The sequence below is a fragment of the Molossus molossus genome, unplaced genomic scaffold, assembly GCF_014108415.1.
Source record: "Molossus molossus isolate mMolMol1 unplaced genomic scaffold, mMolMol1.p scaffold_m16_p_1, whole genome shotgun sequence".
Lineage (NCBI taxonomy): Eukaryota > Metazoa > Chordata > Mammalia > Chiroptera > Molossidae > Molossus > Molossus molossus.
Window position 1 is genome coordinate 230,136,846 of NW_023425344.1, and position 143,438 is coordinate 230,280,283.

The window sequence follows — 143,438 nt, forward strand, 5'->3', positions numbered from 1 at the left end:
ACTTCTTGACCTCAATTTCTTTATTTGAAAGATAGGGATAATAATTGTATCTCTTCATAGGTTAAGTGTGAACATAAAATGACTAAATATATGAAGGCTGTTTAGAACAGTACCTAGTACAGTACATACATAGTAAATTCTGTATTAGTCGTTGCAATGATTATATATTAAAACCCTAGAATAGTATTTAGCACATAGTAAGTGTCCTATAAACATTAGATATTACTTACTCGTTTTTATTATAGAGGGTAATGGCTAACTTATCCAAGACTTTTTATGTTTTGCTGTTGATGAACATTTAAACTGTTTCCATTTTGGGATTATTTATAAATAATATGGTTTTGAATATTTCTGCATCACTTTATACATCAGGGGGGAATTGCAGAATCATAGGGTATTTGGATCTTCCCGTTTCCAGATAAATCCAAACTATTTTCCAGAGCATTTGATTCAGTTTATATTCCCACTCCCACACTTGATATGCTCATCTTGTAAAATTTTACTTCTGGTATGTAATGGTGTCATCAGTTTTAATTTGCATTTCCCTGATTACTAATGAGGGGGGTGCCTTTGATTTCATCTTTTGTGAAGTTCCTGTTCAAGTCTCTTGTCCTTTTCTTACTGAGTTAGATGTTTTTATCTTTGATTGGTGAGAATTCTTTTGGTTTGGAAACTAGTCCTTTGTCTACAGCAAGTATCTTTTGATGAACAGAAAATTTTAATTTCTAAGTAAGCAGACTTGTGAATCTTTTCTATTATGGTTAGGGCTCTTTGTTTCTTGATAAAGAAATTCTTCCCTGGTCCAAGGTCTTGACTGTGCTTTCCTGTTATTATCTTTTAAAAGTTTTATAGTTTTCCTTTTTTACTTAGGTCAATTTCACCTGGAATTGACTATTGAGTATGATGTGAGATAGGTATGCAATTTCAATTTTTCCTAAATGGATGCTCAGTTTTATCAGTACCATTCATTAAAAAGTCTGTTGTCTTACTGATCTGCAGGCCACCTCTGTTGTGTATTAAGTGTTCATATGTGTAGATCTGTTTGGGGCCTCTTCATTCTGTTCCTCTTATGGCAACTCCTCTTACCCTGTTCTTATTCAATAATATGTTTTGTCTTGGTCCTTTACTTTGGAAATCAGCTTATCAAGTTCCATACCCACCCCCACCCCCCAAATAAATAAATAAATAAATAAATAAATAAATAAATGTAAATAAAAACAGTTTTTCCAGTCAGTATATATCTCAGAATCTAATTGGAGGGTAGTGGGTAGTGACTCTTTCTTTTCCACCTGGAAGTGAACAAAGAAGAATGTAAATTTAGTTGCTGTTGAAAGTTGCCTTATTCTAGAGACATCACTATGGGTTTGAAAACAACAGTCAGAGAAGGGCAAAGCCCAGGGAATCACTCACTGAGAACAAAGACCATGACTTCTGAGTTCCTTTTACCTCTGAGTGCTGCAGCTCTGTCGATTTGACTTGGAGTTTTTGTTACCTGCCACCAAAAGCATCCTTAAGCTATCTTAAATACAGACTTGAATGCAGAAGCAAGTAAAAAGTCCTCTTCATAAAAAGAAAAGCAGCTGTCTCCAAAACTATGACTTTTATTTTATAGGAAGGCCATATGTAATAATAATGATAGTGATGATAGTTATAGCTAACATTTACCAAGCCAGGCACTGTGCTAAGATATGTATAGGTAATATATATCATTACATTTATTATCTTACTTAGTGACCATGACCTCCCAATATTGTTCTTTTCCTAGACCCAGACATGTTAAGTAACTCTCATAATGTTACATAGTTAACAGGATTCAGAGATAGGTCTGTCTGATTCTAACACACATCAATTTTTTTTTTTGTGTGTGTGTGTGTCTTTTACTTAGAATTCTTTATTAAATAGGGAAGATTAAATGCTTCCAAAAGAGTAAGAGTAAGGTTTTGGGAAAAAGGGAAGTCTACCTCACTAGTAGTAGGAATATAAATGAATATAACCTTTCTAGAGAGCAGTTTAACAGTATGTATTAAAATGTTTATATTCTGAAAATATTTATATTCTTTTAACTACTAATTCTACTTTTTAAAAATGAATAGCAGCCCTGGCCGGTTTGGCTCAGCGGTTAGAGCGTCCGCCTGCGGTCCGGAGAGGCCCGGGTTCGGTTCCCGCTAAGGGCATGTATCTCGGTTGCAGTTTGTCCCCGGCCCTGGTTGGTCGTGCGGGTGGCAGCCACTCGATGTGTTCCTTTCACATCGATGTTTCCCTCTCTCTCTCTCTTTCTCTCCCTCCCTCCCACTCTGTCTGTACAAAAAAAATGGAAAAATGTCCTCAGATGAGGATTAAAAATAATAATAATAAAAAAAATGAATAGCACCCCAAAATAAAGATTTTCAAATGTCATCTTTCATTTGTTTATAGCAGCAAAATTTTTAGTAGAAAAATAGTTTTGATTAAATGTTAGGAACTAAAATATTTATTAAGTCTGATGTTTTAGAATTTTTAATGACAAGAAAAAATACTATATTAAGTGGGGAAAAAAGCAGATGCAAAACAGCATTCACAGCAGGATTTCTATGACATATTACCGAATTTAAAAGGTGAGAAGGATATACTGTAAAATGATAGTGATGATCTCTGCAGGGTTGGATTATGGATATACATTTTGTTCTTTTCTGAAATCCAAGTTTTAACCATGAATTTGCAGAACATTTTATTTATGGAAATTTAAAACATATTCAAGGTAGAACAGAAAAATGAAGCTGGATGAATTCATCACCGGCTTTAACAATTTTCAACACAGAGCCAATCTTGTCCATCTTACCCTTTCCTACTGTCTCCCTCGGATTATTTTAAAACAAATCTCAAATGTCAATATTTCATTTGTAAAAATTGCAGCATGTGTCTCTAAAAGATAAAGACTCCTTTAAAAAAACAAAACACAGTACAGATAATTTAAAAAATTTTAAAAAATAATTAATTCCTTAGTATCATAATATCATTAGATATCCAATCAATGTTGGCATTTCCCTGTCTTAACATTTTTATGTTTTATATATTTTTAATGTGTTCTTGGTTTTGCTTTTTGAATATATATCATTTATCTGAATTGAGATCCAAATAAGTGTTCTCTATTGTGATTGGTTGATATGTCTCATATCTTTTTTACTTATAAGTTCCCATCCATCTCTATTTTTTTCCATGCAATACTTTATTGAAGAAACTAGGTCATTTGCCTTGTAGGGTATTCCATAGCCTTGATTTTATCTTTGTGTTGTGGTCCCCTTCTGTCCTTTCTTGTAAATTCTTCATTAGATCTAGAGGGTTGATCAGATTCAGGGTTTTGTTTTGCTTTGTTTTTGAGGTGGGGTGCAGGAAGGATAAAGAAACTTTGGAGATAGTGGTGTTTACTTCTATGTGGAAGATTCAAAGTCTGGTGGGCTTTCTTGTGATGTTAGAAGCCATTTATGATCATTGCTACGCCCATAAATCATTATGAATTACAAATTGGTGATGTTCTATCATTCCTTTTCCATTTATTAGCTGGAATAGTTCTGTAACACAGAATTTCCCCATGATCAACTATTTGATTACCATTTGGGACAGACAACAAAGAATGAATGCCTATTTTTGTTTGTTTTTCTCTTTAATGACTAGCTTTTAAAATAGGTGATTTCCTAGCATTCTTCAGAAGTGACAATTTTTTTTCAGAGTGTAATTTTAAACTCATGGAGTTAAATATACATGATATGCTTTAATCCATTATCTGATTGATGATCAAACTGTACCAGTTTTAGCAACTGGGAGGTTCTTCATATTGATTTCTGAATCCTTTTGACCCAATGCCAGTAGTCTGATAACATCCATGCTTTCCTTTAGGACAAGATATTCCAGGATCATCATATTCATTTCTGTTTTCAGATTTGAACTGACTCATTTCTCTAAATAGGTCTATTATCTTTTAGTGGGACAATCTGTGTACTAGGGGATAGTAAATAAATTATGTTTTATAAAAGGAATAATAGACACTGGATGATGAATACAGTAAAAAATAGGCAGAACTATAAAACTGTCACAGTCCAGGACCCCTTTAGAGATAGGGACACACTCCCATATACCTCAACAGGAATGTCCACTCTGTATCATGGATATGACCCCCAATTACCAAGAAAATACACTGTTCAGCAAACTTACTTTACAAAGATATGTAAAATTTAAAAAAAGTACATATGTGGATAAGTTCTAGTTATCTAGAAAATTTATGTAGATAGAATGCTTCATTCACCTTAACAGTGGTTCTCAGGCTTACGGTGCAGAAAAAAATCATTTAGGGAACTTGTCAAAATACAGATTTCTGAACCTCTCCTCTAGACCGTCTGAATCTGGGAGCAGAATGTATATTTTAATAAGGCTTAGAATTTGTATTTTAATAAGACTTCCAAGTGATTTTGAAGAAGATGGTCTATCAACTACCCTTTGCGGTACACTGCCAGATAGATTTACAGATAGACAAAGCAGGGGCAGGAGGGGATATGACTCAGAAGAGTGAACCGTGGAGCACAGTTCTGAAAATTAAACCACATTTAAAAAATTTAATGATTCTCTTTTTCTGATTTCAAAAGGAATTTATTTTCTGCGGAAAAAATTTTAAAAATAGAAAAGCAAACAGAAGAAAATAAAAACCACCTGCAATCCTATTACCCAGAGACAACGTCCATTACATTGATGTATATCCTTTCAGTCTTCTAAAGGGCATTTCAATTGCTCTTTTTCTTTTTTTTTTGCCAGCAGACACCATCAGTAACTTGCCTGGGGTCTCTCAGCTAGTGAGTGGGAGAGTCCACTCTGGAGCCTGGAGCCTGAACTTCATTATGCTCAGGAACAGAGATCTCCCCATCCTTACCTCCCCAGTATTACTTTATACGTATGTCTATATAGCACTTTAAAAATTAATTGTAAAATTTAAAAAATTATCTGTGTCTACCACCAGACTATAGGCTTCTCAGTAGGGCAAGAAGATCATCTTGTTTATAGAGTATCCTCAAAACACGGCCTGGTGCTTAATAGTGGTTCAGTACTTGGAACATAGTAGACATCCAATAACTGTTCCCTATAGTCAGGGAGACACCTAGGTCTCTATGGGCTCTCAGGGAATTGAGTTGCTGGTGTCCTCGATTTTCCAAGACTGACCTGTTTTTTTCCCCAAAGAAACGCTTTGTAGAATCCCCATGTTCAAGAAACAAAGTATTTTCATGAAAGCATAATGTGGGAATGTGGGAGAGTGTGACTGTCCAGACATTTTCTGATGAGACAGTCAGTATTCCAGAGAATGGGGCAGCTGTGAGCTCTTAGTAGCCAACACTCACAGCAGCTGAGTGGTGGGGGTACTGACCTGATAAAGGGGACTGGGACAGGCACTAACCGTGTGTACCACATCACCTAAAATCCATTGTACCAGCAGGGGCACTTGTACCATAGTTTAGGAAGTCCCCATGTAGAGAATGGCAGTGTGAATGTAGGATTTTAGGTGGTGCTTTGTGGGCTGTCTTTGAGGAAGGGGGATTGGATGGAAGTCTGTGGAAAAATCTAGACATGAATGTATGGGGAGCCTGACAATTTTGTGGTGTTCAGAATGGGGGGGAAGGGAAAGATGGGTAGGGTATATAGAAGGAAGTGTCAATAGGCTGAGTTAGTTAGTGATGAGGGCTGAGAAGAATGAAAAGGATGACCTGAATTTGGAACCTGGGGCCCTGGAAGAATAGCAGTGCCTGGGCAGGCATAGAGATTCAGGGCCAGGAAGCCAGCTTGGTCCTTCTCTAGCACTGTTTGTGGGGATATCTTTTCTTTGCCTTTGTCTAGAATATCCATTGTTAAAGATAAGGATTTGCTCCTTCTCAGATTTCAGCAAAAGAGGCATGATAGGTGGATGATAAAGCCCATGTGCCTCCTCTTCCTACAGAAATGCCAGCCCACCCACCTGCCCCATAAGCAGAGTGGGACCAGGGTGGCTGTCAGTAGCTCTCACGGGAAGCCATAAGACCCTTTCCTCTTTCAGGTTCAAATGAGCCCTTGATATGAGTCACAGTTCCAATTGCCTTTCCTTTCTGATGAGGGGGTGCTCAATGCCTCCTCTGCCCTTCTTTCCTGGCAACAGAAGGATGGTGTGATATTTAATTTCTCAAGAAAACTAAAAAGGACACAAAGATCCCAGTCTCCATCTCATATGAGCCAAGACCTTCTTTGAGTGTAGAGGGTCAATGCAGACAAAGGCACTCTGATCACTTTTGATGGGTTGTCGCTCTAATTATAGAAAGTATTTAGCCATTGTTCTCTAATTGCTTGCTGCAGTTGGGTTTGAGCATTTTTTTTTTTTTTTGACAAAAGCCTGGTTTCTGATGAGTTGTTCTTTTCTCTTTTTTTTCTGCCTTGATCCATTGCCATTCCCCTGGCTATTCCATTGGAGAACTAAAAGAGGTGGTATGGTATTTCTGGAGAAGCCACTTACCTCACCTAATTGTTTTCATGGCTTCTCCCACTTCCTCCTAGTTGCCTAATAGAGAGGGAGGGAATTAACATTTACTGAGCATCTATTTAGTATGTGCCAGGCATTGTACTAGCCCTCACATAGATTGTCTTATTCAGTCCTTGCAGCAAGCCTGAGGGGAAGATACTATTATCCTCAATTTACAGAGGAGGAATCTAAGGCATAGAAAGTTTTCACAGTCAGTAAGTAGCCGAACTAGGATTCAAACCCAGTGAATTGGAGCCAGGGTCCAAACCCAGGTCTGTCTGACTCCATGTTGCCTCTCTCAAGAGAGCCTGAGAACTTTTATAGACTTTGACTAACAGAACATTGGTGTTGATGTGCCTACCACTATGGGAGATTTGGGAAATACTGCACCCTCATCCTGAAAGTGCATATTTCTAGGATATCTGCTGAAGGTCTGGGATTCCTGTGTTGGTTCATGACAGGTGGAGTTTTCAATACCATGGTAGCGATAACAAGGAGGAAAGCCACCTCACCACCAGGGGCTAGGGCAGTCCAGGTTCTAAAGGAAACAGATGGTGCATTTGAGAGTTTCAATGCAGTGTTGAATAAATGGACTGTGTGGAAACTGGGAGAGGTATGGGCAGTTAAGGGAACCAACAGCTGGCGGGAAAGCAGCTGGGCACTAACATAGCAGGAAGCCATCACCATCCCTACGTCTAAATGGGCACCATGTGGGAATGGTGTTCCCGAGCCCAGCAAGAGCTGGAGCTAGGTAGGGCAGGAGAGGAACCCAGCCACTGCTGCAATGTACACAGGATGGGCAGGTTACACAGGAAGGTGTGTGTGTGTGTGTGTGTGTGTGTGTGTGAGAGAGAGAGAGAGAGAGAGAGAGAGAGAGAACACAAGCATCTTGACTTCTCTCTCCTTTGGCCTTCCTGTCTCCTGATCATGGTCACACCTAACTGGAAGACAGAGGTCAGGGAAGCAAGCAGTACCAGACAGTGCAGGGCACAGAAGGGTGCAAAAAGCACTCAGGGAGGCTAGGATACTCAGCACAGGGGATTACTCATGTGTGCCCTCCATTTCAGCCCATAGGAGGTAAGACATTGCTTACAGACTCAAAGAATCATGGAATGTGAGAGTTGGAAGAGCCCTTGAGTTCTGCCCACAAACTCCCTTTACTTTGCAAAAGAGGATCCTGAGGCCCAGGGAGGGAAAATGACTGGGAGGTCCAAGGTCCAAGGCTGGCAGCCGATTAGTAGCACAGGCAGGACTGGAACCCAGCTCGCCTAACTCCAGTCCATGCTACCTTTTAATTTGAGAGCTGTGGTCAATTAATGGTGGGTAATAAAAGACTGCTGCTGAGGCAGCTTGCCTATTTCCTGTTAAGATTGCTCAAAGACCTCAAGGCATAGTTTACTTTGGTCCTACATACTTGCCTCAAATGATTCCCTCATACATCTATGATCAAAGTGGGCTGCCCAATTCAGAATGAGGGCTCTGGAGTCAGAATTGTGGGATAGCATCCCAGCTCTGCCCTTACAGAGTGACCTTGGACAAGTTATTTAACTCTCTGAGCCTTAGTTTGCTCAATTATAAAATGGGGATAATAAAAATATTTGTCATACTTCATGAGGATTATATGAGAAAATATATTTAAAGCACTTAAACAATTAGTACTTGATAGCATATATGTATTTATTTGCAAATAAATGTATCTATATCTATATATATCTCCAATAAATTGATTTAGAATTCTGGTTATGAATTCATATGGTTTTTATTCCATATTGAGCTATATCTGCTGTTATTTCACAAGGATTTTTTCCCCTCTCCCTTATGGCAGTAAAGCAAACTTAAGGGTATGTCAGTTATAGAGCAATAAAGCTGAAAATAGCCCTCTGGGGTAGCAGGACCCTGACCTTCAGGCCCTAAGTCTGGGGTTGCCCTTATCCTACTGGGACATTCTCTGTTCCAGGCAGGCGCTAACACAAGCTTCCTGGACTCTAGCTCATGCTTCCTTCTGTTGCTGCTTGTATGGATGCAACCCCTGCAGGGTGTTGCTCACCTTTGAGATTCTGCTGAAACCAAATTCGGCTTTCCTGCTTCCCCTACCAGAGGCCTCAGGCTTCTTCCTCCTGCATAGAACACAGTTTCTTTATTACTTCCTCTGCAGTGGCCCTTTCTCCTTGCCTTAAGGAAGAAACTTGCCCTTTGATTTCTCTTGCTTTTTCTCTGGTTGGCTGCTATGGGATGGTTTCTCCCAGATGGTCCAATTCCGGGACGAGATATACAGCACCCTGTGTGAAAACCTCTTTGACAGCATTCCAAATGCTCAATTTACCAACTCCAGGCCTGCTGCCCCCGAAACACAACTGGGACTCTGGCAGGTTCTGAAATAAGTTAGTTGCTTCCTTTTATGGCTTTGGTTGCTCAGTGCATTTTCTATTTAGCGTCTCTGGTCATATCCCGTCTCAATTTAAAATATATTTCTCAGACATGCCAAGCTCTTTCTTACCCCTGGGCCTTTGCACTTGCTGTTCCCTTTGCTTGGAACATACTTCCTCATCTTCCCCATGGCTGACTTCCTCATCCATCAGGTTACCTCAGCCTCAAGAGGGCTTGCCTGCTTACTCTGTCCAGTTACTCCTTACCACACCTCTTGCTTCTTTCCTTTACAGGGTTTATTACATCATGCAACTATGCTGTTATTTCTTTGCTTGTTATTGTCCATCTCCTCCTACCCTACCCCAGCCAAATGACACTCTGCAAGGGCCAGGACCTTGCCTGTTTTGTTCATCATTATATCCTCTGTGGTTTTAAACTGTCCATTTTAAAATTTAAATATCTTATTATTTAAAATATGTTTTTATTGATTTTTGTTTTTTTAGAGAGAGAAAAAGGGAGAGAGAGTTTGAACCATCAATGGGCTGCTTCCTGCACGCCCCCTCCTGGGGATTGAACCTGAAACCTGGGCGTGTGCCCTGATCGGGAATCAAACCAGGACCTTTTAGTCCATGGGATGAAGCTAAATCCAGTGAGCCACACCAGAGGGGCTGTTTTTGCATATAAATTTGAGATTAGCTTGTGAAGGTCCAGAAAATGTCCTGTTGTAAATTTCATTGAAATTCCATTGAATCATAGGTGAGTTCCAACCCTATCTCTGTTCCCCCAGGAAGTAGCCCAAGAGATGCTTGTAGAATAAGCACATCTTACGAACAAACACTGGATAGCTGTCAGTGAATCAATACGTGGGGGCCAAAGATAATTACGATTAATTAGCACATCCTCACTATTTAGCAACTGCCAGTAAATTTCTTCCTCACCTACTTGTTCTAATACCTTATTTAAAATACCCTACCCACTGAACACTTTCCTATGTGGAAAGCTTCTTGAAAAACAAATTTTCAGGAAGATCACGTGTTCGCGGCCCAAGCAAAGAAACAAGGCCATCTGAAAGGTAAAGCGCAACCCCTTAGCTTCCCCCCAGCTCGCGTTCCAGCGGGACCTCGGTGGTTCTTTGTTCGAGGTCCCTGCGGCCTTGGGAACCAAGGAGAACTACAAGTCCCGGCAGGCCGCGCGGCGCCCCGGCCTCACCCAACGCAATCAGGGGGTGGAGGAGAGCGAAGTTCCCTGAGAACTCCGGTTACAGGGCCGCAGCGGGAGGCGGGGCGCCGCGTCTCGGCTTCCCTCAGGGTGAGTAGGGCGGCCTCTCGGAGGGGGGCGCGGAGCCAGGGTCGCCAGGGTCTCACGGCGCGTGGAGCACGAGGCAGCCAGCGTGGACGCGCCCGGCGCCTGCCCCTGCACGGGGTACTGCAGCCACCGCGGAAGCCGGCAGGAAGCCCCGGCCGGTGACCTTGTCACCCCGGGAGCAGGCACGTGACTCGGGCGACTGGCAGTGCCCCGCCCCTCGGCGGCGACTCTCCAGACTGCTACGTCGGTGGCGCGCTCTTGCACGTAGGTAGAGGTGGAGCTGGAGCAGGGCAGCTGGTGGCCCGCCCAGACGTTCGCACCCCAGGTGGCCTGTGAACTCCGAGGCGCAGGCAGCTGGGGCTGGAGCTTGGCCTGACCGAGAGCAGAGGCCGCGCAGAAACCCGGGTCCTACCGCCAGGACCCGCGGCGTGCCCCAGAGCGCGCCTTATTTTCTGCGTCTTGCAGGCCGTGCGCTTTCTGGTCGCACAGGGAATGAGTGCCAATGTCCGCCCGGGTGTGGACAGCAGCATTTAGAAGACCTGGTACAGCTCTCTCCCGGTTTAAGTGGCCTTTGCTTTCTACTGACTAGGAAGGAAGTCATTCAATGAGACAAGTATCGATTGATTACCTCCATGATGTGTGACACATTGGGGGTGCTCAGGAAATATTTGCCCGGTTGAAAGTGAGTTAGAGTTTATCCGTGCCCTTCCACGTTTTCTTGAAGCATTTTCTAATTGCAGTGATTCTCAAACAGTGGCGTGCATGAGAGTCACCAGGAGGACTGTTACGTACAGCACAATGTTGGATCCCATCCCCAAAGCTTCTGATTCAGTAGGTCTGAGTGGGGAGCAAGAATTTGCATCCTGATGATGTCAAGATGTTGCTGGTTTGGGGACTTAATTTTGAGTTGTGTTGTCTAGGAAAAAATTAAATGAACTTAAAGCTCCAACCCTTTACACCTGGTTCTGGGCCTTTCTGTCCTTGTTTGCTGGTTTAATTTTGTAGTTATAGTAAACACGTGCATATTACTTTGTACACTGTTAACTACCCCCCCCCCCCCACATTACCTTATAGACAGATTTTCACGCAGTCTATACTTCCTAGATTACATCATATTGTGTCTTATTGGGTCATCACTGGCTTGATTTTCTCAACAGCCATCATGGATGCAAGGTTTGACCTCTGCTGGGAGAGTTTGCATTTCATTTTTTTTTTCAATTTTTATTAATTTATTTTTGTTACAGATGTTTCTCCTTTTTCTTTTTTTTATATTCACATTTTCTTGTCAAACAGAGGACTTGTAAGATAAGAATAGTGCTTGATTCAGGCATCCATGCCTTCCCTCTCCCCTCCCTACAACTCACTGAGGGACTCCAGTGACCCAGCTCAGGGCACTTGTTTGCCTTTACTCTGTGCTCTCTTGGTTGGAAAAACACTGTATTCAAGTTCAGGCTCCACCATTTACTAGCTTCCCTGCCGAGTTTCTTACCTTTTCTAAAACTCAGTTTCCTTATCTGTAGAATAGTGTGCACCTCAGACTATATGGTACAGTTATGGGAGATGTTTAAGTACTTGACTCTCTACCTCTCCTATTGAAAGTGCACTCACTTAACCTACTACTGGTTCTTGGCACTTGGTTTTCCACTGTTCTCTCTGAGCCCCTCTTTCCCATGAGAATGGAGAATTTCTGTTCCTTGCTTGGGTGAGATTTATTTTCCCTGTCTACTCTGAGACCGTGGCATCAGTCAGGGATTCCTTTATTTAATCAATATTGATTCAGTCACCTGCTGGGCATCCAGCACCAGGAAGGGGAGTGTGGTTACACTGGGACTGCATCACTATCTGCAGGGCTGGCAGGTTATAAACTCCTCAGGCCAACTAGATGGCCCCTGGGCATTGACTCAGCATCTTTCCAGACTCAGACATGAAAACCTGATTACTGGAAAGGTATTACTGGAAAGGTCTTTTCCAGTCTTGGGAGCAGACCAGAAAAAATAACGCTCATTTGTCTAATAAGCTGCCTAGGAAGTGGGAGGAGGCTGTGGTCATTTTATAGGATTAATGGAATTAGAACCCTAAGTGCCTTTCCTCTGTGGCTGTTCTCACCTGTGCATCAAGCAGGGCGAGGTGATTCCAGGCCTATTGCGACCAAATGTAGCATGGTCAAGGGGCTGCGGATGGATGATAACTGGAAAAGGTCTAGCCACTTATTGGCCAGTAAGTGCTTGGTTCCCCATTTAATTCTGTTCAGGGAATGGATATTTAAATTGACCATCAACTCCTCATTTGTAGACCTTTCCTGTTGCCTCATTTCATCACCCACTGGGATATTCCCCAGGGTCCATTGAGATGGATTCCATTCTTATCATAGATTTGACAGTAACCCAGCTCTCATAAATGTTTCATAGTCTGGAATCAGTTGTTCCTAGTGAGTTGCTTTCATCACTCTTGTGACATGTTGATTTCCAGGGCTCCAAGCAGCATTTTCCACGTGTCTGGCGTTGTTTGAGTGCGGTAGAGGGTCAGAAATCATAGTCCCTGCCCACAGTGACTGATGCAGTTAACTTGTGAATGGAGGTCTGGGAATGCCTGTCAAGGAGGTCACGTGCCATAAAGAGTAGGGCCCAAGCTCTTACTCCACCATTTACTAGCTGAGCCACCTGGGCCAAATCACTCACCCTCTGTGGTTTCCTCATTTATATCTGGGGCTGATTATAATATTTGTCTCACCTCACTGGGTTGTGTGGAATATCTAATGAGATAATGAGTCAGAGGCTTTGTAAAGGTTAGTTATTGCTAATATTATTATCTAATGATTAGATTTAGGATCTTGGTGACCTCAGCCCCTTCCCCCCTGCAAGTGTATGCTATTATGAGAGGTAACTCAGGTGAAAGTCAAAAAGGCAAGTAAACAGAAGTGGGCAGGTGATTCATTATCAAAGGGTTTAATAATGAAAGGTGTTTTTTATGGACACATTTCATGGCTGACAGGGTCTTTTAAAATGCCCTGAGGGAAGCACCTCATTTGCATGTTAAAGACTCACTGATACCTTATGGAAAACTCCAGCTCCAGTCTATTTAGACACAGTGTGGCTCCTATATCATCTATTTTATGTTTTTCAATTTCCACCTCTTTTATTACTGAGGACATTTGCATGAAAACCAGTCTTGGGAGTTGTGTCTACTTCGCTGCCGCTTCCCCACCCAGAGGTTGTCTCAAGGCTAGGGTGGCCTCGTCACTGTGGACGAAAAGGGGCCACGTGACATCACCTACAGGGACAGACGTGGAGGATGGTGCACTAGGAGATGGGGTTTAGAGGAGGCAAAGGCTGGGAGCTGGTGCTGGGGGTGATTCGAGGAGTCTGGCTATCCAGCCGTCAGCCCTGGGTGTGTGGTTCCTACCTGAGAACCTTTCTTGTTACTCTGCACAGGCTCATGGGGTATAGGTTTTTCATTCATTGATTCATTTATTCAGTAAATACTTTTGGAGCGCGCTAAGGTTGGCAAACTCTAGCTTGAGCACTGAATCTGGTCACACCCATTACTTTACATATCATCTAAGTTGCTTTTTGCCTTGACCTGCAGTGCTCAGTTGAACAGCTGTGACATTTTAACCTGCAAGGCCAAACATATTTGTTGTATGGCCCTTCACAGAAATAGTTTGTTGATGCCCGTTCTAGGCAGGGAGAATAGCAAGTGCAAAGGCTCTGAGGCCAGAACATGCCTGGCGTGTTTGAGGAATAGCAGGAGGTCAGTGCCATTGGAGTGAAATGAGCAAGGGGAAAGTGGAAAGGGCTGAGACCCTGGAGGGAATTGGGCAGTCAGGTCAGGTAGGGCCTTGTAAGTCACACCAAGGTCTTGGCTTTTCTGAGTGCAGTGAGACCCACTGGGGAGTTGAGAGCAGAGGAATGCACAGTTGGACTTAAGTTTCCATGCTTAGAATAGACTGGGGAAAAATTTACTCACTTATTCATTCAGTCATTTATTTTTATCAGCAGATTTATTTATTAGCAAATTGTATCCTTTGTATCTAGTGGAAGAGGCAGATATAGGACCAGGTTATTAGAGATAAAAAGCAGTGCATGGTAAGACCAGAGAGGAAGGAACAATAGATTCTGAGTGATTGGCTCCCAAAGGCTTCATAGAGAGATAACGGGGGATTGAGTATAGAGGGATATTTGGGAGATGTAGCTGGAAAGGTGGATTGGCCTGAGAAGGTGGTGGGGGCTTTGAATGCCTTGCTAGAGAATTTGGACTCTTTGGTAGGTGGAGGGAGGAGTGATATGAATGTGGGTTAGGACAGTGATAACACCAGTGGCAGAGTGAAGGTGAAGGTTAGATGGGATGTGGGAAGGTGTTTAGAATGGGGAATAGTTGAGTGGTTCAGGCAAGCTGTGATGACCTTTCTTTCCTCCCTTATTAATTGTACAAGGTTGTGCCAAATCCTGGCCCCTGAGGTGCTGCGAGTTCCTCTACACAGGTTCTTCAGCTTTTCAGAGAAGAAATGAATTTTAAAAAGTAACGGTAAGGAAGTTTCATTTACTAGCATGTTAGGCATTATGTTAAAGCAGCATCTCAGATAATTCTCACAATGACCCTTTGAGGTGGGTACTATCAAAGGGCTCCCTTTTGTAGATGATTACATGGAGGCTTCAGGATCTTGTGACCTGCTCAAGGTCACACAACTGGTGAGGACTCTTTCCGGCTCATACTGCATTCTTAACATGGACTTCTCTGCAGGCCCCACAGGGAAGGTTTCTGGGTCACCCCTCAAGGACCTTCTTCTTCTGATGATCTGGAAGGAGGAAGGTGTGAAAGGAGCTGAGGGCACTCAGCCCGCTTTAAGGCCAGCTTCCAGGTCTGATTGGGAATCTGTGTCTTGGAAGAAACAAGGTAGAGGGTGAACTGAGCAAACAATTCCATTTGATAGAAAATACTATAGGCTGCGGGTGTAGAGAGCAAGGTGAAAAGGGAGGATTAGGTGGGGGCCTGCCGGGATGTTAGAAGTGGGGCGCGCAGAAGTCCTCCAGGAGCTGACAGGCAGGGGAGTAATAAGATCCTTTACCAGAGCTTGGCATTGGGTGAGGAAATAGTAATAATAATAATAATAGGGTGAGGAAATAATAATAATAACAACAACAATAATAACAGTGGTGGTAATAGTGGTTGTTACTGTGTTCTTACTGTGTAGGTGGCACCTTGCCAAACATTTTGCATGATTTGCTCATTTCTCACCACCCTATCAAATAGGCACAGCTGTTATCATCCTCATTTTATAGACAGAGTCATGGGATTCAGAGAGAGCAGTTTGCTCCTGCTTACCCACTTTGTAAGTGGCTGTCTGGACTCAAACCCAGGCCCGTAGGACTCTGGAATGCATATTCTCAGCTACCAAGTTCCCTGGTCCGAAAGGAATCCTTGGCTTATTAAAATGTTGGCAAAATGATGTCGAGATATGGAGGTTTTCATAAATAAAGAGAATGTAAAGAAAATAGAGGGCACACTATTATAAAAAGTGCGGAGTCCAGAAAGAGTCAAGAAAGGAGAGAAAAAGAAACAGTACAGGTAGGAAAAATAGAAAGCATAGACTAAGACAGTAAAACTAAATATTCATAAGTTATTATATTAAAAGCAAGTAGAAAAAGACCAACTATATGCTGTTTAGAGAAACAGTATAAAATGTAAGTTGAAAGTAAAAGAATGGAAGAAGATGTACTTGCGAATACTTTTTAAAAAATCTATGGCTACATTATGAAGCATGAGTCAAAATGGAAAATGAAGACAAGGGTGTTTGTAACAATAATGTCCATACAAAGGAGAAACAGGCACAGAGCAAGGAGGGGATGACCACAGGCTGAGTCCATGGCACAAACAAAAGGGGATGACCTGAATTTTCCTGCGTGTCTCTGCGAGGTTTGCAGCTGCAGGTGGCTTGGTGGTACACTTCTTTGGGAGCTGCAGCTGTGGTCAAGTACTTCAGTCTGATATAGAATTCCCAGGAACTGAAGCTGAAGCAGCCTACCGAGTGCAGTGGCCCAGAAAGGGACTGTGTAGCCACGTGGTGGACTGAGCAGGTGTAAATAGGGTGGGAGAAGGTATCAGGGAGTCAGGAATCCCCTGGGACTCCTTGATTGTGAGTGTGGGTTTGGTTAAACAGATCAGGTCAGCAGGTGGATATTGAAACCTTAACCATAAAGCAACCCACAGTGTTTACACTCAAGGAACTCACAGTCTTGACAAGGGCAGTCTATTCTAATTGGAATCAGCCAAACATGGAGGGCTTACCTGGCTGCTTCTGACCACCTGACCACCTCTGACCTGGGCATCGAGTGCTAATGACACCTGTGTGTGCATGGTGGTACAATACTAGTTATAAGGAAGGATTGTTGACATGCTCTGCTGCTTTTCCTATCTAAAATAGCATCCCTCATCACATACTCGTCGTATTTTCTATTATCCTCTTTTTCTTCTTAGCACTTAATCCCAGCTAATTTTTTATGTCTGTTTACCTATGATTTGACATCCCATCTAGGGTGTAAGTGCCATGTGGGTGAGGACTTTGTCTTGTTCACTTTGTCCCCAGCACCCAGAACAGTGCTTGGCACTGCTGAACAATGACATTGAGAGTTGACTTGTGCTGGGTACTATGCTGAACATTTTATATACATGATCTCATTTTATCTCAACAGCTTTTGAGTTGGGTAAGATTCCGTTTTACAAATGAGGTACCTGAGGTGCAATGAGGTTAAGAAAATGACCCAAGGTCATACAATGTATTAAGTGACAGAATCTGGATTTGAATCCTGGTCTATGAAACTCAACTGTTTTTCTTTCTCTACTTTCCTTCTGCAGGGTCTGGGAACATGGCCAGAAGGGCTCTCAAGCTCGCTTCCTGGACCAGCATGGCTCTTGCTGCCTCTGGCGTCTACCTCTACAGTAACAAGTACTTGGACCCTAATGACTTTGGCGCTGTCAGGGTGGGCAGAGCAGTTGCTACGGTAAGTTTTTTTCATTTGGGAGTGGAGAAGAGCTACAGTATTATATGCAGATGTTCATACATGTAGCAGATTGACATGCCAGTCACACATATGTGGAGATACACATGTACCTTTACATGTGCAAAACTCTCTCTACGCAGTTGCACAGGCATGGATCTATATCCTCACCCACCGATATTCCTGTATGCACAACCTCTGCCGTCCTGAAGTTAACGAGAGCGGAACTGCACAGGGTCTCTGTTTTAAAGGCTTTACATTTTAAGTTCCATATCTTATTTTAGTGATAGACCCAGAGGGTGGCGCTCCTCAGCGAATGCCTGGAAAGAAGGCTTCACAGCTTTGATTAAATTCTATCAGAAAACTTCCTCCCTCCCTCCCTTCCTTCTTTCCTTCCTGAGCGATTTGCTTATTGAAGAAACCAGATCATTTATCCTGTAGAAGTTTCCACATTCAGTATTTGGCTCTCTCTCTAGTAAGCTAGTGTGAATGGTTTCTGATGCAGGGCTCATACTCAGAGAATCTAGGCCTTGGGGAACTTTGGGATCCCCTCCAATTCCCGAACTGACAGAGAATCTGAGTTGACTATGTATCCATGGATGGTTTACTCCAGTGGCTCAGGAGCATCATTCTGGTGTGATCATGTCCTCTGTGGAAAATAGTTTTCCCAGACATGCCTGTATAATTGTCCCGTTTGCTTGTGAGTAGATTGCCACATGCTTTATGCTTTCTTTCCTCCTCCATGTGCTGCAGGATGAGCTCATCATTTCTTCCTCCGGTGTAGATAGATTCTGATGCATAGTCTGTTTGGGTTGTTGTCCAACCATTTTCTTAATACATGGTGTTGTCAAGTCTTCTCCCTGGCCTGGGTCAGAGGGGAGGCTACTGTGGTGCCTGCCCTCTGGGGAAAGCTGAGTCAGAGAATTAAGACAGACAATAAATAAGCAGGCCATGGACTATGAAACAATTTCCATGTTTACTGAGTGTCTTTTCTGGGTCTAGCATTATCTTATGTGCTTCGAGGAGTAGAAACAAACTGTCCCACATAGACACAGCTTTGAAGGAGCTTCTGGCTGAGAAGTGCTCTTGTCAGTGGGTTTAAAAACAATCTAAAGCCATGTGCTGGCTCAAGAGGAGTGACCCAGACGACCGCTGCTGTGGAACTTCAGACACAGGAGTGAGCCCCTGGGCTGGGAGTCAGGATGAGTGTTTGAGGGGAAGCAGGGTTTGATGAAACCTTAGGGATTTGAATAGTTGGACAGAAGGGAGGAAGGTTTTTACTAATGCTTTATAAATCAGCCACTAGGCTGTGCATTCTTTAAAGGATAGGGCTCTGGTCTTGACCATCCTTCTGCACTGGTGTATGACCCGGTCTTGCTCATGGTTGGCATTCAACAAGTATATATCAAATGGACTAAAGCTTTGGGATGCAGACCAAGGAGAAAACTCCTTAACTGTCAGCTTTGTAAGCCTCTTAATTTCTAGGATCCTCAGTTGCTCAATTCTAAAAGGGCAGGTTTGGCTAGGTAATCCCCACAGTTCCTCCATGCCTGAGGTATCTGGGAGCCTATAATCTTCTGATCACGAGGGATAAGGAGACTTCTGGAGTTTTGGCCAGGGGACTGAGAATCAAAACTTATGCTATTGGAGCAAACAAATATAAAATGATGTTCATTGGTGACACAGAGAGGTGGGATAAGCTTATCCAACAGCACTCATTCAACTAGTATTTACGGAGCATTTACCTATATGCCTGGCACGGTATGATGATGAACAGGAGGACAAGCCCCTGGGCCAATAGCTGAAATTCTATCAAAGGAGAGACGAGACAGTCTGTATACAAGGAAACAAATGAGCAAGGTAATTTTGAACAGTGGTTTGTTATGATAGACAATTGGGAGTTCCTGGCGGGTAGGGCAGGTTTAGATTGGAACTCTGCAGAGTGGCATTCGTGAAGAGCTCTGACTGACAGCAAGAAGCCAGCCAGGCTGAGATCTAGGGGCAGAGCATCTGAGGGGTGGGACTGTCTATTCTCCTATGTCAGGGGCCTGCAGCTTCAGTTCTTTGGCGGAGGAGTAATATTTGATGTCTGGGCACTAAGCTTTTGCCTTCCTTGGTTCACAGACAGCTGTCATCACTTATGACTATCTCACCACCTTGAGGAGTGTCCCCTATGGCTCAGAGGACTACTTACAGCTTCTGTCCGAGGTAAGGGACCCATCTGAGCCTTCCGATTGAGCGCTTTGAGTGAGTCCTGAAGTGACTGCAAAGCCAGCAAACTTCCTGTGTGCAGCTGGAGGTGGGAGGGGACAGTGGGCATTGAGGGTGGGGGCTGGGGAAGAAGGAGGGAAGGACCATCTCCTCATTGGAGATGCTTTTGTGCCCATGTGCTGGGCTTCTCGGCTGACATCAAGCTGGGTCCTATGGTACCAAGGCTATGGATCTACAAGGCACTGTCAGGAAGGCTGATGTGTGTTTCTGGGAGTGCAAGTGTCTGGGATGGCTCAGGAGGGATGAAGGCTCTGTCCCTGAGATAACTCAGCTGGCTTCCAACTGCTTTGTCAGGCAAAACCCAATTGAAAGAGGTTAATTGCTTTTCTGTCCTCTGAAGGCGACCCTGAGGCCTCTTCTAGGCCTCCGAGCGGAGCTGTCGACCCTGCACACTCTGTCCTCACTTGGAATAGGGAGGTTGATTTTGATGCTGTGACTAGATATCCCAGAGAGTTGGGGCATCAAGCAAGAGGGCATTTTTGTTGAACGTAAGCTGAGTTTAGGGTCAAATGTGGATACTTTTGGTTCCTCCAGAGAGAGGTTTGTGATAAATCTATGTGTCTTTGCTCAGCCTGGAATGCCCTTCGCCCCTTAGAAAATTCCAAGTCATCCTTCCAGATTCAGCTTAAATACCTCCCCTTCTCAACCATCTTTGGTGGATGGAATAATTAATTTTTAAAATATTATTTAAACTTTTCATTATGGACATTTCAGCCATCCATAGCAGTAGAGAGAATAGTATAATGAACCCCTGCAGAACTGTCATCCACTTTCAGAAATTATCAATACTTTTCCAATCTTGACTCATTACTCCCCCCTTTATGTATTCATTCCTTTGTTTATTTTTAAATTCATTTATTTATTATTCTTATTTGCTGAAATATTTAAAATCAAGTCTCAGGCTTCATATTATTTCATGTGTAAGTATTTCAGGATGTATTTCTAATAGATAAGGACCTTTAAAAAAACTTGACTACAATACCATGACCATACCTAACAAAATTAACAATAATTTCTTAATAACTTCTGATAGCTAGTCCACATTTAAATCTTCCTTCTGTCCCCAAAATGTATTTTTAGAGTTGGTTTGTTCAAACATGAATTCAAACAAGGTACATATAATACATTTGGTTGATATTTCCCCTCCCTATTTCCTTCCTTTTTTCCTTCCTCTTCCCTTCTCCTTACTCCCTTCCTCCTTCCCTTCCTTCTTTCCTTTCCGAGCGATTTGCTTATTGAAGAAACCAGATCATTTATCCTGTAGAAGTTTCCACATTCAGTGTTTGGCTGATTGCATCTTCAAAATGTCATTTAATGGGAAATAGTTTCACTTGGTACACAATTCAAAATATATAATATTTGAACATACAAAATGATTCTCCTATCCCTGTTCCTCAGGTACCCAATTTTCCTGCCTGGAGGTGGTCATTATTTCCTGTGTATTATTTTAGAGATAGATTCCTATTTGAATTTAATCACTCTATTTTTATACCTGCCACAAATGATAGTTGGTCACATGTCTTTCTCTCTCCTTAGACTATCGATTCTGTTCGATCAGGGATTGGGTCTTTCTTTTTTATATCTTCTCCCTCTAGACATGATGCTTAGGACTGAGTTGATTGAATGTCTGTTTCAGTGCTAGGCTGCACCCTGCTAGTAGTTCCTTGCCTTGGGAGAGGCCCCAGAAAGAGAGTACGATTTGGAATCAGAAGACCTGAGTTTGCACCTCAGCTTTGGGGAGGCCGTTTAACTTTTTGGAGCTGCCATTTTCCTTGTCTGCAGGCTAGAGATGGTTATACCACTTACTAAGGATTATTTTGTGAAATATAAATGTAAGGCAGGTATAAAACATAAATCAAATGTCTGCTAGAAGGAATGCTGCATAAGCACAGGGACTTGGTCTTTGTTGTGTTTCTCCATGTCTGAAGCACCTACAATAGTACCCAGGACACAGTATGTAGGTCCTGAATAAAGGTTTGCTGAATGAATGAAGTCTTAAAGAAACTTAATATCCCCCTGCTTTTCTCTGTCCTCCTTTGTCCATTTAACTAGGCTGTGGGCCTTGGTACTCACCAGGGCGACACTCTGCCAAGAGGTCCCCGGGCAGAGCAGGCAGGGGCATGGGTGCCACGGGGACAAGCGCCCGTCACGTGTAAGTCATCCGAAAGGCAGTGGGGCCGCAGCTCCTGGAGAAGTTGACAGCTCTGGGGGATGAGTAAGGAAAGTGCAGCCTGGCATTTGACAAGAGGGCAGCATGTGGTAGTTGGCACCAGTTAACGGGTGTAGGCTAGTCCCGGAGTTGTGCCGTGGAAGGTGGAACTAACTAGTTGGCACTAAGGAGAACAAGTAAATACCGCAGGAGTATGTTCTTCCATTGGAACACTTATCTGTTCTCATCCGAGTGACTGATAAAGGAGTGAGTGAAGGGTAAAACCTAATTATCTCACCTGTCAAGCCAGCGTCCCCAGGTCCCAGAGTGTGCCAGAGCCAGAGTATGCCAGAGTGTGACAGGCAGCAACTTCGAGAGGCACTTTCAAGGTTAGTGCTCAGCTGGCTTGGACTTCAGTGACTCAGCCCCACATCAGGAGAGGGTGGGAGCTAATGTGAAGGAGAGTTTCCTAGGAGCTCAGTGGCACTTTGCTAGGCAGCTGAGGGTGTGGGGCGGGCCAAGGTGCTTTGAAGAATGAGATCCCCTGGTGCTCAGGATGCTTATAAACAGAAAACACTTGTGAACTGGCCGGTCCACAGGGCAGAAAGAAGTCATGGCTGATGCAGACAGACATTTGGACAGTGGGCTGGAGGATGTAGGGCAGTTTTTTCTGACCAAGAGGTTGGGGTGTAGTGGACATATAGTAATTCTACAGCTCAGGAGCCATTCGCATTGAGAAGCAGCATCCAGACTTTCCTTTGGGGAACCAGTCATATCTCAGGAACTTACCATGAGGTTTGAGTGGGGCTCACTCCACCCTCAGCTCCAAGGGTGGGCATGTGACTTAGGCCCATTTTTTTGGCCCTAGAGATTGATTCAGGGAAGGCACCTGTGGCAGGCTGGTCAGTGAGCATCAGCTCCAGGACTTCTGGGGGTGTCTCCCATAGGACATTGTCTTTTCTGCTGGATTAGCTGAGAGTATAGGATGTTGGCCTAGGGCTTCTGGCAGCCTTCTTGCCACCATGAGGGGAAAGCCCATCTGTGAATGGAACCAGTATTGTGGAGAGAAGTGTCATTTGAGTTTTTAGATCTAGCCGAACCTAAAGCCAGACTACCACTAGACTTTTCAGTTATGTGTGCCAGGAAATTCTCTTTTTGCTTAAGGTGGTTTGAGTTCAGTTTTCTGTTACTTCTGTTGCAACCAAATGAGTCCTGATACACTGGGGAATCTTGGAGAAGCAAGCTGGGTCTTGAAGCACAATCAGGTTTTTTTTTTATAATCCTCACCCGAGGACATTTTTTCATTTATCTTCAGATAGAGTGGGAGGGAGAGAGGGAGGAAGAGAGAGAGACACACACACACATTGACTGGTTGCCACCCACACAACCCCAACCAGGGCTGGGGACAAACTGCAACTGAGGTACGTGCCCTTAGGGGGACTGAACCCAGGTCTCTCTTGTCTGCGGGCCAATGCTCTAACTGCTGAGCAAAACCGTCCAGGGCATAATCTGAGTTTTGATAGATCATAGAAGGGCTTATCTCTAAGGAAGTAATGAACTTCAGAAATTCCACGGCCTAAACAGGATGAGGAGAGGTTGGGATGGTGCTGGTGGAATTTGAGCTATTTTGGCTCCTGGTCCACCATGAAGCACCTCTGCTTCCTTATCTGTAAAGTGGTGGCAATGGCCTTTGTCCCAGCTGAGTTTGTAAGAACGAGATGGGAGGCTTTACTTCATTAAACACTGTGGATTATTTAATCCAACCAGAGAGGCGACTCAGATGCACAGAGTTTGCCTTGCTGGCTCCTTATTTTAATGAAGAAGTTAATGATCTCTATATTCCTTATTTCTACACTTATTAATTGGAATTCTTCTATAAAGAAGAGGTGTCCCTTCTCCTTCAGTTCTTGATTGTGTTTTTATCACTATGAACTCAGGGATATTTATTTTGTTCTATGAGTTACAATCCAAAACAATTATTATTAACTTTATTGCTCAAATTGTTCAAACTGGCTACTGGGAGCTCCTTCGGGTTGTCTCCTGTGTCTTTTTGATATGCCCCATCATTTTTTGGATGCTATCTTAACTTTTTGGTACCACAGATGCCCCAGACTCTCCTTATATTTTCCTTGCCGCAGCCCTGTAATTAATCACTTCTCCTTTTATTGGAGAGTGATATTTAGAAACCAAGACGTGCATGCATATTGCTTTTGGGGTATTATTGTGTCTAGGCCCTCCTGAGGCAAAGCCAGGAATTATATGTATGTATACTTATTCATGCATACACACATCTATCTATCTATCTATCTATCTATCCATCCATCCATCCATCTGTCCATTCACTTATCCACCCACCCATCCATTAAAAAGCATGAGTTTATACTGATATCTTCAATTTCACTCTAACATTACAGAGTTCATTTAGCCTTCTTCCTTTCCTTTCGTGTAACTTATTTCTCTGACAGTGAGAAACCTTTCTCTAATGATCTGTAATATCTTAATTTATTTGTTCAACCCTAGTATATCCCAGTGTAGTTAAGACCCCCAAGACATACAGAAGTAGGGACAGTGGCTATGATGGGTGAGATTGAATTAGTTAAGGGGTGCTTGAGCTGGGTTTGGAAAGATGGGTAAGACAGAAGCCTGTAGCACTGGGGACAAAATGATCTTGGTTGATGGATAAATTTTTGGAGATGGTCTATAAGAAACAGATTAGTGCAATGTCTGGAGACTAGGGAGAGGGTGAGCAAAGGAACACACTGGCAAATACAATTAGAGCTAGGTCACAGAGGGACCAAATGCCAAGTTTTATACCATAGGGAACGTGGAATGTTCTAGAGCAAAGTTTCATTAAGCCCTGAATGAATGAGAATGCTTAAAGTTATCAGTGACTGAGTAGTTTTTGAGCTTTTTCTGTGTCAGATAGTGAGTAACAGAGTGTGTGTGTGAGAGAGAAAGGGCAGCAGAGAGAGAGATTGCATGCGCCTGTACCTTTCTTGATCAGTGCTAATGCAGGAGGGGACCTTGATTGCTTCTGTGACTGGAAAGCTTTTTAGCAAAATTCAGTTTCTTGTTTACTGACTGGGTCACTGGACTCCTGTGTATCAGATGCTTTAGGTCAGCAGTATGAGGTGTCATATTAGTTACTATAATATTTAATATTTGGGCTTGAGGAGGAATTATTTAATGCTCTTTTCCTTCTTGCCTGAGAAGCAGAACCAAGAAGTTGCAGGACTCCATCAGATAGAGATCAAACTGTCAGCCTTATTACTGATAAGTGCTGGGTTGGAGCTTGTGGCCTGGGTCTGTGAGCAAGTGGGCTTGTTGAACTTCTCCCCTGAATTTGATAGACTTACCTACCAGGCATAGACTTGGCAGGACAAGCCGCTCAAATGGGAATCTTCATCCAAGGTCAGGGAGGAGCTGACTACCAGTGCTCTGCAGGTGTGCAGATCCCAAAAAGGGAGGAGAGCGGATAGGCGAGCCCACCATGCTATGCTGCTTCTCCCAACTCACCAGCTGCAGTTCCTCCTGTCACAAGGAGTGAGGAAGAGGGCAGGGAGAAGTCAGAAGCATCATATCTCTGATGGGGCTCCACGTGCATGCGTGAAACTTAGGGATAGGAAGTTCACTTGCAATATTTACCCTAAGAATGGGAGATAGTTTTAAATTTGCAGTAAGAACCTTTTGTGCCTACTAAATTCAGCTAACCTTTAAACTTGACATTCGTCAAGGGACACAAGTGCTTCGGGTTTGAGTAGGGGATAGCAATTTCCGCATTAGTGAAATCTGCATTTAGAGGGAGGGTCATATGCTGTTAATCTTTAGAACCATGGCAAATGGTAGGGTGTTTTTGGGGGAAAGGGACTCAATTTATGACCAGTGGATACTAGCCAGAGGAGTAGAGCAAGGAGCTAAGGTGAGTGGTGACTGTTTATAATTGTTCCGTTGAACTTGAGAAAGACGTCTTTGGCATCAGCTAGCTCAGTCCTCTAATGCACAGACGTGGAACTGGCGGTGCAGAGGAGGTGTGATGTGATTTCTTTTGGCCCCTGCAGGTTTGTGGCAGATCATGTACTTGGTCTTGGACATCCAGGTCTTGCTCAATCTCATGTTCTTTGCATTTTATACTCAGTTGTCTCCTTTCATCCACTTCTAAACTGAGGGAAAGCGCCAAGTTGGATAGAAAGTGGAACCAAAGAAGCTTGGGCAGCTGTTCTTTAAAAAAAAAATTTTTTTTTCTTTATTGATTTTTAGAGAGAGAGGAAGGGAGAGAGAGAGAGAAACATCGATGAGAGAGAACATCGATTGGCTGCCTCCTGCATGCCCCCAACTGGGGATCGGGCCTACAACCTGGACATGTGCCCTGACCAGGAATCGAACCAGCGACTTCTTGGTGCATGGGTCAACGCTCAGACACTGAGCCACACCAGCTGGGCTGAGGCAGCTGCTCTTGCCAACTAGTTGCAGCAGCTGGAGTTGCTTCTCCCTCTGGTCTGTCCCCTCTGGTATGAGCCCTGAGGCTGTGGTGTTGGCCTGGGGTGGGCTTGGGAAACATTCCCATAGAGCCTCCTCCCTGGGAATCCCTTACTCATTCACTCAGTCAGCCAAACAGTTCAACAGATATTTGGAATTTGCACTCCCCAGTGAGAGGGAGTGTAGAGCCTCTAGGACAGCGGTTCTCAACCTATGGGTCACGACCCCTTTGGGGGTTGAATGACCCTTTCACAGGGGTCGCCTAAGACCATTGGAAAACACATATTTCCGATGGCGATTCATAACAGTAGCAAAATTACAGTTATGAAGTAGCAATGAAAATAATTTTATGGTTGGGGGTCACCACAACAGGAGGAACTGTATTAAAGGGTTGCGGCTTTAGGAAGGTTGAGAACCACTGCTGTAGGAACTGGTAGATGCTAGCTCTGTGCTTGGGGAAAGTGTTTTAACTTTCAAGCTGTTGAACAACTGCCAGTTTGGAGGATAACCATACTCCCAGCTTAGTGAAGGTATGGCAGTCCATGACAGTTTAAAGAGCTGTTGCCCTGCAAGGGGAACCAGAGTAGTGTCTGGCTCCTCAGGAATATTCTCTGAAACCTGGGGGCTGCCCTGGCCAAGCCAGGACATGTCTCCACCATTCTTCCATCCATTTTAACCCACATTAACAGAGTCTGCTCTGTGCCAGGTCCTGTGTGAAGCTCAGGCTCAGAGGATATAAAGGGAAATTAGATGTGCCCTCTGGCCTCCAGTTGCTCACAGACCAGTGGGAGAAGTGGGTGTGAAATCACCAGTTGCAGAAGGATTCCAGCTCTGGCCTCTGACAGCAACTAACTCTCAGCCATTAGGAGTGGGGGCAGGACCCCCGCATGACGGGGGCTCCTGACCCAGCCCGGGTGGGGGTATGGCCAGGGAGGCCTCCTCTGAGTAGCAGTGTCTAATATGCCACAGCTCTTTTGCATGCACGGCATCATCAACCTGAGGCAGAGCTTTTCAGTGCACTCTGCCCCTCCTTTGTTCTTCTTCTGGCCACCACGGAACGTTGCCTGAGAGTGTTCTGCACCGAGGAGGAGGGAAATGGAATCCTTGCTCTCTTGGAGACTGGCTTTTTCAGAGTTTGTGATAATTTCTGCAGGAGCATGAGCTGCATTTAATTTTCTCTGGTTGGGTCATCTAAGGACCAGGCCTCTGGAATAGGGAGGGAGCCTGCAATTGAATCTGGTACTTCCTTTTTAGTTTTCTGTATACACAAACCTCTCTGAGTGTACCACACTGCAGACCTGCACAACTTTCTGCAGTGGCCCTGACCCCAAAGCTTTCTAATTTGGGGAGCGTTCCATAGGAGTGGGCTCTTGGGCCCTGGTGTGGTCTGGGGAGAGATCAGGGGCTCATTCCCATCAGTGGGGACCCACGAGGAAAATTTAGCATGACCCCAGCTTCCCTTGGAGTTGGGGCTCCCTGTGCAGTGGCTTCTCTGTAGTTTCCAGATCACCCAAAGCCTTTCATTGCTGTGGACTTGTCAGTGACCTATGGATCATGGCCAGTAACAATGTCCCATCTTGCCATGTCTGCATACCTCTTGTCTTTTTAAAAACAAGTGAAATATATAAGACCTAAGAAAAAGTATAAGAAATAATTTAGTGATTACTCTTGTACTCACTGGCCTTACAATTGTAACCCCCAGGTACTTCTTCCCTGATTTCAGCTTTCCTCCTACTTAACCTGATGCAAACACAATGTTGCCTTCATTGTTTGTCATTCCCATGCACCTCCTTATAACCAACCATTCATGTGTTTGTATGATAGTTTTCATTCTGGTTTTGTGCTAGGGAAAAATATCTGTGAAATTGCAGATTTGATCAGCTAACTCTCTCTTTTTTGGGGGTCTAATGCATATGCAAATAAGTATTCTGGGTACCACCCAGAATTGCCTCTTGTACCGTATTTTTCGCACACCATTACTGGTGCCGGTCATACTTTGAGAAGCACAGGCTATGCCATCTGTAATAGACACTGGGCCAAACTCTGGCTTGCACCCACCATTGCCTCGGTCTTGCTTCTGCTGGGTTTGGCCACTCTTCCCAGCTCTTCTCTTCCCTGAGCTCACCCTCTTTATCTTCTGGGGCTGCTTCAGGCTTGATGCTGCCTGATGGGATGGTGTTTGCTGCTGTTGTTCAGAGGCAGTGATCTCTTTCCAGAGGCCACACTGAAATGAAATAAAATAAGCCCCTGGGTTTCCAGTGATGGGAGGCGGTTGCTGTGTGCAGGGTGTCTCTCCATCCTGATCAGCATGAGTATCACAGTAGCCAGTTCCATTCTTGTGTGTCTGCAGTTCCCTTGCCTGCATGGGCCACCTGGACACACAGGGTTGGCTTCCACCTGCCACAAAGCTGCTCTCCAGCTGCCCTGCCAAATGGTTCTTGTACGGCAGGTGGGGGAGGGCAGAGTGCCCTGCTCCCCGGAGATAGTACTGTGTTGAGGTACTGCATTGACCTGCATGTAATGGGGCAAGAGCTAGAGAAACCCTAGCTGCTGCCTGTTCTTACCCGTCTCACATGCCGTCCCAGACGAACCACAGCTGGGTTTCTCACTGCTGATTACTTTTCCCACTGAAAAGCTCCCAACTGGATTCTACCTGTGCTGAGGGTTGTAAAGGGAAATGGGATGAAGCTACATGATGGCAGATTTGGGGTGGGCATAAGCTGGGACTTCCTTATGCTAAGGTAAGTTATAGTACTGGGTGGTGTACCGAGGACAGGAGTGAAGTCTGTGCCTGGAAGGGCAGCTTTCCAGAAACGGTAGAGATTGTCTGTCATGGAGGGGAGAGTGACAGCTGACTGGTGGTTTCTGACCTTCAGGCAATTACGGTCACCTGGGGAGCCTGCTACATAAAGTGCGGATTCCTAGACCATACTCTCTAAAGATTTGTTTTCCATGATCCTGGAGTGAGGCCTGGAAAACCATATATTTTTTAAAAGATATTTTTTATTGATTTTGAGAGAGAGAGAGAGAGAGGAAGGGAGAGGAAGAGAGAGAGAGAGAGAGAGAAACACTGACGTGAGACTGAAACATCAATTGGCTGCCTTCTACATGCTCCCTACTAGGGGTTGAGCCTGTAGCCCGGGCATGTGCCCTGACCAGGAATCCAACCGGCAAACTTTCAGTGCAATGGATGTTGCCCAACCAACCGAGCCACAGTGGCCAGGGCGAAAACCATATTTTTAATGGCTTCTGATGCTAAAAGCAAGTGTTTACATTGACTGAACACTAAGGGACAAGTGCTGTGCCAAGAGCTTTCTCTACCATCTTTTATTTTTTATCCTCACCCGAGGACATTTTTCCATTTTTTGTTCAGATAGAGTAGGAGGGAGAGAGAGAGAAACATTGATGCGAAAGGGACACATCGAGTGGCTGCCACCCGCACGACCCAACCAGGGCCGGGGACAAATTGCAACTGAGGTATGTGCCCTTAGCGGGAACCGAACCTGGGTCTCTCCGGACCGCAGGCCGATGCTCTAATCGCTGAGCCAAATCGGCCAGGGCTCTCTACCATCTTCTTTAACTTCATAACAACTCTGTAAGGTAGATACTATTGTTATCATCCCTGTTTTACAGATGAAGAAACTGAGACTGATTTACTGTCTTGTGCAAGGGCCCACAGCTAGTAATTAGGGGTATTAGTTTCCTGTGATTGCCATAACAAATTGCTACAAATCGGGTGGCCACCGACAACAGAAATTTATTCTCTCACAGTTCTGGAGACCCGAAGTCCAAAATCAAGGTACCATCAGGGCCATGCTCCTGCTGGAGGCTCTGGGAAGGATCCCTTGTTGCCGTGTCAGCTCCTGGTGGCACCAGGCACTCCTTGTGGCCATGTTCCTCCAGTCTGTGCCTCTATCTTCTCTTCTCTTTCTCTCTCTCTCTCTTTTTTTTTTTATCCTCACCCGAGGATACTGTTCCATATTTTGTTCAGACAGAGTGGGAGGGAGAGGGAGAGAGAGAGAAACATCAATGTGAAAGGGACACATCCAGTAGTTGCCACCCACACAACCCAACCAGGGCCGGGGACAAACTGCAACCGAGGTACGTGCCCTTAGCGGGAACCGAACCCGGGTCTCTCTGGACCACAGACCGACACTCTAACCTCTGAGCCAAACCAGCCAGGGCTCTCTTTTTTTTTAATCCTCATCCGAGGACATTTAAAAAAAATTTTTTGCATTTATCGTCAGATAGAGTGGGAGGGAGAGAGGGAGGCAGAGAGAGAGAGAAATATTGACGTGAGAGAGACACATCGAGTGGTTGCCATCCACATGACCCCAACTGGGCTGGGACAAACTGCAACCCAGGTATGTGCTCTTAGCGGGAACTGAACCCAGGACTCTGGACCGCAGGCCGATGCTCTAATTGCTGAGCCATACCAGCCAGGGCTCTTCTCTTTCTCTTGCTTTTTTTCTTTTTTTAAAAGAATATTTTTTTTTTTTTTTTGCATTTATCTTCAGATAGAGCGGGAGGGGGAGAGAGAGGAAGAGAGAGAAACATCGATGTGAGAGAGACACATCGAGTGGTTGCCACCCACATGAACCCAACCAGGGCTGGGGACAAACTGCAACCTAGGTACATGCCCTTAGCGGGAACTGAACCCAGGACTCTCTGGTCCGCAGGCTGATGCTCTAACCGCTGAGCCAAACTGGCCAGGGCTGTTTGTTTTTTGTTTTGTTCTAGGGAGATAGAGATAGAAACATTGATGCGAGAGAGAAACATCAATTGGCCTCCTCCTGCACACCCCCACTGGGGATCGAGCCCGCAACCCGGGCATGTGCCCTGACCAGGAATTGAACTGGGACCTTTCAATCCATGGGACGATGCTCAGTCCACTGAGCCACACCAGCTGGGCATCTCTTCTCTTTCTTATAAGGACACTTGTCATTGGATGTAGGGCCCACCTAGCCAGTCCAGGATAATCACTTCTCAATATTTTAAATAAGGTCACAATCACAAGTTCTGGGGTTAGGACATGGACATATCTTTTGGGGTGCCAGCATTCAACTCCCTACCGGGTCTTGGATTTATCCCAAACAGTGTGGCTCCTGAGCTTGGCTTTTGACCACCTGACTTCCTGGCTGTCTCTTCCAGATGGGGCCAGTGGTCGAGGTGTGGATTTGCTTGCTGTATCAGGGAGTTTGAACAATTTGCCAAGCCTTGAGAGACCAGTGTTTTCTGCCATCTCTCTTCCATCCTCTCAGCCCCCTGCCGTTTCTCCTGAAGCCCTCTGGACCCCCAAATTCCCACAGCTTCCTCTGCTCAGGAGGGTGGGCCACAGGGCTTGGCCGCTCTGCATTTCTCTTGCCTCAGTGGCCACGTCTCCAAAATGGGAACCGCTGGAGTAGCAGGTATAGGGGAAGGCCATAATATAACTAATAAAGTTGATGGAAGGCCCTGTGCAGTTGTAAGGGTGAGCGAGTCGCTTGTTAACAGCAGTAATAATCGAATAGCCTGTTCTTGATTTCCTGCTTCTTACTGTCTTGGCCCCAAGCAGCTATTTTCTAACAAATTAAAATCTACTCAGCTTTCTTTCTGTCCCCGAATAAAACTACTCTCAAAGCTCTTGCCTGTTACAGCAAGCCTTTTTAATAGACTATTCCTTGTAGAACTGTGAGACATATGTCCAATTAGCAGAACAACTTCACTTAAATATACAAATAAACTGTTGGCTGATAATGGCGGGACATATGTGAGACTAATTTAAGGCGATGCCATTCAGGAACTGGGGCGCTGCCCCCTCCCACTTCCCCAGTCTGTCTCCAGGTCTCTCTCTCCCCGCAGTTCTTGCTAATGGAACAGATCTTCATACCCCACACTGGAGGATGAAGAGGGTTGTCTTTATGCTATGCCCTGTGATAGCACAGAGTAGCTAAGCCACTCATTCATGTAGTCAGTTGTGCAGCTAATATTTATTGAGTACCTGCTATGTGCCAGGCACTGTGTGAGGTGCTGGATATGCAATGGTCTATTCTTGAGGGGACAAGAGCTAATTATCAACTGATGGAACTTAGAATGTCTACCCTAGGAGGGCAGGGGCTCAGTCTGATTGCCTGCTGCTTTATCCATAACACTTAGAACAGCACTTGGCACACACCAGGTTTACTAAGTACCCTTTAGAGCAGCGGTTCTCAACTTGTGGGTTGAGACCTTTTCACAGGAGTCACCTAAGACCATCAGAAAACACATATTTCCAATGGCCTTAGGAACCGAGACACCGCTCTATCATCTCCAGGCAGGTCCGCCCACATGCAGATATGCCCACATACAGCATGAGGAACTGTATCAAAGGGTCGCAGCATTAGGAAGGTTGAGAACCACTGCTTTAGAGGATCAGTGAGGTAAGTGGAAAAGATGATGTCAGCTCTTGCTGAGTGCCCTCAAAGAGATGCAACATGGTCATGGGGTAAAAAGTGGCTGAAGCTAGGCTGGGAAAGGGCTCTCTGACAGGAATTTTTCTGTTGAAACTGAAAGTGATGAAAAAACCAGCAAGTGAAGGGCTGGGGGAAGCCTGTTAAAGGAAGAGGCAGGGCAGGCTACATAATTTTCAGGGCCCACTGCAAAAGGAAAATGTGGGGGTGGGGAAATCAGTGTACGTTTCTTGTGGCCCTGCACCTCAGCCTGCAGTCTCTCAGGAGATGGCAGCCTCTGTGCTGGGATGTGCTCAGGACCAGGATCACGGTGGGCGAGAGGCCCCTGCCTGATCACCTGTGAACTTACCGTCGTGATGCAAGTCTGGGGTGGGGAGGGATACTGAATGATGTGTATGACCCAGACCCTTCTGCACCCAGGCACGTAGCAGAGAGGGCAATGGCAGAATGCAGGCCCCCCTCACCTGGGCCGCCTAGCAGCCACCCTGGGTGGAGAGCAGCTGTGATTGTGGGGTGGAGATAAGGAGGCTCAGCAGCCAGGGACTAGGTGTGAGGAGTGGGCAGCCCACTGTGGAGCTGGGACTTGGTGTGAGCTGAATCCCTCAGCATGTGCTCCACTGTCCCATCAGGCTTCACTTGCAAAACACACATTCAAAGATAAAAATTAAGAATTTTAAGACAGCTACTGTATTAGTTTCCTATCGCTGCTGTAACAAACTATCACAAACTTGGTGGTCTAAAACAATACAGGTTTATTCTCTTACAGTTCTGGAGGTCAGAAGTCTGAATGGTTCTCACTGAAGTAAAATGAACGTGGCAGCAGGGCTGTGTTCCTCCTGGGACTCCAGGGGAAAACTGATTTCCTGTCTTTTCCAGCTTCTGGAGGCCACCTGCATTCCTTGGCTCATGGCACCCTTTCTCCATCTTTAAAGCCAGCCTTGTCTGGCCAAGTCCTCACTCTACCATCTCTCTGGTTGTCTCTTGTGCCCTACCTCTTCCACTTAACAGAACCATTGTGATAACACTGGGTCCACCTGGATAATCTGAGATAGCCTCTTTATTTCAAGGTCAGTTGACTAGCAACCTTAATATTATCTGTAACCTTGATTGCCCTTTGCCCTGTAAGGAACATATTCACAGATTCTGTGCCATGGACTTCTTTGCTGGAGGGGGGAGGTGACATTATTCTGTCTTCCATATTAAATCACAAGTGTGGGGCCCTTCTGAGTATGGGGCTCAGTGTGACTGCACTGGTCACATGCCCATGAAGCTGGCCCTGGGAAGAGGAAATTGCAAACCTAAAATCCCTGAGATGGGAATGAGCTTGGCTTGTTCAAGAACACAAAAGGAGGCCAGTGTGAGGGAGTGGAGTGAACGACAGGCCACGTGGTACAAAATGAGATGGGAGAGGCTGCCTTGGGCCGAAGACAGGAACAATAAAGGGTTAGGAACAGCAGGCTGGGATCTGCCTTTGAATCTTTAAAAGAATGTCTATACGAAAAATTTCAGATGTAATTAAAAAGTAGAGAGAATAATATGAACCAGATACCTGGCACCTAGATCTAAATTATGTTGTACTTCATTCATTCATTCATTCACTGCTGAAGAATTTTAAATTCTAGAAATCATGGCTTTTTACTTGTAATTTCAGAGTACATCTTTAACAATGGATGTTTTTCCAACTATTCATGTCATATCACCATGGACAAGAAAGTAGAGCTGACCACATGTAACAATGAAATTAACAAGATGTCTTTAACTTCATCTAATTCCTATGTGTGTTTAGTGTTCCTCAAATGCCCTGCCTGTTGATCTTCACATTGCACCTGGGCTTTGTACCTATTCCCTCTTAGCATGAGACCTCTTTCTCTGAATCTTTGAATTTTGTTTTGTGTTCCTTCCCACCAGCCCCCAGGATCTCAAGGCTTAGAAAAAGTGAAAGAGACTCCTGTTCCATACCCAGGCTCATGGCCTGAACAGAGATGATGGGGAAGGGAAGGGAAACAGGCTGGCTGCATATGTTATTCTACTTGTGGGCTAACATTGGTTTTTCTTGTCTGTAATTGCCATTCTAGAAATGCCCTCACTCTTCCAGCCGCAGAGTAACTGTTGAGAACAAATTAATTATGTACCATCTTAGTGTGTGTGATTAAGGGGCACATGGAGGGAAGGGTTCTCTTTAATTTTTCTGGCAACTAGGTTCCCAAATGGATGCTTTCCAGGCTAAAGAGTATGTGTCCTGGGCTCCTGTGGGCATCTGGGTTTGTCTGTCTGGTGGCAAGCTTGCTCACTGGCAGGCAGAGTCACAAGTTGTCAGTAATATTATTCATCTCTTAAACTTGTAGCAAATGTGCACTGTTTGCTGAGGGCTTGCACACTCACATCAGCTCATTTGGGATTTCAGAGATGCTGGGACAACTTTCTTTCCTTAATCCCACCCTAAATCATTGCTGATGCTTATATATCCACCATTAGAGATTAATTCCTTTGGCCTAAAACTTGTTCCCTGTTAAAATACAAGTATTCTTGGCAGCTGTGTAGCATGTTTTATTCATTAAGCTTTTTTAGCCATTAGCAGCTGCCCTCCCCAGATGCCCCCTTCTGCAACTTTCTTTTTGGATGGCCTTTCTGAAACAGAACCTATATTTGGAGCATATCCTGTTCCATAGAATTCTACTCTCAGTTGCTGAGGCTGGAAAAACAGACAGGTTAAAGACACTCCTGCCAAAGTGACAATGACAGAAAATAATTTCCTGTGTTACTGCCTCTTAGGAGTATTTTCATTTTAACTGGAATTTTCTGGAAACACAGTGTTTAAAAGAACCTGTACCTCTCTATTCTATCATGTCAGTGGCTTTATCCTTAGACCTCTCCTTTGTTGGGCTCCCTTTTTGAGGCAGAGGCGAGAGAGAGCTCTGGCAGTACCACCTTGAGAGTAAATCCAGTTTGTGTAACTCAGGTTGGGCATTTGGAGTGGTGTTCATTGTGGGTGGCAAAGAAAGTGGAGCTGACCACCTGTAACATGATGTCCATTCTGCAGAAGGAAGACTGAGGTGTAAGGACAACTCTAGTTGGAGTGGGGCTAGAATGAAAATGTTATCTTTAGAACCCCAGTAGACACAGTTGTAGATTGTTAGAGTCAGAAGACACCTTAGAAACAGTCTAACTCTGGGAAAGTGTTTGCCAGCTCCAGTTGATGGTAGTGGCTGCCTTAGTGCAGAGTGGAGAATAAGTGAGTCTTCACCTGGGCTGTGGTTGCAGGTTGTGATGTGTGATGTGTGGTTATAGAGGGGAGACACGTATGTTACCCACTTGCTATCCTGATTCTGCTCAATCTCTCATTTACAAATGGGCCAGCTGAGGTTGAGAAAGCTGGGATGATTTGTTCAGGATTATGTAAGTAGGGGCAGAATTAGCCCCAAATCCAGATCTCTTCTGTCCAGTTCAAAACCTTTTCTTCTGAAGTATCCAGGTATTCTAAGAACTATTTCATTGTGGTCTTAAAGCCAGTTTCTGGGTTGAAGTCCCAGCTTTGCCACTAGTTAGCTGGGCACCCTTGACCAAGTTATTCAACCTTTCTGAGCCATTGCTTCTTCATCCATAAAATAGGAGATAGTTATTGTGCATACCTTATTAGGTGGTTATGGAATTAAATGAAATAATACACATATAATGTTCAGATTACGGCCTAACACACAGTAAGTACTTAATAAATGTTAGTAATTTAATGAAGATGTTACATTTTTAGAAAATCCTCACCCGAGGACATGCTTTAATTGATTTTAGAGAGAGCGGAAGGGAGAGAGAAAAGGAGAGACATTGATGTGAGAGTGAAACATTGATTGGTTGCCTCTCGCATGTGCCCTGACCAGGCATTGAACCCAAAACCTGGGTATATGCCCTGACTGGCAATTAAACCCATGACCTTTTGGTGTATGGGATGACCCTCCAACCAACTGAGCCACACCAGTCAGGGCTAAAGTGTTACATTTTTATTGCATTGTCCTTCTAGATTCTTAATGGATACGGACACACAACCTTCCCATAGTCACCCCTCTCAGTATCCTTCAGTGTTACCACTCAACACCTGCTTCTCTTTGTTCCCTGTTGAATGCTCTGGGAACATCTGGGTTTGAAGTGCTCCCGGAATTTGTAATTTGGTGATGAAGTCTCGCAGAATAATAGCCAAGTGTGAAATGATGCTGGATCTGTGAATGGCTGCAGTTCTGGGGTGGCTTTTGTTTTCACACTTCACTTCCACAGAAATTTGTTTTGGTTTGGAGCATGCGATACAGCCCTGAGGCCTGGTGTGGTTCCCCAGGGACCAGCTGCCAAAAGGGGCCTTGGTGGCCATTTTGCCTGGACTCCCGATGGGAACATTATTATAGCATCTTCCCTGATACTGTTGCTGATCTCCCTAGCCAGTGTTTCCCCACCCTAACCTAGTTTAGAGACTGGGCATCAATGCCCAGCTGGTGCCAGCCCCATCCCCTTATCCCACCTCTCCTTGTGGACTTATAAAGCAGGGCCCCATCAGAGACCAGACCCAAATCTGTGCTGTGGTCCTCTCTATGTCTTATTCCAGCTGTGCAGGCCTAGGTGGTGGTTCCCTTTGGAAGACCTTGAGGGGGATCCGGGAGGCCACGAGAATCAGGAGGAGTCTGCAATAGTCCCAGAAATCTGGCTGGGGGGAAGGGACTTTGAGCTGACTCCCGCAGGATGAGTGGTCACCCCTTGCATTATTTGACTTGCCCTCACTTTGGGTCACAGTTTGGTTGCACTCTGGCCATGCCTGGGCTTGCTTCCCTGCTTTTTGTTGTCTGGGCCCAGAGCCACAGCATGGGCAGGAGCCCAATTGTTTCCAAGGGAGGCTCAGATAAAGGGAGGATTGAGAGCCATGCTGAGGTGGAAGTCCTGGCTCTGCTGTTAGTTCTGGGATGGTGGGAGGCGGTAGCATCATCTGTGAGAGGGAGAGCAGGGAGGAGAGGAGAATGGGTTAGCTGGGAGTAGACAGAGGACAGGGGAGGGAGGCCTGGGTCCAGGTTGAAGAGGATTTTGAGAGGTGAGGAGATGAGAGGTGTGGTGAGATTGTGGAGCCAACCTGTGCAAAGGCTGGGGGGGTGGGCAGATGATGGCACAGGAGGTGACTGACCACTGTGAGGGGGATAGTGAGTGAGCGGGGAGGTAAGAGTTGAGGCTGGAGGGGGCCTGGGTCATATCATGGGGCCTGGTAGGCATAGTAGGGGTTGAATTGCATAACAAAGGCAGTGGGGACTTTTGGCGGGTGATCACTGAAGGCTGTTTCTCTTTTTTGCCAGTATCCTGTCCCTTCCTGACCCACCTCCTTGGGCTGCACAGCCTGTGGCCTTGTCTAGTGTTTGTGGTGAGAGGCCTTGTGCCTCCTGGCCTCCCTCGCTTCTCTCTCCCAGTGGCTCCCCAATCTCAGTTTGTTTGTACATCTGGTGCTTTCCAGGCTCCTGTATGTTCATCAATTTGTTCCTAATCTCTGTGTTGTTAGCTGGCTTACTGGAACAGCTCCTGGGAGGCCAGACATGGCCAGGTGCCATGGTGGCTGTGTGGCCCTGCCGTGGGATATAGTGAGGCTCAGCTGGGGCGGGAGTGGGGGTTGTGAGCATGTGGGGAGGGCAACACAGTGGGCCCATATGCTCAGTGGGCACTGGCTGCCTGGATTTTTTTTCTTTTAATTCATGAGGGATGCTTTAACAGTGTGTTTAGAGGGGCAGCAGAGTTTAGTAGAAAGGGACAGGTTATGGAATCAGAAGATAATGACTCAAACCCTGTAGCTACTACTTACTGGCTGAGTAATCCTGGCAAGGCCCCTCACTTTTTTGAGCCTCAATTCCTGCATCTGTGCAGTGGGGATAATGATAGTACCTTTCTCAAGGCTCTTACCTGGATCAGGTGAGATAATATGTGTGCAAGGTTTCAAGTACCATAAATGGCTGTGCATTTACTACCAAGGACCATTATCACAGAGCGTGCAATGGACACGATTTGTTTCCTAGCAGCTTATATCGTATGCTGGTACAGTGAACCAGCAATTCAAATAGAAACTAATGATTATGGAGAAGAGTATGTGAACATTACAAATCAGAGACCTATTTATACTTACATTGTGCTGACAAGTCATTTGGCAACTTAAGTTTGATCCTCATTTTAATAGGAAATTATTAACTGAGCTTGTGTGTTAGTAAAACATAAGATGATAGGAGACATACATGTGTGGGCATTCATAACCTTTGTCATCTATTAATGAAGACATGCAAATTGAATGAAGACAGGAATCTTTTGTTTAAAAGACTCAAGGTGGATATTTAAAGGGTGACTAAAATGCTATAAATGATTAAAAAAATAAACAATTTATATATTCTAGAATTAGATAGTGATGTAGTTGCCCAACTCAGTGACTATAATAAAAGTTATTGAATTGTACACTTTAAAATAGTAAATTGTGTGGTTTGTGAATTATTTATCAATTTTTTTTTTTTTTAATCCTCACCAGAGGACATTTTTCAACATTTTGTTGAGATAGAGTGGGAGGAAGAGAGAGAGAGAGAAACATCGATGTGAAAGGGACACATTGAGTGGCTGCCACCCACACCACCCAACCAGGGCCGGGGACAAACTGCAACCGAGGTACATGCCCTTAGCGGGAACCGAACCCAGGTCTCTCTGGACCACAGGCCGATGATCTAACCGCTGAGCCAAACCGGCCAGGGCTATTTATCAATTTTTAAAGTAAAATAACTAAAGCAATAATTTTATTATAAAAACTTTAGAGTCAAGAAAAAATTACCTATTATTTTACCAATTCAAACAGAATGATTTTGATATACTCTCTTCTAACCCTTTCCTGTTATATATATTGTGTTCTATTAATATAATGAACTGTTTTTCTCATTTAACATGTTATCCTTAGCCTTTTCCCACGTGTTACATAGTGTTCATTTAAAATGGTTACTTAACATGCCATTGTGTAACTTACATAATTTACTTAACTATTTCCCTTTTTTAGGAGATATTTCTAGATGATAGGTTTTATTTATATATATGAGAAGAAAGACAAGCCACATACTGGGAGAAAATAGTTTCAAATTATATATCAGATGAAGTACTTATATATGGAATATTTAAAGAATTTTTACAACTGAATAATAATAATAAAAAAAAACCATTAAAAAATGGACAAAAGATTTGGACAGACATTTCACCAAAGAAGATATAAAGATGACAAATAAGCACATGAAAGAAAATATGCTCAACATCATTACTCTTAGGGAAACACAAATTTTAACCATAATGAAATAACATTACACATCCATTAGAATGACTAAAATGAAATGTAGTTTACTGAGTGTCAAAATACCTCAATGAGGCTGTTAAAACAAACAATGATAGTAATGAGTTATGATCCATGGAAAAAGCATTGAGAGGATGTGGAGAACTCTCATACTCTGTTGCTGGGAAATTAAAATGGTACAACAACTTTAGAAAACAGTTTAACTTCTTGAAAAGTTGTGTGTGTGTGTGTGTGTGTGTGTGTGTGTGTGTATGTATATGTATACATATATATAACTATCATATAATTTGACCACTACATTTCTTAATATTTACCCATGAGAAATGAAAGTATATGTTCATGTACATGAATGATTTTAACAACTTTATTTGTACTCCAAAACTGGAAATAACCCAAATATACATCAACAGATAAATGAATACACAAATTGTGATACAGTTATTCAATGGAATACTACTCAGTAAGAAAAAAGAATAAACTATTGATATATGCAACAACATAGATGGACCTCAGAAAAACTATGTTGTGTGAAAAAGGATAGACAAAAAAAGAGTGTGGGCTGTATGATTCCATTTATATAAAACTTGAGAAAATTCTGTTCTATACTGATAGAAAGCAGATCAGTGGTGGTCTGGAGACCGGAGGGATGGGAAGGATGGGGCTGGAATTACAAAGGGACATTGGGAACTTTTGGGGGGGTGACAGATATGTTTGACAGATATGTTTACAAGCTTGATTTTATTGATGGTTCTACAGGTAGATACATATGTCAAAAAGTATCAGATTGTACATTTTAAATATGTGTAGTTTGAGTGTCAAAATACCTTAATACGGATGTTAAAACAAACAATGATAGTAATGAATTATGATTCATGGAAAAAAGTAGAAGTCCACAAGTCCAAACCGATATAATTAAACAAATGAATAAATTGAAAGTTTGATAAAGAACTCGTTATTTATAAAATTTGGCAATACTTCCCCAAAAAATAATTACGAAGAGGAAACAAGTAGCAGGTGGATAACTATCTTAATGAAGTGATCAAAATTAACATTGCCTGGCTGGCCTGGCTGGTGTGGCTCAGTGGCTGAGCATTGACCCATGCACCCAGAGATCGCTAGTTTGATTCCTGGTCAGGGCACATGCCCAGATTGTGGGCCCAATCTCCAGTGGGGGGCATGCAGGAGGCAGCCGGCCAGTATATGTTCTTTCTCATCGATGTTTCTATCTCTCTCTAAAAATCAATACAGGAAAAAAAAAAAAAAGAAAAGGAAGAAAAATTAACATTGACTGTAGGAAGAGAAATCAAAATTGTGCACAACCTAGTAGGATATAATGGGAAGAACAGAACCTTTTAATAAATTGTTTAATTCAATTAGCTAAATAAAAAAAAAAAAGAAATTTGCATCTACTATATTCATCATGAGTATTGGTCTATAACTTTAACTTTTTCCCCTTGTGTTTTCTGTCTGGTTTTGATATTGGGATAATGCTGGTTTCATAGAATGAGTTGGGAAGTATTCTGTCTTCAGTTTCCTGGAAGAGTTTGTATGGAGTCAGTAATATTTCTTTCTTGAATGTCTGGTAGAATTCAAATGTGACACCATCTTGGATTGGAGTTTTTTTTTTTTTTTTTTTTTGTGATATAAAATGTCCTTCCACTTTATTTTAATTAGTGTTGGCATCATATATCTTTTTATCCTTTTACATTTAATCTATTTGTGTTTACATTTGAAGAGCATTTCTTGTCAGCAGCATATACTTGAGTATTTCTTTTTTTATCCAATTTGACAATATGGCTTTTAATTTGGGGTGTTTAGACCATTTGTATTTAATGGGATTATTGTTACAGTTAGATTTATGTCTTCCATCTTGTTATTTGTTTTCTATTTGTCCTATTTGCTCTTAGTTCTTACTTCTTCTCATGCCTTCTTTTGAATTAAAAAATTTTTAATGCGCCCTGGACGGTTTTCTCAGTGGTTAGAGCGTTGGCCTGCATTCTGGAGAGACCCGGATTCGGTTCCCGCTAAGGGCATGTACCTCAGTTGCAGTTTGTCTCCGGCCCTTGTTGGGTTGGGTGGGTGGCAACCACTCAATGTGTCCCTTTCACGTTGATGTTTCTCTCTCTTTCTCTCTCCCTCCCACTCTATCTGAACAAAATATTGAAAAAATGTCCTCAGGTGAGGGTAAAAAAAAATATTTTTTAATGGTTCCATTTATCTTCTTTTTTGGCTTATGAGTTATAATTATTTTTGCCATTTTAGTGATTGTATTAGTTTATAGAATACGGCTTTAACTTGTCACTGTCTACATGCAAATGACCTTATACCACTTCACAGAATGTAAGAATCTTATAATAGTATACTTTCTTCCTAGCCTTTATGATGTGATACATTTTGCTTTTATATCTGTTATTAACTCCACATTACATTGTTTTATTTTTGCTTAAGCACTTACATTTAAGGAGATACTGAATATTTAAAAAATTATTGTTACCGCCCTGGCCGGTTTGGCTCAGCGGTTAGAGCGTCGGCCTTCGGTCCAGAGAGACCCGGGTTCGGTTCCCGCTAAGGGCATGTACCTCGGTTGCAGTTTGTCCCCAGCCCTGGTTGGTCGTGCGGGTGGCAGCCACTCGATGTGTCCCTTTCACTTCGATGTTTCTCTCTCTCTCTCTCTTCCTCTCCCTCCCTCCCACTCTATCTGTACAAAAAATGGAAAAATGTCCTCGGGTGAGGATAAAAAAAAAAAATTATTGTTACCTATGAAGTTACTATTTCTTGTCTGTTTCTTTATGTAGATCAGTACTTCTCTCTGGTATTGTTTTCCTTCTAGAAGGGTGTCTTTTAACATTTCTTGTGGCACAGGGAGATGAGTTCTGTCAACTTTTTTATGTTTGAAAGATCTTTTTTTTTTTTAAAAAACCTTTGTCTTTGAAAGATGTTTCTGCTTTGTATATAATTCTGGGTGTTCTTTCAGTGTTTTCAGAGATGTTGCTCCACTAACTTCTGCTTGTTTTGTTGTCATTGAGAAATTAGTCATTCTTATCTTTGTTTCTCTGTCCATAATTGTGTCCTTTTTCTCTGGACAGTTTTAAGATTTTCTCTTTATCACTGATTTTGAAAAAATTTATTAGGTAGTTTCCTTCTTATTTATTTATCCTCACCTGAGGACATTTTTTGATTTTTTTTTTTCAGATAGAGTGGGAGGGAGGGAGAGAGAGAGAAACATCGACGTGAAAGGGACACATTGAATGGTTGCCACCCACACGACCCAACCAGGACTGGGGGACAAACTGCAGCCGAGGTATGTGCCCTTAGTGGGAACCGAACCCGGTTCTCTCCAGACCGCAGGCTGACGGTCTAACTACTGAGCAAAACCGGCCAGGGTTCCTTCATATTTATTATGCTTAGGCTTGTTGAGAATCTTGGATCTGTTGGTTTATAGTTAAAAAAAAAAATCAAATTTGAAATTTTTTGCCATTTTTTCAAATAATTTTTTTCCACTCTCTCCCATCTCCTCTCCTTTGGGGATTTTAACTACATGTTTATTAGGCTGCTTAAATTTGTCCCACAGATAATGGATGCTTTTTCTCTGTGTGTTACATTTTGAATAGTTTCTATTGCTAGGTCTTCAAGTTCACTAATATTTTCTTCTACAGTGTCTAATCTGCCATTGATGCCATCCAGCATATTTTTCATATCACACATTGCAGTTTTCATCTCTAGAGGTTTTATTTGGATCTTGTTCATATTCTTTTTTATATTGCCTGTGTCTCTGCTTAACTTCCTGAACATATGAAATGTTGGGTGTAGATGTTTTGTATTTTTATAAATATTCTTGAGCTTCATTTATTTATTTTTAATTTTTTTAAAACTCTCATTTATTGTTGAATGTATTACAGATTCCCCCCCCTTTCCCCCATTAACTCGCTCCTCCCCAACCTCCCCCTCCAACCTTCCCCACACTATTGTCGGTGTTCATTGTTTATACATATATGCATAGAAGTTCTTTGGTTTATCTCATCCTGCCCTCCCTCCCGCCTTCCCTTTGAGGTTCATCAGTCTAACAACCAACTTGTACTTCTTAATTCCTTCATCTTTTTCACCCATTCCCCCAGCCCCCACCCATCTGGCAAGCAACAGAAAGTTCTCAGTATCTATGAGTCTGTTTCTGTTCTACTTGGTCATTTTGTTTGTAGATTCAGTTGTTGATAGATATGTATTAATTGCCATTTTATTGTTCATATTTTTGTTCTTCTCTTTAAGAAGACCCTTCAACATTTCATATAATACTGGTTTGGTGGTGATGAACTCCTTTAGCTTTTTCTTGTCTGGGAAACTCCTGATATGTTTATCGATTCTAAATGATAGCTTTGCAGGATAGTTTTGGTTGTAGGTCATTGCTTTTCATCACCTTGAATATCTCTTGCCACTCCTTTCTGGCCTGCAAAGTTTCTTTTGAGAAATCAGCTGACAGTCTTATGGGAGCTCCTTTGTAGGTTACAGACTGCTTTTCTCTTGCTGCTTTTAAGATTCTCTCTTTGTATTTAACCTTTGACATTTTGATGATGATGTGTCTTGGTGTAGTCCTCTTTGGGTTCATCTTGTTTGGGACTGTCTGTGCTTCCTGGACTTGTATGTCTGTTTCCTTCACCAAGTTAGGGAAGTTTTCTGTCATTATTGTTTAAAATAGGTTTTCAATTTCTTGTTCTCTCTCCTCCTTTTGGCACCCACATGATGTGAATGTTGGCATGCTTGAAGTAGTCCCAGAGGCTCCTTACACTTTTCTCATATTTTTGGATTCTTTTTTCTTTTTGCTGTTCTGATTGGGTGTTTTATGCTTCCTTATATTCCAAATCGATGGTTTGCTTCTTGGCTTTATCTACTCTACTATTGATTCCCTGTAAATTATTCTTTATTTCAGTTAGTGCATCCTTCATTTCTGACTGGTCCTTTTTTATGTTGTTGATGTTCTCACTGAGTTCCTTGGAGGTTTTCTTAAGTTTCTTGAAGGTCTCACTAAGGTCTTTGAATGACTCACCAAGTTCCTTGAGCAACCTTATAACCTGTTTTCTGAACTTTGCTTCTGATTGATTGCTTATCTCCATCTTGTTTAATTTTTTCCTGGAGTTCTTTTCTTTTATTTGGGACATGTTTCTTTGTCCCCTCATTTTGGCTGCTTCCCTGTGATTATTTCTTTGTATTAGGTAGAGTTGCTATGTCTTCTAGGCTTTATAGGGTGGCCTATTGTTGTATGTGTCCTGTAGAATCCAGTAGCACAGCCTCCCTGATCGCCCCAGCCGGGTCCTTGAGGTGCACCCCTAGTGTGGACTGTACACCCTTCGGTTGTAATTGAGTCTTGGTTGCTGTTGGCATGTCAATGGGAGGGATTTACTCAGGCTGATCAGCTGCAAGGACTGGCTGTGCCCACTGACTACTGGCCTCTGACTGCCTTGGAGGATCAGCAGTGTACGGACCCAACACCCAGAGCAAGACTTATTTCTGCAGGGTTCTGATACCCACTGAGTCCACTCATTGAGTGTGTCACTTGTGGAGGTGGTTGGGTGGTGGTGTTTCGATGTGGTCTGGAGCTGTCCACTGGGTGTGCTGGCTCTGGGGCAAGGTCACCTACTGCCTGTGTTCTATCTGGGGCGGGGGGCACCAGGCTTAAGCTACAAAGTCATCTGCCAATGGCTGCTTCTTGTGCTGGGCTTGGAGGTGCCCAGGAAAAACCAAGTTGTGAACCAAGGCTGGCTGCTTCTAGTGCCAGGCCTGGGGCCACTTAGTGAGAAGTGTGGAGCTTGCTAAAACCAGATGCTGCTTGTTTGAGAGATTTTAGGAAACTCTGAAGCAGGATCCAAGACAGGCCAATCCTATGGTAAAGCCTTTGGAAACAGCTTGGGTGGGCCCAAAGTTGGGTGGGGCAGGGCCTCAGGGAATCACCAGGGCAGGGCAAACAGTGTGAGCCAGGTTGCTGGAGTCCCAGATGTGGTGGCCATCTGCTGCCCCAGGGAGGGGCTCACCAAAGGAATATCAGCCTCCACCAGGAGAAAGCCACCTCTCCAGCCCTCCTCCTGAGGCCAAACAGCTCAGTTCTTCCCTGTATGTCTCTGGTGCCCCTCAAGCTGCCTTCCTTCCAAGCTTACAGGGAGCACCTCCGAGTAAGTCCATGCGCGGGCCCTTTAAGAGGAACCGTCTGGGGCTCTAGCAGGCACAGCTTCCCTCAGCTTCAGTTCCTGCTGGTTTTTCCAGCCTGAAGTTATGGGGCTGCTCTTCGTGGCACTAGAACCCTGAGCTGGGCGCCTGGTGTGGGTCCTCCCTCACTCCTCAGGGAGGACCTTCCCAGCCGAGGTGTCCTCCTGATTTTTATCCGCCACACGTGGGTGTGGGACCAGCCCGTCCGCCTCTGCCCCTCTGCCCCTCTGCCCCTCTGCCTCCGCCCCTCCTACCAGTCTCCATGTGGCTGCTTCTGAGTCTTTAATTTAGTAGCTGTAGGACCTCCATTCAGTTCCATGTCAGGCAGTTCTGAATGATGGTCGTGTTGTGGTTTAGTTGTAATTTTGATGTGGTTGTGGGAGGAGGCGATGTCGTGTTCACCTACGCCGCCATCTTGACCGGAAGTCCTTGAGCTTTATTTTGGAACACAGTTAAATTATTTAGAAATTGATTTTTCCCCAAGTATTTCTTTTAATATTTGTTAAACGGGCATGGAATAGTATTTAGTTTGGGATATTCCCCATTACTGAGGCAAGCCCCTTCTGGTATTATAACAAATGCCTCATGAATAATGAGAATTTCCAGTCTAGCTGGTAGAAAAAGGCCTTGTGTGAGCACTGGGTACTGTTAATCCTAGTCTTTTAAGGTTGTTCTTTTTCTGGATTCAAGTAGTTTTCCCGTGTGTATGTTCTCTCTAGTTCTCAACTGAATATGTGAAACGGGCCCTCTGCAGATCTTCAGTGTTCTTTCTTTGTATAGCTTTTTCCTCTCCAGGACTCTCTCCTGTGCACTGTAGCTGCTTTGGTCTTCCTGGACTCTTAGCTCTGTCTCCTTAACTCAGGAGTCCTCTGGGTATTGCCTAGGTTTCCCTTCCCTGCACTGTGTCCTGGAAACTCTTTTTTAAAAAAAAAATTTTTCTTTCTTTCTTTCTTTTTTAGAGGGAGAGGAAGGGAGAGGGAGAGAGAGCTAGAAACATCAATGAGAGAGAATATCGATTGGCTGCCTCCTGCATGCCCCCTACTGGGGATCGGGCCCACACCCTGGGCATGTGCCATGACCAGGAATCAAACTGGTGACCTCTTGGTTCATGGGTTAACAGTCATTGAACCACACTGGCTGGGCTTGGAAATCTTAATGCAGTAAACTGGAGGCAAATCACAGGGTTCACCTTGTTTGTTTCCCATCTCTCAGGAATCACTATCCTTCATTGCTTGGTGCCCAGTGCCTTAAAAACCATTGTTTTGTAAATCTTGTCCAGCTTTTTTGTTGTGTCAGATGGGAAGGTCATTTTAGTTTTTGTTTTGAAAGAGATGTCAAGGATGACATCAAGATTTATGGCTTTAGTAACCCAGAGTTTGGAATTCATTCTCCTAAGCGGCGGGTGAAGACGTGGGAGGAGCAGGTTTGGTGGTGGTGGAAGTGGTTGGAAAGTCATGCTAATTTTGAGGAGCTCATTGGAAACTGGAGTGAAGTCGGAGAAGCAGATCGACATGTGAGTCTGGAGTCGGGCAGGTCTAGCCAGGGAATATGCATTTGGGTGTCAGTAGTGGGCAGATGGCATTTACGCCATTATACTGAGTGAGAACTCTGAGGGAGTATATCTTGAATATTGTATTTATCGTTTTTCCATATATATCTATATATATCTCTATATCTACATATTTTTTTTATCCTCACCTGAGGACATTTTTCCATTTTTTTGTTCAGATAGAGTGGGAGGGAGGGAGAGAGAGAGAGAGAGAGAGAGAGAGAGAGAGAGAGAGAGAGAGAAATATCAACGTGAAAGGGACACTTGAGTGGTTGCCACCCACATGACCCAACCAGGGTTGGGGACAAACTGCAACCGAGGTACATACCCTTAGCGGGAACTGAACCTGGGTCTCTCTGGACTGCAGGGCAACGCTCTAACTGCTGAGCAAAACCGGCCAGGGCTCCCCCCTATATTTTTTGATCCTTTGACATCTGGGGCCTTGTTGGTACTTGGAGGAACTATGTTAACGAATTCACAGAGACAGCAAACATCTAACCTGGAAGCATGACTTTCATATGCACACCAACTAATTCAGAGCCCGTGCCCACCAGGCACCACCTCCGTTATTTGTTTTAATTCTCACCTGAGGATAACTTTTCTATTTATCATTAGATAGAGTGGGAGGGAGGGAGAGAGAGAGAGAGAAACATAGACGTGAGAGAGACACATCAACTGGTTGCTTCCCACACGACCAGGTCTGGGGATCAACCACAACCAAGGTACATGCCCCTGACTGGAATCGAACCCGGGATTCATTGGTCTGTGGGCCAACGCTCCAGTCGCTGAGTCAAACCAGCCAGGGCATCACCTCCTTTATTGAACAGTTTATACTCTGGGACACTATCCACCTCCCCAACTACCCCAGGGCCAGGTACCAAACAGATCAGGACATGCCCTTTGCTCCCAAGCCTACTGCAGTTATTCAGTCTAGTCAATCCTAAGCTTGCTTACTCTGCCTCATCCATTCTTTCCCACAGAATCTACAATACAAGCTCTTGCCCACATTTCCCCCTCCCTTCCTGTGCTCCTGGCCAATCCTGCTTCCCTGTGTGGCCCTGCATGGCACGCCGAACCTCCTGCTTCTAGGGAACTGTGACTAAAACTTCTTCCTTTGTGACAGTCATTTCTGTGTCTATCTTACCATATTGAATTCAACAAATCCTAAGTACCCTTTCAGCAAGTACAGATATGTACCTTTGGCTATGGTACATAGTGGGGTACATGCATTACCTGCCTCATTTAACCTTCACAGCAACCCGTTGCAGTAGGAACTAATATTATCTTCCTGTTATAGATGAGAAGACTGAAGTGGATGCAAGTCATGTAACTTGCCTAAGGGCAGCAGCTTCTGGTTGGTGAAATTGGGGTGTAGACTGAAGCAGGCTGATCTGGCCCTGTGTTCTTAACCATATGTGGTCAGAAGACAGACAGAGGATGCCCCCAAGGAGTGGCATTAAATTTGTGGTCAGTCTCCTTCAAAACATTCAGAAAGTGCAACCTGTTCTTCTCTTCCTAGACTTGATGAGTTTCACTGTGTTGCCTAAATGACAACTTAAAGCAAAGGATGACATCACAAAAGAGACCTTCCAGCCTGGCTGGTGTGGCTCAGTGGATTGAGTGTCATCTCATGGACTGAGTGGTCCTGGTTCGATTCCTGGTCAGAGCATATGTCCAGGTTGTGGGCTCAATCCCCAGTAGCGGGGTACAGTAGCGGGGTATGCAGGAGGTGACCAATCGATGTTCTCTCTCTATATCTTTTTTAAAAAATCCTCACCCGAGGATATTTTTCCATGTATCTTCAGAAAGAGTGGGAGGGAGAGAGACTGGGGGAGAAAGACATCTATGTGAGAGAGACACATTGATTGGCTTCCTCCCGTTTGACCAGGGCCAGGGACCAAACTGCAATCAAGGTACGTGCCCTTTACTGGAATTGAACCTGCAACTCTTTGGTCCATAGGCCGATGCTGTAACCACTGAACCAAACCAGCCAGGGCATCGATGTTTCTCTCTCACATAGATGTTTTTATCTCTCTCTAAAAAAAGAAAAAAAAATCAATAAAAATGCAGTAAGAAAAAGGAAGAAAAGAGACCTTACAGCAATCCTGGACTGATTTCTTGGGATGAGGCGGGAATTACAATTCCATTTTCATGATGAAAACACACATGTGGATCATAGCATCCCGCGAAATTAGGGAGGAGATGCTGGACTCCTCTCTCTTGACCCAAGTCTGCGTCGGAGCCTTGTACATTAAAGCTGAAAAAAAAAAGAGCAGCTGGATTTTTCTGTTTCCAGAAGATGCTGAAGAAGGGATGATTTAAATACTGTAAAACCTATCACAAAGAAGAAATACTCATGTAATCTCACAGCTCAGAGATACGTACCACTATTAATATTTCAGTGTATTTCCTGTGGGGACTTGAGTTTTTGACTAGAAGAATTAATCAAAAGTTCTTCTCTGTTTTGGGATCTGTCAGTCACCTTTTCTTTCACTGACTCTTTCTTCCTGTGCATTGGGAGGTTTGTATGCATGTGTGTCTGTCTCTTTCCTCTCTGTTCACACTCACCCCTAAACCCCATTGAGGACATTGCCCAGTTCTGATGGGGAGCCCCGATGGTACAGTCTGACTTCGGTAACTTTCTGCCAAGTTTGGTGGCCAAGACCTTTGCTCTTGGGGATTTAGACATGAGTAAAGAATTGCCCTCCTTAGGCCTTTGCTCCATCCCTCCCAATCAATAACTAATCTGCAGTGAGTTGATCTTATTAGTTATTCACTGTCCCTTCCCAAACCCCAAACCTAGTTGGCTAATGAGAATGCTTCTAATTAATGTAAGGCAAATTAAAACTCATTACAGCAAGGTTATTGGTAATGAGATAATCATAAGGCAAGTTATTGAGCTGGGAGTGAAAATGAAGTTGGAGGAGGGGCAGGGAGATGGTTCCAGCTGTTCCTGCCATCTTTTGGTAAGGCGGAAGGGGGAGCATGGGGTTCTGCAGTGAGGACTCCTGCAGGGACACACCCAAGCAGCCAGTGAAACCAGGTGCTAGGTAAGGACAGGATTCAGGTCTGGTGAGCAAAAGGGTGGTCAGTATTAGGGTAGTAGCAGAAGTAGGGAGATCTTTGGGAAAGAGAACCTGAAATTGGTGTTTTTAGAATTGGGCTCTATAGCTATTCTTATGCATGGATGCTTTGCAATTTAGATGACGCAGCTTGAAATTAGCTATTATTTCTGTCTATTAGATTTTGGTCCATACTTGTTGGACTGAAGAAAGTATAGGGAGTAGATAGGCCTGAACCTCTCTGTCTCTCCTTGTTTATTCATTGAGCACACTGATCATATGCGGGGTCCCATGCTAAGCTGTTTTTCATGCATTGTTTCATTTGATCAACAGTTAGCATTTTCTCTTTCTTTTATTGGGAGGAAATTGAGGCTCCAACGTTTAGTACTTGTCCATGGTTGTATGACAAGTAAGTAGCAAAGCAGGATTTGAATCCAGGTCTTTTAGATTCCATAGCCAGTGCTATTAATCATGATATGTTATGATCCTTTATTATTGTATTCAAGATAACTCCAGCTTGCATTGGATTTTTAAACTGCCTGTACTTGGCCACCCTGGTGCCCATCCTGGTGACCTCTCCAACACATGCCATACCTGGGGATGCTGGGCAGCTACCTCTACTGCCTGCCATTGGTGATTCTAGTGTCATGGGCAAATGTGCACTTTTTGGTCTACATTATAAGCTCCAGGCCCTTGAGGACCATGGTTATACTTTTTTGTGACCTCACAATGCTTGTACATAGAGAAATTCAGTTGATGCCTGCTCCTGGCACATGGTTGAACACACCAGTGGTTCACCATTTACTGGTTCTGGGACCTTGGGAATGTCACTGAACCTCTCTGAGATTATTTCTTCATCCTTAAAAACACATATTACAGAGATATTGTACAGATTTATAAACAATAACAACCACCAACACCTATATTTGAGTGTTTACTGTAGGCCAGAAATAGTACTTAGAACAGGGCACTAAATGAATGAAGATGTGGAGAAAAGGGAACTCTTGTGCACTGTTGGTGGAAATGTAAATTGGTGCAACCACTATGAAAAACAGTATAGAGGTTTCTGAAAAATATTTAAAATAGAACTACCATATGATCCAGCAATTTTACTTCTGAGTGGGACCTGCCTTCTGATTCAAAGGACAGTGAGGCTGTAGGAGCTGGAGCTGGAAAGGGACTCTGGAGATCAGAGGCCTGCTCTATTATTCAGCATTGTGTTTTTTAGCCTTAAGAAATTAAAGCTCTAATTTGAAAAGATGTATACTACCCATGTTCATTACAGGATTATTTATAATAGCCAAGATATAGAAATAGCCTGTGTCTATTGATGGATAAACAGTTAAAGAAATTGTGGTGTATATACACAAAGAAATATTACTCAGCCATCAAAAAGAATGAAAACTTGCCCTGGCTTGTGTGGCTTAGTTGGTTGATTCTGTGCACCGAAGGGTTGCCGGTTTGATTCCTGGTCAGGACACGTACCTAGGTTGTGGGTTCGATTCCCAGTGGGGCAGCCAATCGATGTCTCTCTCTCTCCCTCTCCCTTTAAAAATAAAATCAATAAAAAATGTTAAAAAATATAATAGAAAAAGAATGAAATCTTGCTATTTGCAACAGCATGGATGGTAAGGGCATTATGCTAAGTGAAATAAGTTAGGCACAGAGAGACAAATACTGTATGATCTCTCTTATGTGTAGAATCTAAAAACACTGAAACAAAACCAAGGTTATAGATACAGAGAACAGATTGGTGGTTGCAAGAGCAGGGGTGGGGAGGACGAGATAGGTTGGGAGAAATGGGTGAAGTTTTTTATTTTTTATTTTAAATGAATAATAGTTTTCAAAAACGATTCTTTATTTTAGTTGTTACTAATTCATAAACTGGAGCTGTCCAGTATGGTAGCCACTACCATCATATGTGGTGATTTTAATTTAAATTATTTAAAATTAAATAAAATGAAAAATTCAGTTCCTCAGTCACACTTGCCACATTTCAAGGGCCCAGTAGCCACTGTGGCCATGTAGCCAGTGGCTGCATATTGGGCAGTGCAGGTACAGAACACCTGTGTCATTGCAGGAAGTTTTACTGAACGAAGCTATTGAAAACAGCTGCGTGTCCCTCCTGGTACTGATGCCTATGTAGGTGCTCAAAGAGATGTGCAGTGTGAAGGCCCAGATTCAAGGGGGTGCAGAGGTCGGGAGATCCTGGAAGCGCTGCCTTTCACTGAGCACACTTGCATGGCTGGGGAAGGATGCTGGGCAGGAGAGGATGTCTGTGTATGCTCCCTGCTCTTAGCAGGCTCAGCCCCGTAAGGTATCAAATTAGGTGATGCTGAAAGGGAGAGTTTGCACTCAACCAGTAGTTTCTTAAGATTCTGAGTGGGACCTGCCTTCTGATTCAAAGGACAGTGAGGCTGTAGGAGCTGGAGCTGGAAAGGGACTCTGGAGATCAGAGGCCTGCTCTATTATTCAGCATTGTGTTTTTTAGCCTTAAATAACATTTTAATTTTTTGGTGAGTGGCAGTGTCCCTCACCTCCATGTGATGTGTGTGTTTATTTAGAAGCTGGTAGAAGGTCACTTTGGGGCCTCTTTAGTTGAAATATGAGTACCAAATAGATGCTGACTCATTTTCATGGGTGATGGTTTGTGAGTGTATGACTTACAGTCATCATCAATCTACACTATGACACATGCTGGGCTTGTTCTGAGGTACACAGAACGTACAGGGGACACACATGATTTGCCGTAATGGCTGATGTGCCAAGTGTTTGCTGAGTCAGCAGTAGACTGGTCTTTCTGGGCTTGTGTCACCAGAGAGGGTCCACACAGAGCATTACCCAGACATTGTCCTGAAGGTGACCATTACTTTGTGCCAAGAGACTCCCTACCTGAGACTGTTTTTTGTCACAGGTGAGGGGCAGCAGAGTCCTGGCTCTGTTCTTTGGTGGGAGGGCTTGACAGGGTGACACTGCTGCTTTCTAAGGGCTGCCAACAGCAGACAAATGCAGACATGCATCTAGTCTAAAGAAGATGGTGGAATAGGTCTTCAGTACACACACACACACACACACACGCACAATGCATTCATCACATGCACACACACACACACACATGCACTCATACACCTACACATAAAAACACATGCATGCACATACACAGATGCATGTTGTTATGTTGTTTTCTCATTCTGAAATGCCCTCCTTTTTTACTCTAATCTATTAAAATTCAATTTTAGGGACTAACCTGTGTATAAGCCAGAGTGTAGTCACACCCATAGTTTGAATGGGGAAAATTTAATATAAAGGATCATTAGCTCGTAAAAGGTGATTTACTCCTGAAAGGAGTAAAATAAGATTCTAAGGGTTCGGAAGTAGCAAACTCACAAAGCAGCTGCTCCCCCTGGGGCCGAGGGGTCGTGAACAAGGACAGAAGTGAGTGCTCAGCCGAGGGCTTCCCACCCACAAGGCTGAGCTACAGGGCTGCCCTGGGGGTGAGGAGATGGTGGAAGGCATGGCCAGGGGGAAGCCTGCCTGGTGGCAGAGAAGTTGAGAGGGTGTGGGCTGCTGGGTAGTCACTGGAGGGTGTGGGTCTGAGTTGGTCCATAGGAGGGGCCCACCAGGTAGTGGAGAAATTTAGTGAGGGTGGTCTGGTCAGTGAGGGCCCCTGAGGTGGGCACTCCCAAGCCACTGACCAGCTGGTTGCTGTGCTGAAGACAGGGCCATCAAGGGAGAGTCCTGTCTCTGTTGTGGCCTCCCACGGTCCTTCCAGAGCTTGTTGACAAAGCCTGAAATCCACCATCTGACAGGAGAAATGACACAAGGTCCAGCTGCAGTATCGCAGCACAAGGGGATGGGAGCTGAGAGGTCATATGTTTGTGAGTGGCACATACCTGCTCCCCCTCCCGGGAGCCAAGCCTATCCTCTGATCGCAGCCCCCTTGGGTCTTCCATGCGTGAGCTCCCACAGGACTCTGGATCCCACTGCCCAGTGTCGTTCTCTGTGTGAACGGCTCTGTCCCGTCTCCCCATGTGGTGGAGGGCACAGGACTCTCTGCCTGCTGTAAACCAGTAAAGGCACTGTGGTTGGTGTCTGTACTGGGACGGGAGGAAAAAGGGGCGTGTGTCCTCACCCTGTTTTCTAGTCCTCTGCTTCTGTTTGGCATTGACCCTGGAACAGCTTTGAGTGGGGGCTGAGTGTGCCTCCTTGGTGGGGCGGACTGCTGGGTGCCAGGGCAGCCTCACCAGAGCACCTGGCCGGACCTGGGCTCTGGTTGCACCGTACCTTAGGTCTAACGGACTGTGGATGCCTTTCTGCCACCTCATATTCTGCTGATGATTGTGACCTCTTCTTAGCTCAGTTGGAATTGGGGGATAATTGTTTGAGCTGCAAAAAGTCATTTGTTCATAACAGCCTGGACCCTTGTATTGTGAGGATATGCCTGGTTCCCTGTTTGACTGTATTAACCTACATTCTTACTTCCTTAGAACTAGGGCTTGAGTGTGGCCTTGGCCAGCCATAGCAGTACGGACCTTCTGTCATCTGATACTGGCCAGCACAGTCCCCATTTCCAAATTCCTAAGAAAGGTCATCTGTCCCATCCCCCACAGCCCTTTGTTTAATCTAGGGTGTGCTCTCTTAATTCTTGGAATTAATTTTCTTCTCCGTGTAACCTCCTGTCTGGGATAAAAGACTCTCTCTGGCCCAGCTTGAATCAGGTATCCACATCAAGGCTGAGGGACCTTGCCCAGGAGAATGGAGTCCTGTACACAGGGTTGCCTGTGAGTGCACGGGGGTGGGAGGCTGGGCGTCCCCCACAGCCAGCAGTGGGTGGGCCCAAGGGCCTCAGGGCATCCTGCTCATGCCCGGAGTCTGTGGCCTGTGTTCTGCTATGGTAGGAGGGGCAGGTAGGCTTCCTGGCTGCTGGGACAAGGATGTCCGAGGCTATAGTGTTCTCTTCTTAATTTCTTTTTTTTTTTTTTTTATCCTCACCCGAGGACATTTTTCCATTTTTTGTTCAGGTAAAGTGGGAGGGAGAGAGAGGAACAGAGAGAGAGAGAGAAACATCGATGTGAAAGGAACACATCGAGTGGCTGCCACCCGCACGACCGACCAGGGCCGGGGACAAACTGCAACCGAGGTACGCGCCCCTAGCGGGAACCGAACCCGGGTCTCTCAGGACCGCAGGCCGACGCTCTAACCGCTGAGCCAAACCGGCCAGGGCTCTCTTCTTAATTTCTAAAGTAACAGTATTCTGTATGGTTCACTTAGCAACTAATTATATGGGATTTTTGAATGTTTCTTCCATGTGTGTTGCCAACTGCTGTTTAACTCTTCATGTGGTCTATGCCTCCATTGTGTACTTACTTATGTCAACATCCTTCATAGCACTTAAGAGAAGGTGAGTCCATCAAAGATGTTCACCCTCTCTTGGTTGACTCTGTGGGTGGAAGAGCTGCCAGGTTCCCACAGGGCACTGGACTCCCATGTCTTTTGTGTGTGCTCATGGCCCCATCCTACCTCAGAAGCTGTAGCTCCAGGAAGACAGGACCCTCAGAGCTCCAAGACCCTCAGCTGAGCTGGAGTGATGACTGGGGATGTGGAGCCTGGGAGCAGATGGGGGTCACCGGCCAGCTCTGGAAGGACAGGTGGGCATCAGGCCGCAAGTTCAGGCTGCTCTGTCCTAGACAATCTGCCCAGCTCCATGTGCCAGAAACACTTTGCTCCAGTTAATACGAGACCACTGCAAAAGTTTGCTGGGTTGAAAGAGCCCTAGGTTTGGAATGTTTTCTAGACCCCTCCCCCATTTAAAAGAATATTTATTTTCTATTTCTTTATAAGCAAACCAAGTTTTCTATCTTTAAAGATACCAATACCTGTCTCCCTGAGCTGCTGTAAGAATTAAAAGAAATAACATATATGACTTGTAGGCCTCCAAATAGATAGTATTATTAGTATGTCTGAGCGTTGGGTGGCAAATGCATTAACTTGATGTACTCTTGAATGAATCATTAGTAGATTAGATTTGGTTAAAAGCCTTGAACAAACACTCATTTCTAGGAAGTGGGACCCAGACCAGGTAAATTTGATGGAAAGATCAGAAGCATCCGGCCATGTGAGAAGGTCAGCCTCAGTATGAGGTTGGAATTGACTGCTTTGGGTACTGAGACTTAAGGAGAACATTGAGAGGAATGGTGAATGAAGGTGTGTGTGTGTGTGTGTGTGTGTGTGTGTGTGTACGTATGTACTGAGGATAAATCAGCATTTTCAAGCAGAGGGGGCAGGGGAACAATGTCCACTGAACAGGGTGCACTCACACCTCTCTGGTCCTCGCCTGTCTCCCTGCAGGTGCACCTCCGTTCTGCCAGGCGTCTTTGTGAGCTCTGTTGTGCCAATCGGGGCACCTTCATCAAGGTGGGCCAGCACCTGGCGGCCCTGGACTACCTGCTGCCCCAGGAGTACACCAGCACGCTGAAGGTATTGCATAGCCAGGCCCCACAGAGCAGCATGGAAGAGGTCCGCCAAGTCATCCGCGAGGACCTGGGCAAAGAGGTACCTGCCTTCACCAGGAGGGCTGGGACCTGGGACAGTTCGCTTCTGAAAGGGCCCCGTCGGAGTTCTCACTGCCAAGTGCTAGGGACCCAGCATTCGTGCAGAAGCACACTCCATGCAGCTTTCAATGCCCAAGTCAGGGAGGACAGGACCCTCATTGTCCCTCAGTAAAAATGTTAGTTGAACCATCTGAAAGAGTTGATATTCTACTGTTTTTGACCTGCAACCTAATATGATTCACATGGCTCAACCTAATAATATTTATCAACTTTTGAGGGTTTCTCGTGTGGATGACTGTGCTGAGTTCCATGCATTATGTCACTTAATCCTCATACAAACATATGAGGTAGGTACTACTATTCACCCCATTTCGCAGATGAGGGATAGAGGCTTAGGTGCTAAGGTAAAATGTCCAAGGGCACCTTAGTAAGTGATTGCTGCACAGTGCTCTATGATCCTATCAGTAAGCTGTCTGCATCACTTGGTGCATTGGCTTTTCCGGAACTTCTGTGGCAGGCAGTCATCAACCTCTGCTTGATTACTTCCAGTGATGGGAAAACTCCTCCTCTCATCTGCTGCCCAAGGTGGTCTCTTCTTTTGTTAGTCATCTCTAATTATAAAAGTGCTTCTTCTTCCTAAGGGCTAACACCTGCTTCCTCAAAACTCACTTTTCTGATCTTTATTCTGACACTTAGAGCAACAGAGCAAGGGGCAAAGGGCCCTTCTGTCCACAGCCCAGGTCACACTCCTTTGGACTCATGCTAGGGCCCTGCAGGATGTGTGGAGCCTGAACTGGGCACAGTGGCATGGACCCTGCTGGCCTGTTCTGGTTGTCTTGCTTCTGGGGATATGGAGGGGCTTGAGCATCTGTCTGTGGGTTGTGGAGCTGTGAGTCACGCCCGGCCCTACAAATTGTGTGCCATCATTTAAGGATACTTCAGAGATTGCTACTAAAAATGTCCTCTCCCCCCTCACCTATTACTCTATTTGAAATTCTCCTCTTTGACAGAGAATCCTTTGGGTGTCCTAGAATTTTTTCTGAGCAAAATAATCTTAAAGTCAAGCCTTGATCCGCCAATACCTTTCCTGAGGTTAGTTTATAGCCTTTGATGCCTCCCATTTTCCAGAGACTGAAATTCTTAGCAGGGCTTTCAAGGTCCACCCCATCCACTTGCAGGTTGCCTGTTTCATGACTATGTCCGGGTGGGGTGCAGTGCTTTAGAGTTTGGGCTTGGGAGCCAGGGGCGTGGACTGTGCACAAATTATTTATCCAGCTCCTCACTTTCCTTATCTGCAAAATGGGGCATAATGTCCATCTCATAGGGTTGTCGTGAGGATTAGAAGTGATAATGAATATAAAGTTCTTAAGTGCAGTCTCTGACCTGGAGCAAATGCTCATCAAATACCATGTACCCTTAGCCCTCAGTCCTTATGGCAATGTCTTACCCCATTCTCTCTCTGTCAAGGTAGTCCTTGTGTTTCTAGACCATTCATCCACCTATCCATTCATCTAGCAAATGCCAGGCACAGTGCTGGGGATCCTGGCCAAAACTCAGCTCTCCTGTGAAATCTTCTGTGACTGCTTAACTTTGCTTCTACTTGTGCAGCTTGGGGCTTGGTTAGCTATGTCTGGGTGGTTCCACTGCAAGCACTAAAGTCTTCGGGGATGAAGACCATGATGGTACTTATACCTGGTCTCTGCAGCACCAGGACAGTATCTGGTGTGTAGTAGGTGCCAGTGTTTCTTTAAAGAAACAGTGAGCGAACGAGTGATGGCTTCCTTAGGCTACTCAGGGCGGAGTAGAGAGTAGGGGCAGAGGCTTTGTAAAGACCAGTTGTTCCAGTTCCCTGATCTGCATGGAGCTGGCCCTGGCTGTTTGTCTCTTAATGTAAAGCTGGTATCAGGTGCCTAGCATCAGCCAAAGATGTCCCACTGGCCTGGAGGGGGAGCACAGAAACCTTTGTGGATTTCTTCCCCGCTGAGGAACATCTCCTCCAAAATGGGGGAGATTGAGTGAAGGTGAAACCCAATTTGGGGCTGGAGTCAGGAGCAGGCTTCAGGCTGCGGGAAGCAGGGTCAGGATGCAGGGACAGGGTTGGTACAGTGGAGGCCCATGCATGGCTTTGCTTCTTGCCAAGACTGTTGGCCTCCTGCTTTCAATAGCATGAGATTCACTCCCAAATGAAAACAAAATAAATCTCTGATAACTGTGCAGTGCATCGCTGCTGGCCTGGGGCAGCTCAGTGGGGCGGAGCGAGGAAAGCCAGCAGGTTGACCCTCGGAGGCAGACTCGTCTGTGGAGCTGGGGGGAGGTGAGAGCAGGTCACCGGCTCTCTCTGAGTCAGGGTGGAGTGAGAGGAGACGTTGGGGTGTCAGCAGTCATGGTGGGCCCGCTCAGCTGGCTAAAGACTGTTAGAGGTTGGAAGATTCTACCTGCATCTTCAGGGCCTCTTCTTCAGGCGCCCCTGGCCAGGTAGTCCTGTGTGTGGTGGCTTGTGGCACCTGTCCCACAGGTTATCTTGAGCCCTCTGAGAAAGGGAGGCTGATGTCAAGGTCACAGTTCTGTGGGGGCGTCCCTCACAGCTGGGAAGCTCAGAAACCTCTGGTTTCTTACCCTGGCCCCCACAGGCACACAATCAGAGTCTTTCCTCCCCATTTCTCCTCCTCCTCCCTCCTAGGAAGATGGCATTTGTTCCCGGTGACACACTTTCAGTCTGTGTGGGTGGAGGGAGGGAAAGGGGCTGTGCGGGGAGCAGGGTAGGTGGATGTGGGGGTGGAAGGCGGGGGAAAGTCACTCACTTTGCGCTTCCCTCCTCCTCCAGTCCCTCCCTTGACACCTCTCAGGGAGCAGCTCTTCCCCCCAGGAAGATGTTTGAGCAGCCTCGCTGGTCCTGGGCTCCATGACTGCCCTGGGACCCTCAGGAGAGCTCTTTCCCCCCTGGTTTCCGGAGCATGGTGAAAGGAAGCTGGTCTGTCGCACATCACCATCTTTCTTCTAGGTCCGAATCCTTGGATGAGCTCTGAGGGCACCTGGACCTCAGAGACGGCATAGCTGCCCCCGTATCTCAGATTGGAAAGGGGAGGGGTGACTAGAGAGGAGCTCGAGGCTGGCGTGTCCCAGCCTGTGCTGGTTGGTTGCATCTATGCCTCTTGGGAACCCCTCCCATTGGCAGGGACCTCAGAGGGTCACTAGTGTTCCCAGACCAATCCCAGCCCCGGGCAGATAGAGCTGGCCATGAGGGGTGTCCCCAGCACGGGAGTAGGGGATGAGAGTGAGGTTGCAGCTCTTCTGGACCCCATGGTTTACATTCGGTTCTGGATCAGTCCACATCTCTGGCCTGCAGCCAGTTCCATCAGTGCAGAGGCGAGGGCAAGGGGAGGGGTGCCACCCGAGCACAGGGATTGGCTTAGGCAGGGAGTGTGTGGCAAGGGGGCCAGGAACCACACAGCTAAGGGAGGGGCATGTGAGCCATAGCAAGACCTCAGATCTTCTGATTCACAGGCTAGTGCTTAGTCTACTGTGTAATAAAACTTCTGTTTGGCAGAAATCCTTCTGGAAATCAGTTTTCTATGTGTTTGTCTTAGAAGTTTCTCAGCTAGTGTTACCAGAAAGAATTTTACTTTTTTCTTTTATTTTGAATGTTAGTCTTAAGTTCTGAAGGACAGATTCTGGGAAGCAGTCAGGAGCCCGAACTCTAGGAGGTGGGGACATTTCTACAGCCTCAAAAGTGACCTGGGTCTGGAGTGGGTTGGGGGTGGTCTCAGGCTTGGTCCCCTGACTACCCTTGGGGCTATGGGTACAGGTGTGGTGCTGACCTTGGCCAGCAGATGGCGCATGAGCCTGAGAATCAGGGTGGGGTGTTTAAGATACGGCCCTTCCCTGCTGAGGGGAGCCCTGATGGATGGATGAGACTCAGGTTCACTCTGCTCCTGGGCATGGTCCATGCTGTGGAAGGAGCCAAGGCTGACACCTCTCCACCCTGAATGGAACAGACGCAGGCCTAAGTCATGAGGCTGTTGACCATTTGGGTCTGTGCTGTAGGGTTCTTCACAGTGACCTACCCATCCTTACACCTTTCTCATCTGGTTTAGGAGTCTTCTGAGGTCCCCTGCAGACTAACAGCCTGAAGTTCTGTTCAACATCTTTCCCTTTATCCTTCCATTTCTTGTCTTTTTGTTATCCGAGCAGCTGGTATTTAGTGAAAAGGGTCCAGTGCTAGAAGCTGTGGGTGCAGCCAAGGCCTCATTCTGGCACCTGTAGTCTGGGGTCATCAGGAGGTATATTCATCACTGTAATACCTGGCCCTGAGCACCCATGGAGTTTTCAGGAGGGAGAGGGGGAGTGTGAGGAGGAGTAGGAATGGGAGGAGAGGGAGAGAGGTTACCTTTGGATAGATGGAGGCTTTCTGAAGCAGGTGGCATCTCACCCAGGCTCTGAGAGCTGGGTGAGACTGGAGGTGATGGGGGTTGGAGGAGAGAATTACTGGTTAGTGGGGTGGGCTAAGCAAAGGTGCAGGCGCTGGGAAATATAAGCACAGAGAGTGCATGGTGAATAGTCTTGTTGGCTAGAATTTGGGGTTCAGGTTGGTGAATAGCAGAGCTGAGGTTGCAGAGTTGGGGCTGAAGTCACATCATAAAGGGTTTTTGAATGTTCTTTTCATAACGTGAGCCCGAGGGAGAGGAAGACTTGGAGAAGGATCTGAGCAGAGTAGGATGGAGAGGGGACAGATGTACTAATACAGGAGAAGAGGCATGATTTACAGGTGGGGGGGGAGGTTTGTGGTGTGGCGGAGAGTTTGGGAATAGGAGTTACAGTGAGGTTTAGGAAGAGATGATGGTATTGTCAACTGCACTGGTAGATTTATCTTTGGTTATGGACACACACACACACCCCTTTCCTTCCTCCCTCCCTCTCCAACACATATGGAAAGTCTAGTCTCATTACAATGTATTTTAGTAAGTAATTCAGTTTTGTTTGTTGTTCTGGAATATAGTTGTATCAGATTAGGTTCTTTCTAGCTCTGAAATTCTGTGAAAAACCTAAGGAAATGAGATCAGCTACTGGAGTGGAATGCAGAAATTTCTTTGTTAGGGACACCGCTTATACTGGTGGTGGGATATCAGGATTTGACTTGTGTATTCTGAAACATGTTTAATTAGTCTTTTAATCCCTGGACTTGCATGGGGTGGGGATCTAGACTTGACCTTGTTTTGTAACTTCCCATAGTACCCCAGGACAGTGCTGGGTGTTACAGGTACTCAGTGTTCTTGATGCACCATCTGACCGGAGTAGCTATGAAAATGCAGGAGAGAACCACTGTGCATCAGATTGGAGAATGCGCACCTCATTGTTTCATATGAATCTCCAGGTACAGGTGGAGGCTGACATTTTTGTCTTGTTTCACTCAAGGTGTAAGCAAAATTTTAGAAAAAAACAAAAAGAAGCTCTTCTCCCAAGAACAGCAGTTGTTTATCAAGCTCGGTGGGGTGGCAGAGAAAAGACACTCTTGGTTTCAGGACTAGCAGGAGCAAAGGTGGAAAGTGGGAAGTGTGGCAAGGGACTGCCTGGCCTGTGTAAGGGGTTCCTGGTGGTGGGAGCACTGGGTGGGGGCAGTGCAGAGACTGGAGCAGGGGCTTTTGTGGAGGCCTTGGGGCCGGGGGACAGGGTGGTGGGCATAGAGAGTGAACGGCAAACTCTGGGATGACCCTTAGCAACTCTGCAGACCTACACACAGGACCTCTGCTGGAGAACTGTGAGAACTAGGAAAAGGAGACCCCTCTGGGCATCACTTCCTTTAGGCTGTGGCAGCTCTGCCAGGGCTGGATTGCATTCTTCTGTTAGTCAGAGAAACAGAGCCAACAGGGTGTGTGTGTGTGTGTGTGTGTGTGTGTGTGTGTGTGTGTGTGTATGATACATAAGCAAAGAGAGATTGATTGATTGGTTTTAAGGAACTGGCTTATGAAGGCTGGCAAATCAAAAATCTTCAGAGTGGCCCATTAGACTGGAGACCCAGGAAGAGCTGATGTTGCAGTTCAAGTCCGAAGGCCATCTACTGGCAGACTTCTCTCTTGCTCTGGGAGGTCGATCTTGTTCTATTCAGGTCTTCAACTGATTGGATGAGGCCCACCCATATGATCCAGGGCAATCTGGTTTTCTCAAAGTCCACAGATTTAAATGTAAATCTCATCCAAAAACACTCTTATAGAAACATCAGAATACTGTTTGACCAAATTATCTGGACACTGTGACCCAGCTGAGTTGATAACGTAAAATTAACTCGCGTGGTTCCCCACGCAGCTCTTGGTCAGGACAACACAATTATATCCTTGGTCCTGCTTCCACACGACAGTCAAGCTTCATATTGAGCCTCGGAGGTGGGCAGGAGCCAAACTGCCTGTTGGTTCAATTAGCTTTGTGAACTTGGGAGTGTTTCTTATCTTCTGTCTCTCAGTTTTCTCATCTGCAAAATTGGGATAAGAACAGCACCTACCAGAGGCTTGCTGCAGTGATGAAATGAACTAATGACTATGGAGCACACAGAGCATGCGTGGCGCGGAGCAGGTGGCCAGTAAACACTAGCCATTATGTCTGTGCTGGATGCTTTTTCTGTGTGAGGAACTAAGGTTCTGAGAGACTATAAATGGTAGAGTTGGGTCTTGAACCAGGTTTTCTGATACCTGATATGGTCTCTCTCCCAGATGCTACTGTTTTGCCAGAGGAATCCTCCTTTCTCTTCCCCTCCCTGATTAGGACCCGTGTTCCATCCAGTGGCCAGCCCCTTCCCTTCCACTGTTAGAAATCTCCCACAGGCTGCCTTGGGAGCCTGTCCCCTGGGCCTCTGGACTGCTCCTCCCTCCTCCCCACGATCCTCACCTTGGGAGGCTGCTGGCAGCTCCTCCAAGCAGTTTTGACATCTGTGGTTTCCAGAGGTCCGTCAGCAGCACCTACTTTTTGTTCTTGGTCCCCTGGGCTGATTCCATGGAGGAGGGGGTGGGCGTGGAGCCCTGAGGGCCCAGGGTCACATGTTGGTGGCTGTGCTATGTTCAGGAGCCACGCAGCCTTTTCCTCTTGCAGGATGGCAGCTGCTCTCCTCTTCTCCGCTTGGAGGAGCTGGGTGTGGGGCATAGGCAAGGATGGACATGCCTTGGTTTGGACTAGGTCTAGGACAGTGCTTAGGGCCGCGAGGCCAGAGGAGGCCCTCCCCTGGTGACATATGCCTCCATGCTGTCACAGTCCTTGCTGCCTTCTTTCTGGTGCTGATCCAACTGCTCCCGTCCTCTTACTCACAAATATTTATAGAGCCCTCCTCTGTGCCAGGTACTCTGCCAGCCCCTGGGGTCCCCATCCTCTGGAGCCCCTGTCCCGTTCTTGCACACCGGCAGGGGCCTGGTCGAGGCCGGCTTACCCTTTCTCCCCTCTGGCTGCCCCGCTGGCCCAGGCTGAGGACTACCTCAGGGCTTCAGCCACCTGTGGATTTGCTTCCTTTGGGCCTCAGCACAACCGTTGTTTGTTCTGGTGCCCTGCTTCTCTGTCTCCCCGGACAGTCCCCAAGAAGGCTACCATGTGAGCATCTGGGAATGGAACAGAGGAGCTGGTGGCCACAGAGCAGTGTGTGGGGAGGACTGGGGCGAGGGAGAGAGATGACCCTCCCTTCTGACTTAGCCTCATCTGGCCTTCCCAGCAGCTCTCAAAAAAAATACATTTATATTAAAAACATAATGAAGAATAAAAAAACATTTTTCCCCCCAATAATGCCGAACATCAAAAGGAGATTTTTATCAATTATGAGAGAGTGATTTTGGCCATAAATGGTAATTTAACGAGTGGGAGATGGATGACGGGAAGCATTAATGTCAGCCGGGACGGATGGTGTGTCATTAGTCACTGGGGGAGAGACAGCCGGCATGGTGGCACTGGTTCGTCTTCCCCAGGCCCGCCCGGCCCGGCCCCCACGCTCCGCGCTGCCCTGCTTCTGGCCCCGCACCCTCCCCCTGCCTTGCGGGCTCCTGCTCCAGCCTCTGAGTCACCTTCCGTTCGATATTCTGTAGCTTTTGGATGAATCCCGCACAGCTTGGAGCACGTTCCCATGGTGCCTGTGGAATAGAGACCCAGAGAGCAGCCCTGGAGCTGCTTCCACTTTCTCTGCAGCCTGTGCCTCTCTGCTCGGCTCTGCCCTGGCCGCGGCTTCCCTCCTTCCCCTTGCGTTTGTACCCAGGCCTTCCCTCTCATCTCCCTTCTCTGCTCACCTGGCTGTCTCATGCTTTAAGCTCTAACAACAACAACCACTTGCTCTTGCGCGTGCTCGCTCTCTCTCTCTCTCTCTCTCTCTCTCTCTCTCTCTCTCTCTCTCTCTCGCTTGCTCTCGCTCGCTCTCCTGAATGCTGGCCAGCTGTTGGGCCCTGTTTAAAGTTTCAGATGGATCAACTTCTCACTAAAACCCTTTGCCGTAGGCACTGACACTTATTTTACAAATGGGAAACCGAGGGACGGTTTCTGGTCACTCTGTCTCCCTTGGCCTCCTCACGCACCCCAGGCAGCAATAATGGCTCTTTGTGTCCCCAGGTACTCTACGCCCCGCTACAGCTCTGATGCAGTTATTTGTGGCGCGAAGGTTGGGTGCTTCCCCATCTTGAACTCCCCGCGGGTCCTGGTGTGGGCTCTGCATGTAGTGATAGTAGTAAATGTGTCTGAGTTGAATGGACGAGCTACTATGAATGCCCCTGTCCCCTCGCAGCCTTCCCTGACCTCGCAGCCAAGTGGGACTGTGAATCGAGAGCACCTGGCTTAACCCACGGTGGTCCTCTGGCTTCAGCTTGGTTTTCCGGTCATCTCAAAGCTTGGTTTATGTTCTCAGGCGGGCAGGTCTCCCCCACTCATCCCGGGGTTCCTTCAGAGCACTGCACAGGGCCCGGCACACAGAAATTGCTCAGTAGCGGATTGCTACGTGCACTGACGCAGGACATCACGGTGTGGTTGTACGAGGCCTGGAGTCCTCAGGGAGCCAGCTCTGCCTCGGCCTTGGTTCCCTGGTTCCCTGGGGCATTGTTGTGGCAGCCTGTGGAGGGCCAGGTGAGGGCATGTCTGGGACTATCTAAACTATGGACTAAGGGCAAGGGCAAGGTCTGGCTTTAGAAGGAACCAAAGGATAATTTCTGAGGGAGTATGGCATAAAGGTTAATAAAATAGGCTTGGAGTCAGAGGGCCTTGCACCAACCCCAAGTGCTACTGCATTCTAATTGGATTATTAGTTCTTTCTGAGCCTTACTTCCCTCATCTCTAAAAAGCATGATAACAGAACCTTCACATGGATGGCGCTGTGATGAGGATCGAAAGGAATAGCTCGTCGAAAGTACAGTGCCTGGCAGATGGTAAGTCCCAGGAGCTGTAAGACTGGGACCCTCGGATTACATCCTGGTGCCTGGAGCTTTCCATGGTTCGACAGACACTGGCTCTTTTTGTTCAGCCTTGTTGTTCAGTGGCAAGTACTTTAGACTTGCCAGTGTGAAGTCCAACCAGCTAAGTGTGTGTGTGTGTGTGTGTGTGTGTGTGTGCGCGCGTGCACTTGTGTGTTGTTCGAGAGAACCACTAATTCATGGGCTGTAAAGGTTTAGAAAGCATCTTATCCCACCTCTGTGTTTCATGGATGAGGAAACAGGCTCAGAGCGGGAAGCAACTTGCCAGTGTGGCAGAATCAGGCGATGGTAGAAGCAGGGCTAGAACCCAGGGCTCCTGACCCCCAATCCAGTGTTCGTCCCCTGGACTTCTCTGTCCAGGGCTGGAAGCTTGGGGCCTGGAATGAGGTGGCCGACACTCAGGAATGCGGCTGGTTTGCTGTCAGTCATCCAAAGGGCCTCCAGTAGCCCTCTCCCCACGTGGGACTTTGTCGTGTCCCGTGGATTTCGAGCAAGCCATATTTTCAGGATGAAAGGATTCCAGGGTGTTCTTTGTACCCTTCTGCCAGCCCTCCCACTTGCCTGTGTTGGTGATTATATCTGTGTGCTCACCACTTCACCTTCAGTCCACAGACCGTGCCTGGGGTACTCCTTCTCTTCGGGATCTGACCTGCAGGGTGTTGCCCAAACCCTCTGCTCGGCTGCTGTGTCTGGGCTGTTCCGTGGCGAAAGGGCCTCGACTCATGGTGGCTCCATTTGCTGACCTGGGACGCTTAGCCCACCACTTGCTTTACTCACTCAGGAAACAGATTTGCTGAGCAGCTGATATGTTCTCACCACTGTGCCAGTGCTGTGGGGATACAGAGAATGTCAAAGCCTCGTCCCTCCCGCCCTGCCTCCCAAAGCCAGGCAGTCAGAACAATACACAGGCAGTAATCAGAGAACAATGAGGCACTCAGCTGTGGGCTGACGCAGGGGAGTTCAGGCGGAGTTCAGAAGAGGTTTCTTGGAGCTGGCCCTCGAAGGATGAGTAAGATTTAAGGAGCAGAAGTATGAGGGCGTTTGAGGCTGGGCAGCGTGATGGTGAGTGCCTGAGAGCTAACCAGGGGCTGGAATGGCAGGTCGCTTGGGTTGAGGGTGTAAGAGTTTACTGGGGTTGTTGCAACACAATACCATAAACTGAGCAGCTTAAACAACAGAAATCCATTGTCTCAGTTCTAGTGGCTAGAGGTCCAGGATCCAGTCGGCAGGGTTGGTTCCTGAGGACTGCGAGGGAGAATCTATTGCACGCTTCTCTCCTGGCTTCTGGTGGTTTGCGGGCACCCTTTGGCATTCCCTGGCCTGTGGAAGCATCACCCTGATGGCGGCCTTTATGCTCACCTGGTGTGCTCCCTGTGTGTGTGGCGTTTCCATCTGTGTCCAAATTTCCCCGTTTCATAAGCGCACACTCATAGTGAATGAGGGGCCCACTGTATGCCAGTATAACCTCAACTTAACTAATTATGTCTGCAATGACACACTTCCCAATGAAGTCACATTCTGAAGTACTGGGGGTCTAGGACTTCAGAGCACGAGTACCTGGAGGACACGATCCAAGCAGTAACAGGTGGGCATGCTAGGGCTTTTGTAATTGTGAGGGTCAGAACCGCAGCATGAGTGAACGGAGGCAAAAAGGCAGGTATATTGTGTCATGTAACCAAAGCATGGGAAGAGTGGGGGTGGAGTTGGTTTGGGGGTGCTCTTCCAGGATTCCTCTTTGTCTCTGACTTCTCCCTGCAGCCCAGCGTCGTTCACAGGTGGCTCCTCCGTGCACAGGTGCCACTGACAGCTCTCAGCCTGGCCCAGGGAGGGAGACCCCAGTTCCATCTGATCAAATTCCGGGTGAGGACTCTGGCCCAGTTCACCTAAGTCAGACAGTTTACTGCGTAGAACAGGACCCCCCATGCGTCCCCCATTCATGCCTGTCTAGAACCTGAGGTTTTTGAAGATGTCAGTAGGTTGCTTAAGATGAGTTTATACTGAATTAGGGTGAGCCAGTGACTGGTGTCCTTGTAAGAGGGCTGTATGATGCAGACGCAGCTTTGAGTGATGTAGCAACAAACCAAGGAACTACACAGATGCTACAGCCACCAGGACGCAGGAAGAGGTGAGGAAGGACTCTCCCCTAGGCCTCCAGAGGAAACGCAGGCCCGCCAACACCGTGATTCCAGCCGTCCAGTCCCCAGAACTGCGAGACAGTCATTTCCCTTGTTTTAAGCCATCCAGTGTGTGGCAGTTTGTTATGGTAGCCCTGGGACACAAATGCAGATGTCTGTTATCAGACCAGTGTAAGGAGATGGGCCCCCTCACGTAAACCCGGATGTTAGAGTCGGCATGACGTGGGAAGCAGCAAGGCAGGAAAGGGCATAACGATGGATAAGGCGGGAAAACTGTCCATGTTCATGTCAGTGGATAGCAATGCTGTAGTTTCTGTTTATTGGGTACTTGCTGTGTAGTACCCATTGCTGGATGTTTTACAGATACTGTTTCTAATGCTCACAATAATTCTGCAGGGTTGGTAGATTGTACTATTCCAGTTTTCCACGTGAGGAAGCAAAGGCCCTGAGAGGTTAAGTAACAGCCAAGTCACAGTAGCTAAAAGCAGCAGAACCATTTTTGAGCTCTGTTGCCCAAGTCCCCACCCCTCCTGCTAGGCAGCTGCCAGCCCTGAGTGGGGGTGCTCTCTGGAGGGCAATAGCATGGCTTTAGGCAGTGGGCCTTGATGTGCAGGCTTTAGGGAGTCACCAGGTCCAAGAAGTAGTGTTAAGTCATATCAGCCAATCATGTGTGTGTGTGTGCATGCATGTGTGTGTACATGTACGTACAAGCCCCCATGACTGAGGAAGAGACATTTCAGGCAGAGTCAGCCAACAGTGCAGGATGGATAGAGGTGCCCAAGGCAGGAGCCATGCAAGGAACCTCTTTCCAACATCCACCTCTGGCAAAAGAAGTCGTTTTTAGTTGTCTCCAGGAGCGGGGCAGGGCCAACTTTTTTCTCCTCTCCATCCCCCTGGAGCTCAGAGCAAGTGTCCCAGGCTGGGCAGTGAGTCAGGCGGCCACAGACCAAAGGACAAATGGCACAACCACTGATCTGGAAGGAGCTGCCCCAACAGCTGACCCCATACTTCTGGGACTGCCAGAGGGGCAGCAGATCCTCATCCTCCTCTCTCCTTCCTTCCCCCAGGGAGAGGGGAGTGTGTCTCCTGCAGGTGTGCGCTGGGCAGGGTGGGGGTGGCTGCAGTGGTTTCTGATGCCTTCTTCCTGCCTCCCTGCAGGCCAGAGGATTATCTTTACTGCTGAGGGCTGGAGTGGAAGCCATGAAGGAGTCCCAGGTCCTGCCTCGTCTTACAATGAACAGATTACCAACCTAAACTGAGTGTTCATGGTGGGAGAGGTGCTCATCCTAGCTGGGCTTTCCCAGGAAACAGCTCCAAGAAAAGGATACCAGTGAAAGTGGTTCTGTGGGAAGTTCTGGTGTTGCCAGTGGGGAAGTGGGAAGGTGGTCCAGGGAAGAGAAGGCAGCCGGTGGCTGTGCTCTTAAACCAGCTGCCCCCTGGGAACAATGGGAAATGGTGCCAAACGGTCACCTCAGAATGATCCCGCCCAAGGGGAAAGGCAGTGTTTAGATACCAGCCTCCGAACTTCTTGAGGAGGGTTATTCCTGAGGGCTGTTACTTCTGCAGCGGCGGGGAAGCGCCTCTGAGCACAGGTGTAAGTACCAGGACTTGCAGGTCAGGCTGGTTGGAGCAGGATAAAGATCTGCAGGACCGTGCTTGCTGGTGTTACTTTGTAGGCACCATCTCCCATAAGCCTCACAGCTGCCCTGAGGGGAAGTCCTGCCATTCGCCTTTTACAGAGGAGCGACCCACAAGGCAAAGTCAGGAGCCAAAGCAGGGCTGAGTGCAGAGCCCACGCTCCTGACCCCTGCTCCATTCTCTCTGTAAGGAGCCTGTGCTTCTCACAACGTCTCACAGCCGCGCAGTGTCGGGCCTCGCCCGCATTTCTGATGGGAGGAGGAGCAGACAGGTGGAGAACCCCAACAGGTCAGGGAGCCGAGTATTTATTGTTTTCTGTCTCCAGAATTTGTTACATGTTTTCAAACACAAGGTCTCATTTAGTCCTCGCAGTAGCTGAGGGAGGTAGTATCCCTTTCCCCATTTTTTCCAAATGTAGAAACTGAGATTCAGAGACACTAATGTAACTTATTCAGGATCACACAGCAGGGTGGTGCCTCAGCTGGGAGCAGAACCTGAGCATTTTCCGGCTGCGGAGAAAACCACACTTTAGTTAGAGGCCGCGTGATGGTGGGGAGGCTGGGTTCAAGGCCACGGTGATGGGCTGTGAGACCCCGTCTTCCTCTGGGGGCCATGTTCTTTCCTCTGCCATCTCTCCTTCAGCCCTGGGCGGGCCCTGGACCTGTGTTGCCCAGGAGCCAGTCAGATGATGGCTGAGGAGGTGGCTCTTAGAAATGTGGGTTGCTGGGCTCTCCTCCATCTCACGTCTGGAAAAGGTACTGCCCTCCGTGGGCGCAGGCTGGAGCTGGTGACGAGGGTGAAGGGTGGTCCTCGCCTTCGTAGCTTAGAGCTGCCTTTCTCCAGGAGGGGCCCTCTCCTTCCGCTGCCCCTGTGCTCTGTCCACCTGATGCAGCAGAGGGAGGCCAGCCCTCCACGTCTTCCTGATTTATGTTCATCATTGAAACAATAATGTTTAATCTGGAAAGGGCTAATCAATTTTTTATGCTGATTATGAATAGGCCAGCTGTGCCTGCTTCTTTATTCATGGAGCTTCGGGAACAGGCTGACATCCCAGGCCAGGCTCCCTAGATTTCTGCCACGGGAGGCCCTGCGTCAAGGCGCGCTCCCCGGGGGCCTTGCCTGCGTCACTCTGGAGGCGACTCCTGGTGTGTGTACATGTGTGTGAGCATGTTTGTCACCAGGGAGGTTAAACTGCCGCCAGGTGGAGAACCACATCTGAGTGTGCATGTGTGTGCGTGCACATGTGTGTGTAGAGGATGGTTGGGATGGGCTGGGGCACAGTTAGGGGGTGCAGGACAGAAGGTAAGAGTGACAGGACCGTAGAGTTAGGAAGGCTGTCAAGGATCAAGTGCTCCAACACCCTCCAGTTAAAAGTGAGGAATTAAGACCCCGAAGAGGCTGGTTGGTGGCAGGAGTGGGACTGGCACCCCGTCCCCTTGTTTGGAGGGCAGGACTCCTTGCACAGTGGTCTGAATGGGGAAGGAGAGCCAGAGGAGGGCACTGCGTGGCTGCTGTCCTCAGGACACATGCTGACATCTCTGAGGAGCCTGTATCTTAGGTGTAGAATGAGCTATGACATAACACGAGACCAGATGAGAGGAAGTCATCGGGGTTGGGGCTGCGGCTGTCGGGAATGCACAAGTAGGGTGGTGCAGAGGGTGAATTAGGGCTTCCTGGAGGAGGTGAACCTGGAGCAGGACTCGAGGGGCCGTGGACAGAGAAGCCGCAGAAAGGCACAGAGAGTGCGTTTTGGGCAGTTGGAGAACCTGAGCTGACAAGTGGAGGCAGGGGCAAGGATGTCATCGCTGGGAGGCGTCACCTCAGGGAGGTGTCTGAACCTTGAGGGAGACCAGAGGGGCCAGTGCCTCCTGGGCCTGGAGCTGGAAGTATGGAGCCTGAGGCCCAGGTGGGGCAGGTGCTCGGCTGGGAGCTCGGCTTGGCTGTCCCACAGGCAGAGAGGGGCCCCTTGTGATTGGACCTTCAGCAGCCTTCCTCCCTTCTGCGGCTTCACCAGTCATTTGTTCATTCACCCGTTACTGAGCAGATGTTTATTGAGCTCCTGTCGTGTGGGCCTCAGGGGTTACGGGTGAGCAAGCTGCCATCATGGTGCTTATGATCTAGTTGTAGGGGTGGCAGATGTTGCACGAGTGATCAGAACAATAAAAGTTCAATGACACTTGTGATAAATGACACGAGGGAAAAGTATAGGGTGCTCTGAGTTGGGGGCGGCCCGTGGCCTTTCTGAGGAAGTGGCGGTTCAGCTGAGACCAGGGGCTAGCTGGGGGAAGGGGAAGGGAGGGTGGGACAGAGAGAAGGGAGAATCCAGAGGCCTCCGGCTGGGAACGAGTGTGGATCTGTCGGACAGAAAGGCGGTGGTGGTGGCAGGGCAGAGGCACTGAAGGGCGGGGCTGGACAGAGCACCGGGCATGTTGAGGAGATCCCAGGTTGGCAGCCACTGACGGGCTTCACGCAGAACGGCGTGTCCAGTTTGCAGTGGCGTCTCTGGGGAACGGCTAGAACTGGGAGGCCGATTGTGAGGCTTTGTTGTCATCCAGGCAAGAAGTGATGGTGGCTCAGATGAGGAGTGAACGGATGTATTTTGGAGACAAAGGTCAAGGATGAATTAAATGGGGAAGGGCTGAGGGAAAGGGAGGTGCCGTGATCGACTCCCAGGGTTCTGGCATGAACAGTGGGGGCAACCTCAGAAATGACCACAGCACTGAGGGGCCAGTGGGGGCCAGTGTGTTAGCAGTCTGGGGAAGGATTTTTTGCGGGGCTAGGGTTTGCATAGTGGCTCCCCCTCTCCTTAGAGTAGGAAGGGTGGATTGGTGGTCAGAGAATTTTGGAGAGTCCACGTGGGCCAGCAATTTGGGGGTCAGCACTGAGAGGCTAGGACCCCACTGGTTCCTGGTTTCCAGGTATTAAAAAAAGTCATCAGCGTCCTGATCTAATGCGAGCACCAGGAGTGTGTGTGTGTGCGTGTGGGTGTGCGGCGGTGTGGCTGTGCCCCTGTAACTGGGCTTGGAGAGGGAGAGGCTGCGACTTTAACAGCCGGAGCAGCTCCTGCAAATCACCTGCGGTGAGAGGTCAGTCGAGGGCCCCGCTGCTCTCCCGTCTCTGGTGTGTGGACTGATGACTGAGTTCTGTGAGGGTAGAGAGGAAACTGGGCTCCTGGGGCAGAGGTCATTACAGCCAAGTGGGTTTTAGGATCTGACCTGGGGGCTGGGAAGGAATAATATGTCAGAGGCCGCCAGGGGAGCCAAGGCCCTCTTGCCCTGGGTGGGGGGAGGCGGGACTGGTGCTGGGTTGTCACCTGGCACAGCGGGACCGAAGCTGTGCTGTGCCTTTTTGGTGCCACATCTTGGGGTTCCCACTTGTCTTGTGTTCCCCACACTGCTGTGCATCCCCCTGTCTTGCTCCTCAGCTTTCTAGTCTCACCACTGCCCTGAGAAATACAACAAAGGAATAGAAACGGACATATACTGAGAGCGTTGTTATCTTACTGTTCGGTGGGTCAGGAGTTCAAACATTCAGGTGTTGGCTGGGCTGTGTTCCTTGCAGGGGAGGGAATGTCCGGTCCATGGGCCATGGAAGGCCCGCGAAATCAACACCAGCTAACATCACAGCCTCACCAAATTAGTCTAACCAGATATAGCGGGCCAGTTTTTAAGTTGATGATTTTGTATGGCCCCAGGATGATGTTATAAACATCCAAATGGCCCTTGGCAGTGAAAGGTTCCCCACCCCTGTAGGCGCTAGGGGAGAATCCCTTTCTTTGCCTCCGTTCCTTAGCCGGTGGCCCTTCATCGTCAGAGGCAGCAGTGTCATCTCTAACCCCGCCCCACCATCCTTTGACCTCTGCTTCCTTTGTCATATCTCTGCTCTGACCTTCCTCCTCCCTTTGATAAGAACCCTTGCGATTATGCTGGGCCCCATGTTCGTCCAGGATACTCTGCATCTCAAGAGCCTTACCTTTGGGGTTAAGGACATGGACATCTTTGAGGGGGGCATTTTCCTGCCTCCCAGGGCCGGATAGTCAATATTTTAGGTTTTGCAGACCGTGCGCTCTGTCACGACTGCTCACCTCTGCCGTCGCAGGGCGAGAGCAGGCATCCACGACGTGATGAGTGAGAGTGCCGTGTCCCAGTGACTCTTCCTTCTGGACATGGACCTGACTGTCATTTAATTTTCACGTGTCACAAAACACTGTTTTGATTTCCCCCCCCAAACACTTAAAAATGTGAAAAAGCATTCTTAGCTCATGGGCTGTACAAAAACAGGCGGTGGCCTGCATTTGGCCCCAGGGCTATAGTGTGCTACCCGCTGCTGTAGCTGGATAATGTCCTTTAACACTGGGAATACGCCTGCCCAGTGGGTGTTGTTACATGAGAAATCGTTCGAGGCTGGGGCTGGTACTCCTAACCACTGCTCCTCCTCGCTGGGCCCGGCCAGTAGTGTAGGTGCTGTCCCCCAGAAGTGGGCGTCTGCCCAGGAGACCCAGGAAGTCTGGCTCTACCTCCTTTTAAAACTCCCGGGCCCTGCTGTTACCACATGCAAAGCGAATCTAGCAAACTTCTTCCGAGAGGAAGTGTCCTAGAAAGACTGCAGGGCTTTGGCACCTCAGCTCTCTGAGGCACGGGAACACAGCCTAGGCTCGTGTGCTGGGTGGCATCTTGCCACCTGCCGGGAGCTGAGGAAGTCTGTCCTGATGGCAAACGCAGAGGGCGCTTTGCCTTGTTTTCTCTCTTCCTATGTTTTCGGGTATAGGAACATCTGAAGGTTGTTGGAAAAAGGCCTTTGGGGTTTTGTGAAAATGAGCTTGTCAGGTTTGAGAATTCTTGGGCTTCACCAGAAATGAACGTGAGTCACTGTGGCCAGGCTCTCTCCCCGGGGTCGGGGCTCTGGACGAGGAACCCTCCCCTGGGGGAGGCCTGGGGAGCCCAAGTCGTCCTGGATGCTGGTTTGGGAGTTGCTGGTCATCTTCTTTCTGATTGTGTCCTGTTGCCCTGTTATTCCTTTCATTTATGGTTCACACAGGATGTTCCCTCTGCCTGGATTGCTTGTCTGTTATTTCTTCAGCTGGGTAATTGGCTCCTCGTCCTTCAGCGCTCAGTTCTCTGACGCCTCCTCAGGGAAGCCCTCCCTGCCTAGGTTCGATCCTCTAAACACAGGTTCTTGATGGTACCACTACCTCTCCCTTCATAGTATTTTTTAGAGTTGGCCATTTTATGTTTATTTGTGATTATTTGATGAGTTTCTGTCTCCCTACTGACTTCAAGTCCAGTAGTGGCTCCAGAGGGTGGAGGCTCTACCTGATTTGGACTCGCTCCCGATCGAGTCCCTGGTAGACTAGCACAGTGCCCTACACATATCAGTTACTCAGTAACCAGTTGTCAGATGAATAAACAAATGACCTTTAGCAAATATATTCCTGTCTCTAAAATGGGGGAAATTCTATCTCCTCTACCTAACCTCAAGAGCAAGTGAGAATTACGTAAGAGCACTTTGAGGGCAACAAGCATGCATGTACAAGGACTTATCCATGGTTGAATGCTCAGTCCCTGCAGAGCAAAGATATCTTGACATCCCTCATGCCAATCCAGCTCAAGTTCAAGGGAGGGCAATAGGTCCTCATGTGAGCAGGCTGGCGTGGAGGTACAGAGCTCTGCCCGATTCTGAGGTCTGAGTCCTGGCCCCGCCCGTCTCTCGGCCCTGTGATGGGGTATGAACACGTGGCCCCTAGGCACTTCATGGCTCCAAGGACAGCTCGTTACCTCTGCTCTGATCACCCAGGGATGTGTGCCTGGGCTGCCCTGGCTGGGGGGTCCCCGGCGTCACGCTGCACTGCCTGGGATCTCTGGTTGCTCCTGAGATTGTGGTCACAGCAGAGACATAGACAACATCCCCTTGTGAGGTTGTACAAGTTATTAAGATGAGGAACGTTGAAAGATTAGATTTATGACAGCCAACGGTGGATTATGAGGAATAATTCATCAAATGTCAGTGCCTGCATCCTACAATTTACAGAAGGTTTGCTTAAGCTGAGGACCCCCCTTCCCCCATCTCTAATGAATGACAGCTCTAATGGATGGCTTCCCAGGCTGGCCAGCCACACGGGGTGTTTATCTGCTTTTTATTAATCATTATTATCACAACATTTCCACAGAGTCCCTCTACCCACAGCTCTTGATGTGCCCAGCACCAGGGAGGCTCCTTTGGCCCCCTTGAAGGAACAGTAGCCACTTCTGGGAGGTATTTTAACTACCCTGGATCAGTGGGAAGGCCCATGTTCCCTAACCAAGAATAGGTCACAGAAAATTGAACCTCTCACCTCTGTTCGCTCATTAGGAAACAGCACTAATTATGTGTCAGGATGTAATGCTGAGGGCACATAAACTCTGGGAAGGTACCCAGGGAGGCTTCCTTGAGGAGGTGACAGTTGAGCTGTGATTTGAAGGGTGAGTTATCTGAATGAGGAGAAGGGAGGGGAGCCTTCTGGGCAGAGGGGACAGCACGTGCAAAGGTCCAGCAGTGGGTGAAGGGGGAGTGTGCTGGTGGTAGGAAGAGGTAGAGAGAGAGCTGGGGTCTGCGGGAGGAGAGGGTCAGGAGAGGTAGGCAGGGTCAGACCCTGTGGGTTGTGTAAGGATTTTGGCCCCCAGGAAGCTGGTGAAGTGGTTTAAGCTGAGAGAAGCGACACGATCAGCTCATGTTGGGAAAGCTAGTCTTCGCTGTGTGTGGAGGTTGGCTTAGAGGGGAAAGGAACGCAAGTGGGCGGGTCCGTTAGGAGGCGGGTACAGTCTCTGGGTAACCGAGGGCGGTGGTTTCTGCTCACTGACAGGACAGAACCAGGAGCCTAGAATTGCTGACTGTCCGGTGCTGTTTTCATTGTACCGCTCTGCCCTCGTCATGGGGCGTTAGCGCACATCACTCCTGCTAGTTACTGGGGACTTCTGTAGGCTGTACCGTAGGCACGCTGTGTATGTTGGTACTAAAACTCCCATTTTACAGAAGAGAACACTGAGGCACAGAGGGCTAATGTAACTCCTCAAGCTGGTGCACCGTGGAGCCAGAATTTCAGCCTGGGTGTGGGACCCAGAGCTTGCATTGCCGTCATGAGGGCTTAATGCCTGTCAAGTCCTATGCCCCTGGCCATCTGAGGGTATGGCTGCTCCTGGCTCCTTGTTTCTCCTTTGGTCAGTCACTTGTCACCATCCTGTCGAGGATAGAAGCTTGGTCTGACCTGGGATGCCCTTGGCAGGGCCAGCTGGACAATTGGGTTCGGTGCCTGGAGGCTCTTTAGCAGATTGGTAAGAGCTGAGCATTACGCCATTCAGAGCATTACGCAGGGATTCAGAAAGCAACACTGTTTCATGACTTCTGGGGTTGACCCCTGTCAAATAGGTTCTTTCTTCCCAGCTTGGCAGTCACGATACCTCCGTAGCTCTGTGGAATCAGCAGTTGGATCTTTCCGAACCTCAGAAAGAACACACATTCCGTGGAAGACGGTCTGTGTGTTCTTGACCTGTTGCTGCTGCTGTTATTTTTATTGTGGGAAGCTGGGGCATCATATGGTGGCTTCTCCAGAAGACCCCGTCTTCCTGTCACCTTATTTTGGGCAGAATGTGGACCCTGTCCAGGGTTTGGCTGCTCAGTATGGCATTTTGGAAACATTGCCCAGGAACCTGGCTTCGTGGGAATGTGCACAGCTGGCTTTTCTGGCCTCTCGCTCTGCCCTGTGCGGGGGTATGTTACGTGGTCTCTGGGTTCCTGGGCCCCAGCTGACGTCAGCCTGCTGACCCCCAGGGGATGACACGTTTCCCCCTGCCCTCTGATGTTTTCTGCTCATAAAAAAACCACCCTAAACACACAGACACACATCCCTAAAAAAAAACAAAAGACCGTACAAAGCTGGAGAAATTTTTTTTCCTGATTATTTTTCCTCTTTTAGACAAGGATATCGATATATTTGAATCATGGGCCGACAGTAATTAAAAAGCACATAACTAGTCATTTTAAAATGCAGTTGTTTTACTTAATTGATTTTGCTGCCAGACCCAGAGGGGGGTGGGAAAGGATGGAGGGTGAGGGGGAGAGAAAGCCTTAGAAGGGGAGACAGGTTTCTGCGAGTGACTGGAGGCAGCCCAGGGCCCTGCTTGGATCTAATTGCTGCCCGTGCTGCAGTTTGTTTCTGCTAATGGTTTCCGCTGAAAGGGCTGGGGGCCAGGCCGGATTGGAGGGGCTGCATTTGTTTCAGCTGCGTGGGGGGTGTAATCCTGCTTTCCGGACAGGGTCTGCTTTTCCTTACTGTCTGTCAGCTTAAAGTACTTCCCCTGAACACTTTGAATCAAGGTTCCATTTAGAGATACTTTATTCATATTTAATTACAGGCTGTAGCACCCATCTTTAATTACCTTTTTTATAAGCCAGCTAGGAACATCCACTAGCAATCAATTATTGTGTGAGTGTGTATGTGTGTGTGTAAGTATAAGCACAGGAGAGTGTGGGCTTGTGACTTGCTCCCTGATAGAGAGGGGAGGGATGGCTCCAGGGACACGGAGGTGGTGGGGCTGGGGTGGGGTGGGACATCTGCCCGACAGGTCACTGCACAGAGTGAGTGGTGCATCCTCATTTCCCACACCTCTCTGCTTCCACTGTCAGACTGGGAACTTGGACAAGTCTTTAGAGTGGGGCCTTGCTTAGGGTGCTGAGTTGGCAGCTGGGCTTGGGTGGTATCTCAGGACCCCCTCTATCACCTGTTGGGAGCAGGGAATTATGGGAGGCCCTCTTCCCATTCCCTAAGTATATGGGGAATCAGGCTTCCTCTTACCCTGGAGATGGGGAGCCTGCCTTGGCCTGTTCCTTTCTTCACTCCCCTTGGAGTGCTCTTGGCAGCTTTTTGTGCCACACAGCCCTAGTAATGCCATGTCACTCTTTGGTTGCAGTGACTCTGCAATGTCCCTGCAATGACACTGATTTGAAGTCTGGTTGTCCTTCTCAGAGAATGAGCCATTGCTCCTAGGGAGAGAGATCAGATCATTCCCAAGTCCCTTTGCAGTGGGGAGGTTGGGCCATTGTTACTGCCTGGGAGGTGAGGGTCCGAGTTCACAGCTCTGCTCTGGAAAATGTTCTTCTTGATGCTCTTTTAGGAACTACAGAGGGTTTCCAAAGGAACTTAACCTTGATCTCATTATGTAATCACCGGGAATGTCGATGAAGTTCAACCTCCCTTCTATGCCTGGATTCCTATCCCAGCAAGAGGGTGAAGGGAGGATGGAACTCACACTATGGAGCCTCTTGGGGATGCTGGGCACCATGCCTGTGCTTCTTTACTTTATCCCAGCTGGGGCTGAAGACGTACTGTATTAGTCAGAGCCCCTTTAGTTGTGTGTGACAGACAACAACTCAAACTGACTTAAGCAAAAAAAAAAAAAAAAAGGAATTATAGGGTGGGCATTCAGGCATGGCTAGATCAAGAGGCTCAGCCATTGTGATTAGGATTCACTCTTTCTGTCTCTTGGCTTTGCTTTTCTCTTTGTTGCTACTGTGTAACACCTGGCATTTCTAGGTTTCAAGTTCAATTTTAGCAGAAAAAGAATCCCTTCTCCTACAGTTCAAACAAAAGTAAAACAGTCGAGTCTGATTGGACCAGTTGAGTCATGTGTCTATCTCAGAGCCAGTCATTGTGGCCCAGGGTATTCAGCATTTTGATTGGCCAGGTCTGGGTCTCATACTTACCTGGAGTAACAGGTGGAGTCTGCCTTGTAAAACCCCACACATGACATGTGCTTTCACATTTGAGGCCTTTGGATTAGTAGGAGTGTGGGAACAGGAAGGTCCAGTCATTTCAAAGGGAAGAAAGAGTTCATCCAGTTCTTCTCCAATGGAGAGAATAGTGGATTCAATCCTTCAACAAATCTTGGTTTGCCACTGACTAGTTCCAGCCCTGTTCTAGGTGCAGGGCATTCAACAGTGAACAAGACAGACAGAAATCCATGCCCACTGGGAGCTGATATTCTAATGAGGTGTATATGGATGGTGGCACTTGCATTCTCTTAGTCTGAGGTCCAGAGTATAGGGTCTTGTGCAGAGAGGCAGGTGGTGGATGATGTGGGAAGAATATAGCCCTCAGGGAGCATAGAACTCACTAAGGAGAGAAAAAGACAGGTGCATGGTTGTGGAAGAAGGGGGAAGTAGGCACTAGGAGGGGGACAGATAGAAACTCAATGAGGAAGAAGGGGGACAAGGAAGCCAGTCCATACCTATGTCTCGTGACAGTGAAGTGTAGGCCCCTCCCATGTTGCCTGGACCTTTGGCCTCCACAGGATGTTGATAAATGGGATGGAGTTTAGTGAAAGCTAAAAAAATGATGACAGGGCTGGAGGGAGTGATTTATGAGACAAGATTAGGAAAGTGATGGTGTAGCCTGGAAACGGGGATGGGATGGTGCTGTGGGTCATGTTACTTGCGAAGTCCAAGGAGGGGAGAGGGGCTGAGGGGCTGAGTGTTCTCTCAGAAGGGGCAAAGGAGGTGGGGGGCGCAGACTGAATCGGCCCCAGCCTGCGAGCTGGGGAAGTGTGAGGAGGAGGAAAGGCGTGTGACTGTACACATACACATTTGCACAGGTGTGTATGTGAACATCTGGACTTTTTAGAATGGTGAGGCTATCCAGGGACTTCAAGAAACAGAGGATGAGAACTTCAGCCTTGGCTGATCTTGCAAAAGGCTTTGGGGGCCTCCATCTGGTAGAATATTTATATCTGGACCATGTAGGTGTGCCCATCAAGTCAGAAAGACTTTTTCCTTCAGGAAAATCGGTATGGCATTTCTTTTTTTTATCCTTACCCGAGGACATTTTTGCAGTTATCTTCAGATAGAGCAGGGAGAGAGGTAGGAAGACAGAGAAGGCAGAAGGGAAGAGAAGATGGAAGAAGAAGGGTATACGTACCATTTCATAGAAAAAGTGAGGCATAGAAATGGCAGGGGATCTGCCCAAGGCCACCTTTGGGTGGCCTTGCAGGTGGGGATCAAATGCAAGGCTCAGGCCTGCAGCCCTGGGATCTCTGCCCGGTGGCCAGGCTGAGAATGGGCTTGGACACCCATGTTGAGGCCGCCGCTCAGGCAGGAACAAGAGGTGGTTGTTGAGTTTGCAGCCTCCATCCAGGGTTCCTTGAGCTCTCCAGTTTGATGGGGTTGGAAATCTTCCATCTGACTTGTTTTGGGCTGCTCTGGGCCTGGGCCTGTTGACTTTTGATTATGCCCATATGTGAGATCCTTGGAGGCACAATGGTAGACACTCGACTGGCTGGTTATGCACAGTTCTGAACACTAGATAGCACTTCTTCAGCCTTGAATGGAGGTGCTCAGGGCACCTTTGCACACGTATGAGAACACAGCGTCCACACGTGTTTTCTGTCTCACTCCCTCCATTTGCCTGGTGTGAATCTCTGTGGCAGCAAAGGGCCCAGGCCAGGAGCTGGGCTGGCATACAACTGGAAGAGCAGAAGAACCTGTCGTGGGGGCATCGGTGGTACTGGCTCTGGTCCATCCTCCTGGCCACTCTCACTGAACTGAGTCATCTTAATTGCTCCAACCTCTCTCCACTCTTGACAGATCCATGATTTGTTCATGAGCTTTGACGACACCCCTCTGGGGGCTGCCTCCCTGGCCCAGGTCCATAAGGCGGTGCTGCATGATGGGCGGACGGTGGCTGTGAAGGTCCAACACCCAAAGGTCCAGGTGCAGAGCTCGAAGGACATTCTCCTGATGGAGGTGAGGACCTTCCCTTCTCGCCTGCCCTCTTTCTCATCCTGTGTTTCCGTGCGATCAGGCAGCGCCAGCGAAACTGGTTCACAGCTGGTGGGTAGATGTGGCCCCTTGAGCAGCAGAGTGGCAGAGAGAAGCTTGAGACCACAACGAAGGAGGTACTGTGACAACATTGCGACCATGGGACCCCATGGCTGGGATGGTCAGTTCTTAATTTGTTCCTGGAAACTGCATGTGGTGGTCTCAGAACACAATGAACAGCTGCTGGGGCCGAGGGGACCTCAGGAGGATATAGAAATGAGACGAACCGAAGTTGATTTCCTTGGGGGTAGACAAATTACCTCTTAATTCGTTAAATTACAATAAAAGAGAGCATGTGGTCAACGAAGGGATATAAAAATGATAGGCAGGTCACAAAGAAATATTCATGCAGATTACAGGTGTGCCCATGTTCTGAATGAACAAGCTTGCATGCCCAAAGGTGGCCCTGCAGAGGCTCTAGTGGAGACCATGTCTTTGGACTTCTCCAGCTCTATGCCCAGAGCAAGGGAGGGAGGGTGAGCCGGGCAGTAGCCAGGCCCTCCACGGGGTCAGCAGTCCATTTAACCTGGCAGCATGTCTCTCTCCCTCCTTTGCTCCTTCCCGTTCCTTGGCTCCCCTTCCGCATGGTGAACTCTTAGTTTATTCTTTCAGCTCACTCTGACTAAGCACACGTATTGCAGGTCTCTTTGGCGTCAGGTGGATGAGCAGTATCTTCATCCCCAGGGAGCTCCTTGTGTAGTGGAGGGGCAGGTCTCTACACAGACAGTCACAGTGTGGGGACATGAGCTCTGTCCAAGGGGTGCTTGTGAAGTGCCGGGAGCACTGTGCCTGGACTGATGAGGGCGTTGAGGGGTTTCACTGAGGAGCCCGTGAGACAGCCAGGCAGCGGAAGGACAGCCCAGCCTGTGCGAAGGCCCCAGGTTAGAGGAACAGGGTGGAGAACGTCCCCTGGCTCAGTGGTGTAGCAGGTGAGGGCTGGGAAGGTAGGCAGGAGAGAACACGGAGGCCTTGTATTCCAGGCTCGGCATAGAGTGGTAGACATAGTAGGTATATTTTCTCTGGAGCTGATCTGATCTGAGTGTCTCTTGTAGTCAGTGGGGAAGTCATGATCAGATGTGCATTAGAAATAAAAATCTGTTGGCAGCCTGGAGGATGTCTAAAGGAAGAAAGCCTGTAGCTAGGGAAACTAATTGAGGGGCTGCTGCAGTAGTCTGAGAGAAACAGCGACGTGAACCAAAGCAGTGTAATGGGGGTGGAGGAGAGGGATGGGTTCAGGGGGTGGTATCCAGATGCTGACCAGCTTTCCAGGGGGTGGGGGCAAATACTGGTATGAATGAGGAGGAGGAGACTAATGTAAATTGTGGGTTTCTGACTTAAATGATTGAGTTTGGATGCCTTTGGCCATGTGTGTCAGATTGAGTCCAGCTGGGGAAAAAAGAAATTGTTCTAGGAATTTCAGAAGGAATTTGAAACAGAAAATGGAACTCACAGGGGATGGACTTTCTGGGAAACAGATGGGTTGGTAAGACAGTTACCAACAGAATGACCTTCCTTCAAGGTGGAGGGGCAAAGAGGGTTCTCTGGAGCCCAGGAGCTGGGGCTACCTGGTGGAAGCTGGGACCGTGGTGAGCTGGTCCAATGGGAGATGGGTCTCAGGTGCAGGACCTGTCACCTGGAAGGTGGAGCCACAGATGCTGTTTGAGGTAGCAGGTTTCGATCTCCCCCTGTCCCCCAGTGTTACACATGTGGCCCACTGGCCAAACCTGACTGGAAGCCAGTTGGCAATGGAGCCTGGGAAGTGTAGTTGTTTATGAGAGTAAGAGAGTTGGATTGGATTTTACTCTCAGAGCAAAGTGAAATGATGCTGGAGCAACCATGTCTGGTAAGAGACTGCTGTCAGGAGTTTTGGATCAGGAAAGTCCTGTCCATCTGCAGTTCAGGCTGCAAACACAGGTGCAGGATTTGTCACCAAGGAGACTTGTGGGAGCTGAATCTGGGGGAGGAGTTGAGATCACTTGAAAAGTTATATAGAGTGAAAAAAAGAAGGAAAGAACCCTGGGGAACCTCATCATCGGGGAGTGTGCCGAGGAGGACACGTTCCCCAGAGAAGGCGTGTTCAGAGGGATTGGAGGGAGCTAGGACTGAGCAGTGCTGCTGCGTCTCTGAACATCATTTCAACAAGTGAGCACTGTTGTGGAGAGCTGAGTAATGAACCACCTCAGAATGTGGTGGCTTAAAACAACAGTCGTGTTTTGCTCATGAATCTGCAATCCGGGCAGGACTTGGTAGAGATGCTCCTCTCTGTTTTATGTGGTGCCAGCTGGTGGCTTCACTGGAACCGGGGGTTCCACTTCAAGGTGGCTCACTCACGTGGCTGGCAAGTGGGTGCTGGCTGTTGGCTGGGAGCTCAGCCGGGGCTGTGGGACCCGGCCTCAGGTCCTCTCCACGTCAGCCCTCCCCTGGTGGTGTGGGCTGCCTCACAGCATGGCCGCCCGGTCTCAGGGCAGGCGTCCTAAGAGAACAAGGCTGGAAGTACATCACAGTTTTATGCCCTCTCCTTGGCCGTCATGCAGGTGACTTCCTCCTCACTGTTAAGAACAGGAGTCACAAAGGCCCCCTTCATTAAAGGAGTGGGGAAGTCGACTCCATGTCTCGATGGGGGTCTGGCGAGGTCTAGGGAGCATTAGAATGGGGGATGTTACTGCAGCCATTTTGGAAAATACAGTCTGCCCAAATTACTCAATGTCGTCAAAGGGGAGATAAAATGAGTAAAGCTCAGAAAAGGATATTTTGGATTTGGTGATTTAGAGTTCTTGGGAAGAGTGAGGAAAGTGGGTGAGTGGGGTGAAGGACTGAGGGCCCAGGGAATGGAGACAGTTAACGTAGAACACTCTCTTTAAGTTTAGCCATCAGTGGTGAGGGAGAGTGAGGATTAGAGGTCGTTCAGGTAGCTGATGGGGATGGCACAGCGGAGCGAGGGGATTGGAGGTTCAGGAGATAGAGCTGGTCCAGGAGGAGACTCGGAGATTGGGCTGCAAGGACTCAGGTGGAAGCTGCCTTGGCCAGCCTTTGTTTTGAAGCTGGAGGAAAGTGGTCAGGCTGGGTAAGGATGAGTGTGTGGGGCAGAGGGGGGGGTTGGGGGAAGGTGGGCAGCTGAGTTGTACCAGCCTGATAGCCTCTATTTTTTCTCTGAAGTAGGAGGCAAGACCATCTGCTGAGAAAGAGGGGGTAGGAGGTGGCTTTGGAGGCTCGAGTGGGGGTGAAGGTTTGGAATAGCTGCTGTGTGCATTGGCAGAGAGCAGGGTTGCTGAGTGGCCCTGGGAACCCACCTGGAGACCCGAGTCTTCTGCAGCACCTGTCAGTGGCTGTGGAGTGACCATTGCTGGGAGTGAACCGGGAGTCTTGGAGGACCCCCGGATGTCCTCAGACCCAGCAGCCACTCCTGTGCCAGGTGGAAACCTGCCCCTGGCTGGCAGTGTTGTCAAGACCCACGTGGACTGGAGGACAGCTGACACTGTTTTTTCTGCTCTGAGCCTCGCTGGCTCCCTGAGTAATGGTGGCTGTGAGGTCAATAGCAATAATAGCAGTAATAAAGATTTGGCATCTTCTGGAGATAAGCATCAGATGCTTTCCTTGGGACGTGCAGCCTAGTGCCATGTGCAGAATACAGAGTGGCTCCTTCGCAGTGGCTGAGGCAGTGCTGGGGCTGGGATCACCAGCGGATCAGAGACCTGTGCTCACAGCCTTCAGTAGAGAAGCTGGAAACGAGGCCCGAGGTCACCACCTCTGTGGACCATCAGCATTAACAGCACCAGATGGTGCTACCTTCTCACTGGGCTCATCTCTGGTAGAAAATTCTACCTGGGTCACCCTTCTCTGCTCTAAAGCTGAAAAGAGCCTGACTGGAAAGCTCATTTTATTTTATATTTGAAATTAGTTTTTTTTTTTTTTTCTTGAGTCTAGACCTAAAACGCTGCCTTGGTTTTAGGAATGACAACCCCAGAATGGTGCTCAGGGATGCTTGCCAGAAGAATGATTTCTAGGGGGCGTTAGGGTTACCGCAGCCACCAGAAACTTGGAGACGGGGCAGGCAGAGCCACTGTTCTGCATGGCTTCTGGCACTTCCTCTCAGGACAGTTCAGGTGGTGCGTGCGCTCATCCTTCTCTCCCACTGTCCACTAGTGTTCGTCTCTCCCCTGCAACCCTGTGATTGGTCACAGCATGGTGTGAGAGGGAGGCTATCTGATCGAAGTAGTTCATACTAAGGAGAGAGTGACTAATAGGCTTAACCTCTGGATATTTGCTGTTTAAGAAGTTGTCTCACATTTCAGGACTTCTGGTAGTAGTGTCAACTTTTCCAACGTTGACTACTCCAGCACTTCTCTGTGGTTTTTAAGGACCTAGGTTCCTTTTGTCTTCCACTCTGCCATTCTGGCTTGTCCTTCCAAGGTAATGCCCCTCATGGTCCAAAAACAGCTGCAGCAGCTTCTGCTATTACAAGATGGTGACATCTAGATGCTCCTTACCGAAAAGGAGCCCTTCTGTAGAATAGCCTTCATTTCTCACTGGCCGGAAGCAGGCCACGTGCCCCAGCCTAAATCAGTCTTGGCAAGAGAAATGAGAACACTCTGATTGGCTCACTGACCAATCATGACTCAGCTTCTCAGACTAAGGCCTGCCTTCCTTGAAGGACATGAAAGATGCACATATCTGAGGTTCCATTAGCCAGGAGGGTAGGGGACATGGCTTTTGTGCTGGCACTCAATAGCATGTGTCACCTTGTGTTTTGTGTCCTTTGTGAACCTGGCACTCCTCTTGGGAAGGGGACAATCTCTGGGATAGACTACTGAATGGTGGTGGAGGAATGAAGGCCGACTCTCAGTAAATGGTGTGTGATGAACCCAATGGTGTTGGTGACTTTGCACAAAAGAGAAAGGCACAGCCAAGGGTGTTTTCAGCTTTGTCATTATCACCTGATATTGTCCCTTTAATAGCTGGGGCAGCTCTACTTCTAGATGCACGGCCAGTGACTCTTATTGATTTGAGTGGCTGTCCAGAGCCAGACTAATTGGGCCCAGAGATTGGAACAATGATTCAGCAGGAAGGGGTGAACTGACAAGGCAGAGTCCATCCGTCTGCGGGCGGGCTGGCTTGCGGCGGCTCCTGCCTGCCCCCAGTAGCAGGGAGCTCAGCTGACCGGATTGCACTGCCATCACACGGTTTGAGAGCAGGGTAGGACTTAGGTAAGATCATAATCCCCAGGTCCCAATAGTGATGCCACCCTGTTATCTCTCAAGATTCTGAGTTTGATGCTGAACACCCACTTGCCCATCACCCCCTAAAGACTGTAACTCTTGACCAAGTGCCCTGCTCTCTGTGGACCACCTGTCCCCAAGGTGCTCTGCAGTGTTGGGATGGGACTCTGGTCTGAGCATCAGAATCTGACCCATCATTCGATGCCACCCAGCCCATTCTAAGGGCCTCTAAAAATAAAGACCTGTGACAGTCATGTTTTTGAACAACATTTTCAGCGCATGCTGCCTGTCATCTTGTTTCTTTTCTGAATATGTTGATTGAACAGTGGGTGGCTAGGTAATGTTTGTGTTTGGCACAGAATCCAATGGTTGATTTTATTTTTAAAGATATATATTTTTAAAACCCAGAGATGTAGACAACCTCATGGAAACTTCTCTTCACTCTGTAATTCTGTTTTCTAAAAAGTGTGCACATTAACAACTTATCAGAACAAAGATAAACCCATGCACGGCAAGTTATTTACATCGCTCTGAATTGATTTTCGATCCTTGTCAAACTTCCATTTCTACCAGTTCAGATCTGTGCAGATGTTCTATTTAGTGTGCTAGTTCCCCTAGAACATTATTTCTTTTATAATATGTAATGCTGTGATAATAGGAACTTGTATTCCACTTGCATGTTACAGTTTACAAAGCTCTTTTTATGCCTTATCTCAGGCTTCACATTGTATGGTCCTGTATTGTGTTGCATGAGACAGGGCTGCACAAAGAAAGAAGCAAAAAACCCACCTGGGTCCAATTCCCATTTAAAATGACAAGCTACGTGACCTTGAGAAGTGCTTTAACTTCCTGGAACCGGTTTCCTTCCCTGCGAAATGGGCAAGAGGATGGAATGAGAACATACATGTATAGCACCTTGTAGCACAGTGCCTGGCCTGTAGTAGGCACTAAATAATGATGACCCCCCCCCCTCCCTTTTTTTTTTGGCTATTATAAATAGCAATCAGATTTTCAAGCTTTTATGAGACTCTTCATTTTTTCATTATATTTCTGTGTGGCCCACAGTTGAGTTTTCCTTCTGTGAGCCAGTGACCCTATGGGAAAATAATCTCATTATTCTACCTTGAAGGAAGTATTAATTGTTGAGTATACCTTGATTGATTTGATTCGTAAGTAGAAACCAAGTAGAAAATTCTCAGGTAAAATTTTTACCCACCAAAACCTCAGAAATAGAAAAATTTAATCTTAATCCATTTGAATAACACACATGTGAACATATAATTATCTCTGGGGAGAGGACAACCCTTTAAGATGCTCATTTATTCATTCGCTCACTTACTCATGTGAACATTCAATAAACATCTGCCGGTTATTGAGTACATGCTCGAGACTGGTGAAAATGTTGGCTCTTGGAAGACTTTTATGGAGAAGATACCTTTGGAAGAAAAATCAAAAAGTCAAATTGATAACAACACCTGTTTTATTTTAGTTGATTGCATCTGTTGTCAAAAAAACAAACAAACAAAAAACTTAAGTGAATCTACTTAGGGCAGGCTCTTAAGAAGGGAATTGAATGAAAACAGAAGGTGAAACTGAGTTTTATTTTCTTTTCCTCAGCCAAGAAAAGTCTCAGATGGCAGTAGCCCAAACCATTTTAGACTTGGACCAGACAATGCTTAATCTGACCCCTCTCCCCAACCCACTGAATTATGTGCAAAATTATATGAGCATATACATTTTCTGGGCTTCATAGCCGGTACCAAATTATCAAATTGGTGGCTTCCTACAAGGGTGTCCTCCTGGAAAGCTAAGAACCACTGATTTTCATTCAAACAGACCTTCATTTTAAAGTGACCAAGGGAGTACCTCAGCCACCACCCACAGAATGCTTTAGAAACCAGTTCAATGAGTAATGTACAGTTTTTAGGGCAATGAATTATTTTACTAATTAGTTATTAGTAATTAATACCAGTCAAAAACTTTGACTGCCTTCATGATTAATGACATTAGATATTAATAATAACCAGTAGTACTAGTAATAACTAATTATGTTATCTACTTTGTAGTAATTGATGAGGCCAGAAGCCTCATTCCCAGGTATACACCCCACTAGGTTGTGTCTCACCCAGGGTCATTAACTAGGAGGTAATCAGTACACGTTGAATGAACAAATGACAAAGCCTCATTGTATCTCCTTCCCTTTTCCCTCCTGGGTGAGAAACTCTGGAATTTAGGTTGGAGCCAAAGTCCAAAGAGGTCTCTTGCCTGAACTCAGAGCCCAGAGTGGAATGCAGCTGCCTCAGGTGGCCCAGGCCTGGGCAGGTGCTCCTGTTCCCTGTGCGCCAGCTCTGCCTCCCCTTTGGCGGCAGCTAAGGGCCATCTGAGGGCATGGTGATGAGATGCGATGCCCGGAGGCTGCTGTGCCCAGGTGTCTGGGTCTGACACATGCGGTCTGGGCCTAGCTGTTGCTACCTCTGCCTTCTAGTTTCATGTAACACAAACAAAACAAAACATAAACTAAATCGATTATCATAAGGTCACAGATCTGGCCCGTGAAAGACTAGACAAGACTTAAAAGAAATTAGACTGTAGCCGAATGTAATTAAAAAGAGTTTTGAGAGAAATTGAATACAATAATTCTGTGTGATGATTTTTTTAGGCTGGTGTCTGGTACATAGCCGAAGACTATGTTTAAAAACAAAACCATAAATGCTTTGCAGTCAGTGGCTCTGCTTTAGCCTTATTTCTTTTGTGCCGCTTCGGACTAACGCTGTGTTGGATGTAGTGTTATAGATCAGGACAAAGGAAGCATGAGCCAAGGTTCATAGGTGGGGCCCAATAAGTCCTCTGGAAAGACTGGGCTGCCCCAACAAGGTGCCACTGCTAGGTGGCCTAAACTGTGACATTTATTTTTATTTATTTATTTAGTCCTCACCTGAGGATATTTTTACATTAATCTTCAGATAGAGCTGGAGGGAGAGAGGGAGGAAGAGAAAGAGAGAGAGAAACATTGATGTTAGAGAGACACATTGATTGGTTGTCACCCGCACAACCCCAACTGGGACCAGGGACGAACCACAACCGGGGCACGTGCCCTTGGAATTGAACTCGGGACTCTCTGGTCTGCGGCAATGCTCTTACCACTGAGCCATACCGGCCAGGGCTAAACTGTGACATTTATTTCTCACAGTTCTGGAGGCTGGAAGTCCAAGATCAAGGTGCTGGATGATTCAGTTCCTGGTGCGGACTTTCTTCCTGGCTGGTAGACAGCTGCCTTCTCTCTGTGTCCTTACATGGCACAGAGACAGTGAGCTTTGGTCTTTATCTACTTACAAGAATGCTAATCCCATCACAAGGGACCCACCTCCACTGCTTCATCTAATCCTATTAGCCCCCAAAGGCCCCATATCCAAGCACTGTCATGCAGGGGGTAGGGCTTCAACATATGAATTTGGGGGGTAAGGGGACATAAGTGCTTAGTCCATAGCAGTTGGGGAAGGTACCAACAGACCCATGGTTCCTTAGTTCTTGCTCCTCGTACTTCTGCTCTAGCCAGTGGTGGAGATGGGTATTCTCAGAGAACTGGGACTAGAGTCTATACCAAGAATTACTGGGAGGATTGGTACGTGGCTTTCCAGGCGCTACTTTGAGCACCAACAGGAGGGCTTGTCGGAGAGCAGGAGAGTTGCTTCCTGTGTTTCCCTCTTGGAATGCTAGACCGTCTCCCATGTCCCTGGCATTAACCTTGCTCACCTACTGCAGAGCCGCTGCCTCTGCACTTGTGAGACTTCTCGGACCCAGAGCTCTGGTGCTGAGGTAGCTTCAGCATTGAGTTCCTGCTCACAGAGGGCTGGGGTGCACTGCAGATGCCATTGGACTCTGGTTCTCTGCCAGTAACATTTAACGTCACTGAAATGCCGGATAGGTCTTCTGATACTCCCTTTTCATCCTGTCCTCACTCAAGAATCCATAATGGGGCCCTGGCCGGTTTGGCTCAGCGGTTAGAACGTCCGCCTGCGGTCCGGAGAGACCCGGGTTCGGTTCCCGCTAAGGGCATGTACCTTGGTTGCAGTTTGTCCCCGGCCCCGGTTGGTCGTGTGGGTGGCAGCCACTCGATGTGTCCCTTTCACATCGATGTTTCCCTCTCTCTCTCTTCCTCTCTCTCCCTCCCACACTGTCTGTACAAAAAATGGAAAAATGTCCTCGGATGAGGATTAAAAAAAAAAAAAAGAATCCATAATGGGGCCAAATTGCCAAACATCCGAGTTTTTCATCTCAGTGGTCGAATCCCTTATCTCTTACTCCTCTTGTCTTATCTACACTTTGTTTTCTTATTCCAATTTAATTTTTAAAAATCACAACATAGTTTAGATGTACAAAGAGTATAGGAAATAATATTATAAATGCTCGGGTACTAACCATGCAGCTTAAGAAGAAACAGAAGCACAGTGACAGTGTGGTAGCAGGCTCCGGCCCTTTGTGAACAGGACCATGTTGCACGTTTGGGAGCAGCAAAGACAGCAGTTCAGTGACATGCTTAAAAGCAAGGGTTTGGGGGCTGGGTAGACCCAATTGGAATTCTATTTCTGGGCTTCCTTTTTGGGCTAATTCAGAAGAATTGCATAACCTCTTAGAGCCTCAACTTCCTCATCTGTGAAATGGGGAGGTGATAGGAATGTGTACTGTATGTCTCCCAGAGCTGTGAAGATGAAGTGGAGTAACTCAGTAAAGTGCTGAGCTGGTGCTAGGCATGAGGGGAGCACTCAGCAAATGGTAGTAGTTGTTACTGCTGGTGCCTGTTGGCTTTTTCTCATCTCGGATATGGACTCCAGTGATGGGCTCCAGGGGAGCATTTTTCCCACCCATCGTTATCCAGGGAAGACTTGGCAAGTTGTCAACATTTAGACCCAGGCAGGAGGGCAGGGTAACTTGGTGGGGTACCATGAGCTGACTGATGGGGTGTCTGATGGATTTCAGGTGCTTGTCCTGGCTATCAAGCAGCTGTTTCCAGATTTTGAGTTCGTGTGGCTGGTGGATGAAGCCAAGAAGAACCTGCCTTTGGAGCTAGATTTCCTCAATGAAGGGAGGAATGCGGAGAAAGTAGCCCAAATGCTCAAGCACTTTGACTTCTTAAAGGTAGGAGGGGCAGGGCAATGGGGGCATGGTGGTCTGATGGGAGAGTGCAGGGGAGCACTGGTCCTGGCTCCGAGTGTCCTCCCTTGTAGGACATGAATGATGCACATCTTCCTGAGCGATACACATTAAAGCCCTTGAAGGCAATATTACAAAGAAATATCAAATGTTATTGTTGATCCGTCAGTTGACCAAACACATGTATTTTGAATGATCTACAGTTTTAAGACACTGGGTGCTACCCAATGGCCTGTGAGCTGTGGTCTCTGCCTCCGGGGAATATGGGGTGATGGCGATAATGATGATGGTGTGATGATGGTGGTGATGATGGCGGTGATGATGATGATGATGGTGGTGATGATGGCAGTGATGATGATGATGGTGGTGGTGATGATGGTGGTGGTGATGATGATGGTGGTGGTGATGATGGTGGTGATGGTGATGATGATGGTGGTGGTGATGATGGTGGTGATGATGGCGGTGATGATGATGATGATGGTGGTGATGGTGGTGATGATGGTGGTGGTGGTGATGATGGTGATGATGGTGGTGGTGGTGGTGATGATAGCTAACATTACTGCATTCTGGCACTGTTTCTAACACTTCATGTGTATTATATTAGCTCCTCCACTATACAATTAGTTCTGCTACAACATAACGTATGTGTTCTTAGAAATCCACAGTATATAAAATCACACAACAGAAACCACAGGGCCTATGGGGAAAATAGGTTATGCTTAAAACATTCAAAAACATAACCAGTGACAGGGAAATTAAAGAAGATAGGAACCTAATAAAGATGGCAGCATAGTTGTACACATGTTAAATGGCTATGAAATACCTAAGACCACAGGACACATGGCATTTCACCCGACACCTGCTTGCGAAGTGGGCATCAGAGGAATTGCTGCTTGTGAGTTATTGTGAGGTAGAAGGAGGCTACCTGAAATTGGATGGAAAGTTGTGACACCAGATGTGGGTGGGTGTGACCCCCTATCACATGTGGTGACGTTTGACATTTGTGTGTCTTGTGTATTGTTATGTGGTGAGGTTCCGCTGGATGCAGCTTTCTGTGTTCACGTGGTACTTCCCATGGATGATCGTGCACATAAGCAAGTGCAGAATTTGCACTACGATCAAACTGTTGCTTTGTATGTCACTAGCATCGGAACATATTTGGGTTTCCAAGTATTATCACAGAACTGCCCGTATAATAGAAGACACTTACTGTGGGAAACAGCAAACCATACAAAGTTGCAGCTTTGTGAGAAGTCCTGTTGGTAAGTGCTCTGAAGATGCAGAAGAAGGGACTCCGCGGTTGATCAGGGCAGGAAGGCTCTGCTGAGGAGGTGGCACTGGTCTGTCTTTGAGAACTGTCCTGATGTTCCCCACAGGGCACGTAATGGTTGGAATGAGATGTATATAAACACTGCTGTTCTAATACATTTTCTCCTTGGTGGGGTTTGGATCCATTTACCCAGGGCATCTCTTTATGGTTCAGGGAGTGGGATCCTGCAGTAGTCTACACAGAGATTGGCTTTTAACTCTCAGAAGAGATCAGCCCTTCTCTCTTAACTCAGGAGACCTGGAGAATGTAGCGGGGAGTCGCCAAGTCCTCAGCTTTTCCAGAGCTGCCAAGCAGCACCCGGGTGGGGGAGGTTGTCTCAGAACACTGAATGGGAAGGTCTCCTCCTCTGGACTGAGGTGCCCCTGTGGCTTGGAAGACATTATGAGAAAGAGGTAGTGTTTACACTTCTGCTCCCTGGATTGGTTAACAGAGGTGGGGAGACTGAGGGTTGTCTACATTGTCCACCTAAGAATTGTAAAGTTTGGCTGATAGGAGGAAAAGCCATAGCCATGGTGATCAGTGTAGCATCTTGACACACTGATTTTGGGAGAAGGTGTAGCCATCGGCAAAGTTGAGCTCTTTGAGTAAGCTGGGAGTCAGGTCTGTCTGGATGCCCCAAGTATGCTCGACTGGCTTCTTCTTGGCCACCATCGTAGACATGGGTGCACAGACCCTCTTGTGTCTGTAAATTATCCAAACCTGCAGACTAGATCTGATGACCCTGCCCCAGCCTTGAAGTTCAAACCACCAGTTCAGCGAAAACTTGGCTCCTCTCAGACAGGTAATAATATTAACTAATTACCATGATGCTGTGGAGTCTAAAATAAGTTTTTGCTTGCATATCCCATTTCTTTCATTCCTTTGTTTCATGTTGCTTGAGCGTTTCCTGAACCTGTTCCTGTTGCTAAGAGCCAGGGCATGTAGAGACGAGTAAGAGATGGTTGGCACCTGCCTGGAAAACGTCCCATCTAGTGGGGGACGAACACACAGCTGTGTTGTTATAGTACTGGTTAGTCATGCTATGGCAGGCAAAGACTTACTTATCCATGTTTCTGTGGGTGCCCAAGAGGACGTGCTTGATTCCACCCTGGATATGGAGCTCAGAGGGGGCTTCCAAGAAGTGTTGGTTATACAAGGGAATAAGCAGTATTTACTGAATGTTTCTTTTGCTGCACTGAGAACTCTGCAGGTATGATGACACTGAACCCTTCCAACTACTGTCATCCCATTTTGCAGACGGCAGTCAGGGTAGAGATGTTTGGGCTGCAGTCAGCTTTTCTGACTTCAACTCTGGTACTTGGCTAAGGACATTCTGTTGCCTCTTACCCGGCAGGGGTGCTTTTCAGAGCTAGAACTGTGAGCCAGACAAACAGAACCATCTCCTCCACTGTTCCCATGGAAACAGCAAAATTGTCCCCTGGCTGGGGCCAACTAGCATCTGCCAGACCAAGACATGTAATAATAATAATAACACAAATTTTTGAAATGAGGATGCCAAATGGGTAAATAATTAATGTAGTGATTTGACCTGCTGCTTCTAAAACCCGCACACCATTCCTAAGACAATGGTAGAATTAAGTAAGGCTCCTGAGTAATTAATTTTGCCTAAACAAATAACAAGTGGGAAGCGAATTTTGCGTGCTGCAAACCCTGTTCAGCTCTTAAAGCTAGAGATGGATTGCTTTTGCTCACTGGCACCCCATCACAACATCTGTGCGTAATTAAGCCTCAGCAAAGAGTTTACCTCTCGGTGTGTGAGGCGTCTTCCAGTGGGGCGTAACAACCTCAGCCCCGCGCTATAAATCTCCGCGCCCGCCGAGGATGAGGGCTGAATGCAAATGCGATGCTGGGGGGACCCGGAGAGGGTGGGGAGCAGCCAGGCCGAACGGTCAAGACCAGGGCGCGAGTGGGGTTGGCATCAGAGTGTGTGTGCTGGGGGAGGGGCAGGAAGCCCTGAGGTCTGTGACTGACTTGGGAGACAGCTAGCAAAGGCAGGGGGAGAAGCCGTCGAGCCGCAGGGTTTGGGATTAGAAGAGATGGGTGTCTCCTGAGAAAGGCCACGCCACAGTTTTTTTTTTTTAAATTGAATTTATTGGGGTGACATTGGTTAATACAATTATATAGGTTTCAGGGGTACAGTTGTATAATACATCATCTGTACATTGCGTGGTGGGTTCACCACCTCGACCCCATGGTTTCTCAATGCGAGGTCAGGAGCTGGGCCTCTCCAGACACCGTGGACAAACCCTGCTAGGCGATGTGTGTGCTTTTGGAGAAGTGCCATAGCTTCCTAAGAACCGCAAAGATTAAGATATATCATAATATTAGTTAAGATTTTTACATGCTTATGCTGTATTAGATGATTTTTAAAGAGCATTACATGTGTTTACACTTTAATCCTTATTAAAGCCCCACAAGGGAGATGCCATTATTAGCCCCATGTCACCAAGGGAAACTGGGCCTCAGAGAGGTGAAACCATTTGTCCAAGGTCACACAGCTTCCTGGGAAGGGGCAGAGGCAGGCTCTGAGCGGAGGCAGCCTGGCTCCGAAGCCTGCGTGTAAAACCAGCGTGCTGCTCTGCCTGTGTGATGATTGTGGGGAAGAGCTCAATGATGCTGAGCTGTCTGCAACATGACCTCTGGGCTGTGCTTGTGTATCAGACCACATGTGAAACTACATGGCTGTCACATGGCAGCAGACGTTTGTCTAGCAGCTGCTTGGTGAGTGCTTCCATGTTGAGCACAGGACTCCACACATGCCACTAGGAAGCAGGGAGTGTTGCTTCCATTGTACTCATCATCACCCTCTGACAGGTGGGGACAGTGGCGCTCAGAGAGTTTATAAAACTTGGCCACGGTCACATAGCTGGAGGCGACAGAGCCAGGGCTCCAGCCCAGTAGTCTGACTCTGAGTCGGCACTCTGCTCTGCTGGGCTCTGCTGACGGGAGGGCTGTGTCCCTGGGTGACGGGCACTGGTCCAACAAGCCAGGGCTTGCTTCACAGGTGTGTGGACCACAACACAGGAACAAAGCGGGCCAGACTGTGAGACAGGCCCAGTGTCTTGAGCTGGGATGTTGCATGATTTGTGCTCTCCTTCCTGGGGTCAGGGTTGGCCCCAGTGTGGGGACAGGTGGAAACCACAGGAGTGGGCCTCTACTTTGCAACAAGGAGACCCTGGACTCGGAGGTCCTAATGGCCAGGGTGTGACCCTGCCTGTGGGGTCAGCAGGTACCTGGTCATGAGCCTCCCAGGGTTTAGCTTTGTTGGGGGTGGGAGGTAGACAGTGAGCGGTGGTTCTTATTACCACTTTAAATGTTTTCTTTTCATCTGTCCTGTCCTTGATAGAAGAAGCAGGAGGAGGATCAGTGGTGCCGCATGGGTGTTGGGGTGAAGTGAATTTTACCTCGTACCCCAAACCCTCCTGCCCACATGGTGATTTAGGAGCAAGTCCCTGTGTCAAGCCAAGCTTCTCCTAACTGAGCAGAAAGCAGCTTTGCATTTTGTAATACTTTCCATGTCACACCCATGGAGGGACAGTGTCCTCACTGAGCTCCCTGACAGATGCCTCCACCTCCCAGGTGTGATACCTCTGTCACGCCAGATCTGAGCAGCTGAGCAGGGAGCACACTCTTGTGAGACTGAGACAGGGGAAGGGTGGTGGAGGGGAGACCCAGCACACGCATGACGCTGGAAGTCTCCAGCCTTGGGGTCTCTCTTCCTGACGGAGGCTCTTTCACGGCTGTTCCCGCGTCACCTGGGTAGGCCCATCTGGGCTCTGGCCACCTGTCCGCGGAGCCCCCTGCCAAGCTTCCGTCCAAACACACCGAGGGAAGAACTAACCCCAAAATGTGTCTCTTGCACTTGGAAGCCACAAACAACAGCAGTGGATTTGTGTGTGTGTGTGTGTGTATTTTTATCTTCACCCGAGGACATTCCTCCATTTTTGGTCAGATAGAGTGCAAGGGAGAGAGAGAGAGAGAAACATCGACATGAAAGGGACACATCGAGTGGTTGCCACCCACACGACCCAGCCAGGGCAGGGGACAAACCGCAACCGAGGTACGTGCCCCTAGCAGGAACCGAATCCGGGTCTCTCTGGACCGCAGGCCGACGCTCTAACTGCTGAGCCAAACTGGCCAGGGCTGTACTTATATTTTTCAAGGTACCTTTTGAAGAAGACCAAGCAAAACTGGATTTTAAGTTCAAAGTAACAGTCACAGATTTCTCTACTCTCCCATATTTTCAAGTGGCAGAAACTTCAGGAAAGTAGCAAACCGAAATGACACCCTGATTGCCGTTGGAACCTTGCTCCGGAGAGCCCAGAGCGTCACACTTGTATGTAGGCCCAGAGCTCAGAGCTCCCTTCTGAGATGGGCAGAACAGTCTCCTCTCTAAGGAGAACTGGGGCGTGGAGGAGCTAAGGGGCTAGACTGAGTCACAACAGTTATTAGCAGGACCAGGAACAGGGAACGGGCTTTTTTTTGACATGAGGGCTGCTATCTTACGGCTAGATGAGTCTTGAGGGTCGGGCTGAGGGAAGTCCTTATTTCCCCAAACACTTGAATTCGCTTCCCTCGTTTCTTTATTTGTAAGTAGAAATAAACCCATCAAGCTGTTGGGGAGACATTGCAATCTGATACCTGGTTATTCCTCCTTTCTAGCTGTGGTGGGACTGATGGGTGTCACTCACTCACATGGCAGCCCAGCTGCCCTTGTGCAGTCCAATCTCTTGCCTGTTCTTGGAGAATCTGTTCTCTTTTCAGCTACTGGATGTTCCCAGAGTCAGAGGGAGTGGAAGAGCCTATCAGATGGGAATGCATTAGTTCACAGATAACTGACAGCCAATCTGGAGGGTCTTAAACAAACAGGATGTAGTTTCCTCTCATAGCAAGAAGGCTTGCAGAAGCTGCCTGCTGATTGTCTCAGTGGTTTAACAATTTCAGGGCTGGCATCTCTGGTATTCTTGAACTTTGCCTCATATTGCAGGAGCGCTGCTGTGGCTCCAGGTATTGTGTTCACTTGCAGGTAGGAAGAGAAGTGTAAGAAGAGTTGCATTGTCTACAAACTTCCCTTTTCTTATCTAGAAAATAAAAGCCTTCCCAGACCCCCTTGCAGACCTCCACTATGTCTCAGACGCCAGAACTGTGTCAGATGGCCATACCTGTTGCAAGACAGGCCGGGAAAGTATTTAGTTCTTCCTGTCTCTGGGAAAGAGGTGGATTGGGAATAGGTGTTGGGTTAGGGTCCAGCACTGTTTTCCACAGGGTCTTGTAGGAGATGGGCGTGAGAAAACTCACGACTTCCTGACTGAAAAATTCATCATCCAGTAAACATTCATTTGTTCAGACACTTGCACATTCCGGCACAGGCACAATACTCCAATTGCAGAGGTGTAGAAACTGAGGCAGAGGGTTGAGATTCATGTCAGGAGCCTGCAATGGGCCTGGGGAGAGACGGAAATAGCTTTCAACTTCAACTCTTGCTCAGGTGTGAGAGGTTCCACATATTGTCTCCTAGGTCCCAATTTCAGTTTTGGCTTTTAATTGTGTCTGGAAGGCACTAAGGAGGCCGGGAAGCTGTTCTCTGGTGCCAAGCAGGCGGGGTCCTAAAGGAGGGGCCGGGGCTTGTCTGGTGGAGGCAGATCACCTGCCCTCTCCTCTGTCCTGCCTCTCTCCTTCCCCACCTGTCCCTGCTGAGGTCCCGCTCAGGCCTTCTCTTCTGCTCCTGGGAGGAGTCTGCTGTTGTCCGGCTTGCTGTGTCTGTCGGAGGTCCTCGCCTCCCGGCTCCTAGCCCCCAGACATTTCTGACCTGCCCTTTCCTATTCCAGGTCCCCCAAATCTACTGGGAGCTGTCCACCAAGCGGGTCCTCCTGATGGAGTTTTTGGACGGCGGGCAGGTCAATGACAAAGACTACATGGAGAGGAACAAAATCGATGTCAACGAGGTGAGGTTGAGAGCTCATGGCTGCGGTGCCAGGGACACGGGCTTGGTCGGGGCTGCCCAGCAAGGGCAGGCGTGTGTAGGTCAGGTCTCACCACCCTGCAGTGGGGCCTGTTGTCTGAAGCATTGTAAACTCTGAGTACAAAGCATACTTCCAGGTCATTTGGTCCACCCCTCTCCCCTGTCTCCTAAAGCTGGGGTTGGCAGCATGCGGAGGGGGACAGGCACGTACTGAGCCCCTCCGACAGCTCCTGCCTGGACAAGTGATTGCCACCTGTCTTCTTGTATCATCCAAGCTCTATGGGCTGAGTGGCCACAGAGAATGATGGTGCAAAATCCATGCGACTTAACCCTCCTGTCTCTTGGGGCCTGGACACAACCCTTTCCTCTTCCCACCTCCCTTCTCCCTGCCACTCCCCAGAGCTCAGGTACCAGGCAAGAAAGGGTTGGCAGTAGCCGACTATTTCCACTCCAGCAAGCAAGGGGCCTCTGTCACCTACTCATTGGTCTCAGGGAAAGCTGGTCAGTGTGGTGGGACCTGTACCCTGTTTTCCTCTTTGTCACCATAGGGTTCCACAGTTTGGGTGGATTTGTACTTTTCCACAGCATTCATCATCTTTAAAAAAAAACATTTTTCTTTGTTGATTTTAGAGAGAGAGGAAGAGAGATAGAAACATTGTTGAGAGAGAACATCTATTGGCCGCCTCCTGCATACCCCCCTCTGGGGATCGGGCCCACAACCTGGGCATGTGGCCTGACCGGAAATCGAACCAGTGACCCCTGGGTGCATGGGTCGACGCTCAGCCACTGAGCCACACCAGCAGGGCACGTTCATCATTTTTACAGCCCCTGCTGTGTCCTAGGTGTGGAGGTTCAGAGGGGAGCCAGACACACTCCCTTCCTTACAGGGCTCCCAGCCTGTGTTGGAGTTTGATACACAACCTTAGGGCTTTTCTGGAAGAGTTCTGCTTGGGGGCAGAGGATAAGAAAACGCCTGTCCCAGTTCAGCCCTCCACTTTATCACTTTATTGATGGGGAGAAATGTGGGGGGTAGGGGGGAGAGAGAGAGAGAGAGAGAGAGAGAGAGAGAGAGAGACCCCCCGCGTGCGCGCGATGTCTTTCCTGAGGTCATGGGCTGCAGTGGGAACTCCTCAAGGCAGGAGCTGGAGTAGTGACTGAGGAACTTGACCTCGCTGCCCAGGTGCTCTGACTGCAGCCCTTCTCTGGCCCACACCAAGGGTCGTTTCACCCATCTCATACAAACCTTGTTCCATTTGATAGAGACTGAGGACTGGGGTAGTGCACGAGCCGTGCTTAGCACAGCGCCTGGCAGGTGGCTAGCACTCCAGATTGGTAGCTAGTTGATGATTGTTGTTTTCATTACCATTATCATGATCACTGGGCTCTGTCCTTTTACTTTACCTCCTTTTACTGTGAATGTTTACTGATGGCCTGCCTCCCTGTGCCAGGCCTTTCTGCACTGAAGCCTTAGGAGGGAGGTCTTACTGTCTGCATTTTGCAGAGGAAGAATCAGAGACTCAGACCTAACTTATAAGAGGACACCTCAGTGAGTTTTCATATGGCTAAGCCATGTGATCACCAGCCAGACAAAGATTCAAATCATGTCTAGCCCCCTGGCTGGCTCCCTCATGCACCCTCCCAGGCCCTACCCTCACCCTGACTTCTGTCACCATAGACCACTTTTTTTTATTACTGATCTTCATGTCAATGGAATCATGCAGTCTGGTCTTTGGGATCTGGCATCTTTGTCGTCAGTCAGCTGTGGGTCTTTCTTGGACTCTGTTCTCTTCCATTGGTCTGTGGGTCTACCCTTACAATAATCCCACACTGTCTTAATTCCTTAGGACTTCCTAAGGAATCCATTCCTTCGTTCCTCAATCCCCTGCCCCTGGCTTCTAGCATTCTGTGTGACCCACGAAGCCCTCTGGGGTTCTGAGATGATGTCATTAAATACTTTCACAGAAACCCCAGGCTGGACAGGGCTGTGGGCCTGGGCTCTGGGTGTTGTGGGTGTGAGACAGCCATGGTTAGCTGACTGGGAGCTAGGCCTATTGAATCATCAAGGGCTATGTAACAGTGCAGATTCCTGGGCCTCACCCCAAGTTTATCAGTCAGAACCTAGGGTAGGAAGGGTCGAAGAATCTGCATTTTAACAAACTCTCCACGTGGGTTCTGATACTCATCGAAGTTCAGGAACCATCTGCCCCAGGGCCAGGGGGCCTGGGCACCTGGGATATTTTGCACCTGCTGGCACAAGGCAGCCGAGGGGCCCAGGTGTCTTCACCTGCCAGGGAACGTGGGGCCGTGGGGGCCTGCGCCCGAGGGGCCCTTGTTTGCTGGCATCTCTGAGCCAGAAGCAGATATTAGAGGGCCTGACCCGGTGCTCATACTTGCCAGTCACTTGAAGAGCTGGCGACGGTGACTGTCATTGATTTCATTAAAAGAAAGGTCGTGCAGGAGCGCCGTTCCCAGGCTGGATGGAGCCTCCTCAAGCCACAGGATGACTATTGATTGCAGGACCTTTATCGAAGGTTAATTGGATTTCAGTGAGCATGTATTTAAGACCCAGCCTGGGCTGAGATCCAATTGAATTTGCGTGAAATTAGCCGCGAGAAAGGTGACAGAGTCTCGGGTTTGGGGTTGGCGGGACGGGGACCGGAGGCCTGGCGGGTAGACATCTGCAGTGTTTGAAGAACGGGGGTGCGTGCCGGGAGGGGGGCTCACAGAGGCTCCAGCCTGTGGAGCCAGCTGTGCCAAGAGGGCGCGGGGCTTTCAGTGGTCATGGACTTGGAGCAGCCTCTGCCCTCCGACGGCCCTCCTGGTGTGAGGTGTGGCCTCTGGAGCCTGCTGTCCTTTCACTCCTGTCAGGGTCCAGAGGGGAGCGGGGGTTTAGCTCTCACTCGAAAGTCTTTCCACTGACCCTCTTTTCCAGGCCCCCCTCTTGTTTCAGTGGTGCCAGGGCCCTCAGGGCAGCCCCCCAGGCTGAGTCCTCGTCTCTTTCGTTGGAGTGATAACGATACACACTTCACAGGGTCATTGTGCAGACCTTGCAAGCTGTGAAGTTCTGTAAAAAAAAGAAAAGGCATTTATAATTCACGGGGTTATTATTCACAGGGCTGTGTCTCCCTCCATAGAATCTTGAAGAATCTTCTTTGCTCACCTCCTGTCTCCCTACCTCTGTTGTCTGTGAGTGATCATCGATTGAGTGTATGGTGACTCCCCTTCCCCATCTCCTAAACGCTCAGCGTTTCCCCTGTCCCCTCACACCACCAAGGATTGAGATGCTGATATATGCTCACACCGTGGCTCACTGACTGGGCCTCTGGCTCTGGTGGGAGGTGCTCAGGAGACCAGGGCAGAGAAGCGGCAGAGGCACACAGACCCTGGTGACAGATCATTAGAGGGAAGATCATCGTCCTCCCTCCGTAACTTCTTGGACCAGATCTCGAGAGGCCCAGGGAGACTGGAGGTGTCCAGGGCACAAGATGAGTTCCTGGAGATCCATCTATTTCCCCAGGAGCAGGGGTGTCAGGAGTGGGGACCAGTGTCACTCTGGACGCGGCCGTTCTGGACTTGGAGCAGCCTCTGCCACTGACCAGTCGGGCCTCCTTGATGGAGCCAGGCACCCTCTGGAGGCTCCAGCTTCTTGTTGTAAGGTGGGCGCAGGAGCAGCCGGAGGGACTCTTTGATGATGGACACGCAGCAGGGGCACGGAGCCCATGGTACCTGCTCAGCAAGTCATTGCACTGGAGTTCCAACCCCTGGCCCACTCTGTGGCGCCAGCAGAAAAGATCTGCCGGGGGGAGGGAAACACGCAGGGCAGAAGCCCTTTCCCGTTGCTCATGTTGGCCTGGGTAAGGCGGAAGGTGTGGAAACATCTCTTTGGAGGGAGTTCTTGCCCGAGGCACCTCCCTTCCCCATGTCTTCCAGTAGCCATGGCCTGAGTCTCTCAGGTTGATGTCCTTGTTCAAGCCTAATTGAGAGCCGCTTTCACTAAGCGCCCCTCCTTCCTCCCAGCACCCCAGGTGGTGGCAGAGGTTCCCAGTGCTTCACACTCAGGGGTTTCACTCAGGTTTGCTGGTCCAGGCTGACTCCTCCCTGAACAGATGTGCTCTGTGCTGGGCAGCAGCCCGCGGTTGGTGGTGTAGATATCCCGGTGGTTCCAGGGGAAGGATGGGGTGGAGAGGGGCAAGTACTCCAGGCCGTGGTCTGGTCTTTCAGGCCGTTGTTCTGCCCGAGGAAGCCGGACAGAAACTGGGCCACAGGCAAAGCGCGTTTGAATGATTAACCTCCTTATGCTTAACACTGGGCTACTTGTGTGATTATTAATATCCTGCAACACCAACCTTCTGTTTCTTTCAGATATCTTGACCTTCTTTCCCTGATACTCCCCCAAGAACATAAATAGACTTTCCCTAGGGGGTGGGAATAAAGTAATCCAGGCAATTATAGAATAATTAAAGTACTTTCAGCCAATTCAAGTTTTAAGAAGAAATCTAAAAATAACTCCTTGATTTACATATTATTTACTAAATTAATTCTTTTCTCACACTTTTTATGGATTCTGGGCTTTCCTCCCTCCCTTACTGTTAGAGAATCAAGGCATTGTGTAATTACCGAAATCACTTACATGAGTGGCACATCCTTTTTACACGGAACAATTAAAAGACTCATCACTGACTTTTTTTTTCTAAAAATTGCTGTACTGTGGCTTTAATTAGCAGTGTGTTCTTGGTAAGACAAACGCCTTGGATTTCCCTGAGACTCTTCTCCAAATGGAATGACTTCTTGATGCTGTGGGGACCTTCAGAGGTTCTGGGTGCAGCCCCGGTCTCCAGGCAGGAGCTTCCCTGGGAGCGGAAGGCAGGGTGGCTGGTGATTGAGAGCTTGTTCCCGAGCCAGGCCACCGTGCTTTGGATCCTGGTTTCACTAACTGCGGCCAGGGGACCGAGCTCCGCCCCATTGGAGCCTTGCTTCCGTTACCTGTCTCCTGCAGAAGGAGGCTGGGAGTCCATGTAAAGTGCCCACAACAGTGCCTGGCCCCGAATGTTAGCTGTTACCATTCTAAAGAGGTGTCTTTATGCAGATGCCACCTTTAACAGGGTAAGGGGAAGTCTTAGGGGACTTGAGTAGACATTTTTCCAAAGAAGATATACTAATGGCCAGCAGGTACATAAAGAGGTACTAAACATCACTAATCAAGGAAATGAAAATCAAAAGCCCAATGAGCAATCACCACATACCTGTCAAAATGGCTGTTATCAAAAAAACAGGAGATAACAAACGGTGAGGATGTGGAGAAAGGGGAACACACTGTGGGCATGTCAGTTGGTACGGCCACTATGGCAAACAGTATGGAGGTTCCTCAAAAACTAAAAATAGAACTGCCATATGACCCAACAATCCTCCTTCTGGGTATACATACAAAGGAAATGAAATCAACATCTTGAAGAGATATCTGCACCCCCACGTTCATTACAGCATTATTACTATTATTTTTTTAAAATCCTCACCTGAGAATATTTTTCCACTTATCTTCAGATAGAGTGGGAGGGGATAAGGGAGGGTACGAGAGAGAGAAAAATCGATGTGAGAGAGAGACATCGATCGGTTGCCTCCTGCACAACCCTGACCAGGGCCAGGGACTGAACTGCAACCGAAGTATGTGCCCTTGATCAGAATCAAACCTGTGACTCTTCAGTCTGCAGGCTGACACTCTAACTGCTGAGCTAAACCAGCCAGGGCACAGCATTATTTTAAGTTGTTTATTCTTGCCCTGGGTGGTTTTGCTCAGTGGTTAGAGCATCGGCCTGCGGTCCAGAGAGACTCGGGTTTGGTTTCCACTAAGGGCATGTACCTCGGTTGCAGTTTGTCCCCAGCCCTGATTGGTTGTGCGGGTGGCAGCCACTCGATGTGTCCCTTTCACGTCAGTGTTTCTCTCTTTCTTTCTCTCTTCCTCTCTCTCCCTCCCACTCTATCTGAACAAAAAATGGAAAACTGTCCTCAGGTGAGGATAAAAAATAAATAAATAAATAAATAAATAAATAAATAAATAAATAAATTGTTTATTCTTAATCATGAGACATAGCTGAAGTATTATGGGAGTAGGAGAGAGGGTTGTGTGCCCAGTGATGGCTTTAGGTGTCTCCTGGGACCCTTGATATCTTTGTGAGTTGGAGGGGTCTGGCTACCTTTTTTTTCGGGGCAAATTGTTTCCCAGAGACTATTTCCTACAATTCTGACAGATGTAAAGAAAAATCACCCCAAATTTAGAAATAAGGCCAAGAGTGCCCAGTTTGATTTTAAAGTTATTTTGAACCTTGTTCAATCAGCCCACTGAAAGATTTTTTTACTATTTAGAGGAATATGCTTTTGTTAGACTTTGCTATTGAAAAATTAATTATATGTCAACCTGTAGATATTAACCAGTAGATATGCAAATGATTTCTGCCCAGTAGAAAACCCCAAAGGTTATGATTTCCCTATTGCCCTGCAGGACAGTAACTGATTTATTATCTCACTCAGGAACCTTAGGCTCTTATTCCTGTTTAAATGTCCCTAGACACCCAGGCCCTCAGAATTCTCTTTGAACCACTCCACCTTCACATTTGGTTCTTCATTGATGAGTTAAATAATCTTCAGTGTGTTCTTTCTATATTTGTGTGAGGGTCATGTTTTTAACTTTTTAAAATTACTCTTTGATGGTGATACAGGGTGTCTTTTTCCCCCAAGTTTAGAATAATAAGCTATACCATTACAAACAAACACGTTTATGTGTCTTATAGTGTAGTGCAGTGATTTTCAACTTGTGTGCCGCAAGAATTTTTAAAACATGCACTACCTGACTACTTAGTCAGGGGTATTGACCTCTTTTCCCTTAGATTGTCAAATAAAAAACCAACAACAACCAACACAACAGTAGCCGTTTAGTGTGAATGCCCTGTTTTGAACCATAAATACATAGGTCATATAATAGACTTGCATCTGATTGGTTAATTCTTGGTGTCACAAATCCTTACATATAAGCATTGGCACCGATTTTTTTAAAAAGTCACTTTGGAGCAAACAGGGTAGGTAATTACTATTATTATTTTTTTTGTTGTAAATCAGCCAAAATTATACTTAATCTTTTTGTCAGGCAAAAAATACAACATATTTTTTGGTGTGCTACAGAACTTTAGTAATTAGTTTATGTGTGCCATGAGATGGAAAAGGTTGAAAATCACCGGTGTATAAAGCGCTTCCCCATACGTGATCACATTTTGACCTCGAATCTTGTTTCCCTGTTTCCCTGTGAGGAAGAGGAGCAGATAGAGCTAGTCCCACTTAACAGCTAAGGGAACTTAGACCCAGATTGAGAGAGGAGGCGACTTGTCCTCCAGGTCATCCATACCCTCATTGGCAGTACCGAGACGGCCCCAGAGTGAAGCTGGGTGCCTCGCCTGGTTCTCCCTCTGGACTGTCTAGCGCACCTGCCTGCCCTGGTGAAATCTGGTTCAGTGAACATCCAGAGCAGCCCTCAGTGGAAGACACCCAGGCAGGGCAGGTGGATGGGCGTTGAAAGGGGGCACTCTGGGTCTTGGCTCGTGTGTGCGAGCTTCAGTGGGCAGTGCCTCTCCCTCTCCCTCTCCCTCTCCCTCTCCCTCTCCCTCTCCCTCTCCCTCTCCCTCTCCCTCTCCTGGCAGCAGCTCGCTCTCAGGGGCAAGGACACCCCCATCCTGGTCCTCAGCCCCCAGGGGCCGTCTTTCAATGTAGTAATAGGGGGCCCAGAGCGATTAGCAATATTTCAGAAAGCTTAAGGGAGATCATACATCTCCCCATGACAGGCCTGCCCAGACTAAATGAAATGTCATTTCTCTGCTTTTGGCTGGAATTCCGTCAGCTCAGTCTGGCTGCACAGCTTATCTTGGGCTGATCAGGAGCCCTGATTGGACCTTCTATGCATCCTTGACAAATAAAAATGAATTATTACTTAATAAATCCAGTTGGTTTGGCAAACACAGCCTTTCAGAACATGGCTCCATGGAGCGCCAAAGCACCCAACAAAAGGCGTTCTCAGGGGCACAGGGCGGGGACTTGCTGGCTCTCCCAGGACCAGCTCTGGCTGGGCCCCCTTTCCCAGGTGGCTCTGGGACACCTGACATCTCAGCTGAAGTCTGCGAACTTGACATGGGGCCAAGTCCTGCTCCAGATGCCAACAGACACTGAGTGCTGGGATTCGTTCCCCCCAAGGCAAATGTCAGGAGCCGGCGAGCTGTGTGGTGGCAGGACCCAGCCTCGGGGCTTTAGACAGCTGCTTTAGTCCCGGTTTCCTCGTCTCAAAGGGGGGTAGTGACACCAGTCTGCCGCCCCCCAGGTGTGCTACGATGATCAGTAACAGCAGGGGCACTGAAGGGCGGTCGCTAGGTTCCAAGCACAGTAAAATTCTCATTTACCCCTACGGTAGCCCTGGAGAGGGGCCCTGCTGTTATTTCCATTTTACTGAAGCTGAGCGTCTAAGAGACTTGTTTGAAGTCATGGGGTTCGGTTGAGAGTGCAGAAGTCAGTGGGAGCCAGTGCAGAATAATGGTCACTAGCAGGCTGTGGGGTCACATCTGGTTTGAATCCTGGCTCTACCCACTTTCTAGCCACGCAGCTGTGGGAGGTTACACTCGATGCATCTCAGTTCCTCATCTGCAAAATGGGGATCATAACTGGACCTACTTTTAGGGCTTTTAATAGGGATGGCAGCGATTGTTACTGAAGTAGGGTTATTCTTGATTTATTTTGGGCCCAATTATAATCGATTGGGATTGTGAGGAGATTAATGGGGTTAGGAGTGGCATCAGAGGCAGGAACCAGGACATCTAAAAAAAAACCCCAGGGAGACAAAGGTCTCAATTATGCTGAAGGCAGAGTCGTACATTCACATGCCAGGCCTGTTACAGGCAAGTGTATGCGTGACAGAGCCAGTTTATGCTGTGTAGACTCCACCTCAATGAAGCTGTTCAAAAAAAGGCCAGTCCCTGCCACCTTTGGAGCTTATGATAGTGGGTTAGATGATCACTAATCAAATAGTGACATAAACTGTGTGCTCATGCCGTGAGAATAAAGTTCAACATTCTCTGAGAGTGTGTGGTGGGAGGACCTCATCTGGTCTGGGAGCTCAGGGAAGGTTTTCCCAGACAGGTGATGCTCAGCTGAGATGGGGAGAAAGAAAGGAGTGAGCCAGGTGAAGGGGAGACAAGAAGCAAGCTCCTGGCAGAGGTACTATCACATGCCAAGGCCCTGAGGTAGGAAGGCATGGGGATCATTGGAGAAGAGAAAGAAAGCAGATATAGCTGGAATGTCAGTGTGCAAGATGAGACCAGGGAGGGAGGCTGGACTTGGTCGTGCAAGACTTTGTAGGCCATGGAAAGCAGTTGAGTATTTATCTTAAGACCTTAATCCTGTGTTCCCCACCTGATGAGCCCAGCCCCTCTCCTCTGGCTGGGATGTGTTTGTTAGTGACCATGGGGTCCAGCTGAGGCTGAAAGGAATGCAAGGGCAGAGTGTCCTGGGCGTCAGCTTTCTGGGTTGAGCATCTCTGTGTCCGTGGAAGCCCTTTGGTACACCATCTGTGGGCCCAGGTCTGGCTCTATTCAGCAGCTGTTTCCTAGCTGGGAAGAGGCTTTTAGCTTTAATAAAAAGGGAGTAGAGATAAGAAGACCGCCTCGGCAGGGGAAGCAGCAGTGACAGGATGATTAAAGGGCCTCTCCAGTGTCACTTCTTCTGTGCAGACATCATAAATCAGATTAGCAGTGGGCTCTGACCGGGAGGGGGAAGGGAAAGGGGCCTGCAGGGAGAGGGGAAGAAGGGCTTGTGACTCTGGTTCCTCCTGGGACTGGCCTGGAGCTGGTGGGGTCACTTATTCCTGGTCCTCAGTCCCCTAGCCTTACTCTTTGGGGGAGGGGCCGGTGCATTAACTCCTCCACCCCAGCTTTCTAGCCCATTTTCAACTTTGGGGGAAAAATGAAGAGGGACTGATAAGGGAAATAGGGAAGAGTGGAGAGGGAGGCGGGTGTTACAGCCACCAGAAAAACAAGAGGCAGTGGTTCTACTTTGCCACATATTCACATCACCATGGGAACGTAAAATACTGATGCCCGGGTACCACCCCCAGCATTTCTAGGTTCCAGGTGAATCGAATGTGCAGCTAAAGTTAAACACAACTGGATGAGAACTCAGCTCCTAGTTTAAGCTCCAGAATGTGGCATCATCGAGCCACCACTTTTACCAGGACCGCTTACACCCACTTAATCTGTCTGACCTTCCTCTTTTATTTTATTTTATTTTTTATATTTATCTTCAGATAGAACTGAAGGGAGAAAGGGAGAAAGAGAGAGAGAGAGACATTGATTGGTTGCCACCCACACGGCGCCAACCGGGGCCGGGGACAAACTGCAATAGAGGTACGTGCCCTTAGCAGGAACCGAACCCAGGCCTCTTTGGTCCGTGGGTGATGCTCTTACTGCTGAGCCATACAGGCCAGGGCCAGCCTTCCTCTCGAAGGTGATTGGCTTGAGGACCCAGAGCAGGCAGATGTTAATGCCAATCAACTCCCACCTGACTCCCTTCTCTTCCAGATCTCGCGCCACCTGGGCAAGGTGTACAGTGAGATGGTCTTTGTCAACGGGTTCGTGCACTGCGACCCCCACCCGGGCAATGTGCTGGTGCGGAAGCACCCAGACACGGGAAAGGCAGAAATTGTCCTGTTGGACCATGGGCTCTACCAGGTAGGAGAGCCTTTCCCTCCCAGCCAGCCCCAGGGCTAGTCCTGTCCACTGAGCTCCCCTACGGGCCACAGAAACGGGATGCAGATGGCCAGGGTATCTGGAGAGGCCCTGCCCTAGGCCCAGAGCTGTCATTTTGTGCAAGTCAGTCTTACACTCCCGGAGCCTCAGCTTCCTCCTCAGTAAGTGAGGCTGGGAATGCCTCCTTTGCGGCCGGGCGCTGTAGGGAGTGCCTGGGAGTGTGCCCGGGATGTGAAAGTGGAAGCCCAGGCCGGCCCGACCCTGGGACGTGAGCTGGGACTTGGAAGGGAGGGGCAGTTCGGCCTCATGACGAGGTGATGTGTAGCCGGAAAGGGCACTGGGCCTGACAGGGGCTCTGTCCCCTGCACTTGGGATGCAGAGCTGGTTCAGAGGAGCCACAAGTCCCGCCTGGAAGTTGGGAAGCTTGCTGCCAACCCTGGGGCCCAGGGCCTGGTTTAATTCCGGGAGACAGAGGAGCCTCGGGGAGGTTTTCTCTGTGGTCTCCTACTCCTTCCCTCAGGGCCCTCTCCCAGAGCCTTGGCCCCCACCGAAAGGCCCAGTGACGTTGGGCACGTCAGTTTAAGGTGGGCCAGCCGCTGTCACACGTAGCCCCGGAATGAGTGACGGCCCAGACACAGCAGGTATCTAGGGCTCACTCACGTGCCAGTCCTGGGTGGGTGGGGGAGGCCATGCCTCCTAGGCCTCCCTCGGGGTGGTCTTGTCATCTGCAGCCATAGGGGTAAGGGCTCAAAGGAGCCTGCATGGGCCAAGTCTGCGAATGGAGCTTCTGCCACGTTCTGCCGGTCGGCGCTCAGGCAGAGGGCCGCATCTGACTAGGAGGGTGGCGGGGAATGTGATGTTAGTGGGCACTTGGTAATTTCTGCCACTTAGGACCAAGGCTGGCCAAAGAGTAGCTTTGAACTTGGACTGAATTTTTGGGTGGGTGGGGGGGAGCAGATGTTGTGTAGGAGCCATGGTCTTCATCCAATCCCCTTCACAGTGGTCACTCCAGCCAGGAACTAGGTCTTCTTAGGGCGGGGAGGCTCAGGTCCGGCCACTGCTGCCCCCACCGCAGGTGCTCACGGAGGAATTCCGCCTGGATTACTGCCACCTCTGGCAGTCGCTGATCTGGACCGACATGGAGAGCGTGAAGAAGTACAGCCAGCGACTTGGAGCTGGCGATCTCTACCCCCTGCTGGCCTGCATGCTGACGGCCCGCTCCTGGAGCTCCGTCAACAGGGGCATCAGCCAAGCTCCCGTCACTGCCACTGAGGTAGGTGCCCTCCTGGCCCCGCCCTCTTCTGAATGCAAAGGGCAGGACCAGGGAGGGCCTTTGGATCCCTTCTGTCTGGAGCCTGAGGTTCTATCTGGTGGGCTGTGGGGGTGGGGAGGTGGGCAGAACTGGAGATACAGTGGACGAGCAGGATGGAGGGGAGGAGAAACAGCGTCCCTGGATGGAAGGAGGGAAAGGGAGCCATATTCCAGTCCTGGCCCCGTCAACCCAGAGTACAAACAGGTCATGTTAACCATGTGATCAGACTGTGGCTTTCACTCCAACCTGCTCACACAGGATTTCAGGCTTCCCCAAAGTTTTCCCCAGGACTTCTGGGGATCCCCAGGGTCTGTCTCGTAAGTAAGTCTGCTGTCTCTTCCTGGCACTGTCTCCCATTGTGTGATTCCTCTGGGGCACCCTACTGGGTCCAGTGCTTTAGTTCTCATGCCGTGTTGCTTGTCCCACTGCCTTATGGAGTTTTTAGTGAGACAGCTTTTTGGTCTTTCTTTGTAGTTCATCTCTTCTTTGGATCTAGACAGCAGTCCCATGGTGCCTGGGCTGAGACGGATCCATGTAACACCTCCCTGTACTCATTTCACCTCTGCCCCACCACAAGGACGCATGTGGCGGCTCGTTCTTCCTGGCCAGAGCTCCCTCTCTCCTGGCTTCTCCATCCATCACGGAATGGGCTTCTGTCTCCCAAGCTGTCAGTTTGCCAGACTTGTGCAGACGTGCCCGTACCCACGTGGGGATGGGCTCGGGCTCACCACAGGGGTCAGGCTCCTACTTGTGCAGTTAGAAAGACCTGGGTCCTATTTCCAGCATCTGCTTTTCCTGGTGACATGACCTTGGGTAGTTCTTGTCACCTCTTTGAGTTTCAGGGGGCTCAGACTACACTAATGACAGTGGAGGTGGAGAGAAGCAGGTGGAGCCAAGATGCATTTTGGACTTAAGACTGAGAGGCTTTTGTCAGCTTGGATGTAGAGAGGATGTAAAGTTGCGTCATAGCTCTTTGGGGGTGAATTATAGGACAAAGAGGATAGTGCCACCTCCTGACATAGGGAAGGCTTGGGGAAGGCCATATTTGGGGTGGGAGTATCAGTGGTTCCCTTGAGCATTGAGATAGAGGTATCATGGGCAGTTAAGCCTGTAGCTCAAAGAAGAGGTTCAAGCTTAAGATATAAATTTGGGAATCCTTAGCATATATAGATGGTAGTTAAAGCTACAGGAATGGTCCGGCTGATTTGGCTCAGTGGTTGAGTGTCAACCCATGCACCAAGAGGTTGCTGGTTTGATTCCCGGTGAGGACATACCGCCCAGGTTGTGGGCCCGGGAGGCGGCCAATCGATGTTCTCTCTCATTGATGTTTCTAGCTCTCTCTCCCTCTCCCTTCCTCTCTCTCTAAAACCAATAAAGTAAAAAAAAAAAAAAAAAAAAAAAAAAAGCTATAAGAATGGACAAGATCACATGGCATAAGTAGGAACTCAATAAATGATATCTGTTTTTATTAACTAAGTTTGAATTTTATTTTTGCATATATTTTTTTTATTCACTCATAAAGACCCAGCATAAATGCTACTGTAGTAGTCAGTTTGGATTGCTATAATAGAATTCCACCAACCGGATGTCTTAACAACAGAAATTCATTTTCTCACAGTTCTGGAGCTCGAAGTTCAATTTCAAGGTATTATCAGGGTGCTTTCTGATGAGGGCTGTCTTCCTAGTTGCAGATGGCTGCCTTCTCATTGTGTCCTCACATGGCCTTTCTTTGTGTGTACACACTCTTGGTGTCTCTTCCTCTTCTTGAAAGGACATCAGTCCTATTGAAGTAGCCCCCTGCATCTTATGAATTCACTTAACTTTGATTACCTCCTTAAAGGCCCAGTTTCTAAGTCACACTGGAATTAGAACTTCAGTGTAGGGATTTAGTGGGGGCACAATTCAGTCCACAGCACCAGCCCAGGAAGCCTCTCTTCATACCTTTGCCAAAAGTGATCTGTTAATACTTGGATTGCTCATGTGCAGATGGCTTATTCTTTGTATACTTATACGGACTCTCTGAGTAGCTTGTGAGGACCTGGAGGGCAGGCGTTCTGTCTGGTACATCTTTTTGTAAGGTCTCCGCATTTCTGGGACCAAGTCTAGTAGAGGTGCTGTGTAGATTCTGGAGATGTGTACTCCGTTTGCTTACTCTGGACAAAACCCAGGTGGAGAATAAATGTAGCCGTTCCAGGCCAGCCCCCTCTCTGAGATGTAAGGGCTCAGTTTTCTGAGTCCTAGTCTTGGAAGTCAGGGAGCCTCCAACATTGTATCAAGGAGGATGTTTTCCCAACTACAAGTGGCTTAAACAATTAGTAATTTGCCATCTAAATCAAGAGGCTTGGAGGTGGGTGGGTCCAGGTTGGTTGATTGAGCAGGTCAGTGCTTTCTGGGCTCCGGGTGGTGACTCTTCTGTGATTCTCATGGTTTTTCTCTCGTGATTCTGAGATGAGTGCAGCAGATCCAGGCGTTACATCTTTATTCTGTGGTGTCCAGAGGTGGGAACGAGGGCTATTTCTTTTCACATATTGTTTCTTAAGAGCAAGAAAACCTTTCCCAGAAGTCCCCCAAAAGACTCCTCCTCGTGTCTCATTGGTCAGAATCATGTCACATGCTCATGCCTAAACCAATCACTTGGCAGGTGCATTGAGCCCAGAGCCAGGATTGGCTGAGATCATCAATGATCTGGGGCTAGGGAGGGGCTCTGCCTCCCTGAAGAGCACAGCCCCAAGGGGTCAAGTGAACAAAAATTGGGTTCTTTTAACAAAGAGGAATGGGGGGATGGCTGTCAAATGGGCATCCAGTGGGGCCTACTGCAGACACCCACCATCAGGAGTGTCCAAGCTGGAAGCTGGGATGCCCCTGCCAGGTAGTCTGGGTGGACGCAGGTGCTTCCCATTTGGCCTGAGGCAGGGATCCCTGGGGTGAGCAGGGTTTTGATGAGGTCCTCTCCCTCAAGCAGGGTGACCTGCAGCTGTGGTGGGAGGTGGCAGGCAGGCAGCCGGCCTCTTGGTGTCTGGCTTCGTGTTGCGATGTTCCAGTCTGATAGCTCCTGCCTGAGGGACATTTCCAGTTTCACAGCAGCTCAGTTATCAGCAGTGCACATGTGTTCCCGAAAGGGCAGAGTTCTGCCTCTGCTGCAGAAGGCGGCCAGGCGGTGACGCTTCTGGCAGCACTGCGGGCCCCGCGTGACTGCGACTGGCACCGAGCACCTCCCCGGGCCTTATCTCCGATGGCCCTCTCGGTATTGCTAGGACCTGGGCACAGAGGATCAGCAGTTCCAGCTTCTAGGTGAGGACACTGGCTTGGCAAAGAAGCAAGGACCTGCCCAGGCTCACATGGTCCGCTGTGAGGTGAGGGGCAGTGCTGCCTGGTGGTGAGGGCGTGGACTTGGGAGCTGGACTGCCTGAGTTTGCACCCCGACTTACCACGTACTACCTGTGGCTCTTGGGCCAGTTACTTAGTTTCTCGGTGTCTTAGTTTCCCCTCTCAAAGGAGGTGATGCACTCACCTGCCAGGGTTGTTGTGAGGATTAAATGAGTTAAAATATGCGAGCATTTTCTAAGTGCCCAGCTTCCCCGGTGAATGCACAGTGTCTGTTGGCTGTTTTCACTGTCATCATCATCGTTTCTCGAGACCGAGAAGGGATCAGAGCCTCCCTATCATACCCAGGACTCGAGTTGGGGGCAGTCGTCTGCCCAGCGTCATGCAGAGCTCAGGGATGGGGAAGGGTGGGAAGCCACCCCCCAAACTTGCCCACCAGAATGGGGCAAGGGCTAGTTAGCCCTGGATCCTGTTCTGGGACATCAGGACCAAGGGGAACCTGATGGGTTGAGACTGGCTCCAGAGTGGAGAACAGTGACAGGCATGGCTGTGTGGGGGGCAGGGGCTCTGGCTGGCGTGCGGAGTCAGGCAGGGTATGGGCCCAATATTGGAGCTGGGTTGGAGTCAGGAGCTCAGAACTATGAACTGCACCAGCTTGGGCCTGGCTGAAGGGATGTGGGACATGACTCGGTACCAGCTTCCAGGGCTCCTTCCAGGCCTGGCCTGACATTGCTGGCCAGTGAAGAAGCCTTGGAGAGTAACTCAAGGGTGAAACCCTGGCCTGAGAGGCTGGCAGACTCCATCCTCATCAAATGGTTGGTGGGAGGTAGATTTCCTGCCCTAGTCGGAACTGGTTTGGAGGCTTGGGAATGGGTATTGGTGACCTTGGCTGTGGGAGCTGGGACAGCAGAGGCAGCAGAAATGTGGCCCTCGTTGATGTGCTCCTGTACTGGGTCCAGTGCTTGGCCAGAAGTTGAGGTGAGAAGTCCCACCCAGGTGTGCAAAAGCTCCTGTGCTAAGCTTCCCTTTGCAGGGGGTTTCTGGTGGTACCAAGGCAGCTGTGCTAGAAGCTTCCTCCTGGAGCTTCCTTGTGCCGCTCAGGTCACAGGCTTGGACACCTGCCATCCTGGGCTCCACTTTCCATGCCGCCAACCACTGCTGTCTCCCTGTTGCTGCTGTAGGACTCGGAGATCCGCAACAACGCGGCCACCTACCTTCCCCAGATCAGCCAGCTCCTCAACCATGTGCCACGCCCGATGCTGCTCATCTTCAAGACTAACGACCTGCTGCGAGGCATCGAGACCACCCTGGGCACCCGCGCCAGTGCCAGCTCCTTCCTCAACATGTCGCGTTGCTGCATCAGAGCGCTGGCCGCGTGAGTGTGGGCTCCAGCCTCCCCTCCCCTCCAGCGCCTTGGCCGGCCCCAGGACTCCTTCTTGCCTCCGCGTTCTCCCACCGGTCCCCAGGGCCTGCCCCGGTGTCCCGACCTCTAGATCTCCCTGCAGGAAGTTAGGAGCAGAGAACAGCTCCAGGGAACTGGCTGATGCCCCAGGGCAGTGTTCCGGGTGGTCCAGAGAGCCACCCGGACTTGGTAACTTGGTGGATTCTAGGACCTCACCCTCTTGGTCAAGCTTTTCAGGTGATTCTTACCCTCGGTAAAGTGTGAAATGTTTCCTGAAAGTCTCCGTCCCATCCAAGTGTCCCCTGGGCTTGGGGTCAGGATGCCCTGGTGCACGTCCCATCACAGTCTGTCCTGGGACCTGCCTCCCAGGCGTGGCCAGGCAGCGAGGCGGTGTTCGTTCCCCTGCAGGGGTCCTGTGCCTCAGGAAAGTGTCGCCAGCCGGCTCTCGGTCCTCTCAGGATCTCAGATCTGTTTAGATGTGTTGTTACCCTTGCGGTATTGATGAGGAAGGGAAGGGTACTTCCTCAGGGAGGTAGCGGCAGAGGAGCGAGAGTTCTAGGCCCTTCTACCTGGGGTGGCAAATACGTGGGAAGGCCTGGGCTGGGCTGAGTGTTCTCACCCGAGAGGGGATGCCTATACTGTGGTCAGCTCCCAGCCCATCAATCCCAGGCAGGGAATGGGTCATTTTGGCCAACGATTTGGTGAAGGGAGAGTTGACCACATATATCATGCACCCACTATCAAATATCAAATGAGATTATAGCCAAATAGACTGTGCACGGAAAGGGCCGAACATGATTCATTCTTTGGGGGTCAGGAAACAAAGTTGTGAATAGGTCTTCGTCAGCAATACCAGCTTTCCTCATGTCCTTCTGTTGGTGCAGAGGGATTGAGCTGGGTGGCATCTATAACAGCCTCCTAGGATCACCTGACCAGGTTTCCAGGTGACTCTTCCCTTCAGAAAGTTTGAGAAAGCTTTTATATTTGAGTGTGGGGGATTCTGGTTTGATAAATGTTAACTCTACTTTGGAAAAATGAAAGCATAGAAACATTGTACCCAGTGAGTCTACTAGGCCTTTGATGCCCTGTGAGGCAGCCGCCCTTGCTTACCCCCCTTATCTGGAAAGCTCCCCAGAACAGCTGAGCTCCTCTGGTCCCCACGGGCAGTGGTATGATCACACGACCAGGGTTTGTCCGCTGGGGCAGGGAGCTGGTGAGTCGGCAAAGCCACCATCTTCCACTGCCCTAACCTATCCTGAGTGTTCCTTGCCTCCTTATCTGTTCTCTCCTTTCTTGCCCCTCCTGCAGGCACAACAAGAAAAATGCCTGTTCGTTCTTCAGAAGGACCCAGTTCTCCTTCAGCGAGGCCGTGAGCTTATGGCAGATCAGCCTTCACGAACTCATTCTGCGAGCGAAGGCGCTGAGGCTGGCCGGCTGGGTCTCGGCCCTGCTTCACTGGCTGTTGCCTGCTCCACGCTGACAGGACTTTCTGTCCCCTTCCCCTTCTTGGTGTGACTGTGGTGGGTGAGGGCTCTTTTCACTCACTCTTCAGTCAGGTCTACCAGTTGCCCTGTTTCTGCCACATGGTGGCCTGGAGCCCGTGGTCACCGTCCATGGCACCACGGTACTCCACCTCTGGGATTCCTGTCCTGCGCTGTGGCCCCTGTCTCGGGGCACACAAGGTGAACCATGCAGTAGGTTTCTCTTCTTATCTAGGGAGAGGGCCACAGTGTGCTTTCCGACTCCCGGCATGTGCCATTGGGTTAAATGTTCCTCCACTTCCGTTAATTCCTCCTTTGTCATGATGGACCGTGGATCCCACTGAGGGCATATTTAACTGTAGGAAGTTTGACCTTGTTGGGGGGAGCATGGTCAGAACAGGCTCCCTCCTCTTGCCTTGTCACTCCCCAGAGAGGTCACACCCTTGCTCACAGGCAGTAATTGTATATGAGTCTCTCTGATCTTACTTCACCCCATCTCTGGGGCAGAAAACCCCCACATTGGAGTCTTATTTTCTGTTCTTGTTATTCATAATATCAGCAGATTTTCTACTGACCAGAGATGATTCACAGTCCCTTTATTTCCTGAAAGAATTAATTGTTCTTAGTGACCAGTTGGATGTACCTAGGGGCCTGAGAGAATAATTTGCAAGATCTGTTACTAATCATGAGGCTGCATACTGGCTATTGTACTTTACGGTGTCTGTTATAGCCACCGAAGTAAAAACAAATGTCCCTTCTGCTCCAGGTAATGGTGACTTGCTTTTTACTTTTGGTCTAACGATTGGCTTCCTGCTGGCCTGGGATGTAACGCATCAGCATGTTGCCAGTGGGCCCAGCACCCAGAACAGATATCCAGGGAGAGTAGGGGGGCTAGAAGAGTTTGGGGTACAGGGCAGTTGAAAACAGGAGCGGAGGAGTAGGCTGATGATACTGAGTGCCTTCCACTGGAGAACATGCTAGGCTCTCTGTAATAAGTTCTGTCATCGATTGTCCCGTCAGCTCTGTAAGGAAAGTGGGGTCATTAGTCTCATCTCCCAGAGATGGAAATCCAGGCTCAGAGAGGTTTAGTGATTTGTCTGAAGTCACACAGCTGCCGAGCAGGGGTCCATGCTGTGTTTTTACCCCGCAGTGCTGTAGAGGTGGGTCACACTTGCTCCTTGTTCTGTCATGTGTACCAGCATTGGGTCTCAACACCCAGATTTTGGAGGGAAGTAGATTTTCAGTGGAAGTGGGGGAGTGGATGGGTAAGGGAGACCAAAAGTCCTGGAAAATGCAGATTGAGTCCAGCATGTTCCCCGGGGCCTAGACAGGATGGACCTGGACTGCTGGCTCCGCAGTGCAGTCAGACACTGCCCACGCAGACTCTGTGAGTGCAGACTCCACAGGCTTCAGGTCACATGGCACTGCTCTCACTTTGGACACATGCTGCAGGTTTGGGGGTCCCCAGGCCACCTGCAGTTCTGACCAACTGACTACAAATTTGGAGACTCCTCGTCCCCTTCAGATTTAATAATTTGTTAGAATGCCTCACAGAACTCAGGAGGTCACTATATTTGTGATTACAGTTTTATTATAAAGGAGACCAGTCAGCACCAGCCAAATGAAGAGATGCCGATGGTGAGGTCTGGGGGTTCCTGAATGCAGAGCTCCCTGTCCTCTCCTGGGGAGTCAGGACATGGCGCCCTTGGCACAGCAGTGTGCACGGACCTTCAGTGCTCAGTTTCTGTCAGGGGTTCATTACACAGGCAGGATTGATTGAATCATTGACCACATCATTGAACTTAAGCTCCAGCCCACTCCCCTCCCCAGACAGATGGGGCTGATGTCGCCCGTCCTGAGTCATCTAGTGTAAACTCAGGTGTGATCCAAGGGGCACAGCATGAATATCAAACACACTCCTGTCGCTGGGAAATTCCAAGGAGTTCAGTTCTTTCCCAGCGACGAAGACCAGGCAGAGTCTCTATCAGATGGCATCACTCTGTCGTCTTTTCATCCCGTGCACTTGGCCTGCGCCTTCTGCTTGGCTGGGCGGGGCCGCTGCGAGCCCAGAGCCGCAGGAGCGGCTCCCCTGTCTGTCCTGCGGTGCAGAGACAGCTCACGTGAGCTTCCGCTGGGGCTGCGGCCCTGCTGCCTCCTGCCTGTGGGACTTGTCATGGTTTGGTGCTTCCCAGGCAAGTCCTGTGGCTTTTTTCTCCCAGCAATGACAATGTGTCAGGAAGACATCGCCAGCTTCCTGTGAAGTGTTTTCTCTTTTAACACTTGGATACTTGGTCAATATAGGCTTTGGCTTCTTTCACTTGGGCAATATGGCTATTTTTTGTGCCTTCCTCTTTTCAGGTGGAGGAGAGAGACCCCTCAGATGTGTTTCCTGTAGGTGCAGATGTCCTGGCTTGTAGTAAGTGCTCAGTAAACACACAGATGTTTAGAATCTCAGAATATAGTCGTCCCTCGTTTATCGTGGTTAATCCGTTCCAGACTCTAGCGGTTGTACCTGACGTTGAAGGATTCCGGGGGTGCTCGAATACACAGGCCTACAGTCCCTACATACAGTAATTTTAGTTGTAATACAGTGGTGTATAATTGACTCAGACAACCGAGCTCAAGATGTATCGTTTTCACTGTCTCGGTCAACTTTATTTATTTATTTATTTTTATCCTCACCTGAGGACATTTTTCCATTTTTTGTTTAGATAGAGTGGGGGGGGGGGGAGAGAGAGAGAGAGAGACAGAGAGAGAGAGAGAGAGAGAGAGAGAGAGAGAGAAAGAGAAACATCGATGTGAAAGGGACACATCGAGTGGCTGCCACCCGCACGACCAACCAGGGCCGGGGACAAACTGCAACCGAGGTACGTGCCCTTAGCGGGGACCGAACCCGGGTCTCTCTGGACCGCAGGCCGACGCTCTAACCGCTGAGCCAAACCGGCCAGGGCTATTTATTGATTTTTAATGAATATATTAGAAAAAACCGCGATAGAGTGAAGCCTTGAAAGTCGAAGTGTGAAATGGCGAGGGACGGCTGTATTTGGTTTTCAGGGGTGTTGAAATCTGTGTATTAAAAAGCTACACGTGTCCAGCTGGTGTGGCTCAGTGGTTGGGCGTCGACCATGCACCAAGAGGGCACCGGTTTGATTTCCAGTCAGGACATATGCTCGGGTTGTGGGCCCGATCCCCAGTGTGGGGCATGCAGGAGGCGTCCAATCAATGTTCTCTCTCATCGATGTTTCTATCTCTCTCTCTCCCTCTCCCTTCCTCTCTAAGAGCAATAAAGAAAAAATTTAAAAATAAAAAAAAATAAAAATAAAAAAGCTACACGTGTCAGTCATCATCCCTGAGGAGTGTTGCCTTGTTTGATGTCAGGTTCGTTTCCTCAGTGCTCAAGCCCACTGACGGGGTCAGAGGTCGTCACTTGCCGCTTTACAGGCTGCTGAGGCCCCCCTGCCCCAGCTGCAGGGCTCAGAGTGCAAGCAGGTAATGAAGCTCAGGAAACCAGAGAGGCTCCCAGAGGCCCTGGAGCAGACCCTTGGGCGGGTTGAGGGGCATTGACTTACCCTCAGTGTCAGCAACTATGAGGAGTTAAGTGGAGCCCTGTGGAGTGACTTGGGCTTAAGTGGTCTTAAGGTTATGGCCACGAGGAGCTAGGGGTCAAAGTGGGGAACTGGTGATCGGGCAATTCTTAGTGGAACGGACCGAGCCACAGAGAGGGGTGTGTTGGCTGCAGCCTGGCCTGTGGGAGCAGTGAGGTTGGGCTGGATTGGGAGGGCCTTATGTAACCAGAGGTCTCTGCACGTGGCTGGGTGCCGCTGCTGCAGGTGACTGGCCAGAGGGGATCCCTGGAAGGCTCCGGCCCCCAAGCCTGGCATCCGCATACATTTTGGGAAAAGCCCATTTGTTCAGAAAGGCTCTGCCTTCACCTCCTTTCCTTCTCCCTCCCCTCTCCTTCCTTCCTGAAGTAAAGCCTGTTATGAAGCTGCACAGACTGGCTTGGCTTTCTCTCCTTTTCTCAAGAAGGACGAGGTCAGCCTCAGCAGAGTAAGTATTACACCTTAGGCTGTAACTGCCATGTCCGTTCCGTGGCGCGTGCCTCCTGGCCTGGTTTCCCTGGCGCCTCAGTCCTGCCCGCAGCCAGCGCCCCTCCCAGCCAGGTCACCGTGCCCCTGACAGCACTGACCAGGGCACAGGACACTGCTCAGTTCCGTCTTTGGCTTAATGGTGCAGAGTTGCTCCCATGTTCCGTCCTACTTTCCCTTATCCAGGTGAGAGGGGAAGGCCAGGCTGGTGACGGGGAGTGACGGGACCAAGCCCCTGACTACTGTCATTTCAGCTCCCGTCTCCTCACGTCCCCCTGCACTTCCGTTCCAGAGCAGCGCTTCTCAGACTTTCACATGTACACGAATGATCTGGGCTCTGCTCAAAACACAGGTTCTGACTCCGCGGGTCCGCGTGGGCTGAGTCTGCATTTCTCACCAGCTCCCAGGGGATGCTGATGCCGCTGGTCCGAGGACCAGGCTTTGGTTCTGAAGGTGTGGTTCCAGGACCAGCGGCATCAGCATAACTTAGGAGCTTGTTAGAAACGCAAATGCTCAGACCCGCTCCAGCCCTGCTGAAGAGAAAGTCTGGGCTGGGCCCAGCTGTTTCATAAACCCTCCAGGGGTTCTGACGCATGCGTGGCTGAAACTCTGCTCTATGGTTCTCCACCCTGCCTGCACCCTGGGATCACCAGGACAGCTTCAGGTGCCCAAGATCCCGATTTATAGTACTGCTCTCCTGATTGGCAGTTTTGCTTTCCATAGTTTCAGCTACCCGCGGTTGATCTTGCTCTGAAAATCTTAAATGGAAAATTCCAAAAATAAACAATTCATATGTTTTAATTCTGAGCAGCATGATGGAGTCCTGCCGTGTCCTGCCTTTTCCAGCATCTCCACGTGTGTCTGCTACCTGCCCTCTGTCACTTAGTAGCGTTCTCGGTTATCAGACTGGTTATCAGAGAGGGGGGAGGGAGAAGGAGAGAGAGGCGGGTGGTCCACATTCACGTAACTTCTATTACAGCATATTGTTATAATTCTGTTTTATTGTCCTTAATCTCTTACTGTGCCTAATGTGTAAATTAGTTTGATCATAGCTATGAATGTATAGGAGAAAACATCATATACGTAGGGATTGGTACTATTTGCTTTTTCAGGCATCCACTGTGGATCTTGGAATGTAAAGGGGAATTAACCACAGTAATTGGTTTGAATATTGATCCCATCATGGATACAGTGTTGCGCTCTGTTGTCATGTCTTGTTGGTCTCTTCTGTTCCGTGATAATTCCTCAGACTTCCTTGTTTTCCATGACCTTGGAAGACCATGACTTTTGGAAGAGTACTGGTCAGGAATTTTGTAGAACTTCTCTCAATCTTGGTTTGTCTGATGTTTTCTTGTGCTTAGACTGGGGAAGATACCGCAGAAGTGAAGTGCCCCTCCTCTCATGTCAGATTCGGGAAAACAGGATACTGACATGACTTACCTTTTCCTGGCAGGGTTGGGATCCCTGCATTAGACTCACACACCTTCCCGGTGTCTTCTGGAGAAGGAAGAGATGCAGTTTTTGAACTCTTCCCCATGTGGGCTTAGGCACACCTCTTTGTGATGAAGGAGGCCTGGCTATTTCCAAATTAAAAGGCTCCCAGGAAACTTGCAGATGTGCCAACACAAGGTAAAAGAAATGGCAGCATTGTGTAGTTTTAGTGTTTACATTGACCACGAATTAACTCTCAAGCACACACACGAATGTAATGACAAATGGATGCAGTATCAGGAACGTGAGCGTCAAGTCCCACCCTCCAAAAGGCAGGCCTGGCACCAGGGTTTCATCTTCCAGGTGTCTTTGCAGTTCTAGAAGTGGAAATCACCTGTGGAGGTCTGCATGGAGCCTTCTCGTCGGACACTGCTGGGCGGTGGGCCTGGCGCCCTTTGCACCAGCCTGAGCTGATCGCCGCCTCCCAGTACCCAGAGGGGCAAGTCAGAGTGTCCTCGAGACTGGTGGTCGACCATTTCAAGCCATGATCCCAACCATGAAGGATGGAAGTGGTTTCTGGCCCTTCTCTAGGTGGTAATAATGGAGAGGGAGGGTCTGAGGCATGAAGTGCCAGCAGCATGGACTTTTGTCTTTCCCAGGTTAACACTGGGTGGGACGTGAAGTCCTTCCAGGCACCCAGGCGGGTGAATTAGGGACAGAGGGGCTCTGGCTGTTTCCTGCCTTGTTGGAACTGCCAGGATTGTGGGTAGCTGGTTGGTCGGGGGAGGGGGGGTCTTCTTTTCTGGCCCCTGGGGGCTTGCTCCTTTTCTGTGCCAAATGTAAGCATGTGCACATCAGAGCATCTGCAAACACTGAGGCAGGCAGTGTTGTGTAGTCTTTAAGGCCTGGCTCTAGAGTTGGCCTGAGTTCAAATCCTGTTTCCTTCAGCGTTCTGTGTGATCTTGGGCAAGTAACCTAATCTCTCTGGGCCTCAGTTTCTTAATTTGAAAAGTGGGGATTATGGTACCTACTTCGCAGGGTCATTGGGAAGATTAAATTAGATAATATATGCAATGTACTTATACAAATACATTGGCGAAGAGAAACCATGGTAAGTGTTCAATAAATGTTTAATTTTTTCATCAGCCCCCCTGGCAGACACTATTCCCAGCCCCCTTAACTCTTGCTTGTGCTCTGTTGAGAGGCTGAAAATGTGAGGTCTTGTTTCCCCAGCCTCCCTTGCAGCTAGGTGTGGCATGTGGCATGAGAGCTGAAGGGGAATCTTATGGAGGACTTCTGGAAAGTTTTTCTTTAGAAATCGACATGGATGTAGTTTGCAGGTATGGCCCCTTCTTCCTTCCAGCAGGGAGGCTGGTGGGTGGTTTTGGATACGTGAAAGGATAGCAGCCACTTTGTGATCTTGATGTTTTGTTTGGGCACCTAGCATTCCCGGATGCTGCGCAGTCTCCCTCCCAGGCATCTATGGGTGTTAAATGAAGTTTATTACTCACATTGTAACTAGTGAAAGAATTTCCCAAGGAGTAGGGCTCAGGTTTGGTTGAGTGAAACATGAATGAGGTATGGGGTTGGGGGTGGCTCTGGTTTTTATTATGGGTGGGGTTGGGACCGGGATGAGGGTCCTGTGGGTGGGCCTAGGGTTTGCATGGTTTGCACTCCACCAGCTCCAAGGGAGGAGCACTTGGACTTTCTTATCAGCTTGTTCAGGGTGGGGCAAAAGGAAGAGGGGAGGGGCGGGGCTTGAAAGCTGCCAGCAGTCAACAGCAAAAATGGAGTCAGACTCTTATCACCCATGAAAGTCCAACATGCTGGAAATAGCCCACCAGAAAAATGGAAGGAGCCTGGGAATGAGCCCCCTGCTGAATGGTGAGTGTGGCCATGGGCTGTTTGCAAGAGTAGACACGATAGAGATTTGTTAAAGAAATGGGTGTGAGCAGGTGCTTTCAGAGCATGGGGAGGTTTTCTTCTGAGGGTTCTTTCATCAAACGCTCCCTACAGACCCAGGCTAGGAGGGTCGTGGTCAAGAGCCCCATGTCCGTCACAATGATCCTAACCACCGAGTGGCTTAAAACAACACAAATTTGATATGTTACAGTTCTGGATGTCTGGAGTCCGAGCATCAAGGTACCAGCTAGGCTGCATCCCTTCAGGAAGCTCTAGAGGAGAAGCCACTTCCTTTCTCTAGTTTCAAGAGGCTGCCTGCATTCCTTGGCTGTGGCTGCATCACTGCAATCTCTGCCTCCTCTGTGGCATCTTCTCCCACTCTGGCCCTCCCACCTGCCTCTTATAGGCACCTTGCGATTAGTTTGGGCACACCTGGGTAATCTAGGAAACTCTTTCCATCTGAAGAGCCTTAACTTGATCACCCCTGCAAATTCCTTTGACCAGGTAAGGTAACATTCACAGGTCCCGGCAGTTAGGAAATGGACATCTTGGGTGGAGGAGGGAGCGTTACTCTACTACCACACCACTGAATTCTGTGGTAGGTTTGGGACTGCTAGGGTAGGCTTTGTTCTGAGTAGAAGAATTAGCCATCGATGATGGTAAAAATAATAGCAATAATAGTAATAGCTAATACTGAGCACTGACTGTGTGCTAGCTTCTTTGCATGGATTCAGTTTCTCTTCGTTCATGTGACAACCCTGAGAGGGTGAGGAACACTTATTGCCCTTGTACGGTGAGTGAACGGAGGCACAGCGGGCTTAGGTTGCTTGCTGGAGGCGAGGCACACAGTGGATGGTAGAGACACGTGTGAGCCGAGGTTGTCTGCAGCCAGACTCTTCATTTGCCTTTGCTGGAGTGGACTCCTTCCAGAGCCTGCTAGAGGTGGGACCCTGTCTTCCCGTAGCCGCCTTGGTCTGGAGCGGGTGGGCTCCTGCAGTGGGCGCAGCTGGCAGGGGCAGCCCCGGAACACCCATCTCTGCGGAGGGTGAGTTTGTATGTCCCAGAGCTCACCCAGGCAGCGGGGCTCAGACACCAAGCCACTTGGGCAGCTCTGGATGCGGGGATACAGCCCCGGCTTGGGAAATCCTTGTAAGGGGAGTGAACATCAGTAGAGATTTTGCCCCGTGGTTAAGTAGGAATATAGTGCAGGTTCTGCTTTTTCACGTCCTCCTTTCCCTCCCATGTGCAGTGACATGACTACGGGGAGATTGAAACATTCAGGACACTTTATTTATTTGTTTTTGTTAATCCTTATCCAAGGACATTTTTCCATTGATTTTTAAATTTTTTTTTATTTTAGAGAGAGTGAAAAGGAAGGAGGGAAGGAGAGACAGAAACATCGATGTGAGAGACATATTGGTTGCCTCCCGCATGACCCTGACTGGGGCTGGGACTCAAACCTGCAATCCAGGTACATGCCCTTGACCCACGACCCTTCAGTCCATGGGCCAGTGCTCTAACCACTGAGAAACTGGCCAGGACCATTCAGGACATTTTAATGAGCTGATTTGAAGTCTGACTTGTACCAGTTCATGTCCACAGTCATATGATGGCAGGGGGTGTCCAGAATAGCTCTGATCTTTCTCCTTCGTCCTGGACTGGGTTCTCTGGGCAGGGGCCAGTGTCGCCCACACTGGGCCAGGCAGCTGGGGTCAGGTACATTGTTCTTTTTTTATATATATATATATTTAAAAATTGCTTTGAGAGAGAGGAAGGGGGTGAGAGAGAGGGAGAGAGAGAGAGAGAAACATTGATATGAAAGAGAAACATTGACTTGTTGCTTCCCATATGTGCCCCAATCAGGAATCGAACCCACAACCTGAGTACATGCCCTGACCAGGAATCGAACCTACAAACTTTTGGTGTACAGGTTGACACTCCAGCCAACTGAGCCACCCAGCCAGGGCCAGGTACATCATTCTTGTTCTGCTGTCAGTGGGCATGGTGCTTTGGGTCTTCGCCTCTGCTTCCCCGGCTGTGAAATGGGGTTCCCGTCCATAAGTTGCCTTTGTCGGAGGCCTATGGTGAACATGAATGGATAATATCAGTGAAAATGACAGGAAAAGCAACACTAAGACTAACAGATACACAGCAGGCAAGTGGACATTCTCCAAACACGGGTCTATCTATTTAGCATCACTTGCAGCTTTAACAGAACTTTTTCCTTCAGGGACACCCATTTCTGCAAGTGTGCTGACCCAGGACCTCCCACAAAAAGATGGCCGCGTCTCTGGTATGGGCTCATGACCTCAAGGACCTTCCTGCGACTCTCAGCTAGAGCTGTAGAGAATGACTACCTTTCTACTTGTTGCTAAGCTCCAGTGGCTATCTTACCTGTCTCGTCCTTTGAATCCCTAGATTCAGCCATTTCTGCAGACCAGATCCATCCTTGATCTTTTAATTACATGAGGCGATACATCTGCCTTCCCCTGCTTTCCTTGTAAGTTACTTTAAGTTGTAGAAAAGTAGAAAAATATCCTTAGGTGAGGATTAAAATAAATAAGTAAATAAGTTGTGTATCTAATTTTTAACCAAAAGAGCCCTTATCATTGCAGCTACTGTGTGTAGGGGCCTGGACCCATGTTGGGAGGATGTGGAGGGCCAGAGGAATGTGAAGGGGGAGGAGAGGTGTGTACAGGGGTAGAAGATGAAGGGACGATTATTGACTGGACTCTCTCCGGAGAGCTGCACAGGAGCAAACAAGGTTAAATGATGATACGTTCTTACTGGGATTGCTGTTGTTGTGACGTGACAGAAGGGTTACTGGTTGGCCAATTTATATGCCATTTTCTGGTCAAAATCATCACAAAGGCCCATGCCATTCTGGCTGGATGGCGTTTGTATGGATATACTTTTTAAAATTTTTATTCCTCAACTGAGGATATTTTTCTATTTATCATTAGATAGGGTGGGAGGGAGGGAGAGAGAGAGAGACAGAGAGAAACATCGATGTGATAGAGCCACATTGACTGGCTGCCTCCTGCACAGCCCGACCAGGGCCTGGGACAAACCGTAACCGAGGTACGTGCCCTTGACCGGAATCGAACCTGTGACTCATTGGTCCACGGGCCGATGCTCTAACCGTTGAGCCAAACCGGCCAGTGCTGGATATATTTTTATATTGGTCATGCCCTGTGGGGTTCTTAGAAACGGACTGTTTGGCCTAAATAGGCTTAATTTCTCTTATTGATTCTGCTAGTTGCTGTCCACACTGGTCACCCCCAGAGAGCTGACAGGAGCTCGTTAGTCACAGTATTAGTTTGATAGAGACATCCCTGGGAGCATTGAAGATCAATGGTCTCCCATAGGTGTCCCCCATCAGCCTGAGAGCTGGCTGGCCAGTTCCCCAAACCCATTTTAACCAGGGATGAGCTGGGGAACCGGACTGTGTGAGTGTGAAGCTTCTCCCTAATTTCACACTTCTGGCTGAGTGAGAGAGAGCTCACGTGAAGGTCATCACCCCTTTCCCTGTCGGGGTTGTGAGATTCCTGAGTAGGCTGACCTTGATGTGTTACAGATGCCAGGCTCGCCCATCTCCATGGCCTGCCCATCTCCATGGCCTGCCCTTGTCCACTCTGCCTCTCTGCTCTTCCTTCTTCCCTCGCCCTTTGCTTTCTACTCAAATCCTGCCTTCCGCAGGGAGCTTCCCAAGACCACTCTGCCCTTGTCCATCTGCCTTCCTCTCCTCCCACTTCTGACAGTTCTCTCCACTCCCACCGTCCACACTACTGTCTACCTGCCCTGTGCAGTCCTCGGAGGGCCAGGACCGCTTCTTTGTCTTTTTTTTTCTTCTCATTTTTTCCCTTTTATTGATTTTAGAGAGAGAGAGAGAGAGGATGTGAGAGGGAGAGAGACAGAGAAACATTGATGAGAGAGAACATCGATTGGCCGCCTCCTGCACGCCCCCCACTGGGGATTGGGCCCACAACCTGGGCATGTGCCCTGACCGGGAATCGAACTGGCGACTTCTTGGTGCCTGGGTCAATGCTCAACCACTGAGCCACACCGGCTGGACACTTTCTGTCTCATACTTTTTGACGCCAGGACAGTGAAGGCCACAGTGGGCCTTTCATTGGCCATTGCGTGGGCACGTACACATGCCTGGATTCATGCATGTAGCATGCATTCCTTCAGCGCCCATTTATTGGGGGAGGAGGAGAGGGAAGACGAATTGGACGTGGTGCCTGCCTGGAAGGAGCTGTGGTCTCTCACAGAAGGAACTGGCTTTGGGCAGAGAGGGAGGCTGTGGCTAGTGGAGGCAGCGGTGAGCTGGGAGTCTGTGGTCTGGAGGGAAGGAAGGGGTTTCAACAGCTCCTGCGGACCAGTGATGCAGGTTGGCAGCTCCACCTGGAAGCAGGATTTGATGAGACCATCTCTATGCTTCTCTTCTAGGCCATTATTTCCCCAAATTTCATTTTGACCAAAGAGCCTGCATTCATTGTCTCAGTGGGTGGTGCCGCCAGCTACCCATGTCCAAAAGCTGGGAGTCAGCCGGTCAGCCTTTATCCTCCCTGACCTTAGGAGCAGCTCCCCTAGAATCTACCTCCTCGTATGCCTTGTACTCAGCAACTCGCCTCTGCCTCTCGACCAACACCAGCCTGGTTCAGATCTCGTGCCCTCATGGTCTCCCTTGCCTCCCATCTTGTCCCACCAAACCAGCTCCGAAGCCAGCTGGCCTACAGTCACATTGCCAGAACCCTTCGGTCTGAGCATCGGTTCTCCCAAAGACCAGTGTATCCCAAAGTAAGGATTCTTGCATGCTTTCAGATCTATTTGTCTTTTCCATTATTTCTTGCCTTTTTTTTTTTTCATTTTAAAGGTTCTTGAAACCAATTCATGCAAGTACATTTGACTTAAATTTGTATTTCTAGAAGTATTTATTAAACAGGCAGCTTTTTTAAATGATTATTTTGTATTCCTATAGATGTCTTTTTCTAGGTATTATACTTTTGTTAACTTTAAAGATAACCAATATTTAGCCATTTTGTCTAAAGAAACATTGATGAGAGAGAACATCGATTGGCCGCCTCCTGCACGCCCCTCACTGGGGATTGGGCCCGCAACCTGGGCATTCCCTCAAAATATACCTGTCCTGGCAAGAGACATTCAAGGTCTTAATTATAATAAATTATTCTGCACTGTGTTATCTCGACCCCTTAATGAAGGGTACATAGATTTCAGATGAAAAATGGTGGGTATTAATATTGAGTTTTGTATGATGTATATTATTTTTTGAACTACGGACCTTGAAAAAGAATGATTGTTATATGCAATATGATAGGTTTGCCAAAGACTGGTATATAACACATGCTTAAGTCGTGTACTGAGTGGGTTTCTGAGATGAGGTCCCAGAACTACCATTTGTAGCAAAACAATTTACCTCCCGCTTTAACTGTGTCAACTATTAGGCGGGGACCTTCGCCTCAAATTTTAAACAAGGAAACCAGTGGAAGGAAATAGACTGTCACTGGTAAAACTAATGAACTTTGACCTTGGAAAGCAGACTGGATTTGTCTGGGGTTCTAAAACAGACATGGCAAATATTTATCTGGCAGGGGTCTGCCGCCCCTGCCATGGCCAGTGCCAACTCCACAGATTGATCACTGCATCCTTTTGGGTTGAGCTGGGATATGGCTCTAGCATCCTTAACACAGCACATGTACTGAGTGAGCGGAGCTGGCACGCACGTCCAATTGCTGATGTTGCTCACAACGTAGGATCCTTTCTTTACTTGGGATAGTTTCAGGACTTTCGTCAATGAACACAGGAGGACGAGTAAGCTAACTTCTCCACAGTGACAGAACAGTCCTCACTTTCTGGTGGTGGGGAGGAGACCTCTTGGGCTCACGGGGCAGATTAATTTAAAGGCATCATGATGTCATTTGCTGGCTTAGAGGACTCCATGGACACTGTAGGGCCATGTTTTCTTTTCAAATATGTTTTTATAGATTTTTTGAGAGAGAGGAAGGGAGAGGGAGATAGAAACATTGATGTGAGAGAAACATCAATCAGCTGCCTCCTGCATGACCCCTACTGGGGATGAACCTGCAACCCAGACATGTGCCCTGACCAGGAATCCAACTGGGACCTCTCAGTCCATGGGACAATGCTCAATCCACTGAGCCACACAAGCTGGGTGGGCCATGTTTTCTGTTGCAGGGGGTTTGAACTTCTGGGATGTGGGGTGCCATCCCGAGTCTGTGTATTGAAACTATAGGCCTCCCAGGTAAGAGCCTGATCTCCAGCTGTGTTCAGTGTGGGACGCTGCGGCATGGGGCTGGGAGGACCCTGGCATGGGATCCAGAGACCCGCAGGTCACTTAGTGCTAATCCTGTCCTCTCTACCCTCTGTTTCTCACCTGCAAAGGGAGTTAGGGTTAAATCAGTGGTTCTCAGTGGGGTGCTACTCTCCCCAGGCACTTCCTGGAAATGTGTGGGGACATTTTTGATTCTCAGGATGACTGGGGGATTGCCACCGGCCCCCAGTGGTGGTCCCAGGGATGCTAGAGGTTTTCCTCTGGTCAGCACAGCTTCATTCCACAAAGAATTTTCTTGTGACGTGTGTGATTTCCAAATGCCCCCAAGGATATTCGTGTGACGAAAATCCTGTTCATAATAAACTGAATCGACAACCTCATTCTGTTTTAAATGTAAAGGCAAAACATTTTTTGCATGGGTTTAAAACCCGTTGAATTTTCCAGGAATGCAGTTACCATAAGAGTTGAGAGATGATTTTTTTTTTTTTTAGGAATCATTGTTTACCATTTTGGAAAAGCATATAACCAATGGCAAGAAAGAGCCTGCATTTGAATGGCCAGGGCAACCCACCTGTATCAGTGGGACTTAAAAAAAATTTTTTTTTCTTTATTGATTTTTTAGAGAGAGGAGTGGGGGCAGAGAGAGATGGAAACATCGATGAGAGAGAACATCGATTGGCCGCCTCCTGCACGACCTCCACTGGGGATCGGGCCCACAACCTGGGCATGTGCCCTGATGGGAATCAAACTGGTGACCTCTTGGTGCATGGGTCAACACTCAACCAGTGAGCCACACTGGTCGGGCATCAGTGTGACTTTTTTTCTTTTTTGTTGATCCTCACCCGAGGATATTTTTACATTAATCTTCAGATAGAGTTGGAGGGAGAGAGAGAGAGAAACATCGATGTGAGAGAGACACATCGATTACAATACAAAATATTTGTTGTAAAAGGATTTGTTAGGTCTGATTGGGCTAAAATCCTCTAAAGGTTCTCCAAAGATCCCTTTTTAGCTCTAACACTGTGTGAGTGAGTCTGAGAGTAGGAAAGAGATTCATGTGGCATGAAGAACAGCAGTAGGCATGGACCAAAGCCAATCAGTCCCCAAACCAAGCAGAGCCACTGCTAAGAGTGCCCCCTTCTCTATCACCCTGGTTCTGCAGTGCAGTCCTTGGCTTTGGGCTCTGCGTCCAAATGGGAGTCAGGATCAGAACCCCCTCGCTAGGCCGCTGCGTGAATCCTCTGTTGGCGAGGGATCCGACTCGCGTGCACCTCCTGTGTATGGAAGCTCGTGGCTCCTGTCCTTGTGCCTGTAATTCTTCCTCCTGCCCCGTTTTCATGATGTAATTTTAGTAGAATTAAACTTGAACAGCCTCAAATTATATAATTAATTACATTCAGCTTTAATGACAATCACTAATTGGTCTACGCCTGCTAGCACAACACTTCCATTATTTGGCACAGTTATTGAGCGCCTACTCTGTGCTGGGAATAAAGTAGGAAACGGTCAATTTCTCCTAAGGAGGGAGGGTAGGGTTGGGGTTAGTGTGTGTAGCTGTCAAGGACTGGTGGGGGGAGTGGCAGGTGGGTCAGCCCCGCTGGCCTCACTCACCCATGAACGATTGTATGCTAAAAATCTCACGTGGCCACACTCTGGCATCGGGCAGGTTGGTTTGGGCAACAGATGTCGCACATTGTGCTCTAGGTCTCGCTGGTTTTCTCTTTCTCTGACTGTCGAATAATAATTAGTTTAGGAATTAACAGCTACAATGCACACCTGCCGTGCAAGGTGCTCTTAATCACCTCGCTGGCCTTCCTACGCCTGACCCTCTCTCAGGGCTCTTCCCTGTCCCTCTGTAATCGAAGGTCTTGCTACCCAAACCTGAACATGCACTCTTGTTAAGTGAAGGGTCTGATTCCGCAGGTCTGGTGGGGCCTGGGATTCTGCATTTCCAACAAGGCCCTGGGTGTCACTGGTGCGGCTGGTCTACAGAGCACACTTTGAATAGCAAGGGCTGGGGCCACTCGGGAACCTTTGTTTCAGGTGCTGTCATTCCTTGAGGGAGGAGCCAAAGCAAAGTTATTACCCAGCTAGCTTTAGGGCATTGTCCAGTCCTGGGTCTCCTCGGGCGGGACAGTTACTGCTCGGTTGTGTCCTGTGTCCTTTCATGGGGCAGAGTGTGCTTTCTCACTTCTCCTGGTCGTGGTCGTGTGAAGTAGCTCACCAAGTGAGTTCAGACATGGTAACGAAGGTGACATGTTCCTGAGGTTGGTTAGGCATTTAAGTGATTTATTCGCATAGCACTTCCTGTCCACCTAGGATGAGCTGGGTCCTAAAAACTAAAGGGAGAGACAGAGGTAAACAAAGATATTCCCTGGGGTGGGAAAGGCAGGCATGCAAATCAAGGCCATGCGTGGAGCAACCTGTCCCTGCTCTGTTCCAGGGACGCGAAGGGCCCGCAGAACCCCGGTGTCTGGGTGATCGTACGTCCACTTTCCCAGGGATGCGGGCAGGATGCAGGTCCACTTGGAGCTTGACTCAGAGAATCAACCAGAGGCCAAAATGGAAAGGGCCCTACTTCCGGAGTTCTTCCACCCCAGTCTCCTTCCCCACTTGCCTGTTTTTCTCCTTGTCCTCTGCAGCTCCTCCGCCTCCAGGAACACCGGATGGAGCTGCTGGGCAATCAAAAAGGAGAGAGGTGTTGGCAATTGGGCTGTTTCTCGCAGAGGAAAGGGGAAGAGCTGCAATCACGTCTATTGTCACCGCAGAGGGTCTGATGACAGCCCATCAGGCCGAGCGTCCTGGAGGTGGCGCCCCTCTCCTCCAGCCTGCTCCTTCCTGCTCACTCTGTAGCACAGACAACGTGTTTCTCCGGGTGCGCCTCCGCCTCCGCCTGCCCTGCCCTGCCCTGACTCAGAGCAGAGGCTGCGCTCAGGAAGGCCAGTGCCGCCCCACTTCAGACGGAGCCCATCCAGCCGGGAGGGAGAAGTTTCATCACAGTCATTCTCCCTTCTGCCGAGTTCGGAGGGTGTGTGTGGGGACACGGCATCCAGAGGAGCCGTCTTGCCTTCGACGCGGTCCCGCTATGCGGGCATCCACTGGGCTGGACTGGTCCTTGGTCAGTTTGAGCCACTACTTAGCTTTCCTGGAGACAGTTATGGAGTCTGCCTGGAGGGTGCCCCTCCTTCCTCTCTGCTCCCACCCGTCGGGGAGGCAGCTATGTCATGGCTTCTGTGTGTAGCAGTTGTGGGGACTCTGTTCCTGAACCGTGCTGGGACACAGGAAGCTCGGAGGCCATAAACCCTGAGATCACTGTTTCTGGGACCTCAACTTCAGAGGCGGCTTTACCCAGGAAATGAGCTCAGGTGTCCTCTGACGTCACACCCTCTGGACTCCTGAGACTTAAAATAGGTGCAAAGAAGAGGGTGTAGGACTCCTTCTCTGGGACCCAGTGATGGCTCAACTTTCATAATTTCTCCCTGACTCTCTCCCCTCCCACCAGCCTCGACATTTTTTTTTAAATTTGGGGCTGGGTTGGGGGAAGTGGTGTAGGGTGTGGGGGAGGAGGGAGTCTTACCCTTATTTTTAATGTTTGCTTAAGTTTGGAATCTATTCCATTCTCTGAAGGAAGATCCAAATAGTTAGCTTTTTGAAATCAAAAGTCAGTAAATAGGTGCTGAGTAAATAGTTGTTGGATGAATGATGGTCCATATTTTCAATTATAATTTATAATCCAAAAATAATGGGGTCATATTTTAAATTTTCTCTCTCTCATGTGTGTGCACACACATGCACACGCACACGCACACACATACACGTTCAGGCACACCCTGTTTTTAAACAATTCATCAGGCTTTAAGCAGACATAGAATGTATATTAGTGTTTTTATTTTTGAAGGCACCCATTGCTCTCACACTTTCGGTGGCTCAGGAGCCCACACCTTAGCTGGGTCCTCTGCTGAGGGCCCACAGGCTGTGATCAAGCTGAGCACAGTGTCAACCTGCCGTGTTCTTGCAGCTCATTCAGGTTGTTGGCAGAACTTAGCTCCTTGTGGTCACAGGATCAAGGCCCTCAGCTTTCAAAGGCTGCCGCTTCCCACAGTCCGTTCACAACACGGCTCGTTTGCTTCTTCAAGGCCCACAGGAGACTCTCTCTCTCTCCTCAAGAAGGACCCAGTCCCTCTTATAAGGGCTTGCCTGGTTAAGCCAGGCCCACCTGCGATAAATCTCCATTTTGGGTTAACTCCAAATCAACGATGTCGCAAAATCCTTCCACTTTTGCCTAGTGACATAACCAAGTCCCAGGGTGACATCTCATCATATCTAGTCTCACCCACGTTTAAGGGGACAGAAGACGTGTAGAGTTGTGTGCGTGTGTGTTTGGCGGGGATGAAAATCTTGGGGATCATTTTAGAGTTCAGCCTATCACAGAATGTGTTTTCCATGTGTCTGTTTTAGCCCAGCATATCTATATCTATATCTATATCTATATCTATATCTATATCTATATCTATATCTATATCTATATCTATATCTATATCTATATATCTATATTTACAAATATAAACTACAAAGTATGTTTCTATATTAGAGTTAATATAAACTCGAAGAAGGGGGAGGCCTTGTTGAGGGCAGTCCCTGAGCACAGTTCCATAACGTCAATGGCAGTGATAGTTTCCATATACCAGTGCTTCTCAGTACTTCAACATCCACTATGTGTCTCATGATCACAACTGTGTTTTACAGAGGAGAGCTGGAGTATGAGCCCGTGCATCTCAAGTTGGGCTGCTCTCTTAACTCGTGTCTGCAGACAACAGGTGCATGATACATGATTTGAACGATGGTCGCGATGGCAGATTTCATGCCCATGCACGTGGGCGCGATCTCTCTCTGTCTCTGTCTGTCTGTCTCTCTGCCTCCTGCTCTCCCCCACTCCTTCCCTCCTGCTCTCTGATATTAAATGCTTGGTTACTCAAGATCACGGTTACAGGGTGTTAAGTAAACAGCACCCCCCTTTTTTTTCAAGACTGACCAAATGGAAGAGAGCATGGGAATGGAGGCTTCTCAAAGCCTCAGGTACATGGCTGTTACAGCCGTTGGAGTTCAATACTATTCCTAGTTCTCATTTTCAGATAACTACATGAGTAGAGAGGGTTTAAGAATTTTCCCCGGGCTGTTTGGCAGAGCTGGGGTGAGAAGCTGGGCTTTGGCCTTCGTGTCTTCACTACTGCCTTATAACTGCTTTGAGAAGAGCTGGTTAAAGCTGTACCCAAGTGGCAGAGAGCCCCATCTCCAGACCCATCTCCATGTCACTGAGAAGCATCGGCAGAGCATACTCAGCGTGCAGCCAAGTGGCCTTTGGAGGGGTTGAAACACCTTACCGGATGGAGGGCCAGGAGGCATGGGTTCTCATCTTGGCTTTGCCACTAACTTCCAGGAGCCCTGGACTAGTTACTGCCCACTCTGACCAGCCCCTTCCTCATCGTGCAGCGAGGGAGCTGGCTCCCATAACCTCACACGGTCCTTCCATCGTGGAAATTCCAGTCTACAACCAAGGCATCACCTCCATTAATGTGGGAGAGTAGCACGCATCACAGACAGCACTTTTCCTGTTACACCAGGTACAAGACGTCAGAAACATCAACAAATACCTGGTGCCCAATAGGCAGACTTTCTGATGGGTCCTAGGAAGGAGAGCCTTGGAAAAGGGGAGTTACGGGGAGAACTCGGTCACTGACATGTTGTCCCTGTAGGTTGGTACGTTTCCTTCTGCCATCTATCCCTTGTTCCTTTTGCCCCAAGCCAGCGTTCAGCTGTTCAGGGTTCTGTCTGGTGGAATGAGCAAGCCTTCTTTCCTGGAGGATGTGATCTCTTGGTAGTCCTGCCTGTATTAGGTTACTGTGGTTTTCTACCAACTTTAAAAATGGTCCTAGTAGGCATCCTCTGGGTGCAGACACATGCCTCTCAGGGCCCCACTGAGTGGCACCAGTCTGATTTTCCTTTAACAATCAAGATCAGTCAGAAGTGAATTAAAGTCAGAACAACTTTCGTGAGGTTCCAGATGGGAGCGTAGCCTGCTGACCCTGGATTTCATTCTTGTGATATCCTGAGCAGAGAACCTAGCAAGGCCATGCCTGATTTCTGGCCTACAAAACTGCCAGCTAACGAGTAGGTGTTGCTGTAAGCTGCCCAGTTCTTAGTAATTTGTTGCGTAGTAATAGAAAGCTAATACACATCCAGAGATCAGAAAGCTGCAGAAACCCAGTGTTCAAAATTAGTATCATTCATAGTGGGACAAGTAGATGTTATGTGCAAGCAAATGTAACATGAAGTTCAATAGGAAGTTTACAGCATCACTTTAAAGTATTTGACCAATCATGTTAACCTGACTCAGACCAAGCTGTTAGATTACGTGACTGTTTGAATTTGTCAAAAACACATAAAACTATAAAGTAAAAAGCCTGGTGCTTACTATACAGAAATTATACCTCAATAAATCTGGCTTAAAAAACAAGCCGTTAGAGCTACCTCATTTTGCAGGAAATGCTAGGGACAGTTAAATGACAGCATAAGGACACAGACATATGTAGAATGTGGGACAGTGTACCTGACAGCTGGCCTGATCTCTTCGAAGGGTCAGTGTCACGAGTCTGGACTGTCCCAGATGAGAGGAGATTTAAGAAGCATTAGAAAAAAATTAATTCCATGAAAATTATTGGATCCTGATCTCAAAGAAAGGGCTGTAAAATATATTTTTAGGACAGTTGTAGAAATTTAGATACGAAGTGAGTTTTAGGTGATATTAGGGAATTACTGCTATTATTGTTAGGTATAATATTGGTACTATTATTAACTGAAGAAATCTCCCTACTCGTTGGAGATACATGTTGAAATATTTATGGGTGGAGTAGTATAATGTTTTTTATTTTATTTATTTTATCCTCACCTGAGGGCATTTTTGCATTTATCTTCAGATAGAGAAGGAGGGAGAGAGGGAGGAAGAGAGAGAGAGAGAACCATTGACATGAAAGAGACACATCGAGTGGTCGCCACCCACACGACCCCAACTGGGGCCAGGGACAAACTGCAACTGAGGTACGTGCCCTTAGTGGGAACCGAACCCGGGTCTCTCTGGACCGCAGGCTGACGCTCTAACCACTGAGCCAAACAGGCCAGGGCATGGAGTAGTATAATATTTTAAATTTACTATGAAATGGTTCAGTTATGAGGCAAAAAATGGCAAATTGTTAATGATGGTTGAAACTAGGTGGATGGTACTTGGGTGTTCCATCTATCCCTTGTTCCTTTTGCCCCGAGCACTCTTTTCTTCCCTGCATGTGTGAAATTTGGGTTGAAATTACATGGAAGCAAATAAACATACAAAACCAGGAGAAAGCTGCTTCTGACCCACATAGCTGCCCTACACTGCCCGTAGCCCCAAGGTGGTGATGGACTGTAGAAGATGGAACCTAATGGCCACTGCAAAAACTCATACCTCAGCAACCACCCCTGGCAAAGAAGAGGGGCTGCTGCTCCTTTCCCACCTTCCAGTCCTGCCTGTGTGCTGGACCGGACAGCATCCAGAACCCTGCCGGCCAGGGCATTGTACCGCGCAGGTGATGGAGGTAAGCCTCAGAGCCCCGCCCCCCTTCACAGGCATCTCCCAAAGCCCTGGCAGGGCCCTAGCAATGTGTTCATTTGGTCATGTGCTCTTGTCACCATCTTTGCAGAAGGAAGATATTTCAACTGCAGATCATTAAGGCTGCTGTCTATTTCTGCTCTGATTGGATGTTGTTAGGACAGCCATGGAATTTTTGGGATGCGGCTAAGAGGAAGTTGGACTGGGGATGCCCTTGGTTGGTGTTTAGCAAGATATGCTTCGGTGCTTTGCAGCCACTTGCTGGCTGTCCTGTTGCAGGAATGGCTTCCATAAATACTCTCTACTGCCCACTGTGTCAGTTCCCCTGGCTTTGTGATAGCAAGGGGCAGAGGTCCCTCACGGTGCGATCGTGTCCGGTGCCCAGCACGAGAAATGTTTGGTAGAGGAGGAGGAAAAAATGAAAATGTACAGAGCCAGAAGCTGGTCTGTATAATGTTCTTCCACTTACCAGCTATATAAAATTATAAGTGGAAAATTTGGTACTCACTGATGTCTAGTAAAATGGAAGCTTTCTCCTATCAGAGAAATACTTAATAACTTAGCTTATGCATTTATAAACACATCAAATACTATTTTGATGGGCATTATGAATCATAAAGTTGATCGGAATTTTTATATTTATAGGGCAAAACCTGTAGTAGTGCTACAAACAGTATGTCTCACATGTTTTATGCGTATTGCATATCAACTATAAACAATAAAAATAAATTTTAATGAGCTACGCTGAAGAAAAATTTATTTATTTATTTTTAAATCCTTACCTGAGGATATTTTTCCATTTATCTTCAGATAGAGTGGATGGAGGGAGGGAGGGAGGGAGGGGGAGAGAGAGAGAGAAGAAGAAACATCCATGTGAGAGAGACACATCGATTGGTTGCCTCCCACAGGACCCCCACCAGGGCTGAGGACAGAACCACAACTGAGGTACGTGCCCTTGGCCAGAATCGAACTCGCCATTCTTTGGTCTGTGGGCCAATGCTCTAACTGCTGAGCCAAACCGGCCAGAGCTCAATTATCTCTTTATTCTTCAAAAGATATATAAATAAATCTTGTCCTATGAAAAATTGATCAAAGATCATATAGCCCAAAAAAGTAGGGGAAAAACCTCTATTATAGAGATATGTTGGGCTATTGAATAATTTTATTATCTTTCTCAGATTTTGTGATGTTTGTATTATTTCAGCATTTAAAAATTTATAATGTATTATGATTTTTTCTCATTCTAAATAAGTATTTGTATTTTGTATGATTTTACTTAAAGAAGGCCTCTGCAATTTTACAAGCTTTGGGCAGAGAATGGCAGAGTGAAAGATAGAAATCTGTCCCCTCGTGATACTTGGAAGCCATGGCCGCTCTGGATAGCCCACCTCCAGTCTCCTTTTATTGGAGGGGGAAACAAATCTCTGTGTTGCTTAAGTGACTGTTTTGTTCTTTTGGCTTTTCTGTTATGAGCAACTAAACAGAATCTTAACTGATATGCCCTTTAAAAAATTTTTTTTTCTTTTATTGATTTTTAGAGAGAGAGGAATGGAGAGGGAGAGAGAGAGAGAAACATCGATGAGAGAGAACATCGATTGGCCGCCTCCTGCATGCCCTCCACTGGGGATCAGGCCCACAACCTGGGCATGTGCCCTGACTGGGAATTGAACTGGTGACCTCTTGATGTATGGGTTGATGCTCAACCACTGAGCCACGCCAACCGGCTGATATGCCCTTTGACTCAATAGTTGCACTGCCAGGAATTTGTCCTACAGGTGTACTGGCACATGTGCAAAAGGACGTATGGTCAGGGTCATTAATTGCAGCAAAGGATGGGAATGATCTGTATGTCCATCAATGGAGACTGGTTAAATAAATTATGCATATCCATATAGTGAAATAGTAAGCATCGACCATTACGAGGAAGCTTGTCACAGCAATACAGAATGCTCTCTGAGATACATTGTTAATAGAAAAGAGGAAGTGCAGAACCGTGTGACTACTGTGCTATTATTTCTGTTAATATATATGTATTTATATAAGTATGTATATTTACTTAATCTCTCGACTAAGTGGTTCAGAACAGGAATGAGAAATGTGTTCCTTTTCTATAATCATGTGAACTTGAATCTACAGGGTGGGGCAAAACTAGGTTTATGGTTGTGACTATGTGAGACAGTTTATTCTTGTATTATTTATTACTTATTGTATTTTCCATACAAACAATGTAAACCTCCTTTGGCCTCACACTGTATTTTAAAATAAGTAAAATTAAAATAAAAACTAGAAAACATTCTTATATTTAAGACCTGTGTAACAAAATGTTATTTTTTAAAAATCTTTTTTCAGATAAATAAAAATCCCTCATGTCACCCATAAATAGATATGCCATATGCCCAGGTTGTCCAAGATGGTCTCAGTTTATGCCTCTGATTCGGTGTAATTAGTACCGTCGCCTCATTTCACTTTCAGTGGTGTCCTGGTTTGGGTGATGACCTGTCTGGTCAAGCCACCCACAAAGTGCATCATAGCCCATAGAAAGTTCAGCCCAGCCTGTGATGAAACTGAGCCCACTTCTTTGGCTGATGACCAGATGAAGTAGTAGACTTGCATTTAGGGGCCTTGAGTGAAAAAAAACTGTATGATTTTTAATAGTAAATGAATGTCAGTTAGGTGGGCAATGATCACACCACTCAGGGTAACGGGAAGTACAACGGACAGTGCTCGCCTCACTTCCCCTCTCAGGCCAATGCTGGGGCATATTGGGAGGAATGGTGGGTGAACCACTGGGATATTTATCTGCTTATTTTCTCTGTCTCTTTTTGCTGTATAATTACACGTGCAAATGATACATGCACATACGTCATGATTCAACTCTGTAGAAATTACCACGGTGTATTTGCAATCTGCCTCAACACCCCTGAACTGTGAGCTCTTTGAGGGCAAGGGCCATGTTTGATTTCTCCCTGTGTGCCTGCACAAACTCTCGAAATGTTTGTTGAATGAATGCATGAGCTCTGTGGAGACCGACACAAATTTTGGTTGTCAATCTCAAAGACTGATCTTTGTGAAGGCAGGAACTAGATTTACTTGAAGCAACACTGGACCCCAAAAGCAGAGCACAGATATATGGTAGGTACTAATACTTACCAATTGATGAATGAATGAATGAATGGATAGATGAATGATTTAGTTTTTGTGTCAGTCCCCTGAGGATCAGTTTCTTATATTGGCCATCACCATTAGTTATGGATTGTTATGGACTGAATGTTCCTGTCCAGGCCCCCTGCAAAAAAATTATAAGTTGAAGCCCTAATCCCCAGTGTGATGGTATTCAGAGATGGGGCCTTTGGGAGATGATTAGGGTGAGATTAGGTCACGAGACTAGGGCCCTCTTGATGGGACTGGTGGCCTTATGAGAAGAGGAAGCTTGCACACACCAAGGAAAGCCATGTGAGGACACAGCATGAAGGTGGCAGGCTGCAGAGCAGGAAGAGAGCTCTCACTAGGAACCCAATCTGCTGCCACCTTGATCGTGGATTTCCCAGACTCTAGAACTGTAAGAAGTACATTTCTGGTGTTTAAGCCACCCAGTCTATGGTATTTGTATGGCAGCTGAGAAGACTAAGACAGGTGGCCTACCTGGGCCTGGCAGAGGATGGGGAGTTCTCTCACACTGGTGGAGGAAGAGTTCATGGGGAGGCAGGGTCTGGAGACCTTCTTGAGCACCTTGCAAGCTGCCAGCGCTTCCTGTGTGTCTTGGCAAAGCGCCCTCCTGTGCCTGCAGCTTCCTTAGAGCGTTTCTCCCCAGCTGCTGCCTTCACGATCGATGATGTTCCCACGCCAGGGAGTATGTTCCCTGGGGATGCTCAGGTTTCGATAAAGTCTAAAAAAAAATGGGGTTGGAG

At 47.9% G+C, this 143,438-nt stretch overlaps 1 protein-coding gene across 2 annotated transcripts; it reads left to right on the forward strand.

The window, feature by feature from the left end:
* The first annotated feature begins 10,123 nt into the window (after window positions 1-10,123).
* Window positions 10,124-118,915, forward strand: ADCK1 (aarF domain containing kinase 1). 2 transcript variants are annotated; one of them, XM_036246516.1, is made up of 11 exons: window positions 10,124-10,180; window positions 17,030-17,175; window positions 19,297-19,380; window positions 56,969-57,172; window positions 81,971-82,129; window positions 92,398-92,556; window positions 99,730-99,846; window positions 110,468-110,617; window positions 111,711-111,908; window positions 116,453-116,646; window positions 117,982-118,915. In XM_036246516.1, exons 2-11 carry the CDS (start codon window positions 17,041-17,043, stop codon window positions 118,151-118,153), a joined length of 1,572 nt encoding a protein of 523 aa, XP_036102409.1. In that variant the 5' UTR covers window positions 10,124-10,180; window positions 17,030-17,040; the 3' UTR covers window positions 118,154-118,915. The 2 variants fall into 2 exon arrangements, with proteins under 2 accessions (XP_036102409.1, XP_036102418.1); XM_036246525.1 differs by lacking the exon at window positions 10,124-10,180 and adding an exon at window positions 10,365-10,441.
* The last annotated feature ends 24,523 nt before the right edge of the window (window positions 118,916-143,438 follow it).

Coding starts and splice junctions, on each gene's coding strand:
- ADCK1 (XM_036246516.1), top strand. CDS start 17,041: ATGGCCAGAAGGGCTCTCAAGCTCGCTTCCTGGACCAGCATGGCTCTT. Junction 57,173..81,970: donor GCGAGGACCTGGGCAAAGAG/GTACCTGCCTTC, acceptor CACTCTTGACAG/ATCCATGATTTGTTCATGAG. Junction 99,847..110,467: donor ACAAAATCGATGTCAACGAG/GTGAGGTTGAGA, acceptor CTTCTCTTCCAG/ATCTCGCGCCACCTGGGCAA.